Source organism: Giraffa tippelskirchi, chromosome 12 (assembly GCF_054371585.1).
Source record: "Giraffa tippelskirchi isolate mGirTip1 chromosome 12, T2T-mGirTip1v1.2.pri, whole genome shotgun sequence".
NCBI classification, from domain to species: Eukaryota; Metazoa; Chordata; class Mammalia; order Artiodactyla; family Giraffidae; genus Giraffa; species Giraffa tippelskirchi.
This window is the reverse complement of record NC_137286.1, coordinates 30,681-152,576: the sequence shown is the minus strand read 5'-3', so window position 1 is coordinate 152,576 and position 121,896 is coordinate 30,681. Positions and strand designations below refer to the sequence as shown.

Genomic DNA, 121,896 nt, shown 5'->3' with positions numbered 1-121,896 from the left:
ATGATTGTTGGTAGATTTAAGGTGGGACCTTTCCATTGATAAGTTACTTGAGTTAATTATCCTTCTATTTCTGGTGCAAACAGGGGCAACCCTTAAATGCAGAGATTTCTCTGTTGTAAATGTCCTTCACAAAAGGCAATTGCTACTTAGTTGACTGAGAGTCCTCTTTTTTTTTTTCCCCTTGAATTCGACGTGAATAATCCTCACACCAGAGAGGCTTATTTTGGGGTGGCCAGCTCTACTTGCCTTCAAGTTTTTAACTATTATGAATAGTGCTGCTGTGCAGAAGTTCATCTTTGTTTGCATTTGGGCATGGATTTTTCAAAGCAGTTTCTTAAATACTGGAGATAGGGATTGTTGGATCCCAAGGTGAGGTTTGTTTAGCTTCGGAGAAAACTGCCCAACTGTTTTACAAAGTGGCTGTGCATGCGTCCCATCAGCAGTGAGGGGACTTTCCTTTTGTTCCTCAGCCTCCAGTAATTGGTATTGTCATATATTTAGAATTTAGCAGTCCTAATAATATGTGATGTGATATCTCATGATTTTAATTTGTAATTCCCTAATGGTGTATGATGTTGAACATGTTTTTGTTTTTGACTATCTGTATATCTTTTTTTGGCTGGTTGTCTGTTCAGATCTTTACTCATTTTTTATGGGGTTGTTCAAGAGGTCTTTGTCTATTTTGAGTCCAAATCCTTCATCACATGTGAGTTTTGCAAATACTTCTCTCCCAGATTGTGTTTTTTCTTTTGATTTTCTGAATAAGATCTTTAAGAATCAGTTCAGTTCAGTTACTCAGTCATGTCAGACTCTTTGCGACCCCATGGACTGCAGCACACCAGGCCTTCCTGTCCATCACCAACTCCCGGAGTTTACTCAAACTCATGTCCATTGAGTCAGTGATGCCATCCAACCATCTCATCCTCTGTCATCCCCTTCTCCTCCTGCCTCCAATCTTTCCTAGCATCAGGGTCTTTTCAAAGGAGTCACCTCTTTGCATCAGGTGGCCAAAGTGTTGGAGTTTCAGCTTCAGCATCAGTCCTTCCAATAAATATTCAGGAGTGATTTCCTTTCAGATGGACTGGTTCGATCGCCTTGAAGGCCACAGGACTCTCAAGAGTCTTCTTCAACACCACAGTTCAAAAGCATCAAATCTTCGGCCCTCAGCTTTCTTTATAGTCCAACTCTCACATCCATACATGACTACTGGAAAAACCATAGCCTTGACTAGATGGACCTTTGTTGGTGAAGTAACGTCTCTGCTTTTTAATATGCTGTCTAGGTTGGTCATAACTTTTCTTCTAAGGAGAAAGTGTCTTAATTTCATGGCTGCAGTAGTTGTGCATGGGCTTAGTTGCTCCATGGCAGGCGGGATCTTCCCAGATCAGGGATTGAACCCATGTCTCCTGCGTTGGTAGGTGGATTTTAACCACTGCACCACCGCGGAAGTCATTCCACTCCCTCCTTCCTGCCAACCTCCTACTTAAAAAAAGACTAAAAGCAACCTGTTTAGTAAGTTTTCAGGAGTCTGAGCTCTGAGGTCAGAGTCTGTGGTGTCATTCTCCCAAAGGCTTCAGATACCAGTTGTGCTCATGAATCTGGCAACCAGGTTGGGTCTGGCGGCTGAAGACAGGCTTGGCCTCTGGAGCTCTGCCTTCACCGACTCACGCAGGGTCCCTGAGCCCTGGTAGCCAAGCAGAGCGGTGCGCAGGCGGGGCTGGTACAGCTATGGGACCGCTGCATTCAGAGTGGAGCCTGCGGCGGAGGCAGCTGGCTGTCCTGTCCCCGTGACTGCTGCTGTCCTGTGTGTCCGTGCAGGGCAGTCACGGTGTCAGGTGAGGCCTGGCCGCTGTCGTGGGGACAGGATGGGACCTCAGACAGCTCACATCCACACCCCACCCCACCCCACCCCCGCTTCAGGTCGTGGCTTGTGGCTGCTGTCAGCTCCCTGGGCTGGGAGGCTGTGTAACGCACCAGCCCCATTGCTCATGGTCAGCTGAGACCCCAAGCTCTGGGGTAGCACACCATCCCTGCCACCATGCAGGTCGTCCCACTTCTGTGAGGGAGGGCCTGTGCGGGGCTGTGGGTGATGGGGGATTTGGGGGTGTTGTGGGCTGGTCCAGGAGTCAGCTTTTTGAGGGGAAGAGAGGGGAGCAGAGGGGAGGGAGAAGCTTTGAATTGCTCAGGCCTGCAGGGGATTCCAGGCCCAGCTCCGGTGGGAGGTGCAGGTGAGAAGCCCCTGCAAGTTGCTCGGTCCTCACCGTATTTCAGTTGAAGCCCCTCTGCCTGCACCACCCCTAACTCTCCCTCCCGCGGCCCCTGCCTAAAGCCACAGAAGATGGGGAGTCTATACGACTTCCCTTCCTGTAGGGAAACCAAGCCACAGACAAACGTGTTCCTTTAAGAAAGCATGAAAGAAACGAGAAAATACTAGTGTGGGTTATTACTGACACAGTTCATGTAGACGCTTCAGAAGCCTGGGACAGGGAGGGAACTGAGGGCCGTTGCCCCCAGTCCTGGAGTTTGCACCCTCCGCCCCCCGTCCCACGGCCCACTCTCCCGTTGGTGTCTTCTGGTGACCGGGCGAACTTCAGCCTCCTGAACCCATCCTGGAAGGATCAGGCCGGGGCAGAGGTCATTCACAGAGGGGAGGGTGTGGTCGACTCTTTAGCAAGCCATTGCCTCCACTCTGTGTTGGAGCTCAGTTCTGGGTCAAAGCAAGCGTGGCTTCCTGATGCGGTCACCACCTTCACTCACTGGGGGGTCTTTGTGCCCACCTTGTCCCCTCGTGCAGCCTGGTCACCCCTGGGACCCGTGTGTGCGTATCTGCTCTGCTCACAGTACACCCCGGGGTCCATCAGACTTCACTCATAAAAGGGACGTGTAAGGATGAACTATTCCATAGTTAAGAATTTCAAGGTCGTGACAGTATTGACCAGAGCACGTGGACACAGGTATGAAGGCTGTGCGTAGAGAAGCTCCTGTGTGGGCTTCGAGGACCCTCCGTGTCGGTGTAGGATGCGGGCCGGACAGGGACTTCCTTCACACGCGGCTCCAGGCTCTGTTCTTGGCAGGCAGACGACTGTCGGCACTGCCTGTCCGTGGAGGGGCTCTGGGGCTGCCCCGCTCAGCAGGAACGGCAGTGGTGGGAACGGAGGGCGCCCTCCCTTAGCACCCCTGACCTCACACCCACTCATCAGGGCAGCCAAGTGCCTAAACGGCCCCTTCCTCGTCTAGCTCTGAAGACCTGAAAGGTGTAGGGGCTGAAGGACATGCAGAAAACAAAATTCTGTAAAGCAATTATCCTTCAATTAAAAAATAAGAAAAGGTTAAAGAAAAAACCACAAAGAACAGCAAAGGTGGGGCTTGCCTTCTCAGCCAGCCTCTGCCAGATTCTCCCTGTGCTCATGCATCAGACCAAAATGCTGCTGCCTCCACCGTGTGTCACAGATGAGAACAGAGACACAGAGAGGCTGAGCATCTTGCCCCAGGTCGCACAGCTGTTGAGGGCAGGGCTGAGAACTGGACCCCTGTGGTCTAATCTGGAGTCCAGAGGCTGTGATGACCCTGAGGGAGAGGCAAAGACCAGATGGCCCAGGCTGAGCCAGGTACACACACACGCACACACATACGTGCACGAGGCCTTCACCTTTGAGGCCACAGAGGTCAGAGGAAACCAGAGGGCAAACCCTAGATTTGCCTGTCTTTCTCAAACCCTAGATTCCTCTCCCTGGACCCAGGAACCGACTGTCCCATGACCTAACTGAGTTGGCTCCAGAATTATGCCTTCCCAGGGGTTCAGCTACCACTGGATCCCACCGCTCTCAGTAATAAGTGGGGAATAAGTACATAGTCTGGGCTTCAGATTTGTTTGGAGACAAAATTTATTAGGAGTACAAAAAACCATGAAGGCAATTGGCATGAACATCTCCGGAACACTTAAGAAACCCTCTGCTGTTTATCTATCTCCTCTCCTGTCATGAAAGTGGAAGGTCTATTTAATCAATTAATTCTGTGCTTATCACACTCTTTCTTTAAAATGTTTATTTATGTATTTATTTATTCGGCTGCACTGTGTCTTAGTTGCAGCATGTGGGAGCTAGTTCCCCAATCAGGTATTGAACATGGATCTCTGCATTGGAGTCTCGGCCACTAGACCACCTGGGAAGTCTCTCCTCATACTCTTGGGGACAGTAACAGGTCATAGACCTCCTCTGAGGCCCCCTTAGAGCTAAGGCATGGGGTGGCTGCAGTAATCCTAAGATGTGGTTTGTTGGTCATGACTCACTCACACTCCCTGCACACATAGGGCTTCTCCCCTGTGTGTGTCCTCTGGTGTGTGATGAGATGGGACTTCCGACTGAAGCTTCGCCCACACTCCCCGCAAACATAGGGCTTCTCCCCTGTGTGTGTCCTCTGGTGTGTGATGAGACTTGACCTATCCTTGGAGACTTGCCCACACTCTCTGTACTTGTCTCTCATAATCCCTGAGACCCCTGCCCCCATGAATGATTTGCCTGTGTCCTCTGGATTCAGTTTCTGGCTTGTGCTGGGCTCTTCTGTCATTCTCTCATGCACCCCAGAACCCCTCATTTGCCCTCTGGATGAGTAGGAAGAGGCCCTTGAAATCCTCTTCAGCCTTACGCTTTCCAGCAAAGGGTGGGGCCTTTCCTTAGCCTCGTGACCCTCAGGTTTGTCACTCGGGCTGTGTGGATCGGAATATCACTGCTGCTGATTTTGATTGCCTGGGCAGGGATCCTCTGCTTGGAGGTGGTCTCTTTTAGATGGTCTCAGGAGGGTTTGAGAGGGGTGATTGCGTTGGACATGTTGGCTGAGGAATTTCTGACTAGAGAAGGCCAGAGAGCGGGAGGCACATGGGTGGATCTTGGGCTTCAGTTCTGCTGAAAGAGAAAGCTTTGGTCAGGTAGCTGGTTTGCCATGGGAAGGCCTGCCCACTAATCATCTAAGTGTTGACAGCACACAATTTGTCTCCCATCAAGTGTGTCTTTACAGTCCACTTTTCCATTCCATTCTTATTCACTACATCTACAGAAATCCAGGAAGCCTGTGTCAAGGGCCTTTTCTACATATCACCCAGACTAGGGACCTTCCAGCAGCATCAGAGGCAGCGTCTCTCCTGATACAGGTGGATCTGCAGGGACCTTTCCCTGCGTGTAAGTATCTGAAAAGTCATGTCACCGTGGTCACAGGTATTTTACCCTACTGAGAGATAAGACTCTTGATGACTTAGGTGGAATCTTCCTGAGCAGCTCCCTGTGAGGGGAAAGGGTCTATTAAGTTAGGGGCGCCTGGCCTGGAACTCTCTGCATATGGGAGGCAGCACAGGGGGTAGTTAGAGCAGGTTTGAGTAAAGCTGACTTTGTGGCTCCTGGTTCAAAGAGCAGCCTTTGTGCCGATCTCTGCAGGAAGTGGGTTTCAGACTGGATGAAACCGAGTGGCCCAGGTCCCACTGACCACAGGTCTCTGGCTCCTGCTGCCCCAACTGGTTCACAAATTGCTCCTCTCTCAGTTTTCCATAAATCAGAAAATAAAGGCATGTCCTTTCTCAAGCCTCACCAGTATTCATACCTCATTTATTTCATTCAGTCTTAGCTCATTTAACATTCACTAGGAAGTCCTGTTTAAGAATACATCTCCAGCCAGACTCCTCACACCCTCACTCCCGTGCATCTTCAGCCAGCCCACTCTCCCCTCATGTCTGGCAACGAACTGACCTCTGAGGGGACTCCCCGCTGCTGTCTCTTCCCCAAAATGAACCAAAGCATCGTCACAGAACAGAGAACGTGCCGCTTGCAGCTGAAAGCCTCACGGTTGTTCTGTGTCACCCAGGAAGACCCCTGGGGCCTGCACGTGGACACGGGCCCTGAGGCTTCCATGTCCGGTCCAGCCTCCTTCCTCGCCCTCTGTGCTTCCTCCTGCGACCACCGGCATGGCCTCTCGTCCCGGCCCTGGGGCTGTGGCACTGGCTGCTCCCCTGCCTGGAATCGTTTCCCAGGGGTGTTATCTCTGCAGAGACCCTGCCCCACCATCCTGCGCCACATCCCACCCTCTGCTCAGGCTGATCCGAGGCACTTTTCCTGCGCTGTTTTCCTCAGAGCACCAGCCCCTGTCTGGTATGAAGCCCGTGCTGCCCCAGGGCAGTGGTTCTGTCTGTTTCGGTGGGTGGAGCCCTGTCTGGCGCATAGTATGAGCTCACATGACAACCAACTGAAACAGTGACTGAATGCCAATCACTGTACACGTGTCGCTTAGAAATGGGAGGAAATGAGGAAGAAACAGGGAGAGGTGAGAGGGCGGGTCGGTGCTGGGAAACTTGCTGTTTGCCTCTGAGCCTTTCAGCAGAAGGTGATGTGACATAGTTTTTGCACAAAATTTTGAAAATTTGAAGTAACATTTTTAATATAAAAATCTTTCCTAACAGTCATATGAAATGAATCAAATTCTGAGGCATTTTAATGACGACTTGACTGACTTTAGACTGGACTGTACTCTGCTTCGGAATCGGACCAGGGAGGCTCCCCAGGATGGGCTGGGGCGCTGGAAGAGGGGTGGCGCTCACCTCTCCCGGCCGCGAGCTCGCTCTTCCCCCTGCTGTCCCGCTTGATGCCCAGGTCCTGGCCATACTCGTCCCCGTACCAGACCAGCAGCTCCCAGCCCAGCCTGACCACCTGGCAGGTTCGGTAGAAGATCTGCCCGTGATACTGGAAGGGCACCAGGTTCTGCTCCTAGTCGTCCCGGGCACAGTTCACATACCTGGGGTCCAGTCCAGGAGAGGGAAAGAAACCTCAGGTGATGAGTGCCCTCCAGGGTCGGACCATGCCCAGCTCCTTGCCTTCAGGCTCTGAGGCTGCCGTGGTTCCCACCACCCCTCATGGGGACCTTCTGTTCACACCTTCGACCAGGCCGTGTGAACTCTTATTTCCAGATCCTGTTTCCAGTCCTCTTCCTGGCTCGAATGTTTTTCTCTCCTTACTTAATTAGTCACTTTCCAGAGCCCAGTTCTAGACTCATCTCCACCTGGACTGTCCACGAGGCTGGTGACCTCCAGCTCCCCTAAACTCTAAATTAAGTTCTCTTTCATTCCACAGGACTTGGTGCTCCTTGGCTAGCACACACCCCGCAGCACTCACCCCAGCCTGCCTCCTCTCCCGAGGCTTTTCTTCAATCTCCCCACGTGTATCCAGGGTCCTACTCACTTGCCCACCCCGTCCCATGGAAACTTGGAGCGTGCTCTGAGATAGCTTGAGACCCAGAACAGTAATAGTTTATTCACTTTCTGCCTGCCCTGATGAAAGGAGAGGCCCTCAGAGAATGGCCATGCTCACAGCCATCCTGCCCCCTATTCCTTCCCACACCTCAGGGCTCACTTCTCACTGGAACCAAGCCTGGGGAAGTTGTTGCCCACATGGACTCAAGGTCTCCTGTGTTAGGTTATCCTGGCGCTGTGCAGCTACTCAAAGATAGAAAAATCAAGGTTACTGTTCCTAAAATCAATTGGCTAATGTCTGTCTGCAGTATGTTCTCCAAAAGGACATGGTTTGTGTGATCTACTTCAGTAACGAAGTTCGCTGACTAAACTGAAACATTAAGTGCTTGGTAAGTGTCAATTAAGTGAGTTAAAGTGTCCCTGGTGAATCTAGATTCCTCAAGTTGTTTTCAAGTCCCCCAGTTTTGTTCAGCATATAGACTTGTATTTTGAGGGCACATGCTATATTTTTATTTCGTTCTTTCTAATGTCTTTTGAAATGAAAAAGCATGATATGGAGGGAAAAGAGGAAATAAGATGTGAAAGCTATTGAGGGAGACAGGTTGAGAAGGAAAGGGGTGTGGGCTTGAGGGAAGAGCAACGTCTACAAACTGCAGACTCACTGCACTCACCTCATCCAGTTGGCCAAAGACGTGTCCTTTCTATCCACATACTCATAGCAGTTTCTCCCTTTGGTGATCTGAGTGTCAGAAAAAGAGTTACAATCTTTCTTCTCTCTTTTATTTATTTATTTATTTTTTGGTAGGAAGCAATAGAAGAACTATTTCTCTATGCTGTCATTGGTGCTCTTCAGCCTGCATGGATTCAGCTGCTTTCATCAAGAGCCTCTTTAGTTCTTCTTCCCTTTCTGCCATAAGGGTGGTGTCATTTGTATATCTGAGGTTATTGATATTTCTGCCAGCAATCTTGATTCCAGCTTGTGCTTCATCCAGCCCAGTGTTTCTCAGGATGTACTCTGCATGTAAGTTAAATAAGCAGGGTGGCAATATACAGTCTTGACATACTTCTTTCCCAATTGAGAATCAGTCCAGTGATCCATGTCCGGTTCTAACTGTTGCTTCTTGACCGGGATAAAGTTTTGCAGGAGGCAGATAAGGTGGTCTCATATTCCCATCTGCTTAAGAATTTTCCACAGTTTGTTGTGATTCACACAGTCAAAGGCTTTATCATAGTCAATGAAGCAGAAATAGGTTTTTTTTTTTTTTCCTGGAATTCTCTTGCTTTTTTGTGATCCAGCAGATGTTGGCAATTTGATCTCTGGCACCTCTGGCTTTTCTAAATCCACCTTGAACATATGGGAGTTCTTGGTTCATGGACTGTTGAAGCCTGGCTTGGAGAATTTTGAGCATTACTTTGCTAGCATGTGAAATCAGTGCAGCTGTGTGGTAGTTTGAACATTCTTTGGCATTGCCCTTTTCTGGGATTGGAATGAAAACTGACCTTTTCCAGTCCTATGGCCACTGCTGAGTTTTCCAAATTTCCTGGCATATTGAGTGCAGCACTTTAACAGCATCATCTTTTAGGATTTCAAATAGCTCAGCTGGAATTCCATCTCCTTCACTAGCTTTGTTCATAGCGATGCTTCCTAAGGCCCAGTTGACTTCACACTCTAGGATGTCTGGCTCTAGGTGAGTGATCAAATCATCATGGTTATCTGGGTCATTAAGATCTTTCTTGTATAGTTCTGTGTATTCTTGCTGCCTCTTCTTAATATCCTCTGCTTCCGTTAGGCCCATACTATTTATGTCATTTATGGAGCGCATCTTTGCATGAAATGTTCCCTTGGTATCTCTAATTTTGTTTGCACATATTCGAGTATTTTAACTGGGATGGGTGGAGAATGTTCAGGAGCAGCTAGCCTAGGGATCAGGCAGCATTTACTTCAAGATGCCTCTGCGTGGTCCCGCAGCTTCCCACCGAGGACCCTCCTTGTGGGAGTGGGGGTGGGGGTTTAGGAGGGTAGAGGAGGGGGTCAGAAGTGTGGAAGAGGGGGTCGGGAGTGTGGAGGAGGGGTGGGAGAGTGGAAGGGCTGCTGTCTGCATGTAAGTCCCCACCCCCGACCATCTTCAGCATTGCTCATTGGTGTAACAAGTATTCTAATTGGGTTTTCACCTGTGTATCTGGTGGGTTCTTAATGAGCAATGTGAACAGTGACATTTAATGTCCTCAGTCAGGACTAGATACTTACTATGCCACATACAGGTGTAAGAACCTGGGGAGGCATGTGCAGCCAGTACCCCTAGGGACAGGGTTCAGACTTGACCCCTCAACATTTTGCGGTCCAGCAACTGCTTTAACATTTCTGAGGGCCCAGTGCTGACTCTAAGGGTTCTGTCATCCAGCCTCCATCTTCCTTTAGTGAGACCCACACTTCTAGGATCCCACAGAGCAGGGCCTGTGTGAGTTCTCTGTGGCTTCTCTAACAGACGACCACATGTTGGGTGATTTAAAACAGGAGGAGTTCATCCTCCCCCAGTCCTGGAGGCCAGACACCTGAGATCAAGGTGGCGCAGGGCTGAGGTCCCTCCAGAGGCTCCAGGATAGGGTCCTTCCTGCCTTTTCCAGCTTTGGGGCTCCAGGGGTCCCGGGGCTTGTGGCCCCCTCCCTCCCATCTCTGCCTCCATCTTCATGAGGCTTCTCGTCTGTGTCCTCTTTCATCTCTTATAAGGACTCTGTCAGTTGGATCGAAGGTCACCCTAACCTTAGATGACCTTACCCTGAGATCCTTAACTACATCTACAGAGACTCTTTTCCCAGGTATGGCCCTGTTCCCGTGTTCTGGGGGGGACACATCTTTTGGGGCCACTATTCACCCCATTATCTGTATATAAAATAACCCTTATTTTAGGAGATCACCACAGGCCCATATAGACGGGCACAGACAGCAGCCACACAGGTGGGGTCTGGAGAGAATGAGGATCCTGGATCACCTGGAACGGATCAAGGCCTGGCTTCATCAGGTGAGGGGAATCACAGGGAGGAGGGGGCATGGTCTTGTTCAGGCTTCAAAAACACCATGTTGGGTGGGATGTGAGACGCACGGTGAGGGCAGGGAACTTTGTCAGGGCCTGATGGAGGGATTCGGCTTGGGCCAAGGCTGAGGGTGTAGAGGGGAATTAGTGTGGGGGTTGGCCGTACGCCCTGGAGAAGGAGCTGACAGTCCCTGGGGCACAAGGAACTGGGAACCCAGGAGGCCTCCGTGTTCCTGAACCAAACTTGAGTCCACACACCTGAGTGCAGTAAAGCCAGTTGCCTGACACCATTTGCAGTAAAGGAAAGTGCAGCATTAATTGTAAAGGCACCAATACCTGGAGACAGGTACTGCTAAGCTGCTGCTAAGTCGCTTCAGTCGTGTCCGACTCTGTGCGACCCCATAGACCGCAGCCCACCAGGCTCCACCATCCCTGGGATCATCCAGGCAAGAATACTGGAGTGGGTTGCCATTTCCTTCTCCGGTGCATGAAAGGGAAGAGTGAAAGTGAAGTTGCTCAGTCGTGTCCGTGAGACAGGTAACTCGTGCTCTAAACCCTGAAATCCCTGAAGGGTTTCAGGAAAGCAGTTTTACAGGCCACATGAGGGAGGGGGGTCACAGAGTATGTGATTCGCTGGTGCACGGTTCTCTGGTTGGTGAGGTAACAGGCAGCTCACCTCACAAATCCTCAGGCGCTGGACACTCTGGGGGTGATGCGTTCATGCTCATCAAGTTCTTCCACTCAGTGGGGCTTTTAGCAGCTGTAAAACAACTCCCTGAGTGTGCCTCAGATACTATTATCTCCATACTTCAGAGAGGAGCTGCAGCAGAGGATACGGGACGGGGTCTGTCCTGGGAGGGCCCCATAGGCTCCTGCTCGGTTACACCAGGTGTCTGGGCTCAGCAGCTGGAAAAGTTGGGGCTGCCTCCTGGCTGTGGGCAGCAGCAGGATCGCAGTCCTTGAGGGGCCTGTTAGCCCCCAGGATGAGATGGGGAGGCCGTGGACGGACAGATGCACCTGGCCTGGGAGAGGGGTGCAGGCTGGAAATGTCACTGGAATCATCGCAGAGAGAAAGGGGAAAGGCCAGGAGGGGGCAGGTGGGTTATAGCCCCTACATGCAGGTGATGGTGGTCCTGTTGGTCACAACTCAGAGCCATAAGGAGTGGTGGTCAGGGGCTCAGCTTCATCCTCTTGTTCTTTGCTTATATGTAACTTCCCACTCTTGCAGCGAGGAGCCTGGCCCCCACCATCTGCATCTGTCAGTTCTTTTCTCCTCTTCAGATTACATGTACAGTGGTCTCAGAATTGCTAGCTACTGCACTCTGGAAAGATCTCTATAAAATGAAGCCCAGTGTTTATGTGCAGGTCATTTTGCCTTTTGTGTATCGATTTCATTCATTTCCAAAGTCACATTTTTCCCCATCTCCTACAGTGAGATACATTTTTCATGCATTTCTAATGTGATGAAGTATTGTTGCATTGTGTATTCTGTCCTGCGGCTCTCCTACACTTTAAATAACTATACTTGAATAGATTGTTTGATCCCTTGGGCTATACAAATCGAAGAGCGTAGACAAATGCATAGTGACAGGTGTCCATTCTAAAGCATCACAGGGAATACTTCAACCTCCTTCAGCAGATGATCTGCTTATCATCTATGTAGCTTTGCTTTTCCTAGAATGTCATAAATGAGGTCATACTATGTGCTGTCTCTCCAGACTGTATTCTTTCACCGAGTGATATGCACATGAGATTTAACCATGCTTTTCAAGGTTTGGTGGTTCATTCCTTACTACTGATGAGTAATACTCCACTGCATGTGTATGGGAGGAAAAACAATTGTCACTCTGCCCTTCTGTAATAAAAGACAAATTACCAGGGGAAAAAACAGAAGCATACCTCCTCTATGCTTCCCTGGTGGCTTAGTGGTAAAGAATCTGCCTGTAATACAGGAGACTTGGGTTTGACCCCTGTGTTGGGAAGATCCCCTGGAGAAGGAAATGACAACCTACTCCAGTATTCTTGCCTGGGAAATCCCATGGACAGAGGAGCCTGGCGGGCTACAGTCCGTGGGGTCGCAAAGAGGCGAACACGACTTAGTGACTAAAACAACAAATAGCTTCTGTATACAGGGGAGCTACCAAAGAAACCCGAGTCACTCCCTGAAATGTCCAAAGTCATCACATTAAATACCATCTTCAGCTAAAAACAGAAGACCCTGAAGAATGGGAGAAGCCCGTTATGGAAGGTAATTATACAAAACACAGTAAAGAAGGGTATGATTGTTTATAGATTTAAGTCGGGACCTCTCCATTGATAAGTTATTTGAGTTTTAATGATCCTTTTATTTCTGGTGCAAACAGGGACAACCCTTACATGCAGAGATTTTTCTGTTGTAAATATCCATCACAAAACAGCAATTGCTATATATTTTCTTGAGATTCCTCTTTTTTTTTTTTTCATGGAAGTGGACTTAAGCAAACCTCGCAGCAGAGAGGCATACTTTGGGGTGGCATGTTCTACTTGCTTTGACATCGATATACCAAATTTGATTATACATTCATCTATTGAAGGATACCCTGATTACTTCAAGTTTTAACTATTTTGGATAGTGATGCTGTGCCTAAATTCATCTTTGTTTGCATTTGGGCATGGATTTTTCAAAGCAGTTTCCTAAATACTGGAAGTACGATTGTTGGATCCCAAGGTGAGGTTTGTTTAGCTTTGGAGAAAACTGCCCAACTGTGTTACAAGGTGGCTGTGCATGCATCCCACCAGCAGTGAGGGAGCATTCCTGCTAGTCCTCAGCCTCCAGCAGTTGGTATTGTCATATATTTAGAGTTTAGCAGTCCTAATATGTGTAGTGTGATAGCTTGTGACTTTAATTTGTAATTCCCTAATGGTGTATGATGTTGAGTGTCTGTATAAGTTTTTTTGCCTGGGTGTCTGTTCAGATCTTTACTTATTGTTTATAGGGTTGTTCAAGAGGTCTTTGTCTATTTTGTGTTCAAATCCTGTATCAGATATGAATTTTGCAAATATTTTTCTCCCAGTTTGCCGCTTGTATTTTGATTTTCCGAATGAGGTCTTTCAGAATAGACATCTTTATTTCTATAAAGTCCACAATATTTTTCTTCTGTGGACTGACAGCTTGTGTGTTAAAACTCAAAGCTCATGATACACAGGCCAAACCCTGGGGCATGTAGATTTTCTATGTTTATGTCCACAGTTTTGACAGTTTCAAAATTTAAATGTCTGTTAATAAATTTGAGTGAATTTGGTGACTACATTTCATTCTATAGTGTCAAGTTAATTATTCTTTAACTATTTTGGAGAAGTTTTGGATATTGGCAATATTTCGGTTTGAATTTCCATAGTTTAATGGACCTAGTGGAACTGCCCTGAGGGGCGGAGTCTCCACTTAGCTGTGCCTGCGCGAGTGAGGGAGGCTTGATCTGCATTCTCATTGGCTGGCAGGGAGCGAGGAGCCCGCCTCCCTGACCCACTCCCACCGCAAGCGAAACTCCCGCTGTGACTGAGCACCTGGCTGCCTGTGGCTGCTGACAGGAGTCTGGTCTCCTCAGGACCCATTAGAGTTTCAGCTTTGGGACCTTGTGGGGTTCAGTTCAGGCTGAAGGGATTCTGGTCTCCTCAGGACCTGCTCAGGTTTTGGCTTTGGGACATCGTGGGGTTCACTTCAGGCTGACAGGAGATGGGTCTCCTCAGCACCCACTGGGGCGTCAGCTTTGGGACATTGTGGTGTTCAGTGCAAGCTGATGGGAGTCTGGTCTCCTCAGCACCCACTGGGGCTTCAGCTTTGATACATTTTGGGGTTCAATCCAGGGTGATGGGAGTATGGCCCCTCAGGACACATTATGGCTTTGGCTTTGGGACATTGTGGGGTTAGTTCAGGCTGATGCAAGTCTGGTCTCCTCAGGACCTGCTGGTGCTTCAGCTCTGGGACCTTGTGGGGTTCAGTTCAGGCTGACAGGAGTCTGGTCTTTTCAGGACCCACTGGGATTTCAGCTTTGGGACATTGTGGGGTTTAGTTCAGGGAGACGGGGGTCTGGCCACTGAGGACCCACTAGGGCTTTGGCTTTGGGATGTTGTGGGGTTCAGCTTAAGCTGACGGGATTCTGGTCTTCTCAGAACCCACTGGGTTTTGAGCTTTGATACATTTTGGGGTTCAATCTAGGGTGATGGGTGTCTGGCCCCTCAGGACCCATTAGGGCTTTGGCTTTGGGACATTGTGGGGTTCAGTTGAGGCTGACGGGAGCCTGGTTTCCTCAGGACCTGCTGGGGCTTCATCTTTGGTGCATTGTGGGGTTCAGTCGAGTCTGACAGGAGTCTGGTTTCCTCAGAACCTGCAGGGAGGTGGTGCTGCTGAAGGAGAAGGTGAGGAAAATTGGGAAGAAACTTTCTGTGTGTGACTGTTGCTGAGTGTCTGTCTTCAGAGGACCCAGGAGAGTTAGGGCTTGATGTGGAAAGTTGTGGGTTTTTAGTCAGTTTTTGTCTGTGGTATAGAATGGTGTCCAGTGTTGTTCCTTGGTGTTTGGTGTCCATTTTTCCCAGCATAGTTTATTGAGGGGACTCTCCTTTCCTGGGTGTGTGTTCTTAGCTCCTTTCTTGTAAATTGATTACCATGAACCTGTAGATTTATTGCTGGGCTCTCTGGTATCTGTGCCTGTTTCTGATACAGTTCCACCCGTCTTGTGGTGCCTTTAGGTGCGTAATGTAGATTGAAGTCAGGGATGGAGGTGCTGCCAGCCTGTTCTCCTTTCTCACGGTCACTTTGGCTCTTCTGGGTCCTTTGTGGTTCCACACGGATGTTAACATTGTTTTTATTTCTGTGAAAAATGTCAATGAGATGTTGGTAGTGATTGCATGAATGTGTACGTTACTTTAGTTAGAATGGAGATTTTAACAGCATTGTCACCCATGAGCATGGGATATCTTTTCATATCTGCTCAGTTTAATTGAGCACTATGTCTGGCAGTTTTTAGCTTGCAGCTCTTTCAAGTCCTTCATTAAATTTCTAGTTTTGGGGGGATGCAATGGTACAGGGGATTATTTTCTTGATTTCTCTTTCTGATAGTTCATTATTAGTGTAGAGAATCACACATGATCTTGCAGTTCTACTGATTTATTTTTTGGCCATGCAACTCAGCATGTTGGATCTTAGTTCTCTGACCAAGGATCAAACCCGTATCCCCTGCAGTGGATACGCAGAATCTTCACCACTGGACTGCCAGGGAAGTCCCTGAATTCACTTTATAGTTCTGACAGTTGCTTTGGTGTGGTGTTACGTGGAAAACTAGAATTCAGACATCTCATAGTTTCAGTTCCATCAGGGCCATCCACAGTACCCAAGGCATGGTGGCTACTCCTCCTACGGTGACTTTTAATACCATGTGGACTACTACAAGGCAGTTAGCATCACTACTTTAGTTGAATCTGGTCTGGTTAAGTCTTGGACTCTATTGCAATGTTTGATGCCATCTCTGATTTTCTGGCATGTGACTTACATGGTTGTACTGAAAAGCAATTTACTTTCTAGTAAAATTTCAAAAGTGTCAAGTTTAAATAGTGGTTTTCTATATTTACACCAAAAAATGCAATGTGTTTTACCCCAAATAGGGTCACTTTCCCAGGGAACCAGCCCATAACTCCCAAATGGGGGATAGTTATGGTGTCCACATTACAATCCTATCCATAGGACCGCTTCAACTTGCATCAGCTGCCCAGACTTTGTGCAAATGTCTTTCTCCATTCTAACGCAGTTTTCTTTTTCTGGGACCACCACTGGGGCTTTCCCTCATGTTAAAAACTTCCATGGATTTAAAGTGACAAGATGACTATGATCTGCGTGGCTTTTTCTGTGTGGCTTCTTTCACTGAAGATGTTTTCAGTGCTTTTCCATGTTGTAACCTGTATCATTTTTTAATTGTGATTACAAACATATAATATTTATCATCTGAGTCATGTTAAGTATGCACTTCTCTAGCATTAACTGCACTCACGTTGTAAAAATATCCTCACCATTTATCTCCAGAATCTTTTCCTTTCCCCGAAGTGACACTGTGACCATTAAACACTCACCACCCTCAATCCCTGGCTACCTTATTCTACTTGGAATTTGTCCTATATGGATATCTCGTACTGGTGGAATCATAGAACATCTTTCCTTTTGTGTCGGCCTTGTTTCAACTTCACATGATGACTTGAAGGTTCATTCACATTAGAGCATGTGTGAGAGTTGTCTTGTTTTTAAAGGTTGAATCATGTTCCATTGTGTATATACTACACTGTGCTTATCCATTCATCTGTGGAACGCTTGTGTTGCTTCCACCTTTTGGCTACTGTGAATAACGCTTCTATGAATATGGGATACGATACTGTTCCAGTTCTTGGTTTTAAATATTATGGGTGTATTCCCTGGACCGGAATTGATGGATTCTATGTTAACTCTGTGTTTGTTTTTGAGGAGCCCCCTACTGTTTTCTGCAGCTGCGGCTCTATTTTACTATATTCCTTTATATGGCAGAGGAATGCATCTATGGATGGAGCTACCTTATTGTGCCTATTCATTCACCTGTTGGTGGACATTTTCGTTGTTTTCACCTTGGGATGTTGAGAACAGTGCTGCTATGAATATTGGTGTACAACTTTATATTTGAACACCTATTTTAAATTATTTGTATGTATGTGTAGGAGTGGAGCTTCCAAAACATATGATAATTACATTTCTATATTTTTGAGAAAATGCTGAAGTTTTACATACATTGATTGTACCATTTTACATCTCCACAAGTAAAGTTGGAGTTCCAATTTCTGTACATTTTGGCCAACATTTGTTATTTGTCTTTATTGTCGGTTTTCCCCATGTCCGTCCTGTGCGCCTTATTACAGAGGAAGTCAGAATGCAGGACCCGCACTTGAGGAGAGGGGAGTTAGCTTCACATACTTGATGGACAGCTGAGTGTCTGTATCAATTGTTTAGAATCTTTCTGCATAGAGATTTTTATTCAACACTACTCGTAAAACCTATGTAACTTTTTTTTAAAACAAGTTTGGAGACATGAAAATTATTTTAAATTTTTGGTTATAATCCAGCATTATGTTATTAGACTGCTTAGTTTATTCTTGCTTTGGCCATTGAGAGCTTTTTCCATGCTCTCCTGTTTTTATTTTACATAATTCAGCTTTCATGGGATTTTTTTGGTACTTCTTTCTCATATTTTAAGATTATCTTGCTTTACATATTTACTGTCTCAGTCCTAGTATCAGCCACATATTTAAAGAACTCTTATTCCTTTTTATTAGAGAATGGTAATAAAAACTTGCATGTGGGAACTTACTATTCTCAGCAGACAATGCATGAAAATACATATGCATGTATCCCAGACTGTGCATACACACAGTTATGAAGATTTTCACAGGGAGCTATGTGTTTCTGTATTAGGCTAAAGATAGTTTATAATTATGTCTCCTGATCTGTTATGACACAGGTATTGTAACTGTCTCCCTTTGTCTTCCTGTAACTTCCCACTCCAGGGATTAAGAAACCTGGCTTCCACTACTTGTCATTTATCAAGTCCAGTGCTTGTTCCATTCGATGACTGATACAGTAGTTCCAGTCCTGTTAGCTACAACCTCCCATAGGAAAGAACTTACAGAGTCCATTGTTTGTGCATGGTACATTTTGCCTTTGACCTGCAGATTCCATTCATTTCCACAGTGAACTTAGGTCAGCTCATTTTGTCCTACCACTAAGAGTGGGTTTTTTCTTTTTCTTCTTTTTTTTAAAAAATTCTCTTGGCTGTGCTATATGGCATGTGGGATTTTAGTTCCCTGATCAGGTATTGAACCCACCTTTCCTACATTGGCAACGTGGAGTCTTAACCACTGGACCACCAGGGAAGTCCTGAAGTTTTTCATACATTTCTCAGTCAGTTAGATTCTTTGTTAAATTCTGCATTCCAGTCTTTGAGACTCCCATAGCATAAATAAATAAATTTGAATAGGCAATAATTTACTTGTTGGGTTATAAAAACAAAAATATATGTGCGTAGACAAATGCGTAGTGGCAGGTATTCATCACTACAATACCATGTGAAATATTTCAACCACATATTCCATAAACTGTTTATCATGTCTGTTTTGCCTTTTCTAGAATGTCTGATAAGTTTGTACAGTGTGTAGCACTTGAGGCTGGATTCCTTCACTTAGTAATGTAAGTGTTAGATTCATGCTTTTTTAATAAATGGGTTGGTAGTTCATTCCCTTGTATCTCTGAATACTATTGTGTTGCGTTATATCTATCCGTTGATGTTCTTCATTGAGATCCTCATAATGAAAGGGAGATGAACTGGAGAAAAACAATCGGAGGTTTAATATATGCCATGCATTCGTGTGTAATTGAAAGATACCTGGGAAAACTGAGTCACCTCCTGAATTGGTGCAAGTTCAGTTCAGTTCAATCACTCAGTCGGGACCAACTGTTTACAACCCCATGGACTGCAGCACACCAGGCTTCCCTGTCCATCACCAACTCCCAGAGCTGGCTCAAACTAACGTCCATCGAGTCAGTGATGCCATCCAACCATCTCATCCTCCGTCATCTCGTCCCCTTCTCCTGCCTTCAATCTTTCCCAGCATCAGGGTTTTTTTTTTCAAATGAGTCAGTTCTTTGCATCAGGTGGCTAATGTGTTGGAGTTTCAGCTTTAGCATCTGCCCTTCCAATGAATACTCAGGACTGATTTCCTTTAGGATGGACTGATTGGATCTCCTTGCAGTCCAAGGGACTTTCAAGAGTCTTCTCTAACACTGTAGTTCAAAAGCATCAATTTTTCAGTGCTCAGCTTTCTTTATGGTCCAACTTTCACATCCATACATTAAAACTGGAAAAACCGTAGCTTTGACTAGACGGACCTTTGTTGGCAAAGTAACGTCTCTACTTTTTAATATGCTGTCTAGGTTGGTCATAACTTTTCTTCCAAGGAGCAAGTGTATTTGAATTTCATGGCTGCAGTCACCATGTGCAGTGATTTTGGAGCCCCCCAAAATAAAGTCTGTCACTGTTTACATTGTTTCCCCATCTATTTGCCATGAAGTGATGGTACCCGATGCCATGATCTTATTTTTCTGAATGTTGAGTTTTAAGCCAATTTTTTCACTCTCCTCTTTCACATTCATCAAGAGGCTCTTTAGTTCTTCTTTGCTTTCTGCCATAAGGCTGGTGTCGTTGTATATCTGAGGTTATTGTTATTTCTCCCAGAAATCTTGATTCCAGGTTGTGCTTTATCTGGCCTGGCATTTTGCATGATGTACTCTGCATAGAAGTTATAAGAAGGGTGACGATATACAGCCTTGACATACTCCTTTCCTGATTTGGAACCAGTCTGTTGTTCCATGTGCAGTTCTAACTGTTGATTCTTGACCTGCATACAGACTTCTCAGGAGGCAGGTCAGGTGGTCTGGTATTCCCATCTGTTTAAGAATTTCCCACAGTTTGTTGGGATCCACACAGTCAAAGGCTTTGGTGTAGTCAATAAAGCAGAAGTAGATATTTTTCTGGAACTCTCTTGCTTTTTTGATGATCCAACAGATGTTGGCAATTTGGTCTCTGGTTCCCTACCTTTTCCAAATTCTGCTTGAACATCTGGACATTCATGGTTCACGTACTGTTGAAGCCTGGCTTAGAGAATTTTGAGCATTACTTTGCTAGCAGGTGAGATGAGTGCAATTGTGATAGAATTCCAGTTGAGCTATTTCAAATCCTAAAAGATGATGCTGTGAAAGTGCTACACTCAATATGTCAGCAAATTTGGAAAACTCAACAGAGGCCACAGGACTGGAAAAGGTCAGTTTTCATTCCAATCACAGAGAAAGGCAATGCCAAAGAATGCTCAAACTACCTCAAAGAGTCGGACATGACTGAGCGACTGAACTGAACTGAACTGAACTTGAACATTCTTTGGCATTTCCTAGTCCTGTGGTCACTGCTGACCTAAATGTCTAGTGGTTTTCCTTACTTTCTTAAATTTAAGTCTGAATTTGGCAATAAGGAGTTGATGATCTGAGCCACAGTTTTATGGCTCAGTTTATGATTTGAGCTCCCAGTCTTGTTTTTGCTGACTGTATAGAGCTTCTCCATCTTTGGCTGCAAAGGATATAATCAATCTGATTTCAGTATTGACCATAGAGTCTTCTCTTGTGTTGTTGGAAGAGGGTGTTTGCTATGACCAGTGTGTTCTCTTGGCAAAACTCTGTTGGTAGGGCAAAGGATAACAGGTGGAGCAGCAGGGACTCAGATTCAGCAGCAGGACATTAGTTAGGGCCAGCAACAGGGCCTTAATTAGGGACCTTGTTAGGACCTCAGAGATAACTTCATGGCCTAAGTAAGAGATAGTTCAGGCTGTTAGATGCACTTTAGTGACTTTCTTAGGGACATAGTCAGGGCCTTAGTAATAGGATCAGGGTGTTATTTTGTGACAGCTTAGGCTATAAGGGGCAGTATCATGGCCTCAATTAGGGGCAGTGTCAGAGTTAGGGACAGGCTTAGGGCCTTCATAAAGTATAGTTCGGGCCTTAGCTAGGGACAGTGTCTGGGGCTTAAAGACAGTTTCAAGGCTTCAGTTAGAGATAACTTGAGGGCCTTAAAGAAGTTCAGGCTGTTACTTAGCAGCACCTCAGGACCTTAATAGGGCCAGCGTCAGGCTCATAGTTGTGACCAGTGTCAGGGTGTTAGTTAGGGACAGCATCAGAGACCTACTTCAGTACATATTCAGGGCCTTAGTTACGGACAGGATCATGGCAAAAGTAGGGATACTGAAGGCTATTAGGGACACCATCAGGGCATTAGGATGAGTCTGAGGGTGTTATTTAGAGGCAAAATGAGGATGTTAGTTAGGGAAAGAGTCAGAAAATTGGTTACAGACAGTACCAGCCCCTCAGGTAGAGACTCCTTCAATCCTTAGTGCCTTGAAGTGAGGGAGAGCATCAGAGTTGCATCTTCAGTGGCTGAGAGAGGGAGTGTATCAGGCCGACACTTAAATACAGAGTTAAGGGCTTAATTAGGGAGCGTGTCAGGGCCTCAGAGAAAACTGAAGACCTTAGTAAAAGACACTTTAGACCATTTGTCCCAGGGATATTGTCAGGGTGTTCGTTAAAACCAGCATCAGGGCCTTAGTTAGGAAGAGAGTTCAGAGGACAGTTTGGGAAAGAAAGCTCAGGCCATCATGGACAGCTCAGGGCCATAGTTAGTGTAGGTCCAGGACCTGGTAGTGAAATCGAGCAGGACCCTGTGGGGCTCCTGGGCCCAGAAGCCTTTCCCATGTCCCCTGTTTCTTTGTTGGGAATAGACTCCCGGCTCCATGACCTACCCTGAGCTCCAAAGGGCAGACTGGAAGAGGTGCTAATCAGGGAAGGAAGGGGATGCAGGGAGAACGAAAGAGCACTCAAGAAAGAGTATTCTGTCTTGGGTCAGGGTCCTGTTTCTGTCAAAAGGGATACACGCAAAAATATCTCTAAACTTTTTACCCAACTAAACATCCTCTCAGGACAGAGAGGCCTGGCGTGCTGCAATTCATGGGGTCGCCAAGACTCGGACACGACTAAGCGACTGAACTGAGCTGAAACATCCTCTCCAGCAAAATGGAAAATTGTAGCATTCTTCATTCCAGAGAAGCTCACCAAGAGACCACCTGAGGTCAGGTGAAGGGAGTTCAGGCCCTGTATACACCCTAATCCTTACAACAACTCTGCCCTTTAACCATTGCTATAAAGTGAAAGTCACTCAGTCTGACTCTTTGTGATCCCATGGACTATACAATCCATGGAATTCTCCAGACCAGAATAGTGGAGTGGGTAGCCATTCCCTTCTTCAGGGCATCTTCCCAACCCAGAGATCAAATCCAGGTCTCCCGCATTGCAGGTGGATTCTGCACCAGCTGAGCCACCAGGGAAGCCCAAGAATAATAAAGTGGGTAGCCTATCCCTTCTCCAGGGAGTCTTCCCAACCCAAGAATTGCACCAGGGTCTCCTGCGTTACACAGAGATTATTTACCAGCTGAGCTACCAGGGAAGCCCATAGCTATAAAACTCCTAAGCAAGTCCTCCTGCCTTGGGGCAGTGTTTGAGGGCATGAGTTTTCTGTGTCCCTCTTTGCTAGCAAAGCAGTATAGCTATGCTTTTCTACTTCACCTGGAACTATCTCTGAGATTCGGTTTAGCACAGGTGTACAGACGTGGCGTTTTGGGATCAGATTTGGTGCTCACTGTCGGGCTGACTTGGGGATGGCCCCTGTGGGTCCTCTGACTTGATCAGATGCCCCAAGATTTTCTCCATGCCAGCCTCTTTCAAGAGTGGAAGGTTGGAGAATTCCATTAGAGGGCAGATCACCTGGCATTCTTGACTGGAAAGGCTGAGACTGAGTCATACCCCATCTAGCAATTGGAACTCCAGGGCAGGAGCAGACAGTGAAGAGGGACTGCCTTAGCCGCTGCCAAGACCAACTCTGCCTTGAGGACAATCCTCTCTCCATCCTGTCTGGACTGTTCCAAATGTCCAAGGAATTAATCTGGGAAACTAGGAAAGTAGCACTTGGGGTGTTTCAAGAACTCAGACTGTGTGATAACTCGCTGGCATGCACTCTGTGGTTCTGTAGACTTAGGATAATCTTGGCTCTCATTTTGGTGTTTGTTCATTACAGGAAATCTCATCTGGAAGGTGCTTCTGAGTTCCTTTGCTTTGAAGTGATCTGTATCTGTGTTTGAAATAACTTCACTCTGTTTATGTAGGTATTGTATGGCATATTTTAACAGTTCTTTTAGAGTCAGGCCCAAGTGAGGACCAGAGACAGGGTTGAAAGTGTAGTCAGGTCCAGAGTAAGGGCATAGCGAGGACCAGAGTCAGGTCGTAGTGAGGTCCAGAGACGTGAAATAGTGAGGACCGATGTCAGGGAGTAGTGAGAACCAGAATTGGGCCAATGAGAGGACCATTGGCAGGCGACGAGAGGGGACCAGCGGCGGGCCGTCGAGAGAAACTGGCGACCCGATTCTGGCCGATGAGAGGACCTGGGGGGACCCACGGAGAGAACCTGGGTGCGGGGTGGGGGTGGTACGCGGAGAGGACCCTGAGGGGAGCAGTCAAGCGGACCTGGAGTGGGGAGTCGTAAGTGGACGAGCGGCGGTGCACGGGGTCTGCGGAGAGGACCTTAAGGGGGCTGTCAAAGGGCATAGAAAAAGGAAACAAGTCAGGGCCGGTCACAGGCAGCGTCAGGTCCTAGAGAGGAAAGACGTCAGGGAGCAGTGAGAGGCCGTGTCAGTACTAGAGAGGAAAGACGTCAGGGATCAGTGAGAGGCAGCGTCACGTCCTAGAGAGAAAGACCGCAGGGATCAGTGAGAGGCGTCGTCCGGTCCTAGAGAGGAGGACCTCAGGGATCAGTGAGAGGCGGCGTCCGGTCCTAGAGAGGAAAGACATCACGGAGCAGTGAGAGGCGGCGTCCGGTCCTAGAGAGGACGATCTCAGAGATCAGTGAGAGGCGGCGTCTGGTCCTAGAGAGGACGACCTCAGGGATCAGTGAGAGGCGGCGTCTGGTCCTAGAGAGGAAAGACGTCAAGGAGCCGTGAGAAGTGGCGTCACGTCCTAGAGAGGAAAGACGTCACGGAGCAGTGAGAGGCGGCGTCAGATCCTAGAGGGGAAAGACTTCAGGGATCAGTGAGAGGCGGCGTCCCGTCCTAGAGAGGAAAGGCGTCAGGGATCAGTGAGAGGCGGCGTCCGGTTCTAGAGAGGAAGGACGTCACAGAAAGACGTCATGGATCATTGAGAGACGGCGTCAGGTCCTAGAGAGGACGACCTCAGGGATAAGTGAGAGGCGGCGTCTGGTCCTAGAGAGGAAAGACATCACGGAGCCGTGAGAGGCGGTGTAACGTCCTAGAGAGGACGACCTCAGAGATCAGTGAGAAGCGACGTCCGGTTCTAGAGAGGAAGGACGTCACAGAAAGACGTCATGGATCATTGAGAGACGGCGTCAGGTCCTAGAGAGGAAAGACGTCACGGACCAGTGAGAAGTGGCGTGACGTCCTAGAGAGGAAAGACGTCAGGGATCAGTGAGAGGTGGTGTCATGTCCTAGAGAGGATGACCTCAGGGATCAGTGAGAGAACCCCGCCCCCCAATCAGGTCCTAGAGAGGACGACCTCAGAGACCAGTGAGAGGAGGCGTCAGGTCCTAGAGAGGAAAGGCGTCACGGACCAGTGTGAAGTGGCGTGAGCACCTAGAGAGGAAAAACGTCAGGGAGCTGTGCGAGGTGGCGTCAGCTCCTAGAGAGGAAAGACGTCACGGACCAGTGAGAAGTGGCGTGACTTCCTAGAGAGGAAAGACGTCAGGGATCAGTGACAGAACCCCCCCCCATCAAGTTCTAGAGAGGACACCTCAGAGACCAGTGAGAGGCGGCATCAGGTCCTAGAGAGGAAACACATCACGGACAAGTGAGAAGTGGCGTGACGTCCTAGAGAGGACGACCTCAGGGATCAGTGAGAGGTGGCGTACAGTCCTAGAGACGAAAGACGTCACGTCCTAGAGAGGAAACACGTCGCAGAAAGACGTCATGGATCATTGAGAGACGGCGTCAGGTCCTAGAGAGGAAAGGCATAAGGGACCAGTGAGAGGTGGCGTGAGGTCCTAGAGAGGACGACCTCAGGGATCAGTGAGAGGCGGCTTCCGGTCCTAGAGAGAAAAGACGTCACGGAGCCGTGAGAGGCGGTGTCACGTCCTAGAGAGGAAAGGCGTCACAAAAAGACGTCATGGATCATTGAGAGACGGCGTCAGGTCCTAGAGAGGAAAGGCGTCACGGATCAGTGAGAGGTGGCTTGAGGTCTTAGAGAGGACGACCTCAGGGATCAGTGAGAGGTGGCGTACGGTCCTAGAGACGAAAGACGTCACGTCCTAGAGAGGAAACACGTCGCAGAAAGACGTCATGGATCATTGAGAGACGGCGTCAGGTCCTAGAGAGGAAAGGCGTCACGGATCAGTGAGAGGTGGCTTGAGGTCCTAGAGAGGACGACCTCAGGGATCAGTGAGAGGCGGCGTCAGGTCCTAGAGAGGAAAGACGTCACCGACCAGTGAGAGGCGGCGTGACATCCTAGAGAGGAAAGACGCCTGGGAGCAGTGAGAGGCGGCGTCACGTCCTAGAGAGGAAAGTGTGGGTCACGACCTGGGGACTGAAGAACAAAGAGGTACTCATAAGCAAAACTCGTAAGGTTGCTATTGCAGGGAATGGCCACAAGGCGGCAGGATTCTTTCATGCCCTGTTGTGATTCCTTGGAAATGAAAGCTTTCGAGTTTTAACTCAGGACTGTAATTTAATATGGAACGTACCTGAAGAAACACCCAAAAGCCTGTGTGTTCTTCCTGAACATTCTTATTTATTTATTTTAATAATTTTATTTATTGGCCATGCCATGCGGCTTGTGGGATCTTTAGTTCCCCGCCGAAGAATCGAACCTTCGCCCTCTGCATTGGTGAACAGAATCTTAACCAGTAAACTGCAAGGAAGTCCCCCTGGGCATTCTTTTTTTAAATGAACCTTTATTTTATATTGTAGTAACACTGAGATACTATGTGTTGTTGGTGGCAGGTGAACCGAGTGCATTTTCTATTTTGTTGTTCAGTCGCCAAGTCATGTCTGACTCTTTTTGTAGGAGTGTTCCCTTTTCGCCAGGCCCTGTTACACTGGTAAAACATCTAGTTGTGTGTACATAAGTGTACATAATTATAAATGTCTAGGCACATAGGTATATAAATGTCTATATGCATAGATATATAGATATATAAATACCTTGATACACAGAGACATAAATATCTATATACATAGACATAAATCTCTATGTACATACAGATATAAATTATTATAGATACATATAGATATTTATATACATAGACATATAAATATCTGTATACATGGAAGATGGTTACACAGTGGAAAATGCAAGAGACAACCTTATAGACAAAATAAGTGATACAGATAGTGGCATTTATAAGAGCATCCTAGGAGAGAGAAACATAAACAATTTCAAACAAAGAGAACAAAGCTTCCTGTAACTAGTTTTAATCTGGTGGCAATAAACCAAGTCCACAGGGGAGTCAGTAGATGATGGCAAATTCTGGAAGGGTCAGATAGTGAAAACAAGTTCAATGTGTCATCTTTGTTTACAAAGTATACCTCATCAATTTATGGATTCATACCTGTTGATACCTCCTTAAGTATGTATCATGCTATATATATCCTCACATGCCCACATCCAAACTGTTTCATCTCAAATCATTTCAAGCATAATTCCAACTTATTGCAACTCTAGCTAGTCAATTGTTGCAATTTCACGAAAAAGGCACATTGTAATTCTTTCGTATAGACCAGTAAAGGCTAGGATTTCTGTCTAATGTTTTTTTAGAGGCCTTAGGAATCATTGAAAATTTCAACTCTTCTTCCTGCTTCACCTTGTTCTGATTCAGTTGACATGGGAAAAGCTATGGAAAGAGTGTTTAATATAATCTGAACTCACCAGGTATCTATTATTTGGTATACATGAAGATCTGAGAAGTAGACTTGGATGGATAAAAAAAAATTATTGTGAATGTAGAACATAATTAGAAATTGCGGGAGTCATTTGACCAGAGAACAATCACAATGGATCAACTTTATCTCCCACAATCATGAGGACAAGTTTATGTTGGTAATAACATCAGCAACTGAGGAGTTAAAGTGTTATCACTGTGAAAAATGATTATGAAAATAAATCTATGAAATGTTTAGAACACAACTTTCCAAGAGGCTTTAAATTTCATGTAACTGTTTTATTATTTGACATCTTGAGTGGATTACAGACTCTGTGTAAGTTTTACAGACTGTTCAAAGTAACATTCTATTCCATCCTGGAATGAATACATCACCTTTTGATTCAGGCCCTTGTGACACACTTAATCAGACTTAGAGACAATCTGTGTTGGAGAGTGCTCTCCAGTTTGCACATACCAGCTGCAGATCTGACAAGAAACAGTTACTCTCACGTGGTTGTTGCTGTTCAGTTGCTAAGCTGTGTCTGACTCTTTGTGACCCCATGGACTGCAGCACGCCAGGAATCCCAGTCCTTCACCATCTCCTGGAGATTGCTCAAACTGCTGTCCATTGAATTGGTGATGCCATCGAACCATCTCTTCCTCTGTCATCCCCTTCTCCATTTGCCTTCAGTCTTTCCCAGCATCATGGTCTTTTCCAGTGGGTTGGCTTTGCACATCAGGTGGCCAAAGGATGGGAGCTGTGGTTTCAGCATCAGTCCTTCCTATGAATATTCAGGACTGATTTCCTTTAGGATGGACTTGTTTGATCTCCTTGCAGTCCAAGGGACTCTCAAGAGTCTTCTCCAGCACCACAGTTCGAAAGCATCAGTTCTTCGGTGCTCTGCCTTCTTTGTGGTCCAACTCTCACATCCGTACATGACTCCTGCAAAACCCAGCAGCTTTTACTCTCACATGTGGGACATCAAATTTGCTTTCACATATTGCCTGCTATGTTTAGACTCTCGGTTCATACTTCATGTAACCATGTAGCGTCGTATTTAAATCCAATTTGAAACAAAGCTTTAAGAATGTTTTGCCTACTAGTAGCGTTCTATTTTCACCAGCACCTCTTACCTTGGTGTGACATCTCCAAACCCAGAAATTCTTACATGTTGATATGAAGATCAATTTCATTTTAGCAGCCTTTGAACAGAGAAGTGACAAAATCAGGATGCCTATTTTATCAGATTTCTCCAGGCAGAAAATGGAAGCTTGTTGCTGTTCAGTCACTCAGTCGTGTCCAACTCTTTGCGACCCCATAGATTTCAGCACGCTGGGCTTCCCTGTCCTTCACCATCTCCCCGAGTTTGCTCAAACTCATGTCCATTAGGTCGGTGATGCCATCCAACCATCTCGTCCTCTGTCGTCCCCTCTTCTTCCACCCTCAGTCTTTCAAAAGGAAACTGTTAGAAGGCAGGGTTCATGCAGCTTATGGGCTCCTCGACTCAATCTTTTTGCAGGAATTTTCTGATGTATTTTTTCAAGTGTGACCTTTCCTTCATATAATAACAAATAAACAGAATTAGAGGAAACTAATTTGAAAGGATGGATTGTTTCTACCCTGACAATCTGAACACAAAGGAACCAGTGGGAACCGCAAAGATCTGGGGGCCAGGCTTTTAAGAATATTTTAGGTTGGCAAATACTAACTAATATGCTTTCAATTTCAAAAATTTTTATTGTGATAAAGAATACCCTTTTCTAGAAGCCTTCCAGTGTGGCTACCTCCTCCTGGAAGCCTTGGGTGATGGAATCAGGGCACTTTCTGTCTGTCTGTACAGGACCCTGGGCTCAACTCTAAGAAATCCCTGGATCCTGACCACCACTTGCCCAAAGACACTGGTAACGGTTTGGTTTTGCCTGTTGAAGTGTTTAATGACAAAGGTTCTTTCAGTTTCCTGATGTGGGTGACATGTGGAGCCCAGTGATGGTTTTTTCTTTAAGAAACTTACTTGCTAATTCCCACATGAGGGTGAGGCCCCTGTCCAACGATGAGAGACCCTGCATGTGTGTGACCTTTGCCTCCAGGGAGAGCAACCTTATGCTAGTTTAAACCTGACCACATTCTGTCTACATGGTAGATTGAGACCTCCCTAAGTCTTGTCTAGGGGCTTCCCTGGTGGCTGAGATGGTAAAGAATCTGCATGCAGTGCAGGAGACCTGGGTTTGATCTCTGGATCGGGAATATCCCTTGGAGAAGGGAATGGCAACCGACTCCAGTATTCTTGCCTGGAGAATCCCATGGACAGAGGAGGCTGGAGGGCTACCGTCCATGTGGTCACAAACAGTCAGACATGTCTGAATGACGAACACCTTGACTTTTCAATCCCGTCTGCACTGATTATGTTTAGACAAGACTGTGTGCTTTCTACAATGATTCCATGTCTTGCCTGTTGGAATAGTGTGAGAATATTGACACCGACCGTGTTCTGTGTGCACTAGGACGTGGAGAGCTGGGTGCAGACTGGGCCTGTCCTCTGTCCTGGAAAACTCCGTGCCTGTGTCTGAATGTCAGTGCTCAGAGGCCTGGGGTCTGGAGCTGAGGTGGGCTCCTCTGGGTACCGAGCCCTCCTCTGAGTGGGGTTCCGTGGCCCTCGCAGGGGTCAGGGCTGCAGTAGGGCTCTTAGTCTTTCCTCCTGCCAGGTTCACCTGCCCTGGGGCTCACGGAGACACCTCAGGTGGCCTACCTGGTAATTAGTCCCATTTTCCAGCACATTCAGTTTGAGTAGGAAGGCAGGGTCACCTGGTAAATTGATTCCAGGGTACTGGGATGAGGCAGAAAACCAACCGGCAGCAGGTGAGGTTGCTATGGTGATCGCCTTCCGGTCGGCGGTCCCTGCTCAGCAGAGACCAGACCTGCCCCTCGTCTCCTAGCCCCGCGCCTGGTGTGTTTTCTCAACACCTCAGTCGGAAAACGAAGGACCGAGCCTGCTGGAACCAAGGTAGTGTCTTCAACATTATCGTGACAGCTGTAATAACAGTATCAGACAAAACAGAAGGGCGGGAGAGGAGGACTTCCCTGGGACAAGTGTGGGGAGAGGAGACCCTATGCTTCTTTCCACCATCCCAGGAGGTTCCAGGAACCCACTCGTTTCTGCCTTAGGGGCCCAGCCAGCAGAGACCTGGTGTCCTAACCAAGAGTCACGCGACCCCAGATGCAGGGTCCGGGGATTGTGTGTGTCTCACCCCATCCCCGTAGGTCCGAATCCCGTACTTGGAGACCCTGTGTCTGCTCCTGCCCCTCGGAGATTCCCAACATCTGAATTGAGGGTGTTGCCCTGATTAACCTGTGGTCCTTTTTCTTCTCTTCATCTTGGGACATTCACATGAGGTCAGGAACCTTTGAATGGGTTGCTGCTCTGTGTTCTGCTGAGTGAAAACCTTTGGTGGTGTCATATTAATGTCATAGCATATCGCATATCTAATCTATAGGGTCACCACTGTCTGGGGTTCCCCAGATGGATTTCAGGTAATTTAATTTTTATTTTCTATTGGAGTCAAGTTGACTTCCATTGTTTTGTTAGTTTTAGCGGTACAGGAGCTTAATTGGATTTTACATAGAAGCATATCTATTCTTTTTCCATTTTTTTCCTCGTATTATAGATGATTACAGTCTGTTCAGTAGAGTTCCCTGTTCTATTTACTAGGTCCTATTTGATTATTAATTTGTTAGATATTAGTGTGTATAGTTAATCCTAAACTCTTAATTATCCCTTCTTTCTAACTTTCTTTCGATAATCATAGTTTGATTTTCTCAGGCTGTGAAGTCTGTTTTGTATATTAAGTCATTGGTATGAATTTATAGATTGCACCTGTAAGTGATATCTCACATATTTATCTTTCTCTCTGAGTTCCCTCACTTACTGTGATGATTTCTTAGTCCATCCATGCTGCTGACAGCATCCTTATTTCATTCTATTTTATGGTTGAGTAGTATTCCAGGGTATAGATGTACCCCCTAGTCTTCATTATTCTGTCAGTGGACCTTTTGGTGAATTCCATGTCTTGCCTATTGAAATAGTGCTGCCCTGAAAATCAAGGGACGTGTGTCATTTTGGATGGTGATTTTCTGTGGATCTGTGCTTCCCTTGTGGCTCAGCTGGTAAAGAATCCGCCTGCAGTGAGGGAGACTTGGGTTTGACCCCTGGGTTCGGAAGATCCCCTGGAGAAGAGAAAGGCTGCCCACTCCAGTGTTCTGGCCTAGTGAATTCCATGGACTGTATAGTCCATGGGTTTGCAAAGGGTCAGACACGACTGAGCTAATTTCCCTTCACTTTCTCTGGACTTAAGCCCACGAGTGGGATTGCAGGGTCATATGATACCTCTATGTCTTGTGTTTCTTGGAAGCTCCATACTGTTTTCCATAGTGGCTTCACCATTTACATTCTCAAAAAGCTTGTAGGAGGATTTCATTTTCTGTATATTCTTTGCAGGTCTTTTATTTTATTTATTTATTTTATCTTTATTTTTTGTAGATCATTTTGATGATAGCCACTGTGACCAGCGTGAGGTGATACCTTATGGTAGTTTTGATTGGCATTGATTTAATAATGATTGGTGTGGAGTATCTTTCCATGTGCTTTTATTATTTTATACTTTGTGAGTACAATTTACCTCTTGAAAATGGCTTCTTTTGGAATTCTTTTCTGATGAAATACCTGGGACATTTCTTGAGGGCAGATGTCATTTAAAGCCCTGTCAAGTTTGTGACTATTTAGAGCCCGTCAGCACCTGTTTTATGGCTTGTCTGCTCGCTCAGTGGTAAAAGAATCCACCTGCAATGCAGGAGACTTTCAGGAGGCCTGGGCTCAATCCCTGGGTTGGGAAGATCCCCTGGAGAAGAAAATGGCAAACCACTGCAGTATTCTTGCCTAGAGACTCCCATGGACAAAGGAGCCTGGCTGGCTACAGTCCATGGGGTTGCAAAGAGTCGGACACGACTGAGCAACTGAACAACAACAACTGCACCCGTTTTGACATGTAAATCTTGGTCTGTGCCAGCTAATTACTCCCCCACCCCCTGCCGCCTTTCCATTTGGCCACCTTTCCATACGTTTCTGAGTCTGTGAAACTGTTTGCCTTTTGTAATGACGTTCATTTGTATCCATTTTTAGATTCCACAGAAGTGATACTCTCTATTATCTGACTTTCCCTTTCTCAGTTATTTCACTTAGTTTGATCTCCTCTAGTTTCTTCCCTGTAACTTGAAATGGCATTATTTCACCCTTCTTTATGTCTGAGCAATATTGCATTGTGTATATGTGCCTCATTCTCTGTGTCCGTCTGTCTGTCCTTGCTCAGTGAAGTCGCTCCCTTGTCTTGACTGTGGTACCCGGCGCTGCCGTGATCTGTGGAGTGCAGGTGTCTTTTAAAATTTTGCATTTTTTTTCTGGATCTCCTTCTAGGTGTTGTATTTCTGGGTCACTGGGTACTTCTGTGTTTAGTTTTTAAAAGAACTGCCATAATGTTCTCCCTAATTGGTGTACCGATTTACATTCCCACCAACAGTGTAGAAGGGTTTCTTTCTCTCCACACCCTCTGCAGAAATTATTGTTGTAGGTCTTTGATGTGGCTATTCTGACCAATGTGAGATGATGCCTCATTCTACATTTGATTTGCCTTTCTCAAAGAACTAGTGATGCTGAGCATCTTTTCATGTGCTTTATGACCGTCTCTATGACTTCTTTAGAGAAACATTCATTTAGACCTTTGGCTGATATTTTTGTTGAGTTTTTCTTTTTCTTTAGCTGAGGTGTACTAATAATTTGTATGTGTTGGAGAGAAAGTTCTTGTGGAATCAACCCCGAATATTCATTGGAAGTGGAAGGACTGAAGCCGAAGCTCCAATCTTTTGGCCACCTGAGGCAAAGAGTCGACTCATTGGAAAAGACCCTGATGCTAGAGAAGATTGAGGATGGGAGGAGAAGGGGCAGCAGAGGATGAGACGGTTGGACGGCCTTACCCACTCGACAGACATGAGTTTGAGCAAACTCCCAGGGACAGTGAGGGAGAGGGAAGCCTAGCGTGCTGCAGTCCACGGGGTCACAAAGAGTCAGACGTGACTTAGCAACTGAACAACTACAAAAACCTGGATCTTCCTGAATATTAACTGCCTAGCAATTCAGCTGGCATTTAATATTCAGCTGCACAGTATGAAAAGACAAAAAGATATGACACTGAAAAATGAACTCCCCTAGTTGGTAGGTGCCCAATATGCTACTGGAGAAGAGTGAAGAAATAAATCCAGAAGGAATGAAAAGGCTAAGTCAAAACAGAAACAGTTGTGGGTGTGTCTGGGGGTGGAAGTTAAGTCTGATGCTGTAAAGAGCAATATTGCATAGGAACCTGGAATGTTAGGTGTATGAATCCAGGTAAATTAGATGTGGTCAAGAAGGAGATGGCAAGAGTGAACATTAACATTTGAGGAATAAGTGAACTAAGATGGATGGGAATGAGTGAATTTAATTCAGATGACCATTGTATCCACTACTGTGGGCAAGAATCCCTTAGAAGAAATGGAGTAGCCCTGATAGTCAACAAAAGAATGTGAAATGCAGTACTTGGCTGCAGTCTCAAAAACAACAGAATGAACTCTGTTCATTTCTAAGGCAATTCATTCAATATCAAAGTAGTCCAAGTCTATGCCCCAACCTCTAATACTGAAGAAGCTGAAATACCGAGTCCATGAAGACCTACAAGACCTCCCAGAACTAACACCAAAAAAAGATGTCCTTTTCATCATAGGGACTGGAATGCAAGTTTTCTATGATATCTCTACTCCCCCCCCCCAACTTTATGCCTTAGAAGGTAGAGCAGAGTGGTGAGCATCAGGTCCATGTGAGTTATTTATATCAGATACACTTTTCTGTGAATATAAGCAGGAAGATAGGAGATAAATTTTATGGATTGTCTCTTAGAGACAAAGATTTCTGTGCATACGTAGAAGGAAGGAATGAAGGAAGGAAGGCAGAGGATTTTCCTTGTGGGTTACTTGTTACGTATATTGATTTCTTGTCAATTTAGGTATGGACCTCCTAATGCATCCCATCCCTTCACTTCAATTTTTTTCTGGAACCATTTGTTTGATTTGAATTCTCAGAGTCTCTTTCAGAATTGGAAATTTGTTGACTCGTACATCTTTTTTTTAGCTTACCTCATACACCATGTTCTACCTCTGCCTTAGTGTATGATCCTTCAAACTCCATCCCTGTGACTACCAGTGTCATAATTCCCTAACTTCAGTGGCAGTTTTATATGAGTGAGAAATAGTCTACTGTATACCTGTAGCACATCTTGTTGTTCAGTTGCTGAGTCATATCCGACTCTTTGTGACCCCATGGACTGCAGCATGCTAGGCTTCCCTGTCCATCACCAATGCCCAGAGCTTGCTCAAACTCATGTCCATTGAGTTGGTGATGCCATTCAACCATCTCATTCTCTGTCGTCCCCTTCTTCTCCTGCCTTCAATCTCTCCCAGCATCAGGGTCTTTCCCAATGAGTCAGTTCTTTGCATCATGTTACCAAACGATTGGAGTTTCAGCTTCAGTATCAGTCTTTGTAAATAATATTCAGGACTGATTTCCTTTAGGATTGACTGGTTTGGTCTTCTTGCAGTCCAAGGGACTCTCAAGAGTCTTCTCCAACACCACAGTTCAAAGGCATCAATTCTTTGGCAGTCAGCTTTCTTTATGGTCCAACTCTCACATCCATATATGACTACTGGAAAAACCATAGCTTTGACTAGACAGATCTTTGTCAGCAAAATATTGTCTCTGCTTTTTAAAATGCTGTCTAGGTTGGTCATAAATTTTCTTTCAAGGATCAAGCATCTGATAATTTCATGGCTGCAGTCATCATCTGCAGTGATTTTGGAGCCCTGAAAAATAAAGTCTGTTATTTTTCCATTGTTTCCCTATCTATTTGCCGTGAAGTGATGGGACCAGATGCCATGATCTTTGTTTGTTGAATGTAGAGTTTTATGACAGCTTTTTCACTCTCCTCTTTCACTTTCATCAGGAGGCTCTTTAGTTCCTCTTCACTGTCTGCCAAAAGGGTGGTGTCATCTGTATATCTGAGGTTATTGATATTTCTCCTGGAAACCTTGATTCCAGCTTGTGCTTCATCCAGCCCAGCATTTCACATGATGTAATCTGCATATAGTTAAATAAGCAGAGTGATAATGTACAGCCTTGACGTAGTCCTTTCCCCATTTGGAGCCAGTCCATTGTTCCATGTCTGGTTCTAACTGTTGCTTCTTGACCTGCATACAGATTTCTCAGGAGGCAGTTCAGGTGGTCTGGGATTCCCATCTCTTGAAGAATTTTCCACATTTTGTTGTGATCCACACAGTCAAAGGCTTTGGCGTAATCAATAAAGGAGATGTTTTTCTGGAATTCTCTTGCTTTTTCTATGATCCAATGGATGTTGGCAATTTCATCTCTGATCCCTCTGCCTTTTCTAAATCGAGCTTGAACATCTAGAAGTTCATGGTTCATGTACTGTTGAAGCCTGGCTTGGAGAATTTTGAGCATTACTTTGCCAGCATGTGAGATGTGTGCAATAGTGCGGTAGTTTGAACATTCTTTGGCATTGTCCTTATTTGGGATTGGAATGAAAATTGACCTTTTCCAGTCTTGTGGCCACTGCTGAGTTTTCCAAATTTGCTGGCATATTGAGTGCAGCACATTCAAAGCATCATCTTTTAGGATTTGAAATAGCTCAACTGGAATTCTGTCACCTCCACTAGCTTTTTGTAGCAATGCTTCTTAAGGCCCACCTGACTTCACATTCCAGGATGTCTGGCTCTAGGTGAGTGATCACACCATCATGGTTATCTGGGTCATGAAGATCTATTTTGTATAGTTCTTCTGTGTATTCCTGCCATCTCTTCTTAATATCTTCTGCTTCTGTGAGATCCATACCATTTCTGTCCTTTATTGTGCCCATCTTTGCCTGACATGTTCACCTGGATCTCTAATATTCTTGAAGAGATCTCTAGTCTTTCCCATTCTATTGTTTTCTTCCATTTCTTTGCATTGATCCCTGAGGAAGGCTTTCTTATCTCTGCTTGCCCTTTGGAACTCTGCATTCAAATGGGTATATCTTTCCTTTTCTCCTTTTTCTTTCACTTCTCTTCTTTTCACAGCTACTTGTAAGGCCTCCTCAGACAACCATTTTGCCTTTTTGTATTTCTTTTTCTTGGGGAAGGTCTTGATCCCTGTCTCCTGCACAATGTCACGAATCTCCATCCATAGTTCTTCAGGCACTGTCTATCAGATCTAATCCCTTGAAACTATTTCTCACTTCCACTGCAGAATCGTAAGGGATTTGATTTAGGTCATACCTGAATGGTCTAATGGTTTTCCCTACTTTCTTCCATTTAAGTCTGAATTTGGCAATAAGGAGTTCATGATCGGAGCCACAGTCAGCTCTTGGTCTTGTTTTTTGCTGACTGTATAGAGCTTCTCCATCTTTGGCTGCAAAGAATATAATCAGTCTGATTTCGGTATTGACCATCTGATGATGTCCATGTGTAGAGTCTTATCTTGTGTTGTTGGAAGAGGGTGTTTGCTATGACCAGTGCGTTCTCTTGGAAAAACTCTGTTAGTCTTTGCCCTGTTTCATTTTGTACTCCCAGGCCAATTTTGCCTGTTCTTCCAGGTATCTCTTGACTTCCTACTTTTGCATCCCAGTCCCCTATGATGAAAAGGACATCTTTTTTGGGTGTGAGTTCTAGAACATTTTGTAGGTCTTCATAGAATAATTCAATTTCAGCTTCTTCAGCATTGCTGTTTGGGGCCTAGACATGGAACTGTGATATTGAATGGTTTGTCTTGGAAATGAACAGAAATCATTCTGTCATTTTTGAGACTGCACCCAAGTCCTGCATTTCCAACTCTTCTGTTGACTTTGAGATTTGCTCCATTCTAAGGGATTCTTGCCCATAGTAGTAGATATAATGGTCATCTGAGTTAAATTTGCCCATTCTAGTCCATTTTAGTTCACTGATTCCTAAAATGTTGATGTTCACTCTTGCCATCCCCTGTTTGACCACTTCTAAGTTACCTTGATTCCTGGATCTAACATTCCAGGTTCGTATGCAATATTGCTCTTTATAGCATGGGATTTTACTTCCGTCACCAGTCACGTCCACAACTGGGCATTGTTTTCACTTTGGCTCCATCTCTTCATTCTTCCTGGAGCTATTTCTCTCCTCTTCTCCAGTGACATGTTGGGCACCTACTGACCTGGGGAGTTTATCTTTCAGTGTCATATATTTTTGCCCTTTCATACTGTTCATGGGATTCTCAAGGCAAGAATACTGACGTGGTTTGCCATTCCCTTCTCCAGTGGACCACATTTTGTCAGAACTCTCCACCATGACCCCTCTGTCTCGGGTGGCCCTACATGGCTTGGCTCATAGTTTCTTTGAGATAGACAAGGCTGTGGTTGTTGTGATCAGTTTAATTAGTTTTCTGTGTTTTGCATTCTACCTGAACAAACAGAAAAGGCCTTGAGTCTCACTACTATTTCCCCATAAAGCATCACACAAACACCCAATCCAGACTCATCATTTTAGGGTCCACAGTGCACTTCTGGGGGTTCTTAGGCGTTAGAATGCTGCATTCTCAGGCAGGAGGCTGGAACTGGGGTTCCCAGCACCAGGAGAGGGAGAGGCTGCCTGAATAACCTCAGTTATGCAGATGACGGGACCCTTATGGCAGAAAGTGAAGGACTAAATAGCGTCTTGATGAAAGTGAAAGAGGACAGTGAAAAAGCTAGCTTAAAACTCAACATTCAAAAAACGAAGACCTTGGCATTCGGTCCCATCACTTCATGGCAAATAGATGAGGAATCAATGGAAGCAGTGAGAGTGTTTTTTTTTCCCCCTTGAGCTCCAAAATCACTGCAGTTGGTGACTGCAGCCATGAAATTAAAAGACGCTTCCTCCTTGAAAGAAAAGCTATGACCAACCTAGATAGCACTTTAAAAAGAAGAGACATACTTTGCTGACAAAGGTCCGTCTAGTAAAAGCTATGGTTTTTCCAGTAGTCATGTATGGATGTGAGAGTTGGACCATAAAAAAACTGAGCACTGGGAATTGATGCTTTTGAACTGTGGTGTTGGAGAAGACTCTTCAGAGTCCCTTGGACTGTAAGGAGATCCAACCTGTCCATCCTAAAGGAAATCAGCTCTGAATATTCATTGGAAGGACTGATGCTGAAGTTGAAGCTCCAATACTTTGGCCACCTGATGCGAATACTGACTCACTGAGAAAGACCCTGATGCTGGGAAGGATTGAAGGCAGGAGGAGAAGGGGATGACAGAGGATGAGATGGTTGGATGGCATCACTGACTCAATGGACATGAGTTTGAGTAAGCTCCAGGAGCTGGTGATGGACAGGGAGGCCTGGTGTGCTGCAGTCCATGGGGTCGTAAAGAGTCGGGCAAGAATGAGTGACTGAACTGAGCGGAAATGAGGCAAAAAGGCCCTGACTTCCTCAGCTTTACCCTACTCTGGTGATCCCAGAACCTCTTATTTAAAAATAGGAATTTTGCTTTGGCTCAATTTATAAATTGAAAAAGGTCTGTGCTGAATGCCTTATACAATCTTTGAAGGCATAATAATTTAACTCTGAAATTACAGAACATAGAACTTCCTAAAAGAAATTTCCAGCCAGTGGAGAGGGGAACCCCATAGGGTCATGCTTTGAGAACTGTGCCCCGTCCTATGAGGAGTCCAGGGGCTTATATAAGATGAGGACTTATTGGAGTCAGGACTTAGTGATGAGGAACAGAGGTGTTAGGATCTTGTCAAAAACAGTCCTAGGCTGGTGTCAATAGCCCAGTAATTGAGTCCAGCAGTTAAGTGACTCTGTAGCCTTTGTGATATGTAACTACAAGGGGAAGGGAGTGTTGTGAGGATAAGCAAAGGATAAGATGTGCAACACTGTGTCCTTACATGGCAGGGAGAGAGACAGAGAGACACACAGGCAGAGCAGACAGTCTTTTAGAGAGAATTTGCTGAGAACAGAGGACTGAGGTAGGGAGGGCCACTGATGAGAGAGCAGGCAGACTTCCTGACCGACCAGGAAGAGGTGATCTCTTTCATGGGCTTGAGGCAATTGTTATAGTCTCAGGACAAAGAAAGTTCCTATGAGATGGGATGGTGTTCTCATTGGTTTGGGGGTCTTTTGATTGACCACCTTGCCTAATATGGAGATTGGAACTTGCTATTTAGGGACAGAATGTGAAGTGAAAAGTGAAGTGAAGTCGCTCAGTCATGTCTGACTCTTCATGACCCCATAGACTGTAGCCAATCAGGCTACTCTGTCCATGGGATTTTCCAGTTGAGAATATTGCAGTGGGTTGCCATTTCCTTCTCCAGGAGATCTTCCTGACCCAGGGATTGAACCTGGGTCTGCTGCATTGTAAGCAGACAGTTTACCGTCTGAGCCATCAGGGAAGTCCAAGGGACAGAATGACGAATGACAAACAGAACGGCCCATGAATGGCCCATGGGCTCAGAATGGCCCAGAATCAGTGGTTGCCATGGAGCTTAGCTAATTCTGGAAATATTGCCCTATGACCCCAGCATGCGGTTCCACAGTTCATGCTTCAGAAGGACCACGTTGAGATGGGGTGTAAGATTCACCGTGGGGGCAGGGAGCTTTGTTAGGGCCTGAGGGAGGGATCAGGCTTGAGCCAAGGTTGTGGCCCTAGAGGGAAATCAGTGTGGCGACTGACCATAGGCTCTGGCGGGGGAACTGGCAGTCACTGGGGCACAAGGAAGTGGGAGACTGGGAGGCCCTGGGCGTCTGGGCTCAGCAACCAGGGGAGGTCGGGCCTGCCTCCTGGGTGTGGGAGCAGCAGGGTCACAGACCTCTGTGAGGCCTCTTGGCCCTCAAGGTGAGACGGGGATGCGGTGGCTGGACAGATGCACCTGGTCTGGGAGAGGGTCCAGGCTGGAAATGTCACTGCAATCGTCGCAGGAATAGGAGAGGCCGGGCGGGGGCGTGTTGGTCATAGCCGACTCCACGCGGGTGACTGTGGTGCAGTCCTGGTGGAATCAACTCAGAGCCAGAAAGGGCTGCCTGTCAGGAGCTCAGCTTCTTTCTCTGTTCCCATAAAACCCCCGTGTCAGAGTCTGAAACCCTATCAGGAGACTTCTGAGCCCATTGTTGCATGGTTTCATCAAAGGGCGTGTGACCATGCTCGGTCATGTCTGACCCTGGGAACTGTAGCCCGCCAGGCTCCTCTGCCCTTGGAATTTTTCATGCAAGAATACTGGAGCGGGCTGCCATTTCCTCCTCCAGAGAATCTTCCCAACCCAGGGATCAAATCCCCTTCTCCTGTGTCTCCTGCATTGGCAGGTGGGTTCTTTACCACTGAGCCACCCGGGAAGCCTGTTCATCAAAGGGTCCCTGGGAAAACAGAACTACTGCTGGCCCCACCTGTGTCCTCACTGGGAATGAGTCCATCAGGGCCCCGGGGCTCACAGACAACAGGGAGCTCTTGCCCTCAGGACTGGCTCCTCCTTCCAACCAGCTGCTGGTTAGAGGCCCAGGCATCCCCATCCTGGCTCCAGCCTTCAGGGCCTGGCTTCTGGGATAGCTTAAGGGTAAGGAAGACCCTCACACTCCTGTACCTGCCTGGGGTCAAAATGTCTTAAAATCTGCACCTCGCAGATCATGGAGGGCTGAGTGTTTCCAGCGGGTATGGGGGAACCACGGGGCGTGAGGTTCCTACGTGTGCAGGGCCTTCCCAGTGCAGAGGTCTGTGCGTTTTCCCAGCCAGTCAGCTCCCCACGTCATCCTCCCAGGAAGCCCAGACCCAGGGTCACCAGGGCAGGGGCCCTCTCTCCCTTTATGTGTAACTGTCAGTCCCACAGTGAGAACCCGGTGCCCACCCTCCCCCGTTTCTCTGTGTGCTGCTCCTTTCCAGAGGACATGTTCAGAGGTTTGAGCATTCTCAGCTGCCACACCCTGGAGAGACCTCTGTAAAATCAAGCCCACTGTTTATGAAAGCTCCATTTTGCCTTTAGTCTACAGATTCTGCTCATTTCCAAAGCTGTCAGCGCCTTTTGCCTCATCCCGCACAGTGAGGTTTTTCTATGTAGTTGTATTACAGTCAGATGCGGTGTCCCATTGTGTGTTCCACTCCTACACCCAAAATAACTAAAATCAAATTGATTATAATCGACCCCTTGGGCTATACACATCTGCAGGCTCAGACAAATGCATAGTGACAGGTATCCATTCTAAAGTATCACATGGAATCCTTTAAACCCCCACCCCATGATCTGCTTACTATCTGTGTAGCTTTGCCTCATCCAGGATGTCATAAATGGGGTCACAGTGATGTCGGAGATAGCTGGGCTCCAGGTTAGACGCTAGCAACTGGCCTCCTGTTTGCATTTCACGGGGCATGAAGAAGTGGGCTTCAGCTGGATACTCACAACGGTTAGCATTTTCTGAGACAAGGGACAGCTGGACTTCGGTTACGGCATTTACAGTCAGCCTCCTGTTTGCCCTCTGAAATGGCAGTAGCAACAGCAACAGGGTAAATAGCCAGGGTTTGTCTCTTGGAAACACCATAAAGTAACAGCCATGGCAATAGTCAAGGTAATAGTCAAGGCAAGGACAAAGAGGGGCAAAACCCTGTGTGAGAAGAGGAGTCAGGAATCGCTGCTCCCCCTCTTTTGGGACAAAGGAGGCACTCCTCATGCACAGGAAGGCTCTTTGTGGGTTGAAAGTCTGGGGACAGTGCCAGGCCAGAATGAGTCTGGCGCCTCCCTTCACTTTGAGGTCCATCTTGGCTGAGGGGTGTGTGCACACCAAGGGGAGGGTCCCAGCTTAGATCAGGTTGAAAAAGAAACCAGGTAACTGTCTGAAGGAAGACAAAGACCCGGAATATCCGACCTGTGTGAATGACTTAACCGCCTCTTTACTGTGCTCCTCCTCACCAGGGGGGCTGCCCACACACTTTCTCTCCGGATGTGCGTCTGTCTCTGCCTTGCTTCTGTCTCAACTAAACAAATGGTTTTTCTCTGTGCTCTCCCACTTGCTGTTACGCTATGTCTATGATAATGAATTTTATACTTGCATTTACAGTCTCTGCCTCCGGGATAAATGCGTTTTTCCCTGGGACAAAGACTCAAGGGAAAACATCTTCTAGCCTGTAGCCCTTGCTGCTCTGGTGTCTAGGATTCCTGGTTTTCATCCAGGCTGGCCGGGTTCAGTTCCTGGGCAGGGAATTAAGATCCCGCTTCATGCCCTGCTCACTGTCTTACCAAGTCCAAGCTCACTCTGCTCGTCTCACAACAGGCCAATGAATCCAAAGTGTCGAGGCAAGGAAGAGACTTTAATTGGGGAACCAGCTGACCGAGAAGATGGCAGGCTAGTGCCTCAAAATATCCATCTTGTCAGGGCCTGGTGGCCACGCTTTTTTATGGGTCAGAAATGGAGGGAGGTGAGGAAACAAAACAAGAAGACTTTTCAATCCTTGCAGATGTCTCCTAGAATGGCAAGCCTCAGGCAGGGGGATGTGTTAGTCTCACTTCCTTACAATCCTTCATAGGGGGCTCAGATTATCTCCCAGAGGCAGGCCATTATGTATATTTATTATAACAAAAAAGAGTTACAGTCATAGAAGCAGAGCCAGTGTAAATTTAAAATTAACCCTCCCTGGTTACAACTGCTGCCTCGTTGAGTTCAATAGTGTGTGCAGCTTCTTTACACTGGATTCTTTCACTAACAGTGTATGAGCTGATGGTTCATTCCGTTCTATTGCTAAGTGGTGTTCCATTGCTTAAGCTTGTAAAGAAAAACAATTTTCCTTTTACCCTTCCAGATTTTTGGTAGAGACTTCCCCTGTAAAAAAGAAAAAACAGATTACCAGGAGAAAAACAGAAGTTTAATAACCTGTATACCTCCTGTATGGGTTTTCCTGGCAGCTCAGATGGTAAAGAATCCACCTGCAATGCGGGAGACCTGGGTTCGATCCCTGGGTTGGGAAGATCCCCTGGAGGAGGGCACAGCAACTCACTTCAGTATTCTTGCCTGGAGAGCCCCCCTGGACAGAGGAGCCTGGCAGGTTACAGTCCATGGGGTCGCAAAGAGTCGGACATGACTGAGCGACTAAGCACCTACCTCCTGTATATACAAGAGCTACCCAGAAAAAGTGAGGTACTCCCTGTAACGTCCAAGGCCATTATTTAAAATACTATCTTCAGATAAAAACAATAGGAGGAAGTCCCTGGGTGACGGGAAGCCAGTTTTGGCAGGTTATCACGCAAAACACCGTAAAGAAGTGTATGATTGTTTGCAGATTTCAGTCAGGGCTCCATCATTGAAAAGAGCTACTGGAGGTTTAATCATCCTTCTATTTCTGGTGCAAAGAGGGACAGCCCTTAAATATGGAAATTTTTCTGTTGTAAATGTCTTTCATAGCCAAGGAATTTTCATACAGTTTTCTGAGATTCCTGTTTGTTTTGTTTTGTTTTTTAATGAGACTGAAATATTCCTTATGCCGGAAAGGCATATTTGGGGGCGGCATATTCTCTTTTCCTTGATATGGATGTATCCCACTTCGCTTGTGCCTTCATCTGTTGAAGGGTATCCTTATTTGTTCAAGTTTTTAGCTATTATGAGTAGTGCTGCTGTGCATAATTTTATCCTTGTTTGAATTTGGAGATAGGTTTTCAAAGCAGTTGACTAAGTACTGAGCATCCCAAGGTGAGACTTGTTTAGCTGTGGAAAAAACTGCCCAGCTGTCTTACAAAGTGGCTGTACAGGCATCCCACTGTTAGGGGAAGCACACTGACTGAAACCGCCCACCCTGCCCAGGCACCATGGTAACCATTTGCATGAGTTGTTTTACGACTGGAGGTCCTGGTAAGGAACAGGGAACTCAGAAGCCACTACCAACCAAAAGAGTTCGGGAAAGGTCAAAAGGAGACACCACATGTCAGACCAGCTCCCAGAATCCTCGCTGGTATCCATCTTGGCTGAACAGGATGTGCACTGTTGTAGCTACGCTCTCCGGAGGCAAACTCACTCAGAAGGACAATGCAAATAGTGGAGAGCAATTTATTACACTGGTGGGTCCAAGGCAGAGTCTCCTCTTAGCCAAGGACCCCGACCAGTTTTTGTGACAACCTTACATACCATAAGAGTACGTGCCCAAACCCACATCCCCAGATTCCTTGAAACTAGTCTGGATAGTGTAAAGGAGAGATACAATCAAGGCTAGCTATGATTTATATGCACTAAGTCTTAGTTGGATAAACAGGGTAACATATATCAATAGGTATTGTACAGATAATTTGTTTTGCTTTGGGGTAAGTTAGTACACTCCCTTGTTGATGGGATTTCTCGGTACGAGTCCTGAAGGTCTTTTATCTGGGGGTCGGTTTTCCAATTGTTATCTCGTCTCCATGGATACTGGGCACATAATTTAGTGTCCATCAGGTGAGCACCCAGGCATATAGTCCAAAGTTCACAGTAGTTTCAAGATGGAGACTGATTTTCAAGATGGAGTCTGTTCGGCCTACTTTCCTCCTTCAGCACCACCAGGCAGGGCTCTGAGTCAGAATGATTGGCTAAAGACAACCTGGAAACTAATCCCATCACCATAAAACCTGGGTTCCCTTCCCCTACTGCTCTCCACCCGGGCGCCCTTCCCAATAAAATCTCTTTCTTTGTCAGCACGTGTGTCTCCTTGGACAATTCATTTCCGAGTGTTAGACAAGAGCCCAGTTTCGGGGCCTGGAAGGGGTCCCCCTTCCTGCAACACCACCAGCAATGAAGGAGAGCTTCTGTCGTTCCTCACCCTCCAGCAATTGCTACTGTCATATATTCGGAGCACAGTAGTGCTAATAGGTGCGGTGTGTTATCTCATGATTTTAATTGTTATTCCCTAGTAGTATGATACTTTTGTATAATTTTTGTATGATACTTAGCATCTGCATATCTCCTTTGGCCAGGTGTTTCTGGTTAGATCCTTACCCATTTTTTTTTTTTTTAACTGGCGCTATTTTAGAGGTCTTTGTCTATTTTAGGTCCAAATCCTTTATTAGATGTGTGTTTGCAAATATTTTTCTCCCAGTTTGTGGCGTGTCTTTAGACTTTCTGAATAAGGTCTTTCAGGGGAGAAATCTTTAATTTTATAAAGTCTACACTATTTTTATCTTTTGTATATTGGCGTTTTCTGTGTTAAAACTCAAAGCTCATGATCTGCAGACCAAAGCCAAGATCATGTATATTTTCTTATATATGCATGTAATTTTGATTGTTTTGCATTTTAAATGTCTGTTAATGAATCTGAGTGAATTTGGTGTAAGTTTTACAGTTTGTGTTTACAGTCATTTCATTGCGTATGGTTTCCACTCGATTGTTCTGTAACTATTTTGGAGAAATCATAAGATATTCATCTCTATTTCAGTTTGAATTGCTTATCTGCAGCAGAACCCCACATATCTGCTCCATGGCCCCCTGGGGCCTGCTCCCTCTGAGATCCAGGAAACAGGAGGACCCACCAAACCGAGCCCATCCCTCATCAATGAGGTCAGGCTGTGCGTTGTCTCTTCAGACTGCGTTCTTTCACAGAGTAATATGCACGTGAGATTTAACCATGCCTTTTAAGGGTTGGTGATTCATTCCTTTCTACTGATGAGTAATACTACTCCATTGCATGTGTATGGGAAGAAAAACAATTTTCATTCTGCCCTTCCATAATAAAAGACAAATCATCAGGAGAAAAAACAGAAGCATACCTCCTCTGTGCTTCCCTGTGGCTTAGTGGTAAAGAATCCGCCTGTAGAACAGGAGAGACGGGTTTGATCCCTGTGTTGTGAAGATCCCCTGGAGAAGGAGTTGGCAACCCATACAGTATTCTTGCCTGGGGAATGCCATAGACAGAGGAGCCTGGGGGGCTACAGTCCATGGGATCCCAGAGTTGAACATGACTTAGTGACTAAAACAACAAATGCCTACTGTATACAGGGGAGCTACCAAAGAAAACTGAGTCACTCCCTGAAATGTCCTAAGCCATCATCTTAAATACCACCTTCAGCTGAAGACAGAAGATCTTGAGGAATGTGAGAAGCCAGTTATGGAAGGTTATCATGCAAGACACAGTAAAGAAGGATGATTGTTGGTAGATTTAAGGTGGGACCTTTCCATTGATAAGTTACTTGAGTTAATTATCCTTCTATTTCTGGTGCAAACAGGGGCAACCCTTAAATGCAGAGATTTCTCTGTTGTAAATGTCCTTCACAAAAGGCAATTGCTACTTAGTTGACTGAGAGTCCTCTTTTTTTTCCCCTTGAAGCCGACGTAAATAATCCTCACACCAGAGAGGCTTATTTTGGGGTAGTCTGCTCTACTTGCCTTCAAGTTTTTAACTATTATGAATAGCGCTGCTGTGCCTAAGTTCATTTTCGTTTGCACTTGGGCATGGATTTTTCAAAGCGGTTTCTTAAATACTGGAAATAACGATTGTTGGATCCCAAGGCGAGGTTTGTTTAGCTTCGGGGAAAACCGCCCAACTGTGTTACAAAGTGGCTGGGCATGCGTCCCACCAGCAGTGAGGGGGCATTCCTGCTGATCCTCAGCCTCCAGTAATTGATATTGTTATATATTTAGAATTTAACAGTCCTAATAATATGTGTGATGTGATATCTCATGATTTTAATTTGTAATTCCCTAATGGTGTATGATGTTGAGCGTGTTTTTGTTTTTGACTGTCTGTATACCTTTTTTTGGCTGGTTGTTTGTTCAGATCTTTACTTATTTTTTATGGGGTTGTTCAAGAGGTCTTTGTCTATTTTGAGTTCAAATCCTTCATCAGATATGAGTTTTGCAAATACTTCTCTCCCAGATTGTGGCTTGTCTTTTGATTTTCTGAATAAGATCTTTAAGAATCAGTTCAGTTCAGTCACTCAATCGTGTCAGACTCTTTGTGGCCCCATGGACTGCAGCACACCAGGCCTCCCTGCCCATCACCAACTTCCAGAGTTTACCCAAACTCACGTCCATTGAGTCAGTGATGCTATGCAAGCATCTCATCCTCTGTCGTCCCCTTCTTCTCCTGCCTCCAATCTTTCCCAGCATCAGGGTCTTTTCCAATGAGTCAGCTCTTCGCATCAGGTGGCCAAAGGATTGGAGTTTCAGCTTCAGCATCAGTCCTTCCAACAAATATTCAGGACTGATTTCCTTTCGAATGGACTGGTTTGATCTCCTTGAAGACCACAGGACTCTCAGGAGTCTTCTCCAACACCACAGTTCAAAAGCATCAATTCTTCGGCGCTCAGCTTTCCTTATAGTCCAACTCTCACATCCATACATGACTAGTGGAAAAACCATAGCCTTGACTAGATGGACCTTTGTTGGCATAGTAACGTCTCTGCCTTTTATTTTTTTTTTTTTTTATTTTTTATAATTTATTTATTATTTTTGTCTGTGCCAGGTCTTTAGTTGGGGCATGTGGGGTCTAGTTCCCTGCCCAGGGATTGAACCCAGGCCCCCTGCATTGGGAGCTCGGAGTCTTAGCCACTGAACCACCAGGGAAGTCCCCCGTCTCTGCTTTTTAATATGCTAGGTTGGTCATAACTTTTCTTCTAAGCAGAAAGCGTCTTTTAATTTCATGGCTGCAGTAGTTGTGCATGGGCTTAGTTGCTCCATGGCAGGTGGGGTCTTCCCAGATCAGGGATTGAACCCGTGTCTCCTGCATTGGCAGGTGGATTTTAACCACTGCACCACCAAGGAAGTCATTACGCTCCCCCCTTCCTGCTTTAAAAAAAGACTAAAAGCAACCTGTTTAGTAAGTTTTCAGGAGTCTGAGCTCTGAAGTCAGTATCTGTGGTGTCATTCTCCCAAAGGCTTCAGATCCCGGTTGGGCTCATGAGTCTGGCAACCAGGGTGGGTCTGGTAGCTGAAGACAGGCTTGGCCTCTGGAGCTCTGCCTTCACCGACCCACGCAGGGTCCCTGAGCCCTGGCAGCCAAGCAGAGCGGCGCGCAGGCGGGGCTGGTACAGCCGTGGGACCACTGCAGTCAGAGTGGAGCCTGTTGCGGAGGCAGCTGGCTGTCCTGTCCCCGTGACTGCTGCTGTCCTGTGTGCCCGTGCAGGGCAGTCACGGTGTCAGGTGAGGCCTGGCCGCTGTCGTGGGGACAGGATGGGACCTCAGACAGCTCACATCCCCACCCCACCCCCCACTTAGATCGTGGCTTGTGGCTGCTGTCAGCTCCCTGGGCTGGGAGACTGGGTAAAGCACCAGTCCCATTGCTCAAGGTCAGCTGAGACCCCAAGCTCTGGGGTAGCACACCGTCCCCGCCACCATGCAGGTCGTCCCACTTCTGTGAGGGAGGGTCTGTGTGGGGCTGTGGATAATGGGGGATTTGGGGGTGTTGTGGGCTGGCCCAGGAGCCAGCTTTTTGAGGGGAAGAGAGGGGAGCAGAGGGGAGGGAGAAGCTTTGAATTGCTCAGGCTTCCAGGGGATTCCAGGCCCAGCTCCGGTGGGAGGTACAGGTAAGAAGCCCCTGCAAGTTGCTCGGTCCCCACCGTATTTCAGTTGAAGCCCCTCTGCCTGCACCACCCCTAACTCTCCCTCCCGCAGCCCCTGCCTAAAGCCGCAGAAGATGGGGACTCTATACGGCTTCCCTTCCTGTAGGGAAATCAAGCCACAGAAAAACGTGTTCCTTTAAGAAAGCATGAAAGAAAGGAGAAAATACTAGTGGGTGGTTATTACTGACATGGTTCATGTAGAGATGCTTCAGAAGCCTGGCACAGGAAGGGAACTGAGGGCCATCGCCCCCAGTTCTGGAGTTTGCACCCTCCGCCCCCCGTCCCACGGCCCACTCTCCCCTTAGTGTCTTCTGGTGACCGGGCGAAATTCAGCCTCCTGAACCCATCCTGGAAGGATGAGGCCAGGGCAGAGGTCATTCACAGAGGGGAGGGTGTGGTCGACTCTTTAGAACGCCATTGTCTCTACTCTGTGTCGGAGCTCCGTTCTGGGTCAAAGCAAGCATGGCTTCCTGATGCGGTCCCCACCTTCACTCACCGCGGGGCCTTTGTGCCCACCTTGTCCCCTCGTGCAGCCTGGTCACCCCTCGGACCCGTGCTGTGCGTATCTGCTCTGCTCACAGTACACCCCGGGGTCCATCAGACTTCACTCATAAAAGGGACGTGTAAGGATGAACTATTCCATAGTTAAGAATTTCAAGGTCTCTACAGCGTTGACAAGAGCACATGGACACAGGTACGAGGCTCGTGCATAGAGAAGCTGCTGTGTGGGCTTCGAGGACCCTCCGTGTGGGGGTGGGATGGGGGCCGGACAGGGACTTCCTTCACACGTGGCTCCAGGCTCTGCTCTTGGCAGGGCGGACGACTGTCGGCACTGCCTGTCCGTGGAGGGGCTCTGGGGCTGCCCAGCTCAGCAGGAACGGCAGTAGTGGGAAGGGAGGTCGCCCTCCCTTAGCACCCCTGACTTCACACCCACTCATCAGGGCAGCCGAGTGCCTAAATGGCCCCTTCCTCGTCTAGCTCTGAAGACCTGGAAGGTGTGGGGGCTGAAGGACATGCAGAAAACAAAATTCTGTAAAGCAATTATCCTTCAATTAAAAAATAAGAAAAGGTTAAAGAGAAAACCACAAAGAACAGCAGAGGTGGGGCTTGCCTTCTCAGCCAGCCTCTGCCAGATTCTCCCTGTGCTCATGCATCAGACCAAAATGCTGCTGCCTCCACCGTGTGTCACAGATTAGAATAGAGACACAGAGAGGCTGAGCATCTTGCCCCAGGTCACAGAGCTGCTGAGGGCAGGGCTGAGAACTGGACCCCTGTGGTCGAATCTGGAGTCCAGATGCTGTGATGACTCTGAGGGAGAGGCAAAGACCAGATGGCCCAGGCTGAGCCAGGTACACACACACGCACACACTCAGGTGCACAAGGCCTTCACTTTGAGACTACAGAAATCAGAGGAAACCTGAGGGCAACCAGGAGAGGCCAAAGGAGAGTCGAGGCCTATAAGGAGGAGAGGCCACACTTCCCAGGAGGCCAGGGAGTTCTCTTCTCTGGTGAGTTTGTCTCAAACCCTAGATTCCTCTCCCTGGACCCAGGAACTGACTGTCCAGTGGCCTAACTGAGTTGGCTCCAGAATTATGCCTTCCCAGGGGTTCAGCTACCACTGGACCCCACTGCTCTCAGTAATATGCGGGGAATAAGTACATAGTCTGGGCTTCAGATTTGTTTGGAGACAAAATTTATTAGAAGAGGAGTACAAAAAACCATGAAGGCAATCGGCACGAACATCTCCAGAACACTTAAGAAACCCTCTGCTGTTTATCTACCTCCTTTCCTGTCATGAAAGTGTCATAAAGTGAAAGTGTCATAAAAGTGCTTATCACACTCTTTCTTTCAAATATTTATTTACATATTTATTTATTCGGCTGTGATGTGTCTTAGTTGCAGCATGTGGGAGCCAGTTCCCCAATCAGGTATTGAACATGGGTCTCTGCATTGGATTCTTGGCCACTGGACCACCTGGGAAGTCTCTCCTCATACTCTTGGGGACAGTAACGGGTCATAGACCTCCTCTGAGGCCCCCTTAGAGCTGCGGCATGGGGTGGCTGCAGTAATCCTCCTGTGGCTAAGATGTGGTTTGTTGGTCATGACTCACTCACACTCCCTGCAAATATAGGGCTTCTCCCCTGTGTGTGTCCTCTGGTGTCTCATGAGGAGGGACTTCCAATGGAAGCTTCACCCACACTCCCCACAAACATAGGGCTTCTCCCCTGTGTGTGTCCTCTCGTGTGTGATGAGACTTGACCTATCCTTGGAGACTTGCCCACACTCTCCTTACTTGACTCTTATAATCCCTGAGACCCCTGCCCCCATGAATAATTTGCCTGTGTCCTCTGGATTCAGTTTCTGGCTTGTGCTGGGCTCTTCTGTCATTCTCTCATGCACCCCAGAACCCCCTACTTGTCCTCTGGATGAGTAGGAAGAGGCCCTTGAAATCCTCTTCAGCCTTATGCTTTTCAGCAAAGGTTGGGGCCTTTCCTTGGCCTCGCAACCCTCAGGTTTGTCACTCTGGCTATGTGTATCAGAATATCGCTGCTGCTGATTTTGATTGCCTGGGCAGGGATCCTCTGCTTGGAGGTGGTCTCTTGCAGATGGTCTCAGGAGTGTCTGAGAGGAGTGATTGCGTTGGACGTGTTGGCTGAGGAATTTCTGACTGGAGAAGGCCAGAGAGCAGGAGGCACGTGGGTGGATCTTGGGCTTCGGTTCTCCTGAAAGAGGAAGCTTTTGGTCAGGTAGCTGGTTTGCCATGGTAAGGCCTGCCCACTAATCATCTAAGTGTTGACAGCGCACGATTTGTCTCCCATCAAGTGTGTCTTTACAGTCCACTTTTCCATTCCATTCTTATTCTCTACATCTAGAGAAATCCAGGAAGCTTGTGTCAGGAGCCTTTTCTACATATCACCCAGACTAGGGACCTTCCAGCAGCATCAGAAGCAGCGTCTCTCCTGAGAGAGATGGATCTGCAGGGACATTTCCCTGCGTGTAAGTATCTGAAAAGTCATGTTACAGTGGCCACAGGTACTTTACCCTACTGAGAGATAAGACTGATGACTTAAGTGGAATCTCCTGAGCAGCTCCCTGTGAGGGGAAAGGGTTTGTTAAGTAAGGGGTGCCTGGCCTGGAGCCCTCTGCATATGGGAGTCAGCACAGGGGGTGGTTAGAGCAGGTGTGAGTAAATCTCCAGTCTCCTTTCTTCTGAGTTCTAAGATGGAGAACAGAAGCTAAGAAAGGCTGGTGGAGTCTGGAGAGTTAGTCCCTGTTTTATCAGAAAGTGTGAGATCTCCTACCTGTCCATCTATATACTTTGTTAAAACTTGTTTACATGTATTTTTCAAACTTTTACTTTTGTAATTTTATGTTTTAAGGTTACATTATGTATTTATTGGCCATGCTGCATGGTTTGTGGGATCTTAGTTCCCCGACCAGGAACGGAACCCCCGCCTCCTGCAGTGGCAGCGTGGAGTCTGAACCCCTTAACCGCCAGGAAGTCTCTTCTCCATACTTTGTTTCTTCTCCCTTTAACTACTGGTTCAGGAGACTGAGGCTCCACACTGACCACAGATGCCCAGTTCACTGTAAGCTTCCTGAACTTCCCGTTAGTAGGTTTAACTTCCCAACCTTCTTACTTAGGAAATAGTTCACTGACACATCTACTCAGAAAATATATGTTACGGCGTTGACATGACACGTAAGGCATTGAGCAGAGGTCTGGGCATAAACACTAACAAAGCATGGTCCCTATCATCACAGCTGGATTTCCTGAACTACTTTTAGTTCAAAAAAGTGTCAGCACTTTTGCATTTAATGTAATGCTTTCAAACACTGTATGAGTTATGTATCCTTATCTTCACTTTACAGAGGAGCAATCAGGACCTCAGAAACTGTACAAGATTTTCCCAAGGCCCCATTGCTAACTTCATGTCTCAGATCAGTCCAGCTTAAACCCAAGCCTACCCAAAGTCCACGCCACACACCTAGGCCATACTTATTAGCTTTTCTACAGGGATTAGAGGAATTAATTAGAGAAACTCCCCAAATTTTCTCTTACCGACTTTTTGTCTGGGGTGCTGTCCAGCGGTCCTTGTTTTTCTGGGAGGGGGCACAGGTTTCTGAGCCTGCTTGGAGCCACTTGTCTTCAGCAATTTTGCTGCTCCCAGCAATTCCTTCAAACTAGATTTCTTACTTAATGGTGCCTTGGACATTCCCTTCCACTTGAGTAAAAGATAACATGCATTTCTTTAGTTCTTTAGGACTTTATGAAGTGCTTTCACATGCATGACTTTAGTTAATACTTTGACAATTCTTGGAAATGCCTGGTGGAGGGGGGCTTCTGAACACAGGAGTGTAAAATAAGGACCTAAGTGGGTAGTGAAACAAAACTAGAATTCCTATCTTAAGGTTCTTTCCCTTCAACTTTCTGCATAAAAGTGAGAGCAAGGCAGGGAGAATAGTTGGAGGTCAGGGAAAGAAGAGGGTAAGTGCTCATAGAGAAATCCGAGGGGTTTTCTATTAATTAGTGGACCTTTGATGGATGAGGAAGTATGGAAAATTACAGAGGGGACAAAACACATCTGGAAAATAAGGTGACAAAGGAGTGAGATTGAGAAGAGAAAAGATGATCGGCAGAAACACATTTAGACAATAAAGAAAATGAGCTGAAAGTTGCAGGTTGCCATGTCCTAGAGACAACGTTTGGAATTAAAGTAGCTGGCCTTATCAATTCTGCTTGAACAAGGCTGTATGACTAGCTGGTTCTCCTCAGTTTCCTGATCCATAAATTGGTATACATGCTAATTCTTAATGTTACAGTGGACATGAAATTTAATAACATTTCAACAAATCGTTGTGTGAGCTATTTAGTACAGTATGAATGTGAGCGTACATCCCTGCCATCAATTTATCCCTTCAACTGCCTCTATATTTGAAGTCTAGCTCACAGATACTATGTTTAGCATTCTTTGACCTTCTCACTCCTAGGTGAATGTTTAAATGTGGAGTCACTCATTCACAAAACATTCAGGGGGCCCTTGGAGGCTTTGAGCTGGGCCTGGTCTTCTGAGAATTAATGGGTATGGGCCAGGCTCTCACAGCTCACAACACTGGGCAGGCTAAACAAATGATCCCAAACAGGAGAGTTGCCTAATCAGAGCTCAGGGGCAGGACTTGTGACTTCCTCCTGCAAGAACGAGCATTTGAAGTGATGCCCAGATGATGAGTTTCTACTCAAAAGTGGGTAACCTGTGTGAAAGTCCTTCAGTTATTTTCTTATTTGTTGCTTTTCAGTCATAAACCTGAGGTTTGTCAGGGTTGCGAGTTGCTTCCTCTTATTGGAGTGGGAGGCTCTGAGGTAGGGATCCTGTCGCCTTCATCATCCTGGACTGTCCACTCTACACACTGCCCAGCATGTCCTTAAGCTTCCCTTAGTCAGATGTCTTAGCATATCCCTCCCTAGCACAGCACAAAAGAACTGAGGTTGAAAACATCTCTCAGATGAATGATATAAAGATGTATGAATAAACTTCATAAAACTATGTAAGTTTTAATCATTTTGTAAGGAGTTTAGAAAAAGTGCTTTGGATTAGATTGCACTACCAGTGATACTGTGATCTCAGGCATATAATAAATCATTTTTTTTACCTCAGTTTTGTGATCGATAATGGTGATAGCTATATACCTACTTATAGGTACTGTAGGATTGTTTTAAGGTTTAAGTAAGTTTATTCACATAAAATGCTGAAAGTCTTAAATATTGTGAACATAATGAAACAATAGGACAGCCTACTATTGTTGCTGTTCTTACTAACTGTAAAGATGGTGATGATATCAGACACGGTGCTAAAGACTCAGGACAGAAAGGCAGCAGGCTCCAGGATCTCTGTGTTCTCTCCTGTCCTCACCTGTGACTGGATCCATGAGGAGGATATTTTGGCAACAGGATTTGGGAAATACTCACCTTCTGGAGTTTACTGTGCCCCACTCTGAAGGCCATCCTAGAAGGTTTACCTAAAAAATGATGAGAATCAGTGTTTTGGTTAGTAAATGTTTCCAAACTCTGGGCATTCTAATTGAGGACACATAATTCTGAGCCAGAGAGTGACAAGGACAAGGATTACCAAAGGAGGAATGGAAAATGATTTCTGTATCATCAACTCCTATGCTTCCACTGGGAGCATTACATAATTTTCTTAAAATTAAAAAAATATATGAAACTTCATTGTGCCTCATCTGATGTCCATAAAGTATCTAATAAATTTACTAGCCTTTCATGACAAAAATACTCAACAAAGTAGAAATAGAAGGAAGTGACTGGAATATAAAGGTCATATATGAAAAGTCTACCTCTAACATCATAGTCATCAGTGAAAAGCTGAAAACTTCTCTAAGATCCAGAAAAAAAGGCAAGGATGCCCATTTTCAGCATTTCTATTCACCATAATGTTAGAAGTTCTAGCCAGGGCATTAGGTTAGAAAAGGAAACCAAAGGGTTCAATTTGGAAAGAAAGAAGTAAAATTATGTCTGTTCACAGAGGACATGATTTTATGTATAGAAAAGTCTTTAAAATTCCACACACAAAAAAAACCTGCAGAGAAAGTTGCACGGTACAAAATCAACATTCAAATATCTTTCCATGCATGAACAATGACCATTCCAAAAAGGAAAATAAGAAAACAATCCTATTTATTTTTTATTTTTTTAAAACTATATTCAAGATCTAAGTTTAAATTTTTAAAAATATTTATTTTTATTATTTATTTGTGCCAGGTCTTCGTGCAGCATGTGGGATCTAGTTCCCTGATCAGGGACTGAACCCAAGTTCTCTGCATTGGGAGTGTGGAGTCTTAGCCTCTGGACCACCAGAGAAGTTCCAATAATCTTATTTATAATAGCATCAAAAAGAATGAAATAATTGGGAGTAAACTTAAGGGGATGAGAGACTTATACATTGAAAACTACAAAAGTATTGCTGAAAGGAATCTGACACAAGTAAATAGAAAGGCATCTCATGTTTATGGATTTGGAGACTTAATATTATTAAGCTGTTCATACTACCCAAAGCAATTTAAAGATTCAATGCAATTCCTATTAAAATCCCAATGGAATTTTTTTCTGATACAGAAAATCTATCCTACAGTTAATACCGAATCTCAGAGGACCCCAAATAGGCAAAACAATCTTAGAAAGAACAGCAAAGCTGGAGGTCTCTGATTTCAGAACATATTACAAAAGTACAGGAACCAAAAGAGTGTAGTTTTGGCATAAAGTGTGTGCTTAGTCGCTCAGTCATGTTGACTCTTTGTGACCTTTTGGACTGTAGCCCACCGGGCTCCTCTGTCCAGGGGATTTCTCAGGCAAGAATACTGGACGGGGTTGCCATTTCCTTCTCCAGGGGCTCTTCTTAACCCATGGATTGAACCTGTACCTCCTGTGTCTCCTGCATTGAAGGAAGATTCTTCACCTGCTGAGCCACTGAGGAAGCCCGTTGGCATAAAGACAGACATGTCAATCAATGGAACAGAATAGACAGCCAGAAATAAACAGAAATACACTCTTGGATACATGGTCTAATGATCTTCATCAAGGGCGTCAAGACAACAGGGAAAGTTTAATCCCTATAACGAATGGTGCTGGGGAACAAAATATCCATATGCAAAATAACAAACATCTTACATCATGAAGAAAAATCAACTCAGAATGGATTAAAGACCTAAATGCAAGATTTGATAAGACTCTTAGAGGAAAACAAAGGTGAAGCTTCATGACACTGAATCAGCAATGATTTCTTAGATATGGTACCAAGTGCACAAGTATTAGTAACAAAGTAAAAATAGACAAATGAGATTACAGTAATCTTAAAACCTCTGTGCAGCAAAAGGACACAGTGAACAGAGTGAAAAGGATGGTAGAAAATATTTGTAAAGTATGTATCTGATAAGGGGTTAATAAGCATTCACCAATATGAAGCCTACCTATAAGTCAGGAAGAGAACCTGATTGACCACGATGGCACCCTGATATCAAACTTCCATGCTCCAGCATTGTAAGAAAACAAATTTCTGTGATTTAAGGCATGCAGTTTGTTTTGTTATGGCAGTCTGAGCTGACTAACACAGTGGGAGAAGGAATTCAATAGACATTTCTCCAAAGAAGATACACAAATGGCCAACAATCATATGAAAAGATGCTCAATATTACTAATCAATAGGGAAATACAAATTGAAACCTTCTGTGATGGGCAATATGAATAAGAAGACAATAGCAAGTTTGGTAAGGATATGGAGGAATTGGAACCCTTATACACTATTGTTGGAAATGTAAAATGTTGCAATCTTCATAGAAAACAGTATGGAGTTTCCTCAGAAAATTAGAAATGCTGTATGATCTAGCAATTGCACTCAAGAGTGTATTTCCATAAAAAATTGAAAGCAAGATCTTGAATAAATAGTGTGGACATCTATGCATCATTGCAGCATTATTCCCAGTTGGCAAGATGTGGAAGCAATCTAAATGTTCATTGGTGGATAAACAAAGATTATATGTAAGATATATCTTATATCTGTTATATACACATGGACACAATGGAATGTTTTTAAGCCTTAAAAAAGAATTCTGTCATATGCTACATCAGGGGTGGGCCTTGATGATATGCTAAGTGAAATGAACCAATCCAAAACAGACAAATAGTGCCTAATTCCACTTCTATGAGGTATCTAAATTAATCAAATCCATGGAAACAGAAAATATAATCATGGTTTTCAAGGGCTATGAGGAGGAAGGATTAGAGAATTGTTCCTCAGTGGGTTAGGGCTTCAGTCAAGCAAGATGGAAAAGTTCTACAGATTTGTTGTACAGCAATGTGTATATATATCCCTGGTGGCTCAGAGGTAAAGAATCCGCCTGCAATGCAGAGATGCAACAGACGCAGGTTCGATCCCTGGGTTGGGAAGATCACCTGGAGCAGGAAATGGCAACCCACTCCAGTATTCTTGCCTGGAGAATCCCATGGACAGAGGAGCCTGGCAGGCTACAGTCCATGGGTATGCAAAGAGTTGGACACGATGGAGCGATTAACACTATGGCCACTAACACTAATGCGTACATAAATAGCAAGAGCGTACCATACACTCAGAAATTGTTAAGAAGGTAAATAAAGATGTGCAGAGGTATGGTGAACTGTGGCGTATGTATTCCCTATGAAGAATCTCTCATCATGTCAAAACCTTTGCAGACAACCAAATGTTTGGTTTTCATGTCCCTTTTACTACTTTTATTTTTTTTCTAGTTTAAATTTAATGACTTTGGTATTAACTATACACATACTAGTAAGTGCTAAGACTTAAAATCTTCTGGTTCAGTTGTGACTCCAGACAGGATCCAGAGAGGAGTTCTAAAATCTCTTCTCTGGGTTTTATGGAGACTTTCTTTACCCTCCTATGTTAGCCTCTGAAGGCACTGTGTCCACTAGTTTTAATAACCTAAGGGAACAGAAGGACTTCCCTGGTGGCACAGTGAATGAGAATCTGCCTGCTGATGCAGAGGACACAGTGTCACAAACTACTGAGCCTGCATGTGCTCTGCAATGAGAAGCCACTCACTGCAACCAGAGAAAGCCTGTGCACAGCCACGAAGATCCAGTGCAGCCAAAACTAAATAAACAATTTTTAAAAATCTGGGAGAGCAGAAGTTCATAGATGGAGAATTATAGAACTATCTAAATTGTTTTCTCCAGTCTAGCAAGATTAACTCTTCTACACTGTCTGAGCAGCAGAAGAGGAAGTGAGCTGCTCACTTCTATTTTATAATGAGTGCGCTTCATTTTATTTACCTGATGCTGTCTCTGGTCAGTGAAATGTGGGAAAGATCAGGGAGAATAAACAGTTCTCTCAAACCCTTTCCCAGAATTAAAACAAAGAATTAGTTTCACCTTAGGGTAAGAAGATCATGTGTTGTTGTTTTATATACATACATAAATAATGTATCTTGACATAATATGTTAATCATTTCCTCTTCTAAGAGATTTAATCCAATAACCAATTAGGAGATTAGTATTAAATCTCTTTGGTGAATTTATTTCTAAGTTTTCTTTAACTGCCTTTCATTAAGAATGTTTAGCAAAAATAATTCTATTTAAAAAGAATGATAAATTTTAAACATAAAACTTTTGAGACTTACACTGGAAAACCTATACATTCATCTTCACTCAGGCTTATGTCAATTTTCGGCCACAACTACTTTGGAATGCTGAAAATTATGTTTTCTTTGCTAATGGCTGAGATGTAGTTGAGACCTAAGTGCAGGCTGGCTTCAGGAAGACACCTCTAAATCCTCCTGGCCCCTCACCTTGCTGCCTTGGTGTCCATTCTTCATCAGAATCCTCAGTGTCATCTACCTGGGGTTTGATGACCTGCCTGCGGTGATGCATGAAAGCTGGTCGAGTGGCTCTGAAACCTGGAAAGAAGCAAAATATTTGTTATAAGAAGGAGGAACAAAGCACAGAAGCAATGGAAAGTGTCACAAAGTCAGGGAAATCAGTAGGATGAGCTGGGAGAATCTAGAACAAGGCAAGAGGTGAGCTCTGCACTGCAGGGTCAACTTCCCTTTAGTACAAAACAATAAAAATTTCCTCCAGGTTAGTCTCCACACAAAAGGCAACTGTGAGCAAATGAAGCCACCTAAGAGAGGGCCAAGTGAGCACTGAGGGTGAAGACCTGTTTCATGTTTCCCAGGCTTACAGGCACTCAGCACTTCCTGTTACCTATAGCAATCAGCGTTTCGTAGTTCCTTTTCACATTCCTATATCGGATTTTTTCCCATTCTCCCATCTCTTCCCATTCTTCCTTGGAGAAGTATACAGAGATGTCTTTGAAAGCATCTTTGGCCTAAGGAAAATAATAGATTTCATCAGTGATTTACTAATATAAGTCAGACCTTAGAGCTGGGCCTTCTCCTCCACCTTTTATGCAGGGAGTAGCCTGAAGCTACTGGATGGTCTCTGTGAGGCAGGGATGAAGACTTTCCTTCCCGACTGTGTCCTGCTTAACTGAACAAACACTGAACATTTTCCTAACTCTCCCTGGACACAGAGCAGTTGATGATGCTAGTGTCCTGTTTTGTCCCACTGCACCCCACTATCTCAGACAGGACCAGGCATTCCCATCCTGTGTATGGTCACAGAGAATTTCACTCAGCTGCCCAGGCAAGCAGTCTGTGGTCCTTCAGGGACCAGCGCCGTGTCCTTCCTATAGAGCTGGCTTAGAGCCCAGCTTTGCCGCCTCTGTCTCTCACCGTGGGCTTCCACACTGTTCTCCTGGCATCTCCCTCAGTGCTCTCCTCTGGAGACCTGTTCGGCCTCATGGCCATTGGAGTGCTCAAGGCCAAGGTGCCTGTGGAAGAAGAAGGTGCTGAGATAGCCCAGATCACTGTCCAGAGCCTGGTCTGTCTTCCTTGAGTGGAGTGTCCAGGGCAGGAAGGTGAGGGGAGAGTCGGGGTGAGGGTATTGGTGGGATGGACGGACCCTGACCAGCTATGACAGACCAGCCTGATGTGAACTAGCTTTGGTTTCTTTGGTTCCGCTACAGTCCAGCCCCTCCGAGGAAAGGCACTGGGAGGGACGTGTCTGTGGGTGACGGAGGGAGTCCTGAGGAGACCTGGAAGCCCCTAACTGCTGGACTGGGTTCAGGCTGAAATCAGGGCTCTGTTCTAGCGCAGGAGAGGGAATATTTCTCCAAGAAGGGTTTTAAGGCTCTCCGCCTGGGGACTCAGAAAAATCTGGGCATAACGTGGGTTCTACGTCTAAGCGACAGGTCACTTGGCCTGAGGAGATCTGGGTCACACGGGCTGAAGGAACTGGGCTCTTCAGACAGAGGGGACTGGGGATCTTTTGGCTGATGTAGAATGCACAGGGTGAGAGAACTTGGGATCTTTGAGGCTGAGGAAATCGGGTTTTTTTTTTTATTAAGGCGCTTTAGGTCTCCTACAGGCAGGACAGTTGGGATCTTGAGGACGAAGAGTTTTAAGAGCTCCCAGGCTGAGGTATTCAGGGTCTCCGAGGTTAAGGAAATTTGGTCTCTCTGTGATGCTATTTTTAGGGTGCCTCAGGCTAAGGGGAACTGGGGTTACTCTAGGTATTTGAGGGTCGCAGCACTAGGGGATTCGGTGTTTCTGTGGGTGAAGGGACTTGTAGTCCCTGAAGCTGACAAGAGGCAAGCTTCCTTCAGATTAGGACTCAGATTCCTCAAAGCTGATGGGATTTGGGGCCTCCCACCCTGGAATTTGAAGCCATCAGGCTAAGGGGTTATGAGGTTTGTTCAGGGTGTGTTCCCGACAGTCTCCCCGCTGTCCTGCGGCGCTGCCCAACCCGGCCTGGGGCGCGCTAGTAGCTAGCGAAGTCCACTCCTCCCGCGCTGAGGCGAAGTGAAGGGCGAGCAGCCGGCCTGTACCCTGTCAGGCACGAGCGACCAATCGGCGTTGCGACCGAGGCAGTCTGGCCAATAGGCGCCGGGAGGGTGCGGAGCGCGATGAAGGCCCCGCCCAACAGCTCAGGGATTGACTGCTCTGGGGGCGTGTCTGTCAAGAAGCCTCCAGCGCGCAGGCGCGTCTTGGTCGTTTTCTTTGCTGGTTTTCAGGCAAGGCCTCTTACGCCTGGATCCTCAAGTGGGCGGGTTGTCCTCAGGCTCGATGTTTCCTTCCAGCGCCCTCAACTGGAATCTCGGCTCCCCCAGACTGTAGTCGTGCTCCCGGACTTTCTTCTAGGCCCACCTGTGCCCTACCTTGTCAAATCCAGTTTTGGCAAGAACTCTATGTGATGAGTACTGCATTATTCAGGGCAAAAGGGTGCAATTAACTAAATTCTGTTGAGACACAGGATAAACAACATATGGTCAAAGATTTAAACGCAAGGCATGGAATAAGTATGTTAGAAAAAACTTGGAGGATTTTAAACCTCAAAGTAGAAGTGGCACTGATGAGTCATCTGTATATTTAATGTAGGTATTAAAAGCCTTCAGAAATGAGGTATAAATAAAACCTCAAAGCCTTGCAAGTGTTTTCTGTAAAACGAAGCATCGGACTGGAGGACAAAGGATACACAGAGCTGAGTTTGCTTGACACCTGCTGGCTTCACAAGATAAAATAGGGACGCTGTTTCTGGCCCTTAACTAGCTTTGCTCACAGAAAAACAACGTGATTTCCATGTATTGGAAGCAAGACAACTGACTGTGGATTTAGTATCAAGTGGTGGTTTGGAGTCTGGACAGAGAAATATTACCAGGAAAGTGAGTTTACCTCTTGGGGGGTGTTGAGTCAGAAGATACAACCCAGCCAAAGCTCATGGGAAGGAAAAGTGTATTACTTGCAGAACTATGGAGAACACCATGGAGCTTTCCAGAGCAGTGTCTCTCTAAACTGCAAACTTGGGGAAGCTTTAATCTATGGGTACAGGCATGTTCAGGCTTTCATGGTGGCTCAGACGGTAAACAATCTGCCCATAGCAGAAGACCCGGGTTCAATCCCTAAGTGGGGAAGATCGCCAGAGGAGGGCGTGGCGGTCCACTCCAGTATTCTTGCCTGGAGAATCCCACGGACAGAGGAGCCTGGTGGTCCATGGGGTTGCAAAGAGTCAGACACGAGTAAGTGACTAACATGTTAAATTTACAGGCATGTTCATTAAGGGTCTTGGGCTGTGGCAGACTCCAAGCTTCAGTTGATTGAAGTCTTGACAGTTAGAACCAGTCACCATAAGCATCCCTTACATTCCAGCTGGTCTGGTATAGATATAGATATCTATTCTTGATATTGATATAGGTATCTATTCTTCTTCATATTCTTTCCCCTAATCAGTTCAGTTCAGTCAGTTGTGTCTGACTCTTTGTGATCCCATGGACTGCAATACGCCAGGCTTCCCTGTTCATTACTAACTCCCAGAGCTTACTCATGCCCATTGAATCGGTGATGCCATCCAACCATCTCATCCTCTGTCATCCTCTTCTCCCGCCTTCAATATTTCCCAGCATCAAGGGTCTTTTCAAATGAGTCAGTTCTTCACATCAGGTGGTCAAAGTATTAGAGCTTCAGCTTCAGCATCATTCCTTCCAATGAATATTCAGGACTGATTTCCTCTAGGATTGACTGGTTGGATCTCTTTGCAGTCCAAGGGACTCTCAAGAGTCTTCTCCAACACCACAGTTCAAAAGCATCAGTTCTTTGGCACTCAGCTTTCTTTATGGCCCAACTCTCACACCCATACATGACTACTGAAAAAACCATAGCTTTGACTAGGTGGACCTTCGTTGGCAAAGTAATGTCTCTGCTTTTTAATATGCTGCCTAGGTTGGTCATAGCTTTTCTTTCAAGGAGCAAGAGTCTTTGAATTTCATGGCTTCAGTCACCACGTGCAGTGATTTTGGAGCCCAAGAAAATGAAGTCTGTTACTGTTTCAATTGTTTCCCCATCTATCTGCCATGAAGTGATGGAACTGAATGCCATGACCTTCATTTTCTGAATGTTGAGCTTTAAGTCAGCTTTTTAACTCTCCTCTTTCACTTTCATCAAGAGAGTCTTTAGTTCTGCTTCACTTTCTTCCATAAGGGTGGTGTCATCTGCATATCTGAGGTTATTGATATTTCTCCCGACAATTTTGATTCCAGCTTGTGCTTCATTCAGCCTGGCATTTCACATGATGTACTCTGCACAAAAGTTATGTAAACACGGTGACAATATATAGCCTTGAAGTACTCCTTTCTCAATTTAGAACCAGTCCGTTGTTCCATGTCTGGTTATAACTGTTGCTTCTTGACCTTCATACAGATTTCTCAGGAGGCAGGTAAGGTGGTCTGGTATTTACATCTTTTGGGAATTTTCCAACAGTTTGTTGTGATCCACACAGTCAAAGGCTTTGGCATGGTCAATAAAGCAGAAGTAGATGTTTTTCTGGACTCTGTTACTTTTTCTATGATCTAGTGGATGTTGGCAATTTGACCTCTGGTTCCTCTGCCTTTTCTAAATCCAGCTTGAACATCTGGAAGTTCTTAGTTCACATATGTTGAAACCTCACTTGGAGAATTTTGAGCATTACTTTGCTAGCATGTGAGATGAGCGCAATTGTGCAATAGTTTGAGCATTCTTTGGCAGTGCCTTTCTTTGGGATTGGAATGAAAACTGACCTTTTCCAGTCCTGTGGCCACTGCTGAGTTTTCCAAATTTGCTAGCATATTGAGTGCAGCATTTTAAGAGCATCATCCTTTAGGACTTAAAATAGCTCAGTTGGAATTCCATTACCTCCACTTGCTTTGTTCATAGTGATGCTTCCTAAGGCCCATTTGACATCACATTCCAGGATGTCTGGCTCTAGGTGAGTGATAACACCATCGTGGTTATCTGGGTCATTAAGATCTCTTTTGTATAGTTCTGTGTATTCTTGCCACTTCTTCTTAATATTTATTGCTTCAGAAGTGGTCCATACCTTTTCTGTCCTTTACTGTGCCCATCTTTGCATGAAATGTTCCCTTGGTATCTCTAATTTTCTTAAAGAGATCTCTATTCTTTCCCATTCTATTGTTTCTATTTTTTTTTTTTTTTGTTGCATTGTTCACTTAAGAGGTTTTTCTTAATCTCCTTGCTATTCTTTGGAACCTTGCTTTCAGATGGGTATATCTTTTTCCTTTTCTCCTTTGCCTTTAGCTTCCCTTCTTTTCTCAGCTATTTGTAAGGCCTCCTCAGACAACCCTTTTGCCTTTCTGCATTTCATTTTGATGGATGGTTTTGATTATGGCCTCCTGTACAATGTTAGGAACCTCCGTTCATAGTTCTTCAGACACTTTGTTTATCAGCTCTAATCCCTTGAATCTATTTGTCACTTCCACTGTATAATCATAAGGGATTTTATTTAAGTCATACCTGAATGGCCTAGGGGGTTTCCCTACTTTCTGCAATTGAAGTCTGAATTTTGCAATAAGGAGGTCATGATATGAGCCACAGTCAGCTCCCAGTCTTGTTTCTGCTGACTGTATAGAGATTCTCCATCTTTGGCTGCAAAGAACATAATCAATCTGATTTTGGTATTGACCATCTTGTGATATCCATGTGTAGAGTCTTCTTTTGGGTTGTTGGAAGATGGTGTTTACTATGACCAATGCATTTTCTTTGCAAAACTCTGTTAACCTTTGCCCTGCTTCATTTTGTACTCCAAGGCCAAACTTGCCTCTTACTCCAGGTATCTCTTGACTTCCTACTTTTTAAAAAAATTATCTATTTATTTTAATTGGAGGCTGATTACTTTACAGTATTGTGGTAGCTTTTGCCATACGTTGACATGAGTCAGCCATGGGTGTACATGTGTCCCCCTGTCCCAAAGCCCCCTCCGGCTTCCCTCCCCATCCCATCCCTCTGGGTTGTCACAGGACACCAGCTTTGAGTGCCCTGTTTCATGCATCGAACTTGTCTAGTCATCTGTTTCACATATGGTAATATACATGTTTCAATGCTATTCTGTCATATCATCCCACCCTCGCCTTCTCCCACAGAATCCAAAAGTCTGTTCTTTACAGCTGTGTCTCATTTGCTCTTGTGTGTAGGGTCGTTGTTACCATCTTTCTAAATTCCACATGTATGTGTTAATATACTGTATTGATATACTGTTTTTCTTTCTGACTTACTTCACTCTGAATAACAGGCTCCCATTTCATCCACCTCATTAGAACTGACTCATATGTGTTCTTTTTAATGGCTGAGTAATATTCCCTTGTGTATATGTACTACAACTTTCTTATCCATTCATCTGCTTATGCATATCTAGGTTGCCTCCATGTCCTAGCTATTCTAAACAGTGCTGCAATGAACATTGGGGTATGGGTGTCTCTTTCAGTTCTGGTTTCCTTGGTGTGTATGCTCAGTAGTGGGATTGCTGGGTCATATGGCAGTTCTATTTCCAGTTTTTTAAGGAGCCTCCACAATATTCTCCATAGTGGTTGTACTAATTTGCATTCCCACCAACAGTGTAAGAGGGTACCCTTTTCTCCACACCATCTCCAGCATTTATTGTTTGTAGACTTTTTGATGGCAGCCATTCTGACTGGTGTGAGATGGTACCTCATTGTGGTTTTGATTTGCATTTCTCTGATAATGATTGATATTGAGCATCTTTTCATGTGTTTGTTAGCCATCTATATGTCTTCTTTGGAGAAATGTCTGTTTAGTTCTTTGGCCCATTTTTTGATTGGGTCATTTATTTTTCTGGTATTGTGGTGCATGAGCTGCTTGTGTATTTTTGAGATTAATTTTTTGTCAGTTGTTTCATTTGCTATGATTTTCTCCCATTCTGAAGGCTGTCTTTTCACCTTGCTTATAGTTTCCTTCATTGTGCAAAAGGTTTTAAGTTTAATTAGGTCCCTGACCTGTCTCTTGAGAAACCTGTATGCAGGTCAGAAAGCAACAGTTAGAACTGGACATGGAACAACAGACTGGTTCCAAATAGGAAATGGAGTGTGTCAAGGATATATATTGTCACCCTGCTTGTTTAACTTATATGCAGAGTACATCATGAGAAACGCTGGGCTGGAAGAAACACAAGCTGGAATCAAGATTGCCGGGAGAAATATCAATAACCTCAGATATGCAGATGCCACCATCCTTATGGCAGAAAGTGAAGAAGAACTAAAGAGCCTCTTGATGAAAGTGAAAGAGGAGAGTGAAAAAGTTGGCTTAAAGCTTAACGTTTAGAAAACTAATATCATGGCATCTGGTCGCATCACTTCATGGGAAGTAGATGGGGAAACAATGCAAACAGTGTCAGGCTTTATTTTTTTTGGCTCCAAAATCACTGCAGATTGTGCTTGCAGCCATGAAATTAAAAGACGCTTACTCTTTGGAAGGAAAGTTATGACCAACCTAGATAGCATATTTAAAAGCAGAGACATTACTTTGCCAACAAAGGTCCGTCTAGTCAAGGTTGTGGTTTTTCCAGTGGTCATGTATGGATGTGAGAGTTGGACGGTGAAGAAAGCTGAGCACCGAAGAATTGATGCTTTTAACTGTGGTGTTGGAGAAGACTCTTGAGAGTCCCTTGGACTTCAAGGAGATCCAACCAGTCCATCCTAAAGGAGATCAGTCCTGGGTGTTCATTGGAAGGACTGATGTTGAAGCTGAAACTCCAATACTTTGGCCACCTCATGCGAAGAGCTGACTCATTGGAAAAGACCCTAATGCTAGGAAGGATTGGGGGTAGGAGGAGAAGGGGACGACAGAGGATGAGATGGTTGGATGGCATCACCGACTCGATGGACATGGGTTTGGGTAGACGCTGGGAGTTGGTGATGGACAGAGAGGCCTGGCCTGCTGCGATTCATGGGGTCGCAAAAGAGTCAGACATGACTGAGCAACTGAACTGAACTGAATTGAGGTCCTGTTTTTTTGTTTTTGCTTTTATTTCCATTACTCTGGGAGGTGGGTCATAGAGGATCTTGCTCTGATTTATGTCAGAGAGTGTTCTACCTATGTTTTCCTCTAAACGTTTTGTAGTTTCTGGTCTTAAATTTAGATCTTTAATCCATTTTGAGTTTACTTTTGTGTATGGTGTTAGAAAGTGTTCCATTTTCATTCTTTTACAGGTAGTCGACCAGTTTTCCCAGTACCACTTGTTAAAGAGATTGTCTTTTCTCCATTGTATATTTTTGCCTCCTTTGTCAAAGATAAGGTGTCCATGGGTGTGTGGATTCATCTCTGGGCTTTCTGTTTTGTTCCATTGATCTATATTTCTGTCTTTGTGCAAATACCATACTGTCTTGATGACTGTAGCTTTGTAGTATAGTCTGATTGACTTCTTACTTTTGCATTCCAGTCCCCTATGATGAAAAGGGCATCTTTTTTTTTGGTATTAGTTCTAGAAGGTCTTGTAGGCCTCATAGAACCATTCAACTTCAGCTACTTTGGAATTAGTAGTTGGGGCATCAGTTCAGTTCAGCCGCTCAGTCGTGTCCGACTCTCTGCGACCCCATGAATTGCAGCACGCCAGGCCTCTCTGTCCATCACCAACTCCCGGAGTCTACCCAAACCCATGTTCATCGAGTCGGTGATGCCATCCAACCATCTCATCCTCTGTCGTCCCCTTCTCCTCCCGCCCCCAATCCTACCCAGCATTAGGGTCTTTTCCAATGAGTCAACCCTTCGCATGAGGTTGCCAAAGTATTGGAGCTTCAGCTTCAACATCAGACCTTCCAATGAACACCCAGGATTGATCTCTTTTAGGATGGATTGATTGGATCTCCTTGCAGTCCAAGAAACTCTCAAGAGTCTTCTCCAACACCACAGTTCAAAAGCATCAATTCTTCGGCGCTCAGCTTTCTTCACCGTCCAACTCTCACATCCATACATGACCACTGGAAAAACCATAGTCTTGACTAGACGGACTTTTGTTGGCAAAGTAATGTCTCTGCTTTTAAACATGCTATCTAGGTTGGCCATAACCTTCCTTCCAAGGAGTAAGCATCTTTTAATTTTCAAGTTGGGGCATAGACTTGGATTATTGTGATATTGAATGGTTTGCCTTGGAGATGAACAGAGATCATTCTGTCATTTTTGAGCTTGCACCCAAGTACTGCATTTTGGACTCTTTTTATGACTATGAGGGCTACTCCATTTCTTCTAAGGGATTCTTGCCCACACTAATAGTTGTAATGATCATCTGAATTAAATTCACCCATTCCAGTCCATTTTAGTTCACTGATTCCTAAAATGTCAGTGTTCACTCTTGCCATCTCCTATTTGACCACATCCAATTTACCATGATCATGGACCTAATATTCCAGGTTCCTATGTTCTTTATGGCATCGGACTTTACTTCCATCACCAGTCACATTCACAACTGGGCACTGTTTTCACTTTTTCTCCATCTCTTCATTCTTTCTGGACTTATTCCTCCACTCTTCTCCAGTAGCATATCGGGCACCTACCAACTTGGGGAGTTCGTCTCTCAGTGTCATATCTTTTTGCCTTTTCATACTGGTCATGGGGTTCTCAAGACAAGAATACTGAAGTGGTTTTCCATTCCCTTCTCCAGTGGACCATGTTTTGTCAGAACTCTCCACCATGACCTGTTTGCCTTGGGTGGCCCTACACAGCATGGCTCATAGTTTCATTGAGTTAGACAAGGCTGTAGTCCATGTGATCAGTTTGGTTAGTTTTCTGTGATTGTGGTTTTCATTCTGTCTGCCCTCTTATGAATAAGGATAAGAGAGTTATGGAAGCTTCCTGATGGGAGACAATGACTGTGGGGGAAACTGGGTCTTGTTCTGACGGGCGGGGCCATGCTCAGTAATCTTTAATCCAATTTTCTGTTGATGAGTGGGGCTGTGTTCCCTCCCTGTTGTTTTGCCTGAGGCCACAGTGTTGACCCTCGCTTCCACCAGAGACTCCTGGGCTCTCGCAGGGAAGTCTGACTCCGTCACTTGCGGGGAACCTGCTCCTTCCTCCTGGTGCACACAAGGTTTTGTTTGCACCCTCCAAGGGCCCATTTCCCAGTCCTGTGGAAGTTCTGTAATCAAATCCCACTGGCCTCCAATGTCTAATTCCCTGGGGGTTCTCAGTGCCTTTGCCAGATCCCCAGGTTGGGAAATCTGTTGTGGGTCCTAGAACTTTCTTAACAGTGCGAGAATTTCTTCGGTATAAATGTCGTGCAGTTTGTTGATCATCTTCTCAGTGGCTCTGTGGTGGGGCTAATGGCAACCTCCTCCAAGAGGGCTCATGCCACACGCTGCATGACCCAGGTCTGCTGCAGCCAGAGCCCCTGTCCATGCGTCAGGCCAGTGCTGACCTGTGCCCTCGCAGGAGACACTCAAACACTCAAAGGCAGGTCTGGTCAGTCTCTGTGGGGCCTCTGGGTCCTGGTGCACATAAGGTTTTGTTTGAGCCCTCCGAGTGTGTCTGGTGGGGATGGGGTTTGATTCTAAATGCGATTTTGCCCCTCCTACCATCTTGTTGGAGAAGGCAATGGCAACCCACTCCAGTACTCTTGCCTGGAAAATCCCATGGACAGAAGAGCCTGGTAGGCTACAGTCCATGGGGTCGCAAAGAGTCGGACATAACTGAACGTCTTCATTCCACTCACTTCACTCACTTCATACTTTATCACTGGAGAGGGAACTGGCAACCCACTCCAGTATTCTTGCCTGGAGAATCCCATGGACTGAGGAGCCTGGCAGGCCATGGTCCATGGGGTCGCAGAGAGTTGGACACGACTGAAGTGACTGAGCTACCATCTTGTTTGGCCTTCTCCTTTGCCCTTGGGTGTGGGGTATCTTTTTTTGGTGGGATCCAACATTCTCCTGTCAATTGTTGTTGTTGTTTCGCAGTGAGTTGCAATTTTGGGGTTCTTGCAGGAGAAGATGACCACACGTCCTTCTACTCTGCCATCATTCCCCTTATAAGTTATTACAAAATGTGGCGTGTAGTTACCTGTGCTATACAGTAGGTCCTTGTTGATTATCTATTTTACTTTAATTTTTTAAAATGTTGATTTTACTTGTTTATTTTATTTATCTATTTTTGGCTGCACTGTCTTTGTTGCTGTGCTTGGGTTTTCTCTAGTTTCAGTGAGGGGGGGCTACTCTTCCTTGTGATGTGAGGGCTTCTCACTGCAGTGTCTTCTCTGGTTGTGGAGCACAGGCTCCGGGGTGCGCGGGCTTCTGTAGTTGCAGCACATGGGCTCAGCAGTTGTGGCTCCCAAGCTCTCGAGCACAGAATGAGAAGCCCTCACACTGCAACAAGGAGAAGCCCACACTCTCCTCAACTAGAAGAAAGTCCACGCAGCAGCAAAGACCCAGAGCAGCCAAAAATAGACAATCAATCAATAAATAAAATTATAAAATAACAACAGCAATAAACCCCCACAAAAATCAGAGCTGGTATCAGGTAGCCCGGTAATTAGGTCTGTTTGTCTCTGGTTCATTGCACTGCTGCTTTCTTTCTGAAATGCAAAAAGAAGGAAAACTACAAGGGGTGGTCTGTGGTAAAGGCAAGCTCCAGGGAGTAAGTAGCATGGGGTTAGAGGAGAGTAAGTGCAGGGTGCAGCTCAAGCAGAGCAGGGGCAGGAAGGCAGACTCGGTCGCGGAGCGCAGAGCAGGGGCAGGAAGGCAGACTCGGTCACAGAGCGCAGAGCAGGGGCAGGAAGGCAGACTCGGTCACAGAGCGCAGAGCAGGGGCAGGAGAGCAGGGGCAGGAAAGCAGACTCGGTCACGGAGCGCAGAGCAGGGGCAGGAAGGCAGACTCGGTCGCGGAGCGCAGAGCAGGGGCAGGAAGGCAGACTCGGTCGCGGAGCGCAGAGCAGGGGCAGGAAGGCAGACTCGGTCGCGGAGCGCAGAGCAGGGGCAGGAAGGCAGACTCGGTCGCGGAGCGCAGAGCAGGGGCAGGAAGGCAGACTCGGTCGCGGAGCGCAGAGCAGGGGCAGGAAGGCAGACTCGGTCGCGGAGCGCAGAGCAGGGGCAGGAAGGCAGACTCGGTCGCGGAGCGCAGAGCAGGGGCAGGAAGGCAGACTCGGTCGCGGAGCGCAGAGCAGGGGCAGGAAGGCAGACTCGGTCGCGGAGCGCAGAGCAGGGGCAGGAAGGCAGACTCGGTCGCGGAGCGCAGAGCAGGGGCAGGAAGGCAGACTCGGTCGCGGAGCGCAGAGCAGGGGCAGGAAGGCAGACTCGGTCGCGGAGCGCAGAGCAGGGGCAGGAAGGCAGACTCGGTCGCGGAGCGCAGAGCAGGGGCAGGAAGGCAGACTCGGTCGCGGAGCGCAGAGCAGGGGCAGGAAAGGGAAACCTGGGGGACCCGGCCTGCTCACTGTGCTCTTTAACTTCTATGTTCTCAGGAAAAAAAAGAAAATCATTTCTCTCTTTTCCTTTTCACTGCAACACTGATAGAAGCAACTTAATGAGAAGGACTGGCCTTCAGGAGCCTGGCCTCGTTCTCCAGTTCCTGTATAAAAGCAGTGAGTTTGAGACATCACCAGGAGAAAAGCAGACATTTAATAATTTGTATACCTCCTGTATATAGGGGAACTATCCAGGAAACCTGAGTCACTCCCTGAAATGTCCAAAGCCATCACCTTAAGTACGATCTTTAGAGAAAAATAAAAGAAAGACCTTGGGGAAAGGGGGAAGCCTGTTATGACAGGTTATCATGCAAACATAGTAAAGAAATGTATGATTGCTGCAGAATTAAGTCAGGACCTCTCCACTGATAAGAATTACTTGAGAGTTACTCGTCATCTACCTCTGGTGCAAAGAGGGATAGCCCTTAAATATGTAGAGTTCTCTGTTGTAAATGTCCTTCACAAAAGGGCGATTGCTACTTAGTTTTCTGAGATTTCTGTTTTTTCTTTTTTAAAAAAGTTAGACTGAAATAATCCTTATGCCAGAGAGGCATATTTTGGGGTGGCATATTCTACTCATCTTATCATGGATGCACCCCATTTTGCTTATGCTTTCATGTATTGAAGGATATCCTGAATTTTTTTCAATTTTTAGCTATGATGAATAGTGCTGCTGTGCATAATTGCATCCTTGTTTGAATTTGGGATAAATTTTCAAAGCAGTTGACAACACTGAACACATGATTGTTGGATCCAGTGTTTTGGTTTTGGAAAACACTGCCCAGCTGTGTTATAAAGTGGCCGTACATACATCCCACCAGCAGTGAGGGAGACTTCTTGTTCCTCATCCTCCAGCAGTGGATATTGTCACGTATATGGAGTTTAGTAGTCCTAATAAGTGTGGTGTGATACCTCATGATTTTAACTCAATGTTCCCTAGTTCAGTTCAGTTCAGTTCAGTTGCTCAGTCGTGTCCGACTCTCTGCGACCCCGTGAATTGCAGCACGCCAGGCTTCCCTGTCCATCACCAACTCCGAGAGCTTGCTCAACTCATGTCCATCGAGGCAGTGATGCCATCCAACCATCTCATCCTCTGTCATCCCTTTCTCCTCCCACCTTCAATCTTTCCCAGCATCAGGGTCTTTTCAAATGAGTCAGTTCTTCCCATCAGGAGGCCAAAGATTTGGAGCTTCTGCTTCAGCATCAATCTTTCCAATGACTATTCAGGACTGATTTCCTTTAGGAATGACTGGTTTGATCTCCTTGCAGTCCAAGGGACTCTCAAGAGTCTTCTCCAACACCACAGTTCAAAAGCATCAATTCTTCGTCACTCAGCTTTCTTTATGGCCCAACTCTCATATCCATACATGACTACTGGAAAAACCATAGTTTTGACTAGATGGACCTTGGTCAGCAAAGTAATGTCTCTGCTTTTTAATACGTTGTCTAGGTTGGTCATAGCTTTTCTTCCAAGGAACAAGCATCTTTTATTTTCATGGCTGCAGTGACCATGTGCAGTGATTTTGGAGCCCAAGAAAATAAAGTCTCTCACTGTTTCCATTGTTTCCCCATCTATTTACCATGAAGTGGTGGGACTAGATGATCTTAGTTTTTTGAATGTTGACTTTTAAGCCAACTTTTTCACTCTCCTCTTTCACTTTCATCAAGAGGCTCTTTAGTTCCTCTTCACTTTCTGCCATTAGGGTGGTGTCATCTGCATCTCTGAGTTTATTGATATTTCTCCTGGCAGTCTTGATTTCAGCTTGTGCTTCATCCAGCCTGGCATTTCTCATGATGTACTCTGCATGTAAGTTAAATAAGCAGGGTGGCAATATACAGTCTTGACATACTTCTTTCCCAATTGAGAATCAGTCCAGTGATCCATGTGCAGTTCTAACTGTTGCTTCTTGACTGGGATAAAGTTTTGCAGGAGGCAGATAAAGTGGTTTCATATTCCCATCTGCTGAAGAATTTGCCACAGTTAGTTGTGATTCACACAGTCAAAGAAGTAGATTTTTTTTTGCTGGAATTCTCTTGGTTTTTTTATGATCCAGCAGATGTTGGCAATTTGCTCTCTGGTACCTCTGGCTTTTCTAAATCCAGCTTGAACATCTGGGAGTTCTTGGTTCATGGACTGTTGACACCTCGCTTGGAGAATTTTGAGCATTACTTTGCTAGCATGTGAAATCAGTGCAGCTGTGTGGTAGTTTGAACATTCTTTGGCATTGCCCTTTTTTGGGATTGGAATGAAAACTGACCTTTTCCAGTCCTGTGGCCACTGCTGAGTTTTCCAAATTTCCTGGCATATTGAGTGCAGCACTTTAACAGCATCATCTTTCAGGATTTCAAATAGCTCAGCTGGAATTCCATCTCCTTCACTAGCTTTGTTCATAGCGATGCTTCCTAAGGCCCAGTTGACTTCACACTCTAGGATGTCTGGCTCTAGGTGAGTGATCAAATCATCATGGTTATCTGGGTCATTAAGATCTTTCTTGTATAGTTCTGCGTATTCTTGCCGCCTCTTCTTAATATCTTCTGCTTCCGTTAGGTCCATACCATTTTTGTCCTTTATTGAGCCCATCTTTGCATGAAATGTTCCCTTGGTATCTCTAATTTTCTTTGCACATATTCAAGTATTTTAACTGGGACGGGTGGAGAATGTTCAGGAGCAGCTAGCCTAGGGATCAGGCAGCATTTACTTCAAGATGTCTCTGCGTGGTCCCCCAGCTTCCCACTGAGGACCCTCCTTGTGGGAGTGGGGGTGGGGGGTTGGGAGGGTAGAGGAGGGGGTCGGGAGTGCGGAGGAGGGGTGGGAGAGTGGAAGGGCTGCTGTCTGCACGTAAGTTCCCACCCCCGACCATCTTCAGCATTGCTCATTGGTGTAGCAAGCGTCCTAATTGGGTTTTCACCTGTGTAACTGGTGGGTTCTAAATGAGCAATGTGAACAGTGACACTAAATGTCCTCAGTCAGGACTAGATACTTACTATGCCACATACAGGTGTAAGAACCTGGGGAGGCATGTGCAGCCAGTACCCCTAGGGACAGGGTTCAGACTTGACCCCTCAACATTCTGCGGTCCAGCCACTGCTTTAGCATTTCTGAGGGCCCAGTGCTGACTCTAAGGGTTCTGTAATCCAGCCTCCATCTTCCTTTAGTGAGACCCACACTTCTAGGATCCCACAGAGCAGGGCCTGTGTGAGTTCTCTGTGGCTTCTCTAACAGACAACCACATGTTGGGTGATTTAAAACAGCAGGAGTTCATCCTCCCCCATTCCTGGAGACCAGACACCTGAGATCAAGGTGGCGCAGGGCTGAGGTCCCTCCAGAGGCTCCAGGATAGGGTCCTTCCTGCCTTTTCCAGCTTTGGGGCTCCAGGGGTCCCGGGGCTTGTGGCCCCCTCCCTCCCATCTCTGCCTCCATCTTCACGAGGCTTCTCGTCTGTGTCCTCTTTCATCTCTTATAAGGACTCTGTCAGTTGGATTGAAGGTCACCCTAACCCTAGATGACATTACCTTGAGATCCTTAACTACATCTACAAAGACCCTTTTCCCAAGTGTGGCCCTGTTCCTGTGTTCTAGGGGGACATCTTTTGGGGCCACCATTCACCCCATTATCTGTATATAAAATAACCCTTATTTTAGGAGATCACACAGGCCCATGTAGGCGGGCACAGACAGCGGCCACGCAGGTGGGCTCTGGAGAGAATGAGGATCCTGGATCACCTGGAACGGATCAAGGCCTGGCTTCATCAGGTGAGGAGAATCACAGGGAGGAGGGGGCATGGTCTTGCTCAGGCTTCAAAAACACCATGTTGGGTGGGATGTGAGACGCACCGTGAGGGCAGGGAGCTTTGTCAGGGCCTGATGGAGGGATTAGGCTTGGGCCAAGGCTGAGGGTGCAGAGGGGAATTAGTGTGGGGGTTGGCTGTACGCCCTGGAGAAGGAGCTGACAGTCCCTGGGGCACAAGGAACTGAGAACCTGGGAGGCCTCCATGTTCCTGAACCAAACTTGAGTCCACACACCTGAGTGCAGTAAAGCCAGTTGCCTGACACCAGTTGCCGTAAAGGAAAGTGCAGCATTAATTGTAAAGGCACCAATACCTGGAGACAGGTAACTCGTGCTCTAAACCCTGAAGTCCCTGAGGGTTTCAGGAAAGCAGTTTTACAGGCCACATGAGGGAGGGGGGTCACAGACTATGTGATTTGCTGCTGCACGGTTCTCTGGTTGGTGAGGTAACAGGCGGCTAACCTCACAAATTCCCAGGCACTGGACACTCTGGGGGTGACGTGTTCATGCTCATCAAGTAGTTAACTTCTTCCACTCAGTGGGGCTTCTGGCAGCTGTAAAACAACTCCCTGAGTGTGCCTCAGATACTGTTATCTCCATACTTCAGAGAGGAGCTGCAGCAGAGGATACGGGACGGGGTCTGTCCTGGGAGGGCCCCATAGGCTCCTGCTTGGTTCCACCAGGTGTCTGGGCTCAGCACCTGGAGAAGTTGGGGCTGCCTCCTGGCTGTGGACAGCAGCAGGACCGCAGTCCTCGAGGGGCCTGTTAGCCCCCAGGATGAGATGGGGAGGCCGTGGATGGACAGATGCACCTGGCCTGGGAGAGGGGTGCAGGCTGGAAATGTCGCTGGAATCATCACAGGGAGGAAGGGGAGAGGCCAGGAGGGGGCAGGTGGGTTACAGCACCTACATGCAGGTGATGGTGGTCCTGTTGGACACAACTCAGAGCCATAAGGAGTGGTGGTCAGGGGCTCAGCTTCATCCTCTTGTTCTTTGCTTATCTGTAACTTCCCACTCCTGCAGCGAGGAGCCTGGGCCCCACCATTTGCATTTGTCAGCTCTTTTCTCCTCTTCAGATTACATGTACAGTGGTCTCAGAATTGCTAGCTACTGCACTCTGGAAAGATCTCTATAAAATGAAGCCCAGTGTTTATGTGCAGGGCATTTTGCCTTTTGTGTATAGATTTCATTTGCTTCCAAAATCAACACATTTTGCCCCATCTCCTACAGTGAGATATCTTTTTCATGCATTTCTAATGTGCTTAGGTTTTGTTCATTGTGTATTCTGTCCTGCGACTCTCCTACACTCTGAATAACTATACTTGAATAGATTGTTTGATCCCTTGGGCTATACAAATTGATGAGCGTAGACAAATGCATAGTGACAGGTGTCAATCCTAAAGCATCACAGGGAATACTTCAACCCCCTTCAGCAGATGATCTGCTTATCATCTATGTAGCTTTGCTTTTCCTAGAATGTCATAAATGAGGTCATACTGTGTGCTGTCTCTCCAGACTGTATTCTTTCACTGAGTGATATGCAAGTGAGATTTAACCATGCTTTTCATGGTTTGGTGGTTCATTCCTTACTACTGATGAGTAATACTCCATTGCATGGGTATGGGAGGAAAAACAATTTTCACTCTGCCCTTCCATAATAAAAGACAAATTACCAGGAGAAAAAATAGAAGCATACCTCCTCTATGCTTCCCTGGTGGCTTTGTGGTAAAGAATCTGCCTGTAACACAGGAGACTTGGGTTTGACCCCTGTGTTGGGAAGATCCCCTGGAGAAGGAAATGGCAACCCATTCCAGTATTCTTGCCTGGAGAATCCCATGGACAGAGGAGCCTGGCGGGCTACAGTCCATGGGGTCGCAAAGAGGCGAACATGACTTAGTGACTAAAACAACAAATAGCTTCTGTATACAGGGAAGCTACCAAAGAAACCAGAATCACTCCCTGAAATGTCCAAAGTCGTCACCTTAAATACCATCTTCAGCTAAAAACAGAAGACCCTGAAGAATGGGAGAAGCCCGTTACGGAAGGTAATTATACAAAACACAGTAAAGAAGGGTATGATTGTTTGTAGATTTAAGTCAGGACCTCTCCATTGATAAGTTACTTGAGTTTTAATTATCCTTTTATTTCTGGTGCAAACAGGGACAACCGTTAAATGCAGAGATTTCTCTGTTGTAAATGTCCATCACAAAACGGCAATTGCTATATATTTTCTGGAGATTCCTCTTTTTTTTTTTTTTTTCATGGAAGTGGACTTAAGCAATCCTCACAGCAGAGAGGCATATTTGGGGGTGGCATGTTCTACTTGCTTTGACATGGATATACCCCAATTTGATTATACATTCATCTATTGAAGGATACCCTGATTACTTCAACCTTTTAACTATTATGGATAGTGCTGCTGTGCCTAAGTTCATCTTTGTTTGCATTTGGGCATGGATTTTTTCAAAGCAGTTTCCTAAATATTGGAAGTATGCTTGTTGGATCCCAAGGTGAGGTTTGTTTAGCTTTGGAGAAAACTGCCCAACTGTGTTACAAGGTGGCTGTGCATGCATCCCACCAGCAGTGAGGGAGCATTCCTGCTAGTCCTCAGCCTCCAGCAGTTGGTATTGTCATATATTTAGAGTTTAGCAGTCCTAATGTGTGTAGTGTGATAGCTCGTGACTTTAATTTGTAATTCCCTAATGGTATATGATGTTGAGCGTGTTTCTGTTTTGTACTATCTGTATAACATTTTTTTGGCTGGGTGTCTGTTCAGATCTTTACTTATTGTTTATAGGGTTGTTCAAGAGGTCTTTTTCTATTTTGTGTCCAAATCCTGTATCAGATATGAATTTTGCAAATATTTTTCTCCCAGTTTGTGGCTTGTGTTTTGATTTTCTGAATGAGGTCTTTCAGAATAGACATCTTTATTTCTATAAAGTCCACAATATTATTCTTCTGAGGACTGACAGCTTGTGTGTTAAAACTCAAAGCTCATGATATACAGGCCAAACCCAGGGTCATGTAGATTTTCTATGTTTATGTCCACAATTTTGATAGTTTCAAAATTTAAATGTCTGTTAATAAATTTGAGTGAATTGGGTGACTACATTTCATTCTATACAGTGTCAAGTTAATTATTCCTTAACTATTTGGGAGAAGTTTTGGATATTGGCAATACTTCAGTTTGAATTTCCATAGTTTAATGGACCTGGCAGAACTGCCCAGAGGGGCGGAGTCTCCACTTAGCTGTGCCTGCGCGAGTGAGGGAGGCTTGACCTGCAGTTTTCATTGGCTGGCAGGGAGCGAGGAGCCCGCCTCCCTGACCCACTCCCACCCCAAGCGGAACTCCCGCTCTGACTGAGCACCTGGCTGCGTGTGGCTGCTGACAAGAGTGTGGTCTCCTCAGGACCCATTGGGGCTTCAGCTTTGGGACGTTGTGGGGTTCAGTTCAGGCTGAAGGGAGTCTGGTCTCCTCAGGACCCATTGGGGCTTCAGCTTTGGGACATTGTGGGATTCAGTTCAGGAAGACAGGGAGTCTGGCCTCCTCAGGACCTGCTCGGGTTTTGGCTTTGGGGCATTGTCGGGGTCACTTCAGGCTGACAGGAGGTGGGTCTCCTCAGGACCCATTGGTGTTTCAGCTTTGGGACATTGTGGGGTTATTTCAGGCTGAATGGGTGTCTGGTCTCCTCAGGACCTGCTGGTGCTTCAGCTCTGGGACTTTGTGGGGTTCAGTTCAGGCTGAGAGGAGTCTGGTCGTTTCAGGAGCCACTGGGATTTCAGCTTTGGGACATTGTGGGGCTCAGTTCAGGGAGACGGGAGTCTGGCCACTGAGGATCCACTAGGGCTTTGGCTTTGGGACGTTGTGGGGTTCAGCTTAAGCTGACAGGAGTCTGGTCTTCTCTGGACCCATTGAGTTTTGAGCTTTGATACATTTTGGGGTTCAATCCAGGGTGATGGGAATCTGGCTCCTCAGGACCCACTAGGGCTTTGGCTTTGGGACATTGTGGTGTTCAGTTCAGGCTGACAGGAGCCTGGTTTCCTCAGGACCTTCTGGGGCTTCGTCTTTGGTACACTGTGGGGTTCAGTCGAGTCTGACAGGAGTCTGGTTTCCTCAGGACCTGCAGGGAGGTGGTGCCGCTGAAGGAAAAGGTGAGGAAAATAGGGAAGAAACTTTCTGTGTGTGGCTGTTGCTGAGTGTCTGTCTTCAGAGGACCCAGGACAGTTAGGGCTTGATGTGGAAAGTTGTGGGGTTTTAGTCAGTTTTTGTCTGTGGTATAGAATGGTGTCCAGTGTTGTTCCTTGGTGTGTGGTGTCCATTTTTCCCAGCATAGTTTATTGAGGGGACTGTCCTTTCCTGGGTGTGTGTTCTTAGCTCCTTCCTTGTAAATTGATTACCATGAACCTGTAGATTTTATTTCTGGGTTCTCTGGTATCTGTGCCTGTTTCTGATACAGTCCCACACGTCTTGTGGTGCCTTTAGGTGCGTAATGTAGATTGAAGTCGGGGATGGAGGTGCTGCCAGCCTGTTCTCCTTTCTCGGGTTCACTTTGGCTCTTCTGGGTCCTTTGTGGTTCCACACAGATGTTAACATTGTTTCTGTTTCTGTGAAAAATGTCAATGAGATGTTGGTAGTGATTGCATGAGTGTGTACGTTACTTTGGTTAGAATGGAGATTTTAACAGTATTGTCACCCATGAGCATGGGATATCTTTTCATATCTGTTCAGTTTAATTGAGCACTGTGTCTTGCAGTTTTTAGCTTGCAGATCTTTCAAGTCCTTGGTTGAATTTCTAGTTTTGGGGGGATGCAATTGTACAGGGGATTATTTTCTTAATTTCTCTTTCTGATAGTTCACTATTAGTGTAGAGAATCACACACGATCTTGCAGTTCTACTGATTTATTTTTTGGCCATGCAACTCAGCATGTTGGATCTTAGTTCCCTGACAAAGGATCAAACCCGTATCCCCTGCATTGGATGTGCAGAATCTTCACCACTGGACTGCTAGGGAAGTCCCTGAATTCATTTTATAGTTCTGACAGTTGCTTTGGTGTAGTGTTACATGGAAAACTAGAATTCAGACATCTCATAGTTTCAGTTCCATCAGGGCCATCCGCAGCACCCTAGGCATGGTGGCTACTCTTCCTACGGTGACCTTTAATACCATGTGGACTACTACAAAGCAGTTAGCATCACTACTTTAGTTGAATTTGGTCTGGTTAAGTCTTGGACTCTATTGCAATGTTTGATGCCATCTCTGATTTTCTGGCATATGACTTACATGGTTGTACTGAAAAGTAATTTACTTTATAGTAAAATTTCAAAAGTGTCCATTTTAAATAGTGGTACAAAGTTTTCTGTAATCACACCGAAGAATGCAATGTGTTTTACCCCAAACAGGGTCACTTTCCCAGGGAACCAGCCCATAACCCCAAAATGGGGGATAGTTATGGTGTCCACATTACAATCCTATCCATAGGACCACTTCAACTTGCATCAGCTGCCCAAACTTTGTGCAAATGTCTTTCTCCATTCTAAGGCAGTTTTCTTTTTCTGGGACCACCACTGGGGCTTTCCCTCATGTTAAAACTTCCATGGATTTAAAGTGACAAGATGACTATGATCTGCGTGGCTTTTTCTGTGTGGCTTCTTTCACTGAGGATGTTTTCAGTGCTTTTCCATGTTGTAACCTGTATCATTTTTAATTGTGATTACAAACATATAATATTTATCATTTGAGTCATTTTAAGTGTACACTTCTATAGCATTAACTGCACTCACATTGTAAAAATATCCTTACCATTTATCTCCAGAATCTTTTCCTTTTCCCGAAGTGACACTGTAACCATTAAACAATCACCACCCTCAATCCCTGGCTACCTTATTCTACTTGGAATTTGTCTTATATGGATATCTCGTACTGGTGGAATCATAGAACATTTTTCCTTTTGTGTCGGCCTTGTTTCAACTTCACATAGTGACTTGAAGCTTCATTCACATTAGAGCATGTGTGAGAGTTGTCTTGTTTTTAAAGGTTGAATCATGTTCCGTTGTGTATCTAGTACACTGTGCTTATCCATTCATCTGTGGAACGCTTGTGTTGCTTCCACCTTTTGGCTACTGTGAATAATGCTTCTGTGAATATGGGATACGAATATCTGTTCCAGTTCTTGGTTTTAAATATGTTGGTGTATTCCCTGGACAGGAATTGGTGGATTCTATGTTAATTCTGTGTTTGTTTTTGAGGAGCCCCCTACTGTTTTCTGCAGCTGTGGCTCTATTTTACTATATTCCTTTATATGGCAGAGGAATGCATCTTATGGATGGATCTAACTTATTTTGCCTGTTCATTCATCTGTTGGTGGACATTTTCATTGTTTTTACCTTGGGTTGTTGAAAACAGTGCTGCTATGAATATTGGTGTACAACTTTATATTTGAACACCTGTTTTAAATTCCTTATATGTATATCTAGGGGTGGAGCTTCCAAAACATATGATAATTACTTTTCTATATTTTTGAGAAAATGCTGAAGTTTTACACACACTGATTTTACCATTTTACATCTCCACAAGTAAAGTTGGAGTTTCAATTTCTGTACATTTTTGCCAACATTTGTTATTTGTCTTTATTGTTGATTTTCCCCATGTCCATCCTGTGTGCCTTATTAAGGAGGAAGTCATAATGCAGGAGGAGAAGGGAGTTAGCTTCACATACTTGATGGACAGCTGAGTGTCTGTATCAATTGTTTAGAATCTTTCTGAATAGAGATTTTTATTCATCACTACTCATAAAAGCTATGTAACTTTTTTTTTAAACCAGTTTGGACACATGAAAACTATTTAAAACTTTTGGTTATAATCCAGCATTACATTATTAGATTGCTTAGTTTATTCTTGCTTTGGCTATTGAGAGCTTTTTCCAAGCTCTCCTGTTTTTATTTTACATAATTCAGCTTTCATGGGGTTTTTTGGTACTTCTTTCTCATATTTTAAGATGATCTTGCTTTACATATTTACTGTCTCAGTCCTAGTATCAGCCACATATTTAAAAAACCCTTATTCCTTTTTATTAGAGAATAGTAATAAAAACTTGCATGTGGGAACTTACTATTCTTAGCAGACAATGCATGAAAATACATATGCATGTATCCCAGACTGTGCATACACACAGTTATGAAGATTTTCACAGGGAGCTATGTGTTTCTGTATTAGGCTAAAGATAGTTTATAATTATGTCTCCTGATCTGTTATGACACAGGTATTGTAACCTTCTCCGTTTGTCTGCCTGTAACTTCCCACTCCAGGGATAAGAAACCTGGCTCCCACTACTTGTCATTTATCAAGTCCAGTGCCTGTTCCGTTCGATGACTGATACAGTAGTTCCAGTCCTGTTAGCTACACCCTTCCCTAGGAAAGAACTTACAGAGTCCATTGTTTGTGCATGGTACACTTTGCCTGTTAGCTACACGCTCCCATAGGAAAGAACTTACAGAGTCCGTTGTTTGTGCATGGTACATTTTGCCTTTGGCCTGCAGAGTCCATTCATTTCCACACTGAACTTAGGTCGGCTCATTTTGTCGTACCACTAAGAGTGGGTTTTTTCTTCTTTTTTAAGAAAATTGCTTGGCTGTGCTATATGGCGTGTGGGATTTTAGGTCCCTGACCAGGAATTGAACCCACCTTTCCTGCATTGGCAACATGGAGTCTTAACCACTGGACCACCAGGGAAGTCCTGAAGTTTTTCATACATTTCTCAGTCAGTTAGATTCTTTGTTAAATTCTTCATTCCAGTCTTTGACACTCCCATACTATAAATAAATAAGTTTGAATAGGTAATAATTTACTTGTTGCGTTCTAAAAACAAAAATATATGTGCTTAGACAAATGCATAGTGGCAGGTATTCATCACTACGATATCATATGAAATATTTCAACCACATATTCCATAAACTATCATGTCTGTTTTGTCTTTTCTAGAATGTCTTATAAGTTTGTACAGTGTGTAGCACTTGAGGCTGGATTTCTTCACTTAGTAATGTAAGTGTTAGATTCATGCTTTTTTAATAAATGGGTTGGTGGTTCATACTTTTGTATCTCTGAATACTACTGTACTGCATTATATGAGAGGAAAGATAATTTTCTCTCTACCCTTCGATGTTCTTCATTGAGATCCTCATAATGAAAGGGAGATGAACTGGCGAAAAACAGTTTAATATATGCCATGCATTCGTGTATACTTGAAACATACCTGGGAAAACTGAGTCACTTCCTGAAATGGTGCAAGTTCAGTTCAGTTCAGTGGAGACCAACTGTTTACAACTCCATGGACTGCAGCACACCAGGCTTCCCTGTCCATCACCAACTCCTAGAGCTGGCTCAAACTAATGTCCATCGAGTCAGTGATGCCATCAACCATCTCATCCTCTGTCGTCCCCTTCTCCTGCCTTCAATCTTTCCCAGTATCGGGGTTTTTTCAAATGAGTCAGTTCTTCGCATCAGATGGCTAATGTGTTGGAGTTTCAGCTTTAGCATCTGTCCTTCCAATGAATATTCAGGACTGATCTCCTTTAGGATGGACTGGTTGGATCTCCTTGCAGTCCAAGGGATTCTCAAGAGTCTTCTCCAACACCACAGTTCAAAAGAATCAATTCTTTGGTGCTCAGCTTTCGTTACAGTCCAACTCTCACATCCATACATGACTAGTGGAAAAACCTGGTGTGGGAGGACCTACGGAGAGAACCTTGGGCGGGGCGGGGCGGGGGGGGGGTGTCCGCGGAGAGGACCCTGAGGGGAGCAGTCAAGCGGACCTGGGGTGGTGAGTCGTAAGTGGACAAGTGGCAGTGCACGGGGTCTGTGGAGAAGACCTGAAGTAGGCGTCTCAGGGTATAGAGAAAGGAAAAAAGTCACGGCCGGTCACAGGCTGCATCAGGTCCTAGAGAGGAAAGACGTCAGGGAGCAGTGAGAGGCAGCGTCAGGTCCTAGAAAGGAAAGACGTCAGGGAGCCGTGAGAGGCGGCGTCACGTCCTAGAGAGGACGACCTCAGGGATCAGTGAGAGGTGGTCAGGCTCCTAGAGAGGACGATCTCAGGGATCAGTGACAGGCAGCGTCACGTCCTAGAGAGGAACGGCGTCAGGGATCAGTGAGAGGCGGCGTCACGGCCTAGAGAGGCAATACGTCATGGATCATTGAGAGATGGCGTCAGGTCCTAGAGAGGACGACCCCAGGGATCAGTGAGAGGCAGCGTCTGGTCCTAGAGAGGAAAGACGTCACAGAAAGACGTCATGGAGCATTGAGAGACGGCGTCAGGTCCTAGAGAGGAAAGGCGTCAGAAATCAGTGAGAGGTGGCGTCACGTCCTAGAGAGGAAATACGTCATGGATCATTGAGAGATGACGTCTGGTCCTAGAGAGGACGACCTCAGGGATCAGTGGGAGGCAGCGTCAGGTCCTAGAGAGGAAAGACGTCACAGAAAGACGTCATGGAGCATTGAGAGACGGCGTCACGTCCTAGAGAGGAAAGACGTCACGGACCGGTGAGAGGTAGCGTCAGGTCCTAGAGAGGAAAGACGTCAGAGAGCAGTGAGAGGAGGCGTCAGTTCCTAGAGAGGACGACCTCGGGGATCATTGAGAGACGGCGTCACGTCCTAGAGAGGAAAGGCGTCAGGGATCATTGAGAGACGGTGTCAAGTCCTAGAGAGGACGACCTCAGGGATCAGTGAGAGGAGGTGTAAGGTCCTAGAGAGGAAAGACGTCACGGACCAGTGAGAGACGGCGTCACGTCCTAGAGAGGAAAGGCGTCAGGGAGCAATAAGAGGCGGCGTCAGGTCCTAGAGAGGAAAGGCGTCAAGGATCAGTGAGAGGCGGCGTCAGGTCCTAGAGAGTAAGACCTCAGGGAGCAGTGAGAGGCGGCGTCACGTCCTAGAGAGGAAAGTGTGGGTCACGACTTGGGGACTGAACAATAAAGAGGTGGCTGCTGCTGCTAAGTCGCTTCAGTCGTGTCCGACTCTGTGCGACCCCATGGACTGCAGCCCACCAGGCTCCTCCGTCCATGGGATTTTCCAGGCAAGAGTACTGGAGTGGGCTGCCATTGCCTTCTCCGAATAAAGAAGTACTCATAAGCAAAACTCTTAAGGTTGCTATTGCAGGGAATGACCACAAGGCGGCAGGATTCTTTCATGCCCAGTTGTGATTACCTTGGAAATGAAAGCTTTCGAGTTTTAACTCAGGACTATAATTTAATACGGAATGTACCTGAAGAAACACCGAAAAGCTTGTGTGTTGTTCCTGAACATTCTTATTTATTTATTTTAATAATTTTATTTATTTTTTGGCCATGCCATGCGGCTTGTGGGATCTTTAGTTCCCTGCCCAAGGATCGAACCTTCACCCTCTGCATTGGAAGCACAGAATCTTAACCACTGAACGGCAGGGACGTCCCCTTGGGCATTCTTTTTTTTTTTTTAATGAACCTTTATTTTATATTGTAGTAACAGTGATATACTATGTGTTGTTGGTGGCAGGTGAACCGAGTATATTTTCTATTTTGTTGTTCAGTCGCCTAGTCATGTCTGACTCTTTTTGTAGGAGCGTTCCCTTTTCGCCAGGCCCTGTTACACTGGTAAAACATCTATTTGTGTATACAAAAGTGTACATAGTTATAGATGTCTAGGTACATAGATACATAAATGTCCAGACTGATAGTGATATGTCTAGGTACATAGATATATAAATGTCTATATGCATAGATATATAGATATATAAATACCTAGATACACAGAAACATAAATATCTATATACATAGACATATAAATATCTATGTACATATAGACATAAATGTCTATGTTCAGTTCAGTCGCTCAGTTGTGTCCGACTCTTTGCGACCCCATGAATCGCAGCACGCCACATACAGATATAAATCTCTATTATAGATACATATAGACATAGATATTTATATACATAGACATGTATATAATCATGGAAGATGGTTACACAGTGGAAAATGCAAGAGATAACCTTATAGACAAAATAAGAGACACAGATAGTGGCATTTATAAGAGCATCCTAGGAGAGAGAAACATAAACAATTTCAAACAAAGAGAACAAAGCTAACCACGATTCCTGTAACTAGTTTTTATCTGATGGCAATAAACCAAGTCCACAGGGGAGTCAGTAGATGATGACAAATTCTGGAAGGGTCAGATAGTGAAACCAAGTTCAATGTGTCATCTTTGTTTACAAAGTATACCTCATCAATTTATGGATTCATACTTGTTGATATCTCCTTAAGTATGTATCATCCTATATATATCTTCACATGCCCACATCCAAACTGTTTCAACTCAAATCAGTCCAAGCATAATTCCAACTTATTGCAACTCTAGTCAATTGTTGCAATTTCACGAAAAAGGCACATTGTGATTCTTTTGTATAGACTAGTAAAGGCTAGGATTTCTGTCTAATGTTTTTTTAGAGGCCTTAGAAATCATTGAAAATTTCAACTCTTCTCCCTGCTTCACCTTGTTCTGATTCAGCTGACATGGGAAAAGCTATGGAAAGAGTGTTTAATATAATCTGAACTCACCAGGTATCTACTATTTGGTGTACATGAAGATCTGAGAAGTAGACTTTGATAGATATAAAAAAAATATTGTGAATGTAGAACATAATTAGAAATTGCGAGAGTCATTTGACCAGAGAACAATCACAATGGATCAAATTTATCTTCCACACCCATGAGGACAAGTTTATCTTGGTAACAACGTCAGCAACTGAGGAGTTAAAGTGTTATCACTGTGAAAAATGATTATGAAAAGAAATCTATGAAATGTTTAGAATACAGCTTTCCAAGAGGCTTTAAATTTCAGGCAAGTGTTTTATTATTTGAAATATTGAGTGGATTACAGACTCTGTGTAAGTTTTACAGACTGTTCAAAGTAACATTCTATTCCATCCTGGAATGAATACATCACCTTTTGATTCATGCCCTTGTGACACACTTAATCAGACTTAGAGACAATCTATGTTGGAGAGTGTTCTAAACCAATTTGTGCATACCAGCTGCAGATCTGACAAGAAACATCTACTCTCACGTTGTTGTTGCTGTTCAGTTGTTGACTTGTCTCTGACTCTTTGTGACCCCATGAACTGCAGCACTCCAGGAATCACTGTCCTTCACCATCTCCTGGAGATTGCTCAAACTGCTGTCCATTGAATTGGTGATGCCATCCAACCATCTATTCCTCTGTTGTCCCCTTCTCCATTTGCCTTCAATCTTTCCCAGCATCAGGGTCTTTGCCAGCGGGTCGGCTCTTCACATCAGGTGGCCAAAGGATGGGAGCTTTGGTTTCAGCATCAGTCCTTCCTATGAATATTCAGGACTGATTTCCTTTAGGATTGACTGGTTTGATCTCCTTGCAGTCCAAGGGACTCTCAAGAGTCTTCTCCAGCACCACAGTTCGAAAGCATCAGTTCTTCAGTGCTCTGCCTTCTTTGTGGTCCTACTCTCACACCCGTACATGACTACTGCAAAAACCAGTAGCTTTTACTCTCACATATGGGGTATCAAATTTGCTTTTACATATTGCCTACTACGTTTAGACTCTTGGTTCATACTTCATGTAACCATGTAGTGTTGTATTTAAATCCAATTTGAAACAAAGCTTTAAGAATGTTTTGCCTACCAGTAGCGTTCTATTTTCACCAGCACCTCTTACCTTGGTGTGACATCTCTAAACTCAGAAATTCTTACATGTTGATATGAATATCAATTTCATTTTAGCAGAGTTTGAACAGAGAAGTGAAAAAATCAGGATGCCTATTTTATCAGATTTCTCCAGGCAGAAAATTGAAGCTTGTTGCTGTTCTGTCGCTCAGTCATGTCCAACTCTTTGTGACCCCATAGATTTCAGCACGCTGGGCTCCCCTGTCCTTCACCATCTGCCAGAGTTTGCTCAAACTCATGTCCATTAGGTCGGTGATGCCATCCAACCATCTCGTCCTCTGTCGTTCTCTCTTCTTCTGCCCTCAGTCTTTGAAATTGAAACTGTTAGAAGGGAGAATTCATTCAGTTTATGGGCTCCTTGACTCAATTTTTTGCAGGAATTTTCTTACGTATTTTTTCAAGTGTGACCTTTCCTTCATATAATAGCAAATAAACAGAATTAGAAGAAACTAATTTGAAACGATGGATTGTTTCTACCCTGACAATCTGAACACAAAGGAACCAGTGGGAACCGCAAAGATCTGGGGGCCAGGCTTTTAAGAATATTTTAGGTTGGCAAATAATAACTAATATACTTTCAATTTCAACAATTTTATTCTGATAAAGAATACCCTTTTCTAGAAGGCTTCCAGTGTGGCTGCCTCCTGCTGGAAGCCTTGGATGATGGAATCAGGGCACTTTTTGTCTGTCTGTACAGGACCCTGGGCTCAACTCTAAGAAATCCCTGGATCTCCCCTGGATCCTGACCCCCATGTGCCCAAAGATACTGGTAACGGTTTGGTTTTGCCTGTTGAAGTGTTTAACGACAAAGGTTCTTTCAGTTTCCTGATGTGGGTGACATGTGGAGCCCAGTGATGATTTTTTTCTTTAAGAAACTTACTTGCTAGTTCCCACATGAGGGTGAGGCCCCTGTCCAATGATGAGAGACCCTGCATGTGTGTGACCTGTGCCTCCAGGGAGAGCAACCTTATGCTAGTTTAAACCTGACCACGTTCTGTCTACATGGTAGATTTAGACCTCCCTAAGTCTTGTCTAGGGGCTTCCCTGGTGGCTGAGATGGTAAAGAATCTGCATGCAGCGCAGGAGACCTGGGTTTGATCTCTGGATCAGGAATATCCCCTGGAGAAGGGTATGGCAACCGACTCCAGTATTTTTGCCTGGAGAATCCCATGGACAGAGGAGGCTGGAGGGCTACCATCCATGTGGTCACAAACAGTCAGACATGTCTGAATGACGAACACCTTGACTTTTCAATCCCTTCTGCACTGATTATGTTTAGACAAGACTGTGTGCTTTCTACAATGATTCCATGTCTTGCCTATTGAAATAGTGTGAGAATATTGACACTGACCATGTTCTGTGTGCACTAGGACGTGGAGACCTGGGTGCAGACTGGGCCTGTCCTCTGTCCTGGAAAACTCCGTGCCTGTGTCTGAATGTCAGTGCTCAGAGGCCTGGGGTCTGGAGCTGAGGTGGGCTTCTCTGGGTAACGTGCCCTCCTCTGAGTGGGGTTCCATGGCCCTCCCAGGGGTCAGGGCTGCAGTAGGGCTCTTAGTCTTTCCTCCTGCCAGGTTCACCTGCCCTGGGGCTCACAGAGACACCTCAGGTGGGCTACCTGGTAATTAGTCCTAGTTTCCAGCACATTCAGTTTGAGTAGGAAGGCAGGTTTCACCTGGTAAATTGATTCCAGGGTACTGGGATGAGGCAGAAAACCAACGGGCCGCAGGTGAGATTGCTCCTGTGATCACCTTCCGGTCGGCCGTCCCTGCTCAGCAGAGACCAGACCTGCCCCTCATCTCCTAGCCCCGCGCCTGATGTGTTTTCTCAACACCTCAGTGGGAAAACGAAGGACCGAGCCTGCTGGAACCAAGGTAGTGTGTTCAACATTATCGTGACAGCTGTAAAAACAGTATCAGACAGAACCAAAGGGCGGGAGAGGAGGACTTCCCTGGGACAAGTGTGGGGAGGGGAGACCCTACACTTCTTTCTACCATCCCAGGAGGTTCCAGGAACCCACTCGTTTCCGCCTTAGGGGCCCAGCCAGTAGAGACCTGGTGTCCTAACCAAGAGTCATGCGACCCCAGATGTAGGGGCTGGGGATTGTGTGGGTCTCACCCCATCCACGTGGGTCCGGATCCTGTACCCAGAGACCCTGTGTCTGCTCTTGCCCCTCGGAGATTCCCAACATCTGAATTGAGATCTTATCCTGGTTAACCTGTGGTCCTTTTTCTCCTCTTCATCTTGGGACATTCACATGAGGTCAGGCAACTTTGAATGGGTTGCTGCTCTGTGTTCTGCTGAGTGAAAACCTTTGGTGGTGTCATATTAATGTCATAGCATATCACATATATGTGATAGGTGACCCCCGTATCACAGGGTCGCCACTGTCTGGGGTTCCCTAGATGGATTTCAGGTAATTTAATTTTTATTTTCTATTGGAGTCAAGTTGATTTCCATTGTTTTGTTAGTTTTAGCGGTACAGGAACTTAATTTGATTTTACATAGAAGCATATCTATTCTTTTTCCATTTTTTTCCTCGTATAGATGATTACAGTCTGTTCAGTAGAGTTCCCTGTTCTATTCCCTAGAACCTATTTGATTATTAATTTGTTAGATATTTGTTAGTGTGTATAGTTAATCCTAAATTCTTAATTATCCCTTCTTTCTAACTTTCTTTTGATAATCATAGTTTGATTTTCTCAGGCTGTGAAGTCTGTTTTGTACATTAAGTCATTGGTATGAACTTATAGATTGCACCTGTAAGTGATATCTCACGATATTTATCTTTCTCTCTGAGTTCCCTCACTTACTGTGATGATTTCTTAGTCCATCCATGCTGCTGACAGCATCCTTATTTCATTCTATTTTATGGTTGAGTAGTATTCCAGTGTATAGATGTACCCCCTAGTCTTCATTATTCTGTCGGTGGACCTGTTGGTGGATTCCATGTCTTGCCTATTGAAATAGTGCTGCCCTGAAAATCAAGGGGCATGTGTCATTTTGAATGGTGATTTTCTGTGGACCTGTGCTTCCCTTGTGGTTCAGCTGGTAAAGAATCCGCCTGCAATGAGGGAGACTTGGGTTTGATCCCTGGGTTGGGAAGATCCCCTGGAGAAGGGAAAGGCTACCCACTCCAGTGTTCTGGCCTAGTGAATTCCCTGGACTGTATAGTACATGGGGTTGCAAAGGGTCACACACGACTGAGCTAATTTCACTTCACTTTCTCTGGACCTAAGCCCATGAGTGGGATTGCAGGGTCATATGATACCTCTATGTCTCGTGTTTCTTGGAAGCTCCATGCTGTTTTCCATAGTGGCTTCACCATTTACATTCTCAAAAAGATTGTAGGAGGATTTCATTTTCTGTATATTCTTTGCAGATCTTTTATTTTATTTATTTATTTTATCTTTATTCTTTGTAGATCATTTTGATGATGGCCATTGTGACCAGCGTGAGGTGATACCTTATGGTAGTTTTGATTGGCATTGATTTAATAATTATTGGTGTGGAGTATCTTTCCATGTGCTTTTATTATTTTATGCTTTGTGAGTACAGTTTACCTCTGGAAAATGGCTTCTTGAATCTCGGCCCTGTTTGGAATTCTTTTCTGTTGAAATACCCGGGACATTTCTTGAGGGAAGATGGCATTTAAAGCCCTGTCAAACTTGTGACTATTTAGAGTCCTTCAGCACCTGTTTTATGGCTTCCCTGCTCGCTCAGTGGTAAAAGAATCCACCTGCAATGCAGGAGACCTTCAGGAGACCTGGGCTTAATCTCTGCGTTGGGAAGATCCCCTGGAGAAGGAAATGGCAAACCACTGCAGTATTCTTGCCTAGAGACTCCCATAGACAAAGGAGCCTGGCCGGCTACGGTCCACGGGGTTGCAAAGAGTCGGACACGACTGAGCAACTGAACAACAACAACTGCACCCGTTTTGACATGTAAATCTTGGTCTGTGCCAGCTAATTACTCCTCCACCCCCTGCCACCTTTCCAGTTTGCCACCTTTCCATACATTTCTGAGTCTGTGAAACTGTTTGCCTTTTGTAATGACGTTCATTTGTATCCATTTTTAGATTCCACAGAAGTGATACTCTCTATCATCTGACTACCCCTTTCTCAGTTACTTCACTTAGTTTGATCACCTCTAGTTTCTTCCCTGTAACTGGAAATGGCGTTATTTCATCCTTCTTTATGTCTGAGCAATATTGCATTATGTATATGTGCCTCATTCTCTGGATCCATCTGTCTGTCCTTGTTCACTTAAGTTGCCCCCTCTCTTGGCTGTGTATGTCCCTCATTTTCTGTGTCCGCCTGTCTGTCCTTGCTCACGTAAGTTGCCCCCTGTCTTGTCTGTTGTACCCAGTGTATACGTACCTCATTCTCTGTGTCCGTCTGTCTGTCCTTGTTCACTTAAGTTGCCCCCCTGTCTTGGCTGTGTATGTATCTCATTCTCTGTGTCCGTCTATCTGTCCTTGCTCACTGAAGTCGGTCCCCTGTCCTGACTGTTGTACCTGGTGTATATGTACCTCATTCTCTGTGTCCGTCTGTCTGTCCTTGTTCACTTAAGTTGCCCCCCTGTCTTGGCTGTGTATGTATCTCATTCTCTGTGTCCGTCTGTCTGTCCTTGCTCACTGAAGTCACTCCCCTGTCCTGACTGTTGTACCCAGTGGGTATGTACCTCATTCTCTGTGTCCATCTGTCTGTCTTTGCTCACTGAAGTTGCTCCCCTGTGTTGACTGTTGACCCGGCGCTGCCGTGATCTGTGGAGTGCTGGTGTCTTTTAAAATGTTGCTTTTTTTCCTTGATCTCCTTCTAGGTGTTGGATTTCTGGGTCACTGGGTACTTCTATGTTTAGTTTTTAAAAGAACTGCCATAATGTTCTCCCTGATTGGTGTACCAATTTACATTCCCACCAACAGTGTTGGAGGGTTTCTTTCTCTCCACACCCTCTGCAAAATTTATTGTTGTAGGTATTTAATGTGGCCATTCTGACCAATGTGAGGTGATGCCTCATTGTACATTTGATTTGCCTTTCTCAAAGAACTAGTGATGCTGAGCATCTTTTATGTGCTTTATGACCGTCTCTATGACTTCTTTAGAGAAACATGCATTTGGACCTCTGGCTGATATTTTTGTTGAGTTTTTCTTTTTTTTTTTTGGCTGAGGTGTACTAATAATTTGTGTGTGTTGGAGAGAAAGTTCTTGTGGAATCAACCCTGAATATTCATTGGAAGTGGAAGGACTGAAGCTGAAGCTCCAATCTTTTGGCCACCTGAGGCGAAGAGTCGACTCATTGGAAAAGACCCTGATGCTAGAAAAGATTTAGGATGAGAGGAGAAGGGAACAGCAGAGGATGAGATGGTTGGATGGCTTTACCCACTCAACAGACATGAGTTTGAGCAAACTCCCAGAGATAGTGAGGGACAGGGAAGCCTAGCGTGCTGCAGTCCATGGGGTCACAAAGAGTCAGACATGACTTAGCAACTGAACAACTACAAAAACCTGGATCTTCCTGAATATTAACTGCCTAGCAATTCAGCTGGCATTTAATATTCAGCTGCACAGTATGAAAAGACAAGAAGATATGACACTGAAAAATGAACTCCCCTAGTTGGTAGGTGCCCAATATGCTACTGGAGAAGAGTGAAGAAAGAAATCCAGAAGGAATGAAAAGGCTAAGTCAAAACAGAAACAGCTGTGGGTGTGTCTGGAGGTGGAAGTAAAGTCCGATGCTGTAAAGAGCAATATTGCATAGGAACCTGGAATGTTAGGTCTATGAATCCAGGTAAATTAGATGTGGTCAAGAAGGAGGTGGCAAGAGTGAACATTAACATTTGAGGAATAAGTGAACTAAGATGGATGAGAGTGAGTGAATTTAATGCAGATGACCATTGTATCCACTACTGTGGGCAAGAATCCCTTAGAAGAAATGGAGTAGCCCTGATAGTCAACAAAAGAATGTGAAATGCAGTACTTGGCTGCAGTCTCAAAAACAACAGAATGATCTCTGTTCATTTCCAAGTCAATTCATTCAATATCAAAGTAATCCAAGTCTATGCCCCAACCTCTAATACTGAAGAAGCTGAAATACTGAGCCTATGAAGACCTACAAGACCTCCCAGAACTAAGACCAAAAAAAGATGTCCTTTTCATCATAGGGACTGGAATGCAAGTTTTCTATGAAATCTCTACTTCCCCCCACCCCTTTTTTATGCCTTAGAAGGTAGAGCAGAGTGGTGAGCATCAGGTCCTTGTGAGTTATTTATATCAGATACACTTTTCTGTGAATATGAACAGGAAGATAGGGGATAAATTTTATGAATTATCTCTTAGAGACAAAGATTTCTGTGTATATGCTGAAGGAAGGAATGAAGGAAGGAAGGCAGAGGATTTTCCTTGTGGATTACTTGTTACATATATTGATTTCTTGTCAATTTAGGTATGGACCTCCTAATGCATCCCTCCCTTCACTTCAATTTTTTCGTGGAACCATTTGTTTGATTTGAATTCTCAGAGTCCCTTTCAGAATTGGAAATTTGTTGACTTGCACATCTATCTATTTTTTAGTTTACCTGGACAATACCTCATACACCATGTTCTACCTCTGCCTTAGTGTATGATCCTTCAAGCTCCATCCCTGTGACTACCAGTGTTATAATTCTCTAACTTCAGCAGCAGTTTTATATGAGTGAGAAATAGTCTACCGTATACATGTAGCACATCTTCTTATTCAGTTGCTCAGTCGTGTCCGACTCTTTGTGACTCCATGGACTGCAGCATGCCAGGCGTCCTTGTCCATCACCAATGCCCAGAGCTTGCTCAAACTCATGTCCATAGAGTCAGTGATGTCATCCAACCATCTCACCCTCTGTCATCCCCTTCTCCTCCTGCCCTCAATCTCTCCCAGCATCAGGGTCTTTCCCAATGAGTCAGTTCTTCACATCATGTTACCAAAGTATTGGAGTTTCAGCTTCAGTATCAGTCCTTCTAAAGAATATTCAGGACTGATTTCCTTTAGGATGGACTGGTTGGATCTCCTTGCAGTCCAAGGGACTCTCAAGAGTCTTCTCCAACACCACAGTTCAAAAGCATCAATTCTTTGGCATTCAGCTTTCTTTATGGTCCAACTCTCACATCCATACATGACTACTGGAAAAACTATAGATTTGACTAGACGGATCTTTGTCGGCAAAATATTGTCTCTGCTTTTTAATATGCTGTCTAGGTTGGTCATAGCTTTTCTTTCAAGGATCAAGCATCTTATAATTTTATGGTTGCAGTCACCATCTGCAGTGATTTTTGGAGCCCCCCAAAATAAAGTCTGTTATTTTTCCATTGTTTGCCCATCTATTTGCCGTGAAGTGATGGGACCAGATGCCATGATCTTTGTTTATTGAATGTTGAGTTTTAAGACAGCTTTTTCACTCTCCTCTTTCACTTTCATCAGGAGGCTCTTTAGTTCCTCCTCACTGTCTGGCAAAAGGGTGGTGTCATCTGTGTATCTGAGGTTATTGATATTTCTCCTGGCAATCTTGATTCCAGCTTGTGCTTCATCCAGCCCAGCATTTCACACGATGTACTCTGCATATAGTTAAATAAGCAGGGTGATAATGTACAGCCTTGATGTACTCCTTTCCCCATTTGGAGCCAGTCCATTGTTCCAAGTCTGGTTCTAACTGTTGCTTCTTGACTTGCATACAGATTTCTCAGGAGATAGTTCAGATGGTCTGGGATTCCCATCTCTTGAAGAATTTTCCACATTTTGGTGTGATCTGCACAGTCAAAGGCTTTGGCGTAATCAATAAAGAGATGTTTTTCTGGAATTCTCTTGATTTTTCTATGATCCAATGGATGTTGGCAATTTCATCTGTGATTCCTCTGCCTTTCTAAATTGAGCTTGAACATCTGGAAGTTCATGGTTCATGTACTGTTGAAGCCTGGCTTGGAGAATTTTGAGCGTTACTTTGCTAGCATGTGAGATGAGTGCAATTGTGTGGTAGCTTGAGCATTCTTTGGCATTGCCCCTATTTGGGATTGGAATGAAAATTGACCTTTTCCAGTCTTGTGGCCACTGCTGAGTTTTCCAAATTTGCTGGCATATGGAGTGCAGCACTTTCAAAGCATCATCTTTCAGGATTTGAAATAGCTCAACTGGAATTCTATCACCTCCACTAGCTTTTTGTAGCAATGCTTCCTAAGGCCCACTTGACTTCACATTCCAGAATGTCTGGATCTAGGTGAGTGATCACACCATCGTGGTTATCTGGGTCATGAAGATCTTTTTTGTATAATTCTTCTGTGTATTCTTGCCACCTCTTCTTAATATCTTCTGCTTCTGTTAGGTCCATACAATTTCTGTCCTTTATTGAGCCCATCTTTGCATGACATATTCCCTTGGTATCTCTAATTTTCTTGAAGAGATCTCTAGTCTTTCCCATTCTATTGTTTTCTTCTATTTCTTTGCATTGATCCCTGAGGAAGGCTTTCTTATCTCTGCTTGCTCTTCTTTGGAACTCTGCATTCAAATGGGTATATCTTTTCTTTTCTCCTTTTCCTTTCACTTCTGTTCTTTTCACAGCTATTTGTAAGGCCTCCTCAGACAACCATTTTGCCTTTTTGTATTTCTTTTTCTTGGGGAAGGTCTTGATCCCTGTCTCCTGTACAATGTCACAAACCTCCATCCATAGTTCTTCAGACACTCTGTCTATCAGATCTAATCCCTTGAATCTATTTCTCACTTCCACTGTAGAATCATAAGGGATTTGATTTAGGTCATACCTGAATGGTCTAATGATTTTCCCTACTTTCTTCCATTTAAGTCTCAATTTGGCAATAAGGAGTTCATGATAGGAGCCACAGTCAGCTCCCAGCCTTGTTTTTTGCTCACTGTATAGAGCTTCTCCATCTTTGGCTCAAAGAATATAATCAATCTGATTTCGGTATTGACCATCTGGCGATGTCTGTGTGTAGAGTCTTCTCTTGTGTTGTTGGAAGAGGGTATTTGGTATGACCATGTGGTCTCTTGGCAGAACTCTGTTAGCCTTTGCCCTTTTCATTTTGTACTCCCAGGCCAATTTTGCCTGTTCCTCCAGGTATCTCTTGACTTCTTACTTTTGCATTCCAGTCCCGTATGATGAAAAAGACATCTTTTTTGGGTGTGAGTTCTAGAACATCTTGTTGGTCTTCACAGAATAATTCAATTTCAGCTTCTTCAGCATTACTGGTTGGGGCCTAGACTTGGAACTGTGATATTGAATGGTTTGTCTTGGAAACGAACAGAAATCATTCTGTCATTTTTGAGACTGCACCCAAGTACTGCATTTCCAACTCTTCTGTCAACTATGAGGGCTACTTCATTTCTTCTAAGGGGTTCTTGCCCACAGTAGTAGATATAATGGTCATCTGAGTGAAATTCGCCCATTACAATCCATTTTAGTTCACTGATTCCTAAAATGTTGATGTTCACTCTTGCCATCCCCTGTTTGACCACTTCTAATTTACCTTGATTCATGGACCTAACATTCCAGGTTCCTATTCAGTATTGCTCTTTATAGCATGGGACTTTACTTCCATCACCAGTCACATCCACAACTGGGCATTGTTTTCACTTTGGCTCCATCTCTTCATTCTTCCTGGAGCTATTTCTCTCCTCTTCTCCAGTAGAATGTTGGGCACCTACTGACCTGGGGAGTTTATCTTTCAGTGTCCTATCTTTTTGCCTTTTTGTACCATTCATGGGATTCTCAAGGCAAGAATACTGAAGTGGTTTACCATTCCGTTCTCCAGTGGACTACATTTTGTCAGAACTCTCCACCATGACCTGTCTGTCTCGGGTGGCCCTACATGGCATGGCTCATAGTTTCTTTGAGTTAGACAAGGCTGTGGTTGTTGTGATCAGTTTAATTAGTTTTCTGTGTTTTGGATTCTACCTGAACTATCTATCTGGATTCTACCTGAACAAACAGAAAAGGCCTTGAGTCTCACTACTATTTCCCCATAGAGCATCACACAAACACCCAATCCAGACTCATCATTTTAGGGTCCACAGTACACTACTGAGGGTGCTTCTATGCCAGGAGGCAGCGTTGTCAGGAAGGAGGCTTGAGCTAAGATCCCCAGGACCAGCAGAGGTGAAGACTGGCTAAATTTTGCCTTGAAATTTCTAGCGGCCTCGATCCCACAATGTAATTTTGTCCCAGCCTGACACAGCACACACTAAACCTTTAAAAATTGTTCACTGCCAGACTGTTTTGACCCCACCCCAGTTTAGCAGTGGGACTCAAGCCTGCTCGGCCTCCAGGGATGCTGTAGCGTCCCAACTTAGGGAGGTCGAACGTCATACAGTAGACACTGCTTTCCTTCCCTTTTCTTTAACATCTTGCCAATACTACCCGCAGCATAGTCCAATTGACTTGCTGTGACGGTTGTCACTGCACAGTCGCCTGATTCAGGTATGAAATCATCTATGGGTTTTATCTATGGTGTTGGGGAGACTATCTGCCTTAGGAGGTTGAGCTTAGTGGTGAGCATCAGGTCTTCATGCCTTTTATACTTCAGGTACCCTTTCTTTTTTTTTTTTGCCAATGGAAAGCAGGAAGATAATAGATAACTGGTATGGATCATCTCTTAGCGCTACAGAGTTGTATGTCTGGATGGAAGGGAGGAGGAAACGGTGCAGCCCACGTGGGTGATTCATTACAGGTACAGATCTGCTTTAGCTTTGAGTACTTACTTGCTAATTTGTTCCAGGCCGTGCTCTTTCTTTCTTTCCAAAACCCTTTTTTTGACTTCGAATTCTCAGCATCTCTTCCTGGGATGTCAGTTTGTCGCCTTCTCTCTCTGTCCTCACTTGGCCTAGACTAGACCTCATATACCCAGTTCTTCCTCTGCCTGACTGACTACTCTTGGCCTCTGATCCTTCCTGGGCCATCCATCCGTGTCTCCCAGGGTTGGAGTTCCCTACTTTCCATATCTTTTTTTTCTGTGAGTGAGAAACCGTCTACCGGAACTGTGTACAATGTTTTCTTTAAGCTTCAGTCTCTCGTTGGGGATTTTGCAGGTTGCACATCTAGGCTCCTGAAGGAAGCAGTGCTGGCGGTCTGTTGGGGGTGCATGTGCCTTTTGATCGATGGAGCTCTCAGGATGCAGGCCAAGGTGTGGGAATGACATAAGGCCTGACTTGAGAGTGTTTCTTTCAGGCGTTCAGAGTCTGCTGTCTCCCTTCTAGCGGCTGCTGTCAATGGGTGCTCCCAGCCACAGTCCAGGGTGGTTCTTCTTCCTCCAGACTCTCTGCCATGTTGATTGCCTATAGCCTTGCCATGTTGGCATTTGTGAGTGTTGCAATGTGACTTCCCATTGTCCTTTCGATTGGCATTCCTGCGTTAATCAGGGATGCTGAGCGCCTTGTTTGGTGGGGGAGGTTGAGTGCATCTGTGCTTTCTGGTTTTTTCTTTCTTTCTTCTCCTTTAAGGGTGTCAGGGCGATTTTCCTTTGGCAGTTGGCGTCCTGAACATCAGCTGCCATTCCCTGGGGGCAGCTGGCTGGAAGGGAAGCCCAGGCCTTGTGGATTGACCTGAGGTTCCTGTTGTCATGTTGTAGTTACAGGAAATGGCCACAAGGTGGCAGCACTTTCCCATGCCCACCTTTGGATCCTGGGGGCAAGCGGAGCCTTAGGGCCAGCTGGCTTCCTGGCTGTGTAATAAATGAGTGGGATGTGCCTGAGCAAAGAAGATTGGCCTGAGTCTCACCCCTTTCCCCCTACAGCATCTCACAAACAGCCCTTCCAGACGAGTCCCTTCAGGGTCCACAGTGCACTGCTGGGGGTTCTTAGGAGTTAGAAGGCTGCATTCTCAGGCAGGAGGCTGGAACTGGGCTTCCCAGCACCAGGAGAGGGAGAGGCTGCCTGAATAACCCCAGTTACGCAGATGACAGCACCCTTATGGCAGAAAGCGAAGAACTAAATAGCGTCTTGATGAAAATGAAAGGGGAGAGTGAAAAAGCTAGCTTAAAATTCAACATTCAAAAAACGAAGATCTTGGCATTCGGTCCCATCACTTCATGGCAAATAGATGAGGAATCAGTGGAAGCAGTGCGAGTGTTTTTTTTTTTTTTCCCTTGAGCTCCAAAATCACTGCAGTTGGTGACTGCAGCCATGAAATTAAAAGACGCTTCCTCCTTGGAAGAAAAGCTATGACCAACCTAGACAGCACATTAAAAAGAAGAGACATACTTTGCTGACAAAGTTTGTCTAGTCAGAGCTATGGTTTTTCCAGTAGTCATGTAGGGACATGAGAGTTGGACCATAAAAAAACTGAGTGCTGTGGAATTGTTGCTTTTGAACTGTGGTGTTGGAGAAGACTCTTCAGAGTCCCTTGGACTGGAAGGAGATCCAACCAGTCCATCCTAAAGGAAATCAGCTCTGAATATTCATTGGAAGGACTGATGCTGAAGTTGAAGCTCCAATACTTTGGCCACTTGATGGGAATACTGACTCACTGAGAAAGACCCTGATGCTGGGAAGGATTGAAGGCAGGAGGAGAAGGGGATGACAGAGGATGAGATGGTTGGATGTCATCACCGACTCAATGGACTTGAGTTTGAGTTAGCTCCAGGAGTTGGTGATGGACAGGGAGGCCTGGTGTGCTGCAGTCCATGGGGTTGCAGAGTCGGACATGACTGAGTGACTGAACTGAACGAAACTGAGGCAAAAAGGGCCTGACTTCCTCAGCTTTACCCTACTCTGGCGATCCCAGAACCTCTTATTTAAAAATAGGAATTTTGCTTTGGCTCGATTTATAAATTGAAAAAGGTCTGTGCTGAATACCTTATACAATCTTTGAAGGCATAAAAATTTAACTCTGAAGTTACAGAACATAGAACTTCCTAAAAGAAATTTCCAGCCAGTGAAGAGGGGAATCCTGTAGGGTCATGCTTTGAGAACTGCACCCCCTCCCATGAGGAGTCCAGGGGCTTATATAAGACGTGGGCTTGCAGTCAGGACTTAATGATGGGGAACAGAGGTGTTAGGATCTTGTCAAAAACAGTCCTGGGCTGGTGTCAATAGCCCAGTAATTGAGTCTAGCAGTTCAGTGACTCTATGGCCTTTCTGATATGTAACTACAAGGGAAAGGGAGTGTTGTGAGGATAAGCAAATGATAAGATGTGCAACACTGTGTCCTTACATGGCAGGGAGAGAGACAGAGAGACACACAGGCAGAGCAGACAGTCTTTTAGAGAGAATTTGCTGAGAACAGAGGACTGAGGTAGGGAGGGCCACTGATGAGAGAGCAGGCAGACTTCCTGACCTACCAGGAAGAGCTGATCTGTTTCATGAGCTTGAGCTAATTGTTATAGTCTCAGGACAAAGAAAGTTCCTATGAGATGGGATGGTGTTCTCATTGGTTGGGGGTCTTTTGATTGTCCACCTTGCCTAATATGGAGGTTGGAACTTGCTATTTAGGGGAAGAATGTGAAGTGAAAAGTGAAGTGAAGTCGCTCAGTCGTGTCCGACTCTTCGCGACCCCGTAGACTGTAGCCTACCAGGCTCCTCTGTCCATGGGATTTTCCAGGCGAGAATACTGGAGTGGGTTGCCATTTCCTTCTCCAGAAGATCTTCCCGACCCAGGGATTGAACCTGGGTCTCCTGCATTGTAAGCAGACAGTTTACCGTCTGAGCCACCAGGAAAGTCCAAGGACAGAATGACGAATGACAAACAGAATGGCCCATGACGGTGGTTGCCATGGAGCTTTGCTAATTCTGGAAATATTGCCCTATGACCCCAGCATGTGGTTCCATAGTTTATGCTTCAGAAAGACCATGTTGAGATGGGGTGTAAGATTCACCGTGGGGGCAGGGAGCTTTGTTAGGGCCTGATGGAGGGATCAGGCTTGAGCCAAGGTTGTGGCCCTAGAGGGAAATCAGTGTGGGGATTGGCCATAGGCTCTGGAGGGGGAACTGGCAGTTGCTGGGGCACAAGGAAGTGGGAGACTGGGAGGCCCTGGGCGTCTGGGCTCAGCAACCAGGGGAGGTCGGGCTGCCTCCTGGGTGTGGGAGCAGCGGGATCACAGTCCTCTGTGAGGCCTCTTGGCCCTCAAGGTGAGACGGGGATGTGGTGGCTGGACAGATGCACCTGGTCTGGGAGAGGGTCCAGGCTGGAAATATCACTGGAATCGTTGCAGGAAGAGGAGAGGCTGGGCAGGGGCCTGTGGGTCATAGCAGACTCCACGCGGGTGACTGTAGTGCAGTCCTGGTGGAATAAACTCACAGCCAGAAAGGGCTGCCTGTCAGGAGCTCAGCTTCTTTCTCTGTTCCTATAAAACCCCCATGTCAGTCTGAAACCCTATCAGGAGACTTCTGAGACCAGTGTTGCATGGTTTCTTCAAAGGGCATGTGACCATGCTCAGTCATGTCTGACCCTGTGGACTGTAGCCCGCCAGGCTCCTCTGCCCTTGGAATTTTTCAGGCAAGAATACTGGAGTGGGCTGCCATTTCCTCCTCCAGAGAATCTTCCCAACCCAGGGATCAAATCCCGTTCTCCTGTGTCTCCTGCATTGGCAGGTGGGTTCTTTACCACTGAGCCACCCGGGAAGCCTTTTCATCAAAGGGTCCCAGGGGAAACAGAACCACTGCCGGCCCCGCCCGTGTCCTCACTGGCGATGAGCCCCATCAGGGCCCCGAGGCTCACAGACGACAGGGAGCTCTTGCCCTCAGGACTGGCTCCTCCTTCCAACCAGCTGCTGGTTAGAGGCCCAGGCATCCCCATCCTGGCTCCAGGCTCCAGCGCCTGGTTTCTGTGATAGTTTAGGGGTAAGGAAGACCCTCACACTCCTGTACCTGCCTGGGGTCAAGAATGTCTTAAAATCTGCACCTCGCATATCATGGAGGGCTGAGTGTTTCCAGCGGGTATGGGGGAACCATGGGGCGTGAGGTTCCTGCGTGTGCAGGGCCTTCCCAGTGCAGAGGTCTGTGCGTTTCCCTGGCCAGTCAGCTCCCCACGTCATCCTCCCAGGAAGCCCAGACCCTGGGTCACCAGGGCAGAGGCCCTCTCTCCCTTTATGTGTAGCTGTCAGTCCCACAGTGAGGAACCCGGTGCCCACCCTCCGCCGTTTCTCTGTGTGCTGCTCCTTTCCAGAGGACATGTTCAGAGGTTTGAGCATTCTCAGCTGCCACACCCTGGAGAGACCTCTGTAAAATCAAGCCCACTGTTTATGAAGCTCCGTTTTGCCTTTAGTCTGCAGATTCTGCTCATTTCCAAAGCTGTCAGCGCCTTTTGCCTCATCCCGCACAGTGAGGTTTTTCTATGTAGTTCTATTACAGTCAGATGCGGTGTCCCATTGTGTGTTCCACTCCTACACCCAAAATAACTAAAATCAAATAGATTATAATCGACCCCTTGGGCTATACACATCTGCAGGCTCAGACAAATGCATAGTGACAGGTATCCATTCTAAAGTATCACATGGACTCCTTTAAACCCCCACCCCATGATCTGCTTATTATCTGTGTAGCTTTGCCTCATCCAGGATGTCATAAATGGGGTCACAATGATGTAGGAGATAGCTGGGCTCCAGGTTAGACACTAGCAACTGGCCTCCTGTTTGCATTTCATGGGACATGAAGAAGTGGGCTTCAGCTGGATACTCACAACGGTTAGCATTTCCTGAGACAAGAGATAGCTGGACGCCAGTTAAGGCATTTACAATCAGCCTCTTTTGCCTTCTGAAATGGAGGTAACAACAGAAACAGGGTAAATAGCCAGGGTTTGTCTCTTGGAAACACGTTCAAGTAACAGTTATGGCAATAGTCAAGGTAATAGTCAAGGCAAGGACAAAGAGGGGCAAAACCCTGTGTGAGAAAAGGAGTCAGGAATTGCTGCTCCCCGTCTTTTGGGACAAAGAAGATACTCCACATGCACAGGAAGGCTCTTTGTGGGTTGAAAGTCTGGGGACAGTGCCAGGCCATAATGAGTCTTGTGCCTCCCTTCACTTTGAGGTCCATCTTGGCTGACGGGTGTGTGCACGCCAAGGGGAGGGTCCCAGCATAGATCAGGTTGAAAAAGAAACCAGATAACTGGATGATGGAAGACAAAGACCTGGAAGAACTGACCTGTATGAATGACTTAACCGCCTCTTTACTGGGCTGCTCCTCCCCGGGGGGGGGGGGGGGGGGGGCTGCCCACACACTTTCTCTCCAGATGCGCGTCTCTGCCTTGCTTCTGTCTCAACTAAACAAATGGTTTCTCTATGTGCTCTCCCACTTGTTGTTACACTATGTCTATGATAATGAATTTTATACTTGGTTTACAGTCTCTGCCTCCAGGATAAATGCATTTTTCCCTGGGACAAAGAGTCAAGGGAAAACATCTTCTAGCCTGTAGCCCTTGCTGCTCTGGTGTCTAGGATTCCTGGTTTTCATCCAGGCTGGCCAGGGTCAGTTCCTAGGCAGGGAATTAAGATCCTGCTTCATGCCCTGCTCACTGTGTTACCAAGTCCAAGCTCACTCTGCTCGTCACACAACAGGCCAATGAATCCAAGAGACAAGGTATCGAGGCAAGGAAGAGACTTTAATTGGGGAGCCAGCTGACTGAGAAGACGGCAGGCTAGTGCCTCAAAATATCCATCTTGTCAGGGTCTGGTGGCCAGGCTCTTTTATGGATCAGAAATGGGGGCAGGTGAGGAAACAAAGCAAGAAGACTTTTCAATCCTTGCAGATGTCTCCTAGAATGGCAAGCCTCAGGCAGGGGGATGTGTTAGTCTCACTTTCTTACAGTCCTTCATAGGGGGCTCAGATTATCTCCCAGAGGCAGGCCATTATGTATATTTATTATAACAAAAAAGAGTTACAGTCATAGAAGCAGAGCCAGTGTAAATTTAAAATTAACCCTCCCTGGTTACAACTGCTGCCTCGTTGAGTTCAATAGTGTGTGCAGCTTCTTTACACTGGATTCTTTCACCAACAGTGTATGAGCTGATGGTTCATTCCGTTCTATTGCTAAGTGGTGTTCCATTGCTTATGCTTGTAAAGAAAAACAATTTTCCTTGTACCCTTCCAGATTTTTGGTAGAGACTTCCCCTGTAAAAAAGAAAAAACAGATTACCAGGAGAAAAACAGAAGTTTAATAACCTGTATACCTCCTGTATGGGTTTTCCTGGCAGCTCAGATGGTAAAGAATCCACCTGCAATACGGGAGACCTGGGTTCGATCCCTGGGTTGGGAAGATCCCCTGGAGGAGGGCACAGCAACTCACTTCAGTATTCTTGCCTGGAGAGCCCCCCTGGACAGAGGAGCCTGGCGGGTTACAGTCCATGGGGTCGCAAAGAGTCGGACATGACTGAGCGACTAAGCACCTACCTCCTGTATATACAAGAGCTACCCAGAAAAAGTGAGGTACTCACTGTAACGTCAAAGGCCATTATTTAAAATACTATCTTCAGATAAAAACAATAGGAGAAAGTCCTTGGGGGAGGTTATCACGCAAAACACAGTAAAGAAATGTATGATTGTTTGCAGATTTAAGTCAGGGCTCCACCATTGAAAAGAGCTACTTGAGGTTTAATCATCCTTCTATTTCTGATGCAAAGAGGGATAGCCTTTAAATATGGAAATTTTTCCATTGTAAATGTCCTTCATCTCCATACAGTTTTCTGAGATTCCTGTTTGTTTTTTTTTTAATGAGACTGAAATATTCCTTATGCCAGAAAGGCATATCTTGGGGCGGCGTATTCTGTTTGCCTTGACATGGATGTATCCCACTTTGCTTGTGCATTCAAGGATATCCTTATTTGTTCAAGTTTTTAGCTATTATGAATAGTGCTGCTGTGCATAATTTCCTCCTTGTTTGAATTTGGAGATAGGTTTTCAAAGCAGTTGACTAAGTTCTGAGCATCCCAAGGTGAGACTTGTTTATCTTTGGAAAAAACTGCCCAGCTGTCTTACACAGTGGCTGTACAGGCATCCCACTGTTAGGGGAAGCACACTGACTGAGACCGCCCACCCTGCCCAGGCACCATGGTAACCATTTGCATGAGTTGTTTTATGACTGGAGGTCCTGGTAAGGAACATGGAACTCATAAGCCACCACCAACCGAAAGAGTTCGGGAAAGGTCAAAAGGAGACACCATATGTCCAACCACCTCCCAGAATCCTCTCTGGCATCCATCTTGGCTGAACAGGGTGTGCACTGTTGTAGCCATGTTCTCCAGGAAGCAAACTCACTCAGAAGGACAACGCAAATAGTGGAGTGCAATTTATTACAGAGTCTCCTCTTAGCCGAGGACCCTGACCAGTTTTTGTGACAACCTTATATACCATAAGTGTACGTGTCTAAACCCACATCCCCAGATTCCTTGAAACTAGTCTGGATAGTGTAAAGGAGAGATATAATCAAGGCTAGCTGTGATTTATATGCAGTAAGTGTTAGTTGGATAAACAGGGTAACATATATCAATAGATATTGTACAGATAATTTGTTTTGCTTTGGGGTAAATTAGTACACTCCCTTGGTGACAGTCCTGAAGGCCTTTTATCCAGGGGTCAGTTTTCCAATTGATACATCGTCTCCATGGATACTGGGCATATAATTTAGTGTCCATCGGGTGAGCACCCAGGCATATAGTCCAAATTTCACAGTGGTTTCATGACGGAGACTGATTTTCAAGATGGAATCTGTTCGGCCTACTTTCCTCCTTCAGCACTACCAGGCAGGACTCTGAGTCAGAATGATTGGCTAAAGACAACCTGGAAACTAATCCCATCACCATAAAACCTGGGTTCCCTTCCCCTACTGCTCTCCACCCGGGCGCCCTTCCCAATAAAATCTCTTTCTTTGTCAGCACGTGTGTCTCCTCGGACAATTCATTTCCGAGTGTTAGACAAGAGCCCAGTTTCGGGGCCTGGAAGGGGTCCCCCTTCCTTCAACACCACCAGCAATGAAGGAGAGCTTCTGTTGTTCCTCACACTCCAGCAATCGCTACTGTCATATATTCGGAGCTCAGCAGTGCTAATAGGTGCAGTGTGTTAACTCATGATTTTAATTGTTATTCCCTAGTAGTATGATACTTTTGTATAATTTTTCTATGATATTGAGCATCTGCATATCTCCTTTGGCCAGGTGTTTCTGTTTAGATCCTTACCCATTTTTTTTTTTTTAATTTAAACTGGGGCTGTTTTAGAGGTCTTTGTCTATTTTAGGTCCAAATCCTTTATTAGATATGTGTTTGCAAATATTATTCTCCCAGTTTGTTGCTTGTCTTTAGACTTTCTGAATAAGGTCTTTCAGGGGAGAAATCTTTTATTTTATAAAGTCCACATATTTTTTTCTTTTGTGTATTGGTGTTTTCTGTGTTACAACTCAAAGCTCATGATATGCAGACCAAAGCCAAAGTCATGTATATTTTCTTATATATACAAGTAATTTTGATTGTTTTGCATTTTAAATGTCTGTTAATGAATCTGAGTGAATTTGGTGTAAGTTTTACAGTTTGTGTTTACAGTCATTTCATTTCATATGGTTTCCAGTTGATTGTTCTGTAACTATTTTGGAGAAATCATAAGATATTCATCTCTATTTCAGTTTGAATTGCTTATCTGCAGCAGAACCCCACATATCTGCTCCACGGCCCCCTGGGGCCTGCTCCCTCTGAGATCCAGGAAACAGGAGGACCAACCAAACCGAGCCCATCCCTCATCAATGAGGTCAGGCTGCGCGCTGTCTCTTCAGACTGCATTCTTTCACTGAGTAATATGCACGTGAGATTTAACCATGCCTTTTGAGGGTTGGTGGTTCATTCCTTTCTACTGATGAGTAATACTCCATTGCATGTGTATGGGAGGAAAAACAATTTTTATTCTGCCCTTCCATAATAAAAGACAAATCACCAGGAGAAAAAACAGAAGCATACCTCCTCTATGTTTCCCTGATGGCTTGCAGAACAGGGGAGATGGGTTTGATTTCTGGGTTGTGAAGATCCCCTGGAGAAGGAGTTGGCAACCCACTCCAGTATTCTTGCCTGGGGAATCCAATAGACAGAGGAGCCTGGGGGGCTACAGTCCATGGGATCCCAGAGTTGAACATGACTTAGCGACTAAAACAACAAATGCCTACTGTATACAGGGGAGCTACCAAAGAAAACTGAGTCAGTCCCTGAAATGTCCTAAGCCATCACCTTAAATACCATCTTCAGCTGAAGACAGAAGTAAGACCTTGGGGAATGAGAGAAGCCGGTTATGGAAGGTTATCATCAAGACACAGTAAAGAAGGATGATTGTTGGTAGATTTAAGGTAGGACCTTTCCATTGATAAGTTACTTGAGTTAATTATCCTTCTATTTCTGGTGCAAACAGGGGCAACCCTTAAATGCAGAGATTTCTCTGTTGTAAATGTCCTTCACAAAAGGCAATTGCTACTTAGTTTACTGGGAGTCCTCTTTTTTTCCCCTTGAAGCCGATGTAAATAATCCTCACACCAGAGAGGCTTATTTTGGGGTGGCCTACTCTACTTGCCTTCAAGTTTTTGACTATTATGAATAGCGCTGCTGTGCCTAAGTTCATCTTTGTTTGCATTTGGGCATGGATTTTTCAAAGCAGTTTCTTAAATACTGGAAATAATGATTGTTGGATCCCAAGGTGAGGTTTGTTTAGCTTGGGAGAAAACTGCCCAACTGTGTTACAAAGTGGCTATGCATGCAGCCTACCAGCAGTGAGGGGGCATTCCTGCTGTTCCTCAGCCTCCAGTAATTGGTATTGTCATATATTTAGAATTTACAGTCCTAATAATATGTGTGATGTGATATCTCATGATTTTAATCTATAATTCCCTAATGGTGTATGATGTTGAGCATGTTTTTGTTTTTGACTATCTGTATATCTTTTTTTGGCTGGGTGTCTGTTCAGATCTTTATTTGTTTTTTATGGGGTTGTTAAAGAGGTCTTTGTCTATTTTGAGTCCAAATCCTTCATCAGATATGAGTTTTGCAAATACTTCTGTCCCAGATTGTGGCTTGTCTTTTGATTTTCTGAATAAGATCTTTAAGAATCAGTTCAGTTCAGTTCAGTTGCTCAATCTTGTCTGACTCTTTGTGGCCCCATGGACTGCAGCACACCAGGCCTCCCTGTCCATCACCAACTCCTGGAGTTTACTCAAACTTATGTCCATTGAGTCAGTGATGCCATCCAACCATCTCATCCTCTGTCGTCCCCTTCTCCTCCCACCTCCAATCTTTCCCAGCATCAAGGTCTTTTCAAATGAGTCAGCTCTTGGCATCAGGTGGCCGAAGGATTGGAGTTTCAGCTTCAGCATCAGTCCTTCCAATAAATATTTCAGGACTGATTTCCTTTTGGATGGACTGGTTCGTGCTCCTTGAAGACTACTGGACTCTCAAGAGCCTTCTCCAACACCACAGTTGAAAAGCATCAATTCTTTGGTGCTCAGCTTTCCTTATAGTCCAACTCTCACATCCGTACAAGACTAGTGGAAAAACCATAGCCTTGACTAGATGGACCTTTGTTGGCAAAGTAATGTCTCTGCTTTTTAATATGCTAGGTTGGTCATAACTTTTCTTCTAAGGAGAAAGCATCTTAATTTCATGGCTGCAGTACTTGTGCATGGGCTTAGTTGCTCCATGGCAGGTGGGATCTTCCCAGATCAGGGATTGAACCCATGTCTCCTGCATTGGCAGGTGGATTCTTAACCACCAAGGAAGTCATTCCCCTCCCTCCTTCCTGCCAACCTCCTCCTTTAAAAAAAGACTAAAAGCAACCTGTTTAGTAAGTTTTCAGGGGTCTGAGCTCTGAGGTCAGCGTCTGTGGTGTCATTCTCCCAAAGGTTTCAGGTACCGGTTGGGCTCATGAGTCTGGCAACCAGGGTGGGTCTGGTGGCTGAAGACAGGCTTGGCCTCTGGACCTCTGCCCTCACCGACTCACGTAGGGTCCCCGAGCCCTGGCAGCCAAGCAGAGCGGCGCGCAGGTGGGGCTGGTACAGCTGTGGGACCGCTGCAGTCAGAGTGGAGCCTGCGGTGGAGGCAGCTGGCTGTCCGTCCCCGTGACTGCTGCTGTCCTGTGTGCCCGTGCAGGGCAGTCACGGTGTCAGGTGAGGCCTGGCCGCTGTCGTGGGGACAGGATGGGACCTCAGACAGCTCACATCCCCACCCCACCCCCCGCTTCAGATCGTGGCTTGTGGCTGCTGTCAGCTCCCTGGGCTGGGAGGCTGTGTGAAGCACCAGTCCCATTGCTCAAGGTCAGCTGAGACCCCAAGCTCTGGGGTCACACACCGTCCCCGCCACCATGCAGGTCGTCCCACTTCTGTGAGGGAGGGCCTGTGCGGGGCTGTGGGTGATGGGGGATTTGGGGGTGTTGTGGGCTGGCCCAGGAGCCAGCTTTTTGAGGGGAAGAGAGGGGAGCAGAGGGGAGGGAGAAGCTATGAATTGCTCAGGCTCCCAGGGGATTCCAGGCCCAGCTCCGGTGGGAGGTGCAGGTGAGAAGCCCCTGCAAGTTGCTCGGTCCCCACCGTATTTCAGTTGAAGCCCCTCTGCCTGCACCACCCTTAACTCTCCCTCCCGCGGCCCCTGCCTAAAGCCGCAGAAGATGGGGACTCTATATGGCTTCCCTTCCTGTAGGGAAATCAAGCCACAGACAAACGTGTTCCTTTGAGAAAGCATGAAAGAAACGAGAAAATAATAGTGGGTGGTTATTACTGACATGGTTCATGTAGAGATGCTTCAGAAACCTGGCACAGGGAGGGAACTGAGGGCCATCGCCCCCAGTCCTGGAGTTTGCACCCTCCGCCCCCTGCCCCGTGGCCCACTCTCCCCTTGGTGTCTTCTGGTGACTGGGCGGACTTCAGCCTCCTAAACACATACTGGAAGGATGAGGCCAGGGCAGAGGTCATTCACAGAGGGGAGGGTGTGGTTGACTCTTTAGAACGCCATTGTCTCCACTCTCTGTCGGAACTCAGTTCTGGGTCTAAGCAAGAGTAGCTTCCTGATGCCGTCCCCACCTTCACTCACCAGGGGGCCTTTGTGTCCACTTTGTCTCTTCGTGCAGCCTGGTCACCCCTGGGACCCGTGCTGTGCGTATCTGCTCTGCTCATCCCGGGTCCATCAGACTTCACTCATAAAAGGGACGTGTAAGGATGAACTATTCCATAGTTAAGAATTTCAAGGTCATGACACCGTTGGCCAGAGCATGTGGACACAGGTACGAGGCCCGTGCATAGAGAAGCCACTGTGTGGGCTTTGAGGACCCTCCGTGTGGGGGTGGGATGGGGGCCGGACAGGGACTTCCTTCACACGCGGCTCCAGGCTCTGTTCTTGGCAGGCGGACGACTGTCAGCACTGCCTGTCTGTGGAGGGGCTATGGGGCTGCCCAGCTCAGCAGGAACGGCTGTGGTGGGAAGGGAGGTCACCTTCCCTTAGCACCCCTGACTTCACACCCACTCATCAGGGCAGCCGAGTGCCTAAATGGCTCCTTCCTCGTCTAGTTCTGAAAACCTGGAAGGTGTGGGGGCTGAAGGACATGCAGAAAACAAAATTCTGTAAAGCAATTATCCTTCAATTAAAAAATAAGAAAAAGTTAAAGAAAAAAACACAAAGAACAGCAAAGGTGGGGCTTGCATCCTCAGCCAGCCTCTGCCAGATTCTGCCTGTGCTCATGCATCAGACTAAAATGCTGCTGCCTCCACCGTGTGTCACAGATGAGAACAGAGACACAGAGAGGCTGGGCATCTTGCCCCAGGTCACAGTCACAGAGCTGCTGAGGGAAGGGCTGAGAACTGGATCCCTGTGGTTGAATCTGGAGTCCAGATGCTGTGATGACCCTGAGGGAGTGGCAAAGACCAGATGGTCCAGGCTGAGCAAGGCACACATACACACACACACACACATGCATGAGGCCTTCACCTTTGAGGCCACAGAAGTCAGAGGAAACCAGAGGGCAACCAGGAGAGGCCAAAGGAAAGTCGAGGTCTATAAGGAGGAGAGACCACACTTCCCAGGAGGCTGAGGAATTCTCTTCCCTGGTGAGTCTGTCTCAAACCCTAGATTCCTCTTCCTGGACCCAAGAACCGACTGTCCCATGACCTAACTGAGTTGGCTCCAGAATTATGCCTTCCCAGGGGTTCAGCTACCACTGGACCCCACTGCTCTCAGTAATAAGCGGTGAATAAGTATGTAGTCTGGGCTTCAGATTTGTTTGGAGACAAAATTTATTAGGAGTACAAAAAACCACGAAGGCAATTGGCATGAACATCTCCAGAACACTTAAGAAACCCTCTGCTGTTTATCTACTTCCTCTCCTGTCATGAAAGTGGAAGGTCTATTTAATCAATTAATTCTGTGTTTATCACACTCTTTCTTTAAAATGTTTATTTATGTATTTATTTATTCGGCTGCACTACGTCTTAGTTGCAGCATGTGGGAGTTAGTTCCCCAATCAGGTATTGAACATGGGTCTCTGCATTGGAATCTTGGCCACTAGACCACCTGGGAAGTCTCTCCTCATACTCTTGGGGACAGTAACGGGTCATAGACCTCCTCTGAGGCCCCCTTAGAGCTGAGGCATGGGGTGGCTGCAGTAATCCTCCTGTGGCTAAGATGTGGTTTGTTGATCATGACTCACTCACACCCCCTGCACACATAGGCTTCTCCCCTGTGTGTGTCCTCTGGTTTGTGATGAGACTTGACCTATCCTTGGAGACTTGCCCACACTCTCTGTATTTGGCTTTTATAATCCCTGAGACCCCTGCCCCCATGAATAATTTGCCTATGTCCTCTGGATTCAGTTTCTGGCTTGTGCTGGGCTCTTCTGTCATTCTCTCATGCACCCCAGAACCCCCTATTTGTCCTCTGGGTGAGTAGGAAGAGGCCCTTGAAATCCTCTTCAGCCTTATGCTTTTCAGCAAAGGTTGGGGCCTTTTCTTTGCCTCGTGACCCTCAGGTTTGTCACTTGGGCTGTGTGGATCGGAATATCGCTGCTGCTGATTTTGATTCCTTGGGCAGAGATCCTCTGCTTGGAGGTGGTCTCTTTCAGATGGTCTCAGGAGCGTCTGAGAGGGGTGACTGTGTTGGACGTGTTCGCTGAAGAATTTCTGACTGGAGAAGGCCAGAGAGCAGGAGGCACGTGGGTGGATCTTGGGCTTCGGTTCTCCTGAAAGAGGAAGCTTTTGGTCAGGTAGCTGGTTTGCCATGGCAAGGCCTGCCCACTAATCATCTTAGGGTTGACAGCTCACGATTTGTCTCCCATCAAGTGTGTCTTTACAGTCCACTTTTCCATTCCATTCTTATTCTCTACATCTAGCGAAATCCAGGAAGCTTGTGTCAAGGGCCTTTTCTACACATCACCCAGACTAGGGACCTTCCAGCAGCATCGGAGGCAGCGTCTCTCCTGAGAGAGGTGGATCTGCAGGGACCTTTCCCTGCATGTAAGTATCTGAAAAGTCATGTCACCGTGGCCACAGGTGTTTTACCCTACTGAGAGATAAGACTCTTGATGACTTAGGTAGAATCTTCCTGAGTGGCTCCCTGTGAGGGGAGAGGGTCTATTAAGTTAGGGGCGCCTGGCCTGGAGCTCTCTGCATATGGGAGGCAGCACAGGGGGTGGTTAGAGCAGTTGTGAGTAAAGGTGACTTTGCAGCTCCTGGTTCAAAGAGCAGCCTTTGTGCCGATCTCTGCAGGAAGTGGGTTTCAGACTGGACGAGACCAAGTGGCCCAGTTCCCACTGACAACAGATCTCTTGCTCCTGCTGCCCCAACTGGTTCACAAATTGCTCCTCTCTCAGTTTTCCATAAATCAGAAAATAAAGACATGTCCTTTCTCAAGCCTCACCAGTATTCATACCTCATTTATTTCATTCAGTCTTAGTCCATTTAACATGCACTAGGAATTCCTGTTTAAAAATACACCTCCAGCCAGACTCCTCACACCCTCACTCCCGTGCATCTTCAGCCAGCGCACTCTCCCCTCATGTCTGGGAGTGAACTGACCTCTGAGGGGACTCCCCGCTGCTGTATCTTCCCAAAAATGAGCCAAAGCATCGTCACAGGACAGAGAACATGCCGCTTCCAGCTGAAAGCCTCACGGTTGTTCTGTGTCACCCAGGAAGAGCCCTGGGGCCTGCACGTGGACACGGGCCCTGAGGTTTCTGTGTCCCGTCCAGCTCCTTTCTTGCCCTCTGTGCTTCCTCCTGCGACCATTGGCATGGGCTCTCTTCCCGGCCCTGGGGCTGCGGCACTGGCTGCTCCCCTGCCTGAATCCTTTCCCAGGAGTGTTATCTCTGCAGAGACCCTGCCCCACCATCCTGCGCCACACCCCACCCTCTGCTCACGCTGATCCGAGGCAGTTTTCCTGCGCTGTTTTCCTCAGAGCACCAGCCCCTGTCTGGTATGAAGCCCGTGCTGCCCCAGGGCAGTGGTTCTGTCTGTTTCGGTGCGTGGAGCCCTGTCTGGCACAGAGTATGAGCTCACGTGACAACAAACTGAAACAGTGACTGAATGCAAATCACTGTACACGTGTCGCTTAGAAATGGGAGGAAATGAGGGAGAAACAGGGAGAGGTGAGAGGGCGGGTTGGTGCTGGGAAACTTGCTGTTTGTCTCTGAGCCTTTCAGCAGAAGGTGATGTGGCATAGTTTTTGTGTGAAATATTGAAAAGTAGAACTAACATTTTTAATATAGAAATCTTTTCTAACAGTCATATGAAATGAATCAAATTCTGAGGCATTTTAATTGCAACTTGACTGACTGTAGACTGAATTGTACTCTGCTTCTGAATCGGACCAGGGAGGCTCCCCAGGATGGGCTGGGGCGCTGGAAGAGGGGTGGCACTCACCTCTCCCGGCCGCGAGCTCGCTCTTCCCCCTGCTGTCCCACTTGATGCCGAGGTCCTGGCCATACTCCTCCCCATAGCAGACCAGCAGCTCACAGCCCGGTCTGACCACCTGGCAGGTTCAGTAGAAGATCTGCCCGTGATACTGGAAGGCCACCAGGTTCTGCTCCTCGTCGTCCTGGGCACAGTTCACGTACCTGGGGTCGAGGCCGGGAGAGGGAAAGAAACCTCAGGTGACGAGTGCCCTCCAGGGTCGGACCATGCCCAGCTCCTTGCTTTCAGGCTCTGAGGCCGCTGTGGCTCCCACCGCCCCTCATGGGGACCTTCTGTTCACACCTTCGACCAGGCCGTATGAATTCCTATTTCCAGATCCTGTTTCTGGTCCTCTTCCTGGCTGGAATGCTTTTCTTTCCTTACCTAATTAGCCATTTTCCAGAGCCCAGTTCCAGACTCGTCTCCACCTGGACTGTCCATGAGGCTGGTGACCTCCAGCTCCCCTAAACTCTAAATTAAGTTCTCTTTCATTCCACAGGACTTGGTGCTTCTAGGCTAACACACAGCCCTCAGCGCTCACCCCAGCCTGCCTTCTCTCTCGAGGCTTTTCTTCAATCTCCCCACGTGTAGCCAGGGTCCTATTTACTTGCCTACCCTCTCCCATCGAAACTTGGAGAGTGCTCTGACATAGCTTGAGACCCAGAACAGTAATAGTTCATTCACTTTCTGCCTGCCCTGATGAAAGGAGAGGCCCTCAGAGAATGGCCATGCTCACGGCCATCCTGCCCCTCATTCCTTCCCAGGCCTCAGGGCTCACTTCTCACTGGAACCAAGCCTGGGCAGCTTGTTGCCCACATGGGCTCAAGGTCTCCCATGTTAGGTTATCCTGGCACTGTGCAGTTACTCAAAGATAGAAAAATTAAAGTTCAGTTCAGTTCAGTCGCTCAGTCGTGTCCGACTCCTTGCGACCCCATGAATCGCAGCACGCCAGGCCTCCCTGTCCACCACCAACTCCTAGAGTTTACCCAAACCCATGTCCATCGAGTCGGTGATGCCATCCAACCATCTCATCCTCTGTCGTCCCCTTCTCCTCCTGTCCCCAATCCTTCCCAGCATCAGGGTCTTTTCCAATGAGTCAACTCTTCGCATGAGGTGGCCAAAGTATTGGAGTTTCAGCTTCAACATCAGTGTTTCCAATGAACAACCAGGACTGATCTCCTTTAGGATGGACTGGTTGGATCTTCTTGCAGTTCCTAAAATCAATTGGCTAATGTCTCTCTGCAGTATGTTCTCCAAAAGGACATGGGTTGTGTGATCTGCTTCAGTAATGAAGTTCACTGTCTAAACTGAAACATAAAGTGCTTGGTAAGTGTCAATTAAGTGAGTTAAACTGTCCCTGGTGCATCTAGACTCCTCAAGTTGTTTTCAAGTCCCCCAGTTTTGTTCAGCATATAGACTTGTGTTTTGAGGGCACATGCTATATTTTTAGTTCTTTCTTTCTAATGTCTTTTGAAATGAGAGAGTGTGATATGGAGGGAAAAGAGGAAAGAAGATGTGAAAGCTATTGAGGGAGACAGGTTGAGAAATAAAGGGGTGTGGGCTTGAGGGAAGAGCGACATCTACAAACTGCAGACTCACTGCACTCACCTCATCCAGTTGGCCAAAGACGTGTCCTTTCCATCCACATACTCATAGCAGTTTCTCCCTTTGGTGATCTGAGTGTCAGAAAAACAGTTACAAGTTTTCTTCTCTCTTTTTTATTTGGTAGGAAGCAATAGAAGAACTATGTCTCTCTGCTGTCATTGGTGCTCTTCAGCCTGCATGGATTCAACTGCTTTCATCAAGAGGCTCTTTAGTTCTTCCTCCCTTTCTGCCATAAGGCTGGTGTCATCTGCATATCTGAGGTTATTGATATTTCTCCCGGCAATTTTGATTCCAGCTTGTGCTTCATCCAGCCCAGCATTTCTCAGGATGTACTCTGCATATAAGTTAAATAAGCAGGGTGACAATATACAGCCTTGACATATTCTTTTTCCTATTTGGAACCAGTCTGTTGTTCCATGTCCAGTTCTAACTGTTGCTTCCTGACGTGCATACAGATTTCTCAAGAGGCAGGTCAGGTGGTGTGGTATTCCTATCTCTTTCAGAATTTTCCCCAGTTTTTTGTGATCCACACAGTCAAAGGCTTTGGCATAGTCAATAAAGCAGAAATAGATATTTTTCTGGAACTCTCTTGCTTTTTCCTTGATCTAGTGGATGTTGGCAATTTGGTCTCTGGTTCCTCTGCCTTTTCTAAATCCAGCTTGAATATCTGGAAGTTCACAGTTCATGTATTGTTGAAGTCTGGCTTGGAGAATTTTGAGCATTACTTTACTAGCGTATGAGATGAGTGCAATCGTGCGGCAGTTTGAACATTCTTTGTCATTGCCTTTCTTTGGGACTGGAATGAAAACTGACCAAACCACCTAGATGTTTTCAATTGCATATGCTAAAAGAACCAGCTTTGCAGTTTCCAAGAGAAAAAGTGTCAATTTAACCAATTTTCTCTGAAGTCCAAGGAATATCATGGCCATCCTGCATCAAAAAGTCATCTTTCCTTTATGTAGTCATAGTTTCATGCCTAAATTATAGACCAAATAGTGCTCAAATTGACTCTGCTATCAGGGGCAGGTCAGCTGATAAAAAGCTTAGATTGTCCCTCTGGAGGGAAGTGAGACCTTGGTCCCATCAGAAGAATCTGAGGGCTTAAGGGAATTTGCAGGAGTGGGGAAAGCTTGGTCCATCCTACATGTACCATAATGTTAAAATAATGCTTATTTACTTTACCGAAGTAAAAAAAAGATGATAAAAACAAATATAAATCACTGAAAGGTAAAGAAAGTCATAATCTGTGATCGAAAGCTGCATTCTAAGAAAACTGTGTTCTCTTAACCTAGAGACTAGACTAAATTCCAGTCTGGTACCAGTTTACCAGATAACAAACAAAAAAGTTGTTTATGGGTAAGCTTAGAAAAGTCTTTTCCATATATCTTGAAGTAGCAGTATTTTTGCAAAGGCATCCGTGCGAAATCATAGAAGGCATGTTTAAAACCTGATTAAATTGAAATTGACAAAGTAATCTGGTCATTGCTGTGACTTGAAACACTTTAATATGATAACTAGAATTATAACTGACAGCATTTTACCAGAACATATCAGATTTTCAGGAATGTCACATAATTTCTAGGATATCTATATTAGTATCATCAACCATACAATGTAACTTGAGAAGATTCATCACTCTTTCTGACAACACTTCCCATGTAGTTTAACAGGCCAAATGAACTCAGGTTGTTTAATATCTCTCTTTGGGAGGTCTCAGGGGTCCTTTTAAGCATCCCAAAGTTAGCTAGAAGTCAATTATTTAGGAAGGTTTGTTCATAAATATCCAAAGGGTTTATAACAGTCAGGTAGGAATCACATAAGTCACTGTGAAACAATACTTAGCCACTTAGCCAAAGTTAACAAAAGATTTCAAAGGTAAACCTAGAACAGATCACTTAAGAGGTAAAGAAACTTAAAAGCCATCAGCAAAGGCAGTTCAACATCTCAGGAAAACTTGTACTACGCACAAAGCTCTTTTCTGGGGGCCCACTTTCCATAAAACCTCCTTATCCCTTTGTGTACACATTCCTTTGCTTCTCCCATCCTGAAACTGCCACCTGTAAGTCAGAACTACTTCTTTTTCCTTCATAAAATGTGATTTCATTCCTCATACCTTCTTTAATAACAAGAATACATTTTCCTTAAGCAACCAAGAACTGACTTTTATATTGGCATTCTATAGATTGGTGAACATACGTATCAGTGATACTATCTAAAAAAAATTTTGCTTTCTTATAGTGAACATCTCAGGATGGCACCAGACACTATTCATGGATAGTCAAACATCTCTTCAGTTTCTGTGTAAGAGGAAGGTCCTGTCAAGTAGTGAATGTTTCAGAACCTTAATTTATTTGGAAATGACCTAGCTATTCAATACACTGTCATCACTTAGTTTAGCACAACAATAGAAATTCAGGTAACCAAAATCTGGAGAAACTATTGTAAATTCAGTTCAGTTCAGTTGCTCAGTCGTGTCTGACTCTTTGCGACCCCATGGACTTCAGGATAACAGGCTTCCCTGTCCATCACCAACTCCCTGGGCTTGCTCAAACTCATGTCCATCGAGTCAGTGACGCCATCCAACCATCTTATCCTCTGTCCTCCCCTTCTCCTCTGCCTTCAATCAAGACTATTATAGACAGATATTTTAAAACATAATTATTTTTAATAGTTTATCTAAAAGCTCATATCGCATTTACATTTTTTAGGAGTTTTTTGTTTGTTTGTTTTTAGAGGTACTTTCTTTGTTGACAAGCTTGTGACAGATATAACAATATAGCAATATTTAACTTATAATTTAACTTATAATAATCCTAGACACTATAAAAATTTTATGCTTAATGTTAATGACTCTTAGACATGTCTATATTAGAGTAGCAAAAAAAAAAATACTAGATATTTAATATTGACTATTTCCCAGTTCACATGAATCTAAAATTCATTTAGGTCAATTTTTTCCTGTATTTAGAACTGTTTGATTTGTAAGGGCTTCCTTTTCTTTAGATTATTTAAATAAGAACTCACAACTTCAGCAATATTATCAAAAAACAGAAGACTCACCTCACACTGAGACATACATAAATCCACACAGACAGACAGACAGATCTTGTAGTTTTCCGCCTAAGATTTAAAATATCTCTTTGACCTCCTTTTTTGGGGGGGAGGGGGGCTTGAAGTTCTCATTTGCCCAAGGCTGAGATCTCAGGCAAAGTGGGCAGTGTTTTTCAAGGAAAGGGTTAACTTCAAGCTTTGCCCTAGGCAGGCCTTTTAACAAGCTAATTGTTCTTAATTGCATATGCAAAACAACAGCTTTACAATTTCCAAGAAATTTTTTTTTTTTTTAACCAATTTTCTCTGGTTCTATAGAAAATCATGGCCATCCTAGGTCAGGTCATCTTTGATTTCTGTAGTCACAGTTTTATCCCTGAATTATAGACAGATCAGCGGATAGAAAGCTCGGGTCGTCTCGGTGGGGTGGATTTGCTCGCGGATGGATGTCACCTGGCGGCAGTAGCGAGGCCCGCGGGCCTCTCCTGGGAGCGGGCGTGTGGGCGGAGCGCACCTGGCTGCGTCGGGGGCGGAGCGCGCCTCCTCCGAGCTCCTAGGTAGTGGGTCCCGGGTCTCAGGGGTCTCCATTGCGGCTGGGAACGCTCATTTCGTGGGCTCCTGGGTCCGCATCGATTGGCATCCAGTGAGCGGAGCGGAGGGGTGCGGACCACAGGTAAGGGAACTGCGGCTCTGGCGCAGGGTGGAGCAGGGAACCACGTATTCCGCCCTCTCTGTTGGCACAGTCTCGGAGCCCCCTAACCTGGCGGTCGCAGAAAGGCCTCACCATTGGGGTTAAGGTTAGGGTTAGGGCCTTTACCACTTTACCCCGTCGCCTAAAGCTCAGACCCGCGCGGTTTTCCCGAGCAGCCTAGTGCCTGCAGCGAGGTCCCCAGGAAGTCCAAGGGATTTATGCTGCCTGGTGATTTCACCTGCTGGGACTCCACAACCCTTCCGCTGGCCGGCTGGCCCAGCCCTGCTTCCGGCAGTTTGCAGCCCAGCGGGCCCTTGACCACCTTCTGGGATGGGAAAGGGAGGGGTCCACGTATTGCACCCTAGAAACTTAGTAGGGTGCGTGGATTTAAAAACTTGGCGGCCACCCAGGCGGAAAAGAAGGGAGGAGGGCACCTGGCTGCCCTTTCATGGTGGCATCTGTGGCTGTCCTGCTGCTGAGAGGGGGCCTTTCCATGGGGACCCCGTACAATAAGTGTGGTGTTTTGGAACTGAATAATTAGAACGTGTAAAATTTTTAAATTATGTGGTGCTTTAATTAAAAAAAAACAAAAAAGCTCCAAGTTTTTTGCAAATTGAGGTCTAAAAATTGAAGGCCTATTTTCCTTCCACTGTGGCATTCTATGAAGAAATGTGCGTGTTTTTAAGAAAAGAGTCAGAAAAGTGAGGGAAACAGAAAACGCAGAGGTGCCCCTGTAGTTTGGTGAAGGCCTTAGGAGGTCACTCGTAAATGCTGCTGGCTGTCGGGAGGCAGTCTCTTCCCGTGGCTGATGGGCAGAGAGCTCTACAGGCTTGTCCTTCGCATGGATATTCTTGTTTGTGGAAATCCAGCTCGGAGCCATCTCCTGATGTGTAAGAATTTCCCAGACTAGACCCCTAGGCAAATCCCGCAGGGCCAGGGACTCCTTCCTTGATTGTATTTGTCTGTTTGACTGAAAAGCAGCAATGCCATATTTTTCTTTAAATCTGGTCTATCATCCAGGCCTTGGAGTAATATTTCCCATCCCTCTCAATGGGCTTGGGTTCCAGGAATGAATTATAGTCAGTTGTCCGTGATTTTACAGATGAGGAAACTGAGACCCAGAGAGGGTGGATGGTCCAGGGGAGAATGGGATATCCTTCCGGGAACCCTGGCTCCGGGGTTTGTAAGGAGCCTCCTCCCCAGCATGTGTCAAGTGCCGTCCGTTTCCCGTGCGCTTTGTTTCTATTTCTGTTCCCTGGTGGCTCAGTTGGTAAAGAGTCTGCCTGTAATGCAGAGACCCGAGTTCAATCCCTGGGTCGGGAAGATGTCCTGGGGAAGGAAATGACAGCCCACTCCAGAACTGGCTGAAGAATTCAATGGACTGAGGAGTCTTGTGGGCTACAGTCCATAGGGTCACAAAGGGTTGGCTGAGTGAGCGAACACTTGTTTCTATTATTATTTCATCAGCGCCACCTCAGATCATCAGGCATCAGATCCTAGAGGTTGGGGGCCCCTGCTTTAGTTCCCTCTTTCCTCTTCTATGTAGCTCCAGCCTGCTTCCCGCTCCTCTACCTCCTGGAGAACTACCTGCTGGGCTTCTCTGAATGTGACTAGGAGTCTCCTTCCCTCACTTGCTTTTCTCTGAGCCTCCTCTCATCTCCTAGCTGGGTTTCCCTGATCTCCATTTAGGCACTTTTGCCCCAGGTGGTGCTAGTGGCAAAGAACCTACCTGCCAATGCAGGAATTCGATCCCTGGGTTGGGAAGATCCCCTGGAGGAGGGTATGACAACCCACTCCAGTACCCTTGCCTGGAAAATTCCCATGGACAGAGGAGCCTGGCGGGCTCGGACAGTCAGACATGACTGAAGCGACTTAGCACAGCACACTGGAGGACCTTTGA

The 121,896-nt window shown here is 45.7% G+C and overlaps 1 protein-coding gene and 3 pseudogenes across 1 annotated transcript; all 4 read right to left on the bottom strand.

Annotated features, from left to right (window-relative positions):
• Window positions 1–4,284: 4,284 nt before the first annotated feature.
• On the bottom strand, window positions 4,285–60,783 carry LOC145530128 (histone-lysine N-methyltransferase PRDM9-like). Its single transcript, XM_081550948.1, is given in 12 exon segments — window positions 4,285–4,898; window positions 6,581–6,774; window positions 7,900–7,967; window positions 23,420–23,545; window positions 34,057–34,076; window positions 51,638–51,661; window positions 52,508–52,664; window positions 54,413–54,462; window positions 58,798–58,905; window positions 59,213–59,336; window positions 59,743–59,840; window positions 60,722–60,783. Coding segments are annotated over 11 exon segments (1,560 nt in total). The 5' UTR covers window positions 59,818–59,840; window positions 60,722–60,783.
• On the bottom strand, window positions 50,521–51,222 carry LOC145528902 (histone-lysine N-methyltransferase PRDM9 pseudogene; annotated as a pseudogene).
• On the bottom strand, window positions 57,811–57,942 carry LOC145530738 (small nucleolar RNA SNORA26; annotated as a pseudogene).
• A 49,281-nt stretch (window positions 60,784–110,064) lies between the features above and the next one.
• On the bottom strand, window positions 110,065–119,893 carry LOC145530127 (histone-lysine N-methyltransferase PRDM9-like; annotated as a pseudogene).
• Window positions 119,894–121,896: the final 2,003 nt, after the last annotated feature.